The sequence below is a fragment of the Python bivittatus genome, unplaced genomic scaffold (assembly GCF_059951505.1).
Source record: "Python bivittatus isolate LINGU-HERP-01145 unplaced genomic scaffold, Pbiv_v1 ctg000250_np1212, whole genome shotgun sequence".
Lineage (NCBI taxonomy): Eukaryota > Metazoa > Chordata > Lepidosauria > Squamata > Pythonidae > Python > Python bivittatus.
Window position 1 is genome coordinate 1729591 of NW_028277057.1, and position 116547 is coordinate 1846137.

A 116547-nucleotide genomic window follows, 5' to 3' on the forward strand; every position below is an offset into this window, starting at 1 on the left:
CCAAGAACTCTTCATCAGGCTAAATAGTTGAATATCCAGGGAAGAAACGGGTGGGGTGGGGTGGGGCGTGGAGGGAAAAAATGTGTCCAAGCCATGTTGGCATCAGGTTACGATGTAGCCCTGGTCACACAGCATGCTTAGCTGGGTCAGAGCACAAAAGCACCAGTAAAGGAGGGAAGATACCTGGCTGGTGGTTTGTCACCACTCAGGCTGTTTTGTGGTGGCCACTGGGTTGGGCCCAAATCAGGCCAGGCCATCTCTGGTTTGTGGGCAGTTGGCATTTTCCTGTGGCTGCAATTTTGGTGGTGGAACAAGCCACTAGTTCCTCTCCACCAACAAATGAGAACCTGTCCTCTGGGTTTCTTATTGCATGCATCTTGCAAAGGTGAAGGAGAGTCACGTTCATCGTCAGGCGCTGTTCTGCAAATGAGTCATAAGAAACCTAATTTTGCAGAGTTTAGCTGAAACCTGCTGGCCAATGCCACACGCTGCTCTGGCAGTTTGTTGACAGGCAGCCCTTCTGGGGTGAATCAGTTCCTACTGAGTATTTTGTAACCGGTAAGTAGGTAAATACGTTTAACCACGGGTTGTAACAATACGGCATAGAATGAATGTTCTAAGGAAGCAAACAGGCAGCGGAAAGAGGTCTTTGGTCTTCACCCAAGTTCCTGGTGCCAGGCCAACTTTAAAGGGGTTTTGCTTTCTTATTTTTTAAAAAAGAAAAAGTATTCCTACCCATCATCCATTTATCCATCATGCAAAATAAAATGGACCGGATTAATACATTAGCCTAATTCTTAATATGCTGGCTTGATGGGGTTCAAGGATGTTGGGTGCAATGAAGCATCTTGGCCTACAAGCCCCAGTTAGTGACTTAGCAAGTTGAGTGGATCTAGCCAACTAGAGTTGATTCAATAAACGGTAGTGGTGGGTTATCATGAATGAATGGGTAATCGTGGTGCTTAGCTATGGTGTCCTTAACCAGGGTTTGCTGAAAAAAGCAACAGGACTAAATCCTTCAGTCTGGCAGAATTTCTCCTTAAAATGTCCCCCACCTGGGGAGAAAAAAATAGGAATCACTCAAGACTACGGTGACCTTATTTTCTTGGAAAAAATAAAGGACAAACCTGAAAAAGGGGCAAATCTGAAAGAGGTTCATAAGGATAAAAACTGTTAATTGTTTCTGTTTATAATTTTGCTTTGCAAAGGAAAATTCAAGAGCAAAGCCAAGACAAACTTTACAAAAACACCTATTCTAACACGGATATCTAAAACCAAACAGTGTATGTAATATTTTTTTTTTAATTCGATTTCCGCATTTTTCACATGAATGTGAAGGACTGTGCATTAAGTGGTACCATTTGTACGGTAAAAGTTAAATGGCCAAAAGAGAGAACCAAAGTGAGATTTTGAAAAAAAAATAAGTCTAAAGGACAGCAATTGATGTCCTGTCCTTTTTCATGTGCTGTAAAAAAGGGCAGGGTGTCAATCGTGTGGATGTGGCCCCCATTTTGACTTTTTTGACTGCAGATATCTCTGCTCATAAGCAACACACATCTGGGCAGAATGAAAAATCATAGCAGATTTAGATCTGGGAGAAATTGCTGCAGACGAAAAGTGGAAAACGTTGACCAGGCCTGGCTCGTCTTTCAAAAATAAGGTCAACGCTTGGCTCTTCTCTCCTTCAGCTAAGGCTGAATAGGAAGGGTTTGCTTGAGCTGCTAAAAACAAACCACTTTAGATCATCAGCTTTTCAGTCCCTCGCAGTAAGATTATCATGTGCGCAACGAGGGAGAAATACTGAAATTCTTCCACCACCGAGGAATGGATTGTGACGATGGCAGAATTAGGAGACATGGCAAAACTGGCCTGTTTGGCCAGGGACAACACCGTAAGGACTTTTATAAAAGACTGGAAACCTTTTACGGAGGGTTTTTTGGGGGGCTGAAAATGGAAAAATCGAAATGATGATTTCTGGATCGGACAATTGAAAAAGGATTGAATAAGGGGCGGAAGGGATTTTTGTAATGTTCAGGAAGGAGGAGGAACAATGAGCTTGTAACTGCTGAAAAGACGGTGGGAAGTGGAAAATTATCTCTTTTTCTTTCTTTTACTGCAGGGTTCCTCAACCTCAGCAACTTTAAGATGGGTGGACTTCAACTGGCTGGGGAATTCTGGAAGTTGAAGTCCACCCATCTTAAAGTTGCTGAGGTTGAGGAACCCTGTTTTATTGTATTGATTTCTGCACTTTTTTCCCCCTCTGTCCTCCTTTCTCTCTCTTATTTATATATACATATACATATGTGTGGGTGTGGGTGTAAGTTGTCTTTTACCTATGTCAAAACTCTTAATAAAAAAAGACTTTTCAGACCCTGGTTGATCATCCAGACCCATCTCAAGAGCCAGCAGAAGATGGAGAAATCTCTGCCCGGTTACTGCCATCTAGCGGTTCCCTGCTTGTTTGCCACCCAGGTCTGGCCGCCCTGTTCGTGGTGGCTCCCTGGGAAAACACACTTCTGTTGTGGTTGAGCCCATTTTGGCTGACCTAAGCCAGCCCCAGATTTCACAACACTAAACCCTTGAGGGGTTTGAGTGCACTACTCAAAATACTACAAGAACGATTTGGGTCAGAGGCTGTGATGGATATCTTTAATATACTTGGCAGAGGCTCGCCCGCGTTCAGGTTTGGCAACGCTCAGCGTTAATCTTTGGTGGCACGGGGGCAGAATGTTAATTTGACCCCCCACCCCACCGCACCCCTTTCTTCTTGCAGCAGCCGATGTGATTTTTTTTTCTTTCGCTGTTTTGTGTCGGCTGATGACAACACACCAATAAAGGGATGCGTATGGGAAAAGCAACACAAATTAAAGTTTTGGGATTGCCTTTCCATGGTTACAGCTCCCGGCTTTGAATGATATTTCTCGATCCATCGGATCATTTAAAATACCAAACTATCCTCTGAACGGGTCCCCCTCTAAGTATGGGCTTTGAGACGGAGCTACCCCTATCCCCCAAATATCCAGATTTTTTTCCTATGCTTTTTAAAAACGTCTTCCTTAGTGTTTTTAAATTTTAAAATGCTCGAAGTTTTATGCCTTTCTTTTTTTCTTTTTGGTATTGCTGTTGCTTCGCTTTAAGGATTCACACACGCTGCTCTGGAAACCTTTCACCGTTTAAAAGAGATGCAAAGCCTTATTGTAACAATTCTGCTAGTTTCTTGCATTTTTAGGAGCAGATGGCACACAGACTTCTTCATGCCTCCGTGGTTAAAAGAAATCAAGATGGCAGCCACAAGGTGCGTTTGAAGCTCCGCCCATTTTTATGGGTGTACAGAAGAGGTGGGGCTTCAATTACACCCCTGTGACCACCACCTTGACTTTTTTTTATTGTAACCTGCAGGCCCCCTGCTTTCCATTTTTCTCTCCCAACAATCCTGTGAGATTGATTTGGCAAAGAGCCCAGATTCGTCCAGGAAGTATCATAACCAAGGAATGGATTTGCCCATGAAATCCTATTCCATGTGCAACCAGGGGTTGTGTCTTTAAAGGGGAAGAAGCCTGCATTTTGCATTTTGGAGAAGGCTGCCCCAGGAGAACTTCTGCCTTCCATTCTGCCTGATTGTCTCCAAGCCTGCTCTCCTACAGGCTTCCTCCAACTGGCCCGGGCTTGCCTCTCTGAATGCCTTTGCACTCCGATGTTGCAGTGACCTGGCACCGTGATGAAAGAGTTCCCACGGCGGAGATCTTAACTGGAAGCGCCCAAGCGACGCATCAACAGCCTGCACATCCTTTTCTTTGAAGAGCCCCTACTGAGAAAGGCTTGGTGAGGCTGAAAAGCTGGTCGGGCCAAGGTGGAGCCTTGGCCAAAAGGTGGCCAGCAGGATCCTGCTCTGTTGGGCACAGGAGGAGCAGCTGGAAGGTCCTCTCCTGCTGACCCGGAGTGGTGAGGCCAGACTTGCAAGGAGAAAAGGCACTCAGGAGCCATTCTGGCCCCCAGCAATCCCTCACATCTGGATTGTAAAACCAGAGCCAGGACAGGCTAGTGTGCGTAACAGCAGCCTTGCCAAGCTGGGCAACCTGGATCCCATCTCCCAGCATCTTCTGCTCTCACAAAGGTCAAGCTTTGATGGAGTCGGGCTGTAGAGGCAGACAAGATGAAAGCAACAGCCCTCGTTCCAAGGGGAAGATCACTCCAAGATCACACCATATCAAGGTTTTATGTTTTGCCCCTTCTTTTTCACACCTGTACATATAAAGACCTGCCAATTTCAGGCAGCTAGTCCTTAAGAACTTCTGCTGCACAAAATCTACTGACTGTTCACTTTATGTCAATGCTGCTCTCCCTCCCTAAGTATTTCAGATGTTTGGAGACGAGGTTTTTCTCCCTTATTTCTGGGGTTTTTTTCACGCAGTGCACCGAGCCACTAAACCCTCGTCCCAAAGGAACAAGACACCATGGTTCTAGTCACATGCTGATTCCAAAGAAATAAACTATATGATTGCTTAAAGCGGTATTTAGGCTGGCTGGGGAATTCTGGGAGTTGAAGTCCACAAGTCTTAAAGTTGCCAAGGTTGAGAAACACTGGCTTAAAGGGCTGGTCTGATTTACCCCAAAAACTAAGATAGCAGCCTGTGAACCACAAATTAGTCCACCCCATTTTTGGCTAGCCCAGACCATTATGTGAACCTATTATTCTCAAGAATAATAAGGCTGTGTCAACTCCATAAACAGGGCCTCTCTCCGATTTTGTGATGCTGTGAGCCCCCACGCCCGCAAAAGGGAATTTGTGTGACCCTTCCACTGTTGAATAAAACAAACCACATTCTTCTTACCATCTGCCCATGTGTAAGCCAGCATTGTGCTCCCAAAGCTGGATCCAGGGGCATCCTTGGGGGAGTCAAAAAAGCCAAGATGATGGTCATTCTGATCAGGCATAAAAGATGGCAGGGCTTCAATCCCATGGCCACAGCCACCATCTTGACTTTTTTGACCCCTTCCTGTAGACACCCCTGGCTGGAACTCTGAGGCTCTCTGAAAGCTTTTGCATTGTTGCTGAACTCTTCCTCTTAGCATCTCTCACCACTGGCTGTCCTGGACAGGGCTACTGGGAGTTATAGTTGAAGTTCCCTACTTCTTCTTTGTCCTCCCTTCCTATTTATCTGAGAATCACCAAAAGAAGCCCCTTAACAGGACAACAGGATGTCAAGGAAAACAGCCACCCCTGTACTGATCAGCTGCACCTAAATGCTTTAAGGCTGGCTCCAGGGACAGAAGAACCACCAAAATCCACCTTCAGTTCGTTGGGATTGCAACAACCAGAATCATTCTTGCTCAAAACAGCAATCTAGCTTCAATCACAGCTTTTGCTTGGGGAAATCTTTATTTTTTAAAAAAAATGGACAAAAATTGCTCTGATGTTGCCCCACCAAACCTTCTGCCTGGGGCATCAGAGATGTGGAAATGTCACTCGGCATCCTCTGTCTGAGGTTTGTGTGTTTGATCTTCAGATTTGAAACCAGTTGATTCATCTCTATCTCCAGTGGTAAGAAAATGAATCTCCCATCAAAAGCAACACAGCTTTGCTTTTCTCTCCCTCTATGGAACCTTTCTGCAACCAGCTGGGAAAGAATGGCAATGGATGCAGACACACAACCACACACACACACCACACACACAGACTCCAAACTTCCCCAGTCCGGCTGCCTTCAGAAATGTTGGAACTGTTAACTCCCCAGAATTCCTCAAGAGCATTCCAGAATGTTCAGACACATGGAATTCCACTTCCCAGAATCTGGGACTTAGCAGTTATGGGTGCTGGACAATGAATCTGAAGGAGCAGTGAGCTCACCCGTGGCCAAATGGGTTAGGAGGATGGGTGGTGTGAATTCAGAGATGACCACTCAGATAGCTGCAGTTACAGATAAGTCAGGAACCAGATCTTCCTTGTGGTCTTTGTGATTCACACATGTTGTTATGGACCTGCTGGACATGTCCTCTGAGGAGGATGGGGAAGTGAAGTCATTGGCTCCACCACTACTGCAGTCATCCATGTCAAGACTATTGTCCTTAAATGCCCCTGACTCCTCTTCCTCCCCACCCTCCTCATCAGAGGACATGTCCAGCAGGGCCATAACACACAAGGGTTAGTAAGCTTCTTATCTGGAAGAGGGTCTCATTGTCAAAAGGGGATCAAAGAGATGATGGCAATTCCAAAATTGCATCCATATGGAAGCAGAAGTCCAGTCTAAGTACTGAATGAAGACACAAGAACAATCCCACATGGCATTATTGGAGCTAGCATGGATTGGACTTTGGCCAGTTCATAGTAAAGCTTGACGGTTGCTACTATCCATTTGGAGATACTGGGATATATCCCCAAGGTCACATGATCAAAATTCGGGTGCTTGGCAACCAGTATGTATTTATGACAGTTGCAGTGTCCTGGGGTCATGTGACCACCATTTGCAACCATCCAGGCGGCTTCCAACAGGCAAAGCCAATGGGGGAAGCCAGATTTGCTTAACAACTGCAGCAAAAAAGGTTGCAAAATTGGGTGCAACTCACTTAACGACTGCATTGCTTAGTGATGGAAGTTCTGGTCCCAATTGTGGTTGTAAGTTGAGAAAAATCACAAAATGATGGATATGATGTTGAAGGGACTTAAACTGCTGTTCCCTCAAAGGATTTCCATCATGTTGCATAGAATGCCCTTGTGAAAGATTTCCAAAAAGGCAATAGAACTGGCTCTACCCGGAAATGTTGTGGAATTGAACCAGAATATCATCCTGAAATAATGGTGCCTCAAAAAATTAAGGTTCTGAAGATCCAAAATGGGTCTAAGCCCACCATCCTCCCGTTCCCTGGAGGACCATTCTCAATCCCCACTTTCTGTAGAAGAGGAAACTTGTGATGTGGCTTTGAAGATGCCTTAGAAGTGGCAGAGTGATTTGGTGTGGGGTAAGCCAGAATTATGGTTACCCTGTAAAATGATCAATAGAATCCAAAGTTCATTAGCTATAGGAAGGCTGTGTGCCTTGAAAGAAAGTAGGCAGTCCCTGAATGGTCACTATGGGGAAACATTAAGGTTAAAGATGCAACTTCAAGAATGATGCTTATGGCTTTGTTCTGCTGGGTGTGTAACCATATGCTCTTTCGCCTAAAAGACTGGTAGCCTTTGATCAAGATCTGGGTGGCACCAAGAGTAGTGTGCGCTATTGTATGAAGCTTTGAACCCCATCCAGGATGTGATCAGTTTTATTCTACCATATTGAAGGAAAGGTCCTCAGTTCTAGCCATAGCCTCCAGGGCTAGTCCAATGGCGCAAAGCCAGACATGATGATGAAGGGCAGTAGAAGACAAAGTCACATTGGTGTTGACTCAGGCATATGATGAGACCTAATTCTTTCTCGCCTGGGAAAATCTGCTGCTTCCTTTTGGAAAGAGATCTGCCTTTTATAACAAATGTGATAGGAATGTAGATATCTTGTCCTGCAAAAAATTATGGCATTTTTCTATGTGAGCAATACAGAGAAAGAACCCCTAACACGTGCAACTTGTTAAAAGGATCAGGAAGCAGCTAATGAAATTAGGGTCCCAGAGCAAAAGTTAATCTGAGTAGACAATGCCAGGAGATGCCAAAACTCTGAATCTGAGTCTTCTGCAAGTAATAGACAGAAGGCAAGTGCCTATGAAACCTAGAACTGATGCACCAAAATTCATTCTGATGCCTCCATGGTCAGTAGGTGAATTAAACCAACTTTTACTTCCCTGATTAAAAAAAAAAAAAAAAATTAACATCCCCAGCTGTTCATAGCATGCATCCTTTAATACTGATCCTCCGCTCTTTTTTATACCCAAACTATGTATCAACCTCTTCTTTGGCTAGGTGAGATCATGGCTAAGTCTAGCTTAATCTTAAGTAGACCAGCCTTTCCAAACCTGGGTCCTCTCCTGATGTGTGGACTTCTACTCCTAACCCCCCACCCCCCACAGTCAGCATGGCGTTGCTGAGAATTCTGGGAGTTGAAGTCCACACATCTGGGAAATTTCTTGGGTTGGGAAATATTAAGCTGGCCTGAGCAGCAAAGACTGCTATTTCAGCTAAGAATGGGATGGACTTTTGCCTTATTTTTTAATGTATACATCTGATTTTATACAGGCACTCATCTCATTGCATTGGCCTAGGTCAGCTCAGAGATTACCCCACCACACACAAAAAGGCCCCCCAGAAATATAATATGCAAAATAGGCAACCAGAATCCTAATACTAAAAATAATAATGTGACATCCAGGATTTAAAGCAGATGATGTAGCACTCTGGCTATGGCCTCTTCTCAGATGTAGCATCCATGTTTAGGAAGACAGTGAAGGTGAAGACTGACATCTACAGGACAAAGGCTTTAACACCCATTGCATTGCCTGGCCCATCATGTTGCCCCAAGGACACATCTCTGGGTTGCCTACATGTGACCTGACTCAAACATTCACTCCAAAGAATAGGTGCTCCATTGGTTCATCTGGTCCCTGGTTCCCCAGCTGGCTGGGGGATTCTGGGAGTTGAAGTCCACACATCTTAAAGTTGTCAAGTTTGAAAAACACTGCTTTATACCCACTCAAGACACCCATTAATCTCTTGTGGGATTATTTCTACCAGACCACCTGGAGCCCTCCAGATGCTTTGGGCTTCAGTCCCCAACCACCTCAGCTTGCATAAGCAATGCATTTGTGGGAGTTGTAGTCCAAAATTACTGGAGAATACATTGATGTCGTATTATACAGATAAGTCTGTATGAATATACACTGTATTCCCAGCCAGACACTGAAAGATCTGGGAATGTTTGCAAGCCAAGTAGAGGAAAGGACTTCTAACTAGATATTCCTTTCTCAGCATGAAGTCTTTGTGTGGTTCAAACATTAAATTATTGGGAAATAGTCCAGATACAGTATTGTAATTTCCCATTGGACCCCTCCTGTTTCTCTATTTCTTCTTTCAGTGTTTAAGCCCCTCCCGAGACCCACTAGTAATTATAAAAATAAAAAAATCACAAACATGAGAAAAAATAATTGCACAAAGCTTTTTGACTGATATAACACATTAAAACTTTTCAAAAGAAAACTTTAGGCAGATCTCCAAGCCCCCATTGCTGGGTAAGGTGGACAATGAAACGGTCCCTGGTTGACTCTAACCATTCTTGGATGAAACCAACTTTCTGGTTCCATTTCAATCCATACTTTGGGAGAAACTGCTCAGATTTCTCATCTAGTCCATCAACTCATTTGTTAGCAGAAACTGGTTCCGTTCTCCCATGTGTCACGGGTCTCAGGCACTTTTCAGGTCCAATTCATGGTGCTGGTTTTAATATGTAAATCTTAAAGCAACTGGAGTGTTATACCAGCTGGTAGCGATAACTGTTGGGTTTACGATTTACCCAACCAGCTGTATTGGCTGGCATCTATACACTATCTATAAAACTTTATCAAGTACTTTGAAACTACACTAAATAATTTGCATTTATGCACAGCAAACAGACAAATAGATAATTCAGGGTCTTCTGTGGAGCCATTCCATGGAGGCTGTTTGTTGCATGTTGTATAATTCATTGCCCTGCTTTCTTCCAACTAACTCTCGTAAGTATAACTATCTCACAGCTATTGGGGAATAAGATAATGTCCTTCTTGTCCATTAGATTGGGACAGGCTAGCCTAGCAAGTAGATAAAAGTGCATTTGTTCACACTTGTTTAGCCACTTTTAAGCCAACATGGATAGGGAAAAGCCCCAAGTCTTACAATGCTTTCTCAAGCGGTCATTAGTCACCACAAGCACACACAAACATGTTGGAAAACTCCTATGCATCCTTCACAAATCCAAGCATCTCTCAAGAAAACAACTAAGAGAATCGTTAAGTGAAAAATATATTTTATTTTTTAAAACAATAGCTGCCAGCAGTTTGCCAGTATATCTGTAAAAGATATTCCAGAAAAGTGAAAAGAAGCATCTTACAATATGTCATATGGATTACCAGGTATCTCTCAATACAAACGCCAAATAAATATCCTACCCATTCTGTGAAGTTTAAAATGTTGTGGGATTTTGTTTTCAATATACTTTTTTAGTTTGAATAATCTCTTCCGATATAGTCAAAAGATAAGAAACTTGGCTTTATCTAGGAAACTGGCTTCACAAGAGCTAAAGCCTCCTCCGTTAGTCACAGCTGAAAGAAACAAGGTATTAGTGTTCAGCATTAAAAGCTGATTTAGCGCTGCAAACAAAAAATATTTAAACTGAAGCCAGATTTCAGGGGAAAGGCAGAACGTCTTTGTACAAAGCTAACTTTAACTTCTATGTGGCCCCCGGTACTTATATAACTGTATACTTATATAACTGTATACATGCAGTATCAAGGCATAAAGCATTAATTTTTAAAAAGGCACAGCAGTAGCCCAATTCCTTTTGTGACCCATTTGCAATATTCAGAGTTTCTTCCCATAAAAACCACATACCTTTTAAAAAATGCCCATCACATAACCAGAACACATATAAACAAATGTGGGGCTCCATTCAGAACTGAGCTCTCATGGAGATGGCAAAATCAAGGGTTGTGTTTAGAGTACATGCTGGTTTCTGTCTGAACAAAAATGACATATTGCAAGGACTTCACAACTCTACACGCTTTGGCAAGGAAGTTCAACTTATCTTCCTGTTATATAAGATTCTATCAGCTAAACTAAGCAGCATCATTTTTTGGAAAGCACAGCTTACGCATGTTGAATGTTTTTACTGCAACTTTAGTGAAGTTTGAGCATACCAGCAATACTTACTCAGCCAGCAAAATATTTTTGTCATGTTCAAGACAAGAGTTCCCAGCCAATAGCCCAGGCACAGATGTAGATGAAGGTCCTACATGCAATTCTAGTGCGAGTACAAGAAAAAACAATTCCCCCTCCCCTAAAAATGGCCAAAATCTTGCGAGAGCGGCCTTCTTGCTTGAAATCCTGTAAGACTTAGGGTGGTTGCTCAACATCCCACATAATTTCAGGCAGGAACACCAAAATCTTGTGAAATTTGGCAGCCTAGTAATATTTCAGCCTTTTGAATTCCACAGTCCTGTTGACAATGTTGGAGAGCCTCAGAACCCGTAGATGCCATACTGCTAAGCCTTGACTTATGCGATTCACCTTCAAGAAAAATGTGAGCAACACAGAGTTATGGCATTGCCCCTTTCCTCGCACACTAATCTTGGCTGCAATCTCCTAGACTGACTTCTGTGTAAACCATATTCACATGAGTTGGAAGCACGTGGAGGATTGCACAGAACTTCCAGAGCTTTGTGCCTCATAAGCTGCATCTATGAGTTGCCCATGTGCCACCTTTTCATGGTACCCAAACTTGCACCAGCATCACCTTTCTGTTTGGCACTGTCATCTTTAATTAGCATTCATGTCCTGAACTCCAAAGTGCACATCTGCGGGCCTCAGAACCAACTACAAAGAGTGATCCTAAAGCACGCGTGGAGCATCTGCTTTAGGCCTCAGGGTTACTGGAACTGGCCACATTACGCAAAGGGGCAAACGGATACAGGCTTGCATCTGGACTGCAGCGACCCTCATCACTACTCCTCTATCTAAGAAGTTGTCCTAGCTTGCCTTGTCTAGTTTTGTGGAATATTTCAATAGGGCTCTCTTCCAAGTATACTGACATCTGGATCAGTGCACGGAGTATCTGAAAACCATTTCCAGAATTAATGAAAATTGGGCAGTTTTAGGTGGGTCCTAGAATCTTAATGGCAGACTCCCACCTCGCCCCATATAATACAGGCTCCAGCAAAAGCAGAAGACTCTTTAACAGACTCATCACAACCCCACTGGGAGTAGCAGCCAAGCCAAGCCTGGGTCTTCTCAGCCTTCCATAAAGCCCATCTGTGTAAGGCTACTTATTTGAAAAACTAAACAAGTTAATTTCTGCTATTGTATTTGAATGGAACTCCCTCTCTCTTTCGTCTGTCTTCTTTCCACCCTACCCCATGCCTCTCTCAATTTATTTGGGGAAAAAAATGCTTTGGTTCATGTGGCCCATCATCCAAACCATTACATACATGCACCCTGATCTGTGGGCAACCAGCCCAGCGACACACCGCAGATACACCACCGGTTGAGTGAGTTGCTCTAGTCTGGTTTACCAAATCAAGCCAAGAACAAGCTCTGGCTTGCACCAACAGCTCAGGAAGGGTCCCAAAGTCAGAATACCTCAGCTCAGGCTAAACAAAACATTCCTGACCTGTTCAGTGGTAGGAGGAAAGGGAGAGAAAAAGGCTGCAGGCCCCAGTGTGCAGCTTCTCCAAAATACAACCAGGATTCTCTTCTGGCGTACGGGGCACTGAAACACGTCCAGTCCAAGAGATGCTTTCATGCCAGTGAATTTCCAATTTGCCAAGAAAGGTGATAGGAAGGTAAACTAGGGCAGATTCTTATTCAGTCTGCATTTGCCACTACTTGCTACTTAAGAGCTCAAGCCAGATTACGTGCAGCAGTTGTACCCCTTTGCTATCTCCTTATGGAATGTGAAGGCCATGCAAGTCAGCTGAATCAAAGGCAGTAGGGAAGTATCAGCAAGGGTTGCTGAAATTAAATCTCTGAAACATCTCTTATTGTCAGATGCCTTGCCCAAGAGGTCTTCTGTTCCTCTTCTATGTTCCCAAGTTAAACTAACTAAATTAAAAGGTATCCCTGTATTTCTGTGCAAATTTCCTCAAAGGTAAAGCATAATGAACTCAGTGGGGCTTGGTGCTCTGCACGTATATGGAAGGTTGGTCAGCATAACCTTAACATGAAGATACTTCCTGGCATCTAGATAAGCCAAACAAAAAGATAATTTGCATTTGGGGGGAGGAAAAAAGCACACACATCAATATAAAAGTTACCAAAAAAGAAAGAAAGAAAGAAAGACATTGGCAAGACTGTTCTTTGGAGCTTACTTTTCATAGCATTTAAAGAAAACGGAAAAGTCACTCCGTGCCTGAAGCACTGTTTTTTTTTTTAATGGAAGAAAATCAAATTTATTGGGCTTTTGCTCTTTTAAAATTAAATTACAATATTATTCCTTGATGCAGTTATAGGTAAAAAAAACAAAACTGACCTTTTAATATGTCATGTTTGTGGCATGAAGAATTATTGATCAAGTACAGAGGTAAGAGACAGACAAATCATAGTGTAAGAAGACCCTAATAAAAGGGCTGGAAAGGCACTTGGTTTGCTTCACAGGAAGGATCAGACTGAAGGAATTATGCAGGTTGCCTGTTAAGGCAAGCAAGCGGATTTTTAAAGAACACTTGCCTGGAAAAAAAAAAGAAGAAAAGAACCTAGCGAGATTCTGACCTTAGCAAAGCAAGGATGCACCTCAGCCACCAAGCTGCTGCACTTCTGTGGGTGCCTGCAGGGAGGATGGTCAAGCAAGTCAAGATGGCTACCACAACCATGCAATCAAAGCCTTACCCCTTGTTTACCTGCATCAAAACGCATTTATAAAAGGGGTGTGGGTGGTTTCAATCCCATGGCTGCGGCGGCCACCTTCACCCTCCCTGCCAACACCCCTATGTGCTTCTAGTTAAGCGAAGAGTAGCTACTTCTTGAGTAAAAACCACCTGCTTCTCTAGCCTGTTGGACAGCACAGCTTTGACTGTTGCTTAAAAAATAAGTTCTGCATACTGACCAGTCCCTATTGCCCTAAAATGAAACCTCTTGCTATTACAGCCTGGGAATTTGTTTCATTATTTATAGGGATACCAAGCTTCCAAAGACGACTACCAGGTTCTGAGCTGATCAGCCAGAGCAGTGTTTCTTAATCCTGACAACTTGAAGATGTGTGGACTTCAACACATGCTGGCTGGGGAATTCTGGGAGCTGAAGTCCACACATCTTCAAGTTGCCAAAGTGGAGAAACACTGATCCAGAGGGTCAAAATAAAACATTAGACCTGTGCGAGAATATACACAGTGAACATCCATTTCCCATTCACCTTCCCCCTCCCCACCAGAGCAAAATTTGAGTAAGCAACAGTCTTGGTGCTTGAGTTTGTTCCAAAGTGTCATTCAGCTAATGGGCAAATGTAGTTCCAAAAACATGCCGAAGGGTTCTGCAAGTAACTCTCTTTGTTGAGGCTGGCAGAGCTTCCGGTACAGACAGACTGACAGGTACAGCTTTTTAGAAAACTTAAGCTTCCCTCCCAAATGCAAAAAATTGTAGCTGAACCACCACCAAGAAGCTCATCCCTTAATTTGAGAAGCTCAGGTTCAATCTGAGACCCAAAGGGCAGTTTATAAAGGTAATACTATCAAGACATCAAGCTTTCTCTAGACTGAATCACCATAGCTAAAAGAGTGGGGAGGATATCTTGTAAGTCCCTGCATATAAAAATGCTACTTTGGAAAATGGTAGATGGGACCAGCTTCCTCATTAAGACAGCGTGTAGATGTGTGTGGGTGTAACATGGAAATGGTATTCGACTATGTATTCTCTTGCCCCCACCCCCCACCCCACCTCTGGTGGTCCAGTCCAGACAAAGCTTGATTACTGGGTTCTTCTGCCAATATGAACTGGCTCTGAGACTAATCTGGGTCTAGAACCTGCACATCATGATAGAAAGCCCTGAACCGCTCAACTTTTGGGGTGCCAGATTCCAGAATTGCGTCACTGCCATATTAATGGCTGCAGTTGCCCTTTTACAGGAGACAAAACAAGTAAGCAGTGTAATATAAATTCGCATTTTTTAAAAAAAGGGAGAAAAACAAATGACAGTACCTGGTCTGCCCAGTGTAGCATTGAATTAACTGCAAGATACATGCAAAGTAAATTGTTACCTTAAAAGACAAAAAAAGAGCAGTCTGTTAAAAAAAGCTTTTCCTTATACACGTGAAACGCTGCTTATTTAGTGAGTCTTTTAGCTACATCACTGTAGGCTATTTCAATCTCTTTGTCCCCAGGACAAGTGTTGGTGAATTCATCACGGCTATAGGCATTCTTCAGGTATCTCCAGATGCCCGTCATAGTCTTGGGAATATCAAAGTTACGATACTTTTTGGCCACAATCTAGAAGCAAAAAAAAAAGAACAAAAAAGAACAAAACTGATTTTTGTACAGCATTTTGGAGAGACTCTTGATGCCTGAGAAAGAACCATCTAAATGGGGCTCCTCCAAGATCAAGTGACATGGCACATAATTCACTGAATTTCCTGCAAAAACCCTCCAAACACCAAACCAATGCACAGTGCTTCTCACTTTATGGCAGTGTTTCTCAACCTCAGCAATTTTAAGATATGTGTTGGCTGGGGAATTCTGGGACTTGAAGTCCACACATCTTAAAGTTGCCAAGTTTGAAAAACACTGGTTTAAATAAACATGATGCTAGTTGTTTCAGTCCTGGCGCCTCTTTTAATGTCCTCCTGCTTTGGTATCTGTTCTGCAAATTCTAAATTAGCTGGCAACACAAGGATTTAAGAAAACAGTGACGCAGTTTAAACTGGTTTTCAGTTTCATACATTTAGCTGAAAGTCTAGTATTAAATTCGCATGCAAGCTTGTTTCGGTTCTCACATCAAATTCCACCTACTTTGACAATATGTAGCTTGGGCAACAAGTTGCAGTCTGCTAGCGTCATCTCATCACCATCCAGGAATTTGCGCATAGAGGCAGCGATATCTTCCATGCTGTTTTCATCAATCTCATCTGGGAGGGGAGCATTCAAGTACTCATCCAGCTTCTGCAGAGTTTTCAAAAGGCCCCTCTCCAAGGCTGTAGGGAAAAGGCAACAGTGGAAGGGAAAAACAATCATGCAGAATTAGGCCATCCCTCTAGAGCAGTGTTCCTCAACCTTCGCAACTTTATGATGTGTGGACTTCAACTCCCAGAATTCCCCAGCTATGCTGGCTGGGGATTTCTGGGAGTTGAAGTCCACACATCGTAAAGTTGCTAAAATTAAAACACAGTGCTTTAGAACTTCTACTGCCAAGCAAGGTACACAGAATGCAATCCGCATCTTTCAAATCAGCCTCAGTAAGGAAGAGGGCCTTTTTGGTGGTAGCCAATGGATGGAGAAAGAGCCTCCTGGGAGGAGTTCAAAGTACACTTTGATGACTTCGACCACCTTTTATCACTGCTGTTTATTGGGGTATTTGTTCTGACATTTACTTTATTGCTTTTGTTATTTTTATTTTTGTTATATGGTCAACCTCTTTTTGCAAGGCCAAACAGGATATATAAGGAAACAGCAGATTACCCATGAACAAATGTTTGAGTTATTAATACTAGTATTAAGAATCTTCACCATTACCAACCATAATAACAATAATTAACTGACAGCCATTTGGGGATAACGGTCAAGGTGCTGGACTAAGAGAAGGGAGACACGGGTTCTAGTCCTCCTCTAGGCATGGAAGGCAGCTGGGCGACTTCGGGCCAATCACACTTTCTCAGCCCAGCCCACTTCATAGAGTTGTTGTCTGGGGAAAACAGGAGGCAGGAAGAATATGGACGCTCCCCTGAGTCATACAAAATAAAGTGAGATATTACTCTAATAAATGAATTTTAAAAACTCCCATTTTCCTTGCTTTACTCCCACCTCTGCTTTTTAGGATCAACCATCAACAGTAAAGGAACAAGCAGTCAAGAAATGGGCCACAGACTAGCACTTGGTAGAGCAGCCATGAAAGCCTTGGAAAAGATACTCAAATGCCATGATCTGTCTACATGTATAAGGATCAGAACTGCCCAAACCATTATATTCCCTGTGACATTCTAGGGAAGTGAAGGTTGGACTTTAAAAAAAACAGGACAGGAAAAGTATTATGTCTTTGAACTTTGGTGTTGGAAGATTCCTGAGAATACCATGGACAGCCAAGAAAACAAACTGATGGATCATTGAACCAATCAACCCAGAGTTCTCACTCAAGGCACAAATGACCAGGCTCAAATGATCCTACTTCGGACACATTATGAGAAGATCCAGCTCTCTGGAGAAGGCTCTAATACTGGAAAAGGTGGAAGAAAAGAGAAGAAGAGTATGTCCAGCAGCAAAATGGTTACACTCAATTACAGTGGTGATGGGGGCACCATTGGAAGACCTGAAAGAACAGGTTAGGGATAGATCGTCATGGAGAAAATCTATCTTATGCAGTCTCTAAAAGTCGAAAACGACTTTATGGCACATAATCGAATCAAATCACTCCCAGCTGTGTTCATCCAGAGGCTGTAATAAGCTTTGGATGGAGCAAGGCACAATCACTGAAACGCTGCAGTTTCTATACAGTGTAAAAACAAGGCTGTTTAGTCCCTTGGCTTGAGTTTTCCGCCAAAGCTCCATCACTGGTTCCTGCAGACCACCACCAGAGGACGCTCTTGTTCAACCGAACTCCTCTTACAGAAACCTGGGATGAAAGCAGAGGTTCTCCCATTTCAAAGAGCGTTGAAAGGTCTGGAGCAGCGTTTCTCAACCTTGGCAACTTTAAGAAAAGCGCATCTCAAAGTTGCCAAGGTTGAGAAACATTGGTTTGGAGAGACTTATTTACATAACCCTGTAGTAACAGCAGCAGTGTGCCTCTAGGAATTCCCAACTGTCCCAATTGGTTTGGCTTTCCTGCATTTTGTTTTCCTTGATGTTGGGGAGCAGAGCGCACTTTGTTGATTCTTTAGGGCAAATGTAGTGACTCTAGTTTAAGAATTTAGGTCCTTGAGCCCTTTGGAGCCCACAAACTTTCGCAAGAGGTTCAAAAGAAGGCCACAAATAGTTATTTGCATGGCAAGCAGCAGGTCCTCAAGGAAAATAATTCTAATAGCTGAATTCCAATGCACAATTGCTTATTCAATTCCAATTAAATAATTCCAATAGCTAGATCATGATGCACAATTGCTCCCAGTGTTGTAGGCCACGTGGGGCAGGAGCCTCCTCTTCCTGGAACAGAAGCACAAGCGATTCTGCGAAGGAACAAGTTCAGAACTCCATCTGTCATTTGCATTCTGTTTTGCTTACTGTAACCTCACTTCTTCTTTGAGGGAACACCAAAAAGGAACTGACTGAAACTCAGAAGTTCCATATAGCCTAGAGGTCGCATTTGCCACCTACACACCATGCCTGGAGGCTGATTTCTTCAGCGCTAAATAAAGGACCTTGTCTGTGTACACGAAAAAGCATTTCCTTCCCAGCTCCTGGCAACTCAGAAGAAATACATCTGATTTTAAATTCCTGCAGCTCTCTGTATGACAGCAGGGTGGAGAAAAAGGCACTGCTCTTAATGTGGATTTATGCAAATCTGGACAAATTATGAAAACTAGTGATGCCGCAAAAGCTATTTCACTCCCATTATGGAAATTAACTTGTATGTTTGCCCTGTTCCCTAATCATCCAGAGCAAATTCTGTTCCTCATAGCTAAGCCCAGTGCAACTGATTCCCATGCAATTTTGTGCGGCTACAGAAAAGCCCCAGAAAATAGTACGAGCTGAAGGTTTTCATTTCCTGTGAAATTCAGCATTTGCCTGAAATGCAAGCAAGATTCTAGCAGCATGAGTCAGAAGTTTGAAAAGTGCACTTTTCATTTGTGTCAAGAGCAGAATTAGATAGATACAAGCCACAGAATTCAGTAAGTGCATTGGAACTGTTAAACACAAAACACAGACGAACTGTGACTATTAGATATATCTGAACCATCTCCCTAGGAATGCGCAGTCATGAGGAAGAGGAATTTTGGAAATAATACTTTATCAATAGCCCTGCAAAAATGGGAACACTGAATCATGGGATCACATCCTGCTGTACTTCAATTTTTACTAGGGTTACCAGCACCTATTCTTAGCCCATCTCCAGGCCGAATGGTTGCCAAGGTTGAGAAACACTGATTTAAAGTCTAGGCCTGCACATCCAACTAAATGCATTCTGAGTTTAAGGATAGCATCAGTCACAATGTACAAAAACAAAAAAAAGAAAATAAGCACTTCTTCCAGACAGTATTTTAGGGTGCAGCGTAGTACGTTGACCTATGAGATCAAGGAGTTAAGGCAGAAGAAGTAAATTCTGCTGGAAAAACAATAAGATGTATTTCTTTATTTCCAATCATAGCACTGCTAAGAAGAATATACTTTGCCATAAGTCAACAAAGATAAACGACAGGTTTAACTTACAGAAAAGTAGTCCTGGGTAATAAGAGCAATCCCCCCCTCCCAAATTCTAAAAGAGCACTTGCAAAAAACAGACATGAAGGATATATAAAAACTGGAATCCGCTACCTGAGACTTTCAGCTTGTAAACTGGGATGCAGCAACCAGTCAATGCCCCAAAATCAAGGGACTTTGTGCTCAGGGAATTTAAGATATTGGGCATAATCCAGGACCCTATTTAATCTCCTCACCTGTCGCACAGTTGACATTCCAACTTCGTTTTGGGAAGGCTAAATAGACATTTATTTATTTTGCCAAAGTCGAGTGTAGATTTATCTTTAACTATAAAGTGTCATGTCCCTAAGTTTAGTGTAAGATCAATAAACCATTGTAGACAATGCCCATATCAAAGGCTTGCAACATTTTAAAACATGCAAATATATTGTGGAAGAAGCTTTTGTGAAATGCTACACGAATAGGGCAAGTGAAAACCAAAAAGAAAGCTGTGAACTATGGAGGCAATCCAAAAAGCCAATGCTGTTGAACATAGATGGTTGGAAATATCTGTCCTGATAATATCACTAATCTCAGCATGCCACAGCATCAGAATGGCTGTTTAGGGAAAGCAGACTGTCTGAGCAAACAGAACGAGTTCAAATCCTTTTTTAGCAGCTTGAGTAATGTTATGACTGTTTGTCTTGAACAGCCCTTTATGGTGTGTAACAATCTCCAACTCCTGTGTTCTTACACAGAACCAGCACATTTCTGGCACATGAAGGGAGACAGAGGGAAGAGCTACAGTCAGCTCCGAGAAACAGAACCTATTTTCCAGATGAATGAAGGCAGAGGACTCTCGGCAAGAAGCAAATGAGCTCCATCAGCCCACTCAACAACAGAAAAAATGGCAAGCCACAGGCCGCTCAGCACTGCACAAATGCTGTCTCTTGGGGATCTACTAGCTGAATCTGGGGGAAAGCCCACATTAAGAAGTTGTGCAAAACCCAAGTATTGGCAGGGCCTTGAGAAGTCACTGTATTGCTGTTGCTATTTTAGGAGAGGCCTGTTTAAAGTAGAAGTTAGAATGGCAAAGCTTGTTTCCGCCCCAGCTTACTCTCTGCTGCCAGATGGACCTTATCTCAGGCACTTTCTCCTTGCACGGTTGCAAACATGCATCGAAGGAGAAGTGAGCAGACCGGGTGAGGCAGAGCAAGGAATATTTCACCCGTGCGACCCACTTTCCTGCTCCTGACACAGCTGCAATAGAGGCCAGTAGGGTTCATCACATACTTCTGTGTAATATGTAGTTAGCCTGGTGTTGGCTAGGGGAGTTGAAGTCCAATATATCTGGATATCGCTCAGTTGGGGAAAACCGTTTTAAAGAAACCTGCTTGCTTGGGACAGGGGAAGAATTAGCCTATGCTTATAAAGAAAAAGCTTCCTTCATCACTATGTTTAGTTAGAGCACACAGCCCTAACGCTACATAACACTCAAAAACATAGTATGGATTTCATACCTTCATTTGCTTCAGGTCTGGAATTCTTGATAAATGCTGAAAATTTAGCAAAGATGTCCATTCCAGCAGTATTTGATTCTGGGTATTTTGCTGAAAGCTTGGCATACCTGAAAGAGACAGTGCATTTAAAGCGGTAGCATGAGCTAGACTGCAGTACAGTTAGACCTCTCAACTTATGCCTTTCAATAAGGATTTGGGACACTCCAACACTCAAATCCTGGTCCAATATCTGCCTATATTTTTTAAGAAGTCCATAGAATGATGCTTAAGGTTGAAATATTCAATATACTCCAATTCTGTACCAATAAATCACTTGAATTTTAATTGCCCTTCACAGGCTCAGCTCACATTTGGATATAGCCTAAACGTTCGGAAGGCGGTAAGACTGTGAAATGATAGTTTATTCAACAATAAAGTGGGGCAGGGGAGGAAGAGAAAGTTGATTGTGCAAACATTTGAGTCCCAGAGGTCCTGAAGTACCCAGTGAACCCCAACAACTCCTCACAGGCGTTATGCTAGTCTGCGAACCGTTGTTCTGGTTGCTTTGTTCCATTCTTCAACAGCTCTTACCAGCAGGAAATTCTTCCTGATATTCAGTCTGAATCTCCTTTCATTTAATCTGAACCCATTGGCCTTTGTCAGATTCTTAATTTCAGTGAACAGGTCCGGAGCAACCTCTTGCAGCTGACAGCCTTTTAGATAGTGGTAGAGCACTATATTAAGTCCAGTTCTTTTAACCATTCCTCAGAGGGCTTGGTTTTGAGAACCCTTGGTAGCTCTTCTCTGGACCTGTTCTAGTTTGTCCTTATCCCTTTCAAAGTTCGATGCCCAGAACTGGACAGAATATTCCAAGTGCAGTCTAACCAGGGCAAAATATAATAGATCACATCCTGGGATCTGCAAGCAGCACCATGCAGGACAATGCTTTTGACTGAAAATTCAGACAAAAGGGTATTCCAAAATAGCTTTAAAAATGCTGAGGCAAAAACTGTCCTGGAAAATAGGAGTATGCTTAGAAACAGGCTCTGCTTGTATTCTTAGCTCCAACAGTATCAGAACCACTGGCACAGCATTTTCAGCGTAAAACTCTGGTGTCTTCTCCTCTTATAGACAGGTTACCCAAAAGGTCTTCTGTGCTGAGAGACTGGCTTATCACACATGGGGGTGCTTAATAACATGCAGTTAAGAGAATACATCTCCCTTACCTTCCTAATCCTCTCCCCACTAGAACTCGGAGGAAGAGGATGCTGGATGGGAAGAGGGGTTAGAAGAAATTATGGATGATGCCCAGCTGCTGTGTGTTTTATTTTTTATATTCTGTATTTTACGTATTGTATGTATTTTATTGTAAGCTGCCTAGAATCCCGTATGTGAGATGGGCAGCTATATAAACCCAATAAATAAACAAATCAACTGAAACAGGAAAAAAGGTGAACCAAGGAGAATGCCTATGAATGCATGCAATGCACAATGAGCAGAAAACAAGCTGCCCTCTTGGGCGTATTATTCTATGAACTTTTTTTTCTTCTGTCTGGAAACTGTGATGTTCGCATTCCCAAATACAAGCTTATCTGAGTATGATTGATCATTCATGATCAATTCCCATGCTTTACTCCCTAATATGATAAAGCAGGGAAACTGAAATATACATTTATAGAAACCCCTCCCCTGCTTTATTTTCCAGGAAGACTCAAATGTAGTAGAAAGAAAATGCCTTGCTCTGCTCTTGTCTTGTTAATAGAAGAGATGGGAAGATCTTCAGCAACACTGTTCACCAGCTCAGGCTTGCACCTTTGTTCCAACTGTGATTGATTGATTGATTGATATACAGTGGTACCTCGGGATATGAACCTAATCCGTTCCGTGACTCTGGTTGCAACTCGAGTTGGTCTCAAGTTGAGGTAAAGTTTCCCATAGGGTTCAATGTAAATCCGGTTAATCCGTTCCGCCCTCCGCCCAAATTTGGTCGCAACCCGAGGCAATTTTCTCTTCAGAGCCTTACTCCCAAGCCTGCTCTGCATTTTCTTTGGAGCCATGCTAACACACACACCAAAAACCTTCGCAAAACACCGCAAAACACACCACAAGCCTCACCGAACGTCTCCTTGCTACCGTGACCTCGCCCACAGAAAGCCGCGACCGCGTGGCAGCAGGGAAAATGGCCGCTGATCCAGTTCGTAAGTCGAGGCGAGTTCGTAACCCGAGGTACCACTGTATATATATATATCAATCAGAAGCTGGAAACATGCTGCCATTTGCACCTATCAAACATATAAATTACTATAGTACAATAGCGTGCAGCACAAACAGTTAAGAATTCAAGTGAGCTAAACCATACTCTGAGATCCAGCAAGGAAGATGACAGAAAAGAGCAATATGCATCTCACTCTTCCCTTCTACCCAACCATCTTAGTGACACTTACTTGGGTGGGCAGAGAACTTCTTCAAGGAACTCTTCAATCTTGTTCACATCAGTTTTCACTTCGTTATTAAATGTTATGAAGGGCGGGTGTGTTCCTGGAGCCAAGTTCTGAAGGTCTGCAGGCTTCCTGGGACGTAGATATAACATTGTATACGTTAAACATTCAATATTTCAAGCAATTCTCAAAATCTTAGCATTATCATCTACAACAAAAGGTGATGTGTCCAAGGACCCTCAGAAACATTTTACATTAGAGGATCGGGAGCAGAAACAGAGATTCAAGCAAAGGGACTCATCCTAATAGCATATCTTGAGTTCCAAAAATTTAACAAACTGGACCAAGAAATCAAAAAGGACATAACCAAGACAGCACTGTTTTGCCTCCAGGACTAGAAATAAAAATGAGTTTATTCTATACAAGTTCTGTATGCTTATATTTTTATGGATTATTCAATCTGCATTCATACATTCTCTTTACACATTCCCAACACCCCACCCCTTCTGATACCCCTCCCCCCAACTTATGCCCCATTTATTTCACTGTTGGGACACAGCTTCCTCGGATCAGGCTCTGAGGCCTTTGCTCCAGCCACCCCACAACTTAAACTCTAGCAACGCTGAGTTCTCCATCTAATGAGGGGATATGAAGACCACTTTTGGCTTGTCAAAACATTGGCCATTCGCTCCTCACCCCTGTTTTACAGGGAGTACAAGATAGGCATCAGGAGAAAACTCAGGGATGGAATACCTCAAAACAGATTCAGTATAAAAAGCTGAAAAAAGCAATACTACTCATCAAAGCTGGAAACCAGAGGTACTCAACTTTCTTTGATAAAAATATAAAGGGGAGTAGTATGCCTCAGCAGTTGTTCTCAGTTTAATATGGACAAGTGCAGCACTTTCTAGCTCCAAATAATTTTTCCAAGCAAGGCAAGGGTGGATTTGTTGGCTATAAATCTCTTTGGAAAGCAACAGCAGTAAACAGATCGACAGGGAAAAGCAAGCCAAATTCCCCAAAGTAGATGCCTGCCTGCCTGCCTGCCTGCCTGCCTGCCTGCCTGCCTACCTTCAAGCCTGCTTCCTCCTGAGACAGGGCTGGCTTCAAAAGTTCACATGAGAGGCTGTAGCTGCTGCTATCACAAGACATTACAGCCTAAAACAGGCTTCTCAAAGGCCATGTGTTTTGAACTTTCTAGACCAGTGTTTCTCAACCTTGGCAACTTTGAGACCTGTGGCAACTTCCCAAGGCTGGCAGGAGAACTCTGGGAGTTGAAGTTCACACATCTGAAAGTTGCCAAGGTTGAGAAACACTGGTCTAGACACTGTAATAGGCTGGATGCAGGGCAACCAACTGAAGTTAATTCCTGACAAAGTGGAGCCACTGGACTGGCAGCTCACAGGTCCAGGAATGAGGTATCCCCTTCACTTCAGATGAGACTGCGCGTCCCTTAAAGATGCAAGTTCCAGATTTAGCATGTCCCTGCTATCACTCCAAGCCCAGGCTGTATCAGTGACCTGCTATGCATTCGCATATCTGCAACCTTCTGCCCCTTAAGTAACTCATTGTCAGTGTGATGCTAATGTCCTGAATTAAGTTATTACATTTGGTTTTATTTTACCCTATTTTAGGGTCTGTAAATCACCATGAAATCCTCCAGATACTGGATGGACTACAAAAGAAATAACACACTTCTCTGTCCAGTACACACAACGGACATTAAGTCTGCCCTTTCTACACAATAGGAACTTCTGTAGAATTGGTGTTCATAGGCTGAAAACTGCACCTGATGAATGACAAAGAAGCAAATCAGCAGCACTTTTCTGGTTCTAGAAAACAACTTCCCCCATCATCATTTTACAGGAGGCAAAGACCTCTCCTGCCTGGCTTAACTCACCTTCTTACATCTGAAGAAGAGTGACAAATGTTTTAACATGTGGAATGCTGAACCTAAGAAATAAGTATAGAGTAAAGAAGAGGCATACAGGTTCTACCCAAAACCCACAGCCATACAACCCGTGGATTATGAGAAGATGAATTCCAATTCAAAGCAAGGGGAGCAGATCAAAAAAGGCTAGTCTGTGTAAACTGAAGAAGCGTAAGCTACGCTGAGGACAAGAGCTATTGCACAGCCCTCTTTCATTCAAATGGCGTTTGCTCACTAGGGGCAAACTACCTGATGTCTTCCACGCATTTGGATTACAGAGTTATGCCCAGAATCCACTGGAGTTGGGCGGCCGATAAATTTAAATCAATAATAAATAAAATAAAACAAATCTCAAAATCCACTGGACTGACTAGCTGGGGCTGATAAGAGTGAAAAACATCTGGAAATCGCCAGATTGCCTACCCCTAGTTTAAGAATTTCATTGACTAATGGCCATCTAAGTTAAAACGTCCCAGTTTTAATATCTATCTCTGGTGGCAGACAGTCTCAGATTGAAATGCTGGACGCTTCCAACTGTAAAATATTCTGAAGAAAAGGAAGAGCAGGAATTCCCAACAAAGATGCTGAATGCTAAACATCAAAATGCATGAATGAACAACCTGAAGGGTGAAAGACTGCTTATTTGTAGGTCAACCAAGCAGGATCTTGGCAGGTGACTCATATTCCACATCATCCCAAAGCCGCTATTCCCTGCCTTAGTGCTTCCAGACCCCCTGCCCCATTCAACCCGAGAAGAATAGCCAGCTTTGCAAACCTGTTGCAAACTATGTAGGTGGTTCAAGTGTCCCTTTCCAAAAGCTGCTGAGATCTGTGTGTCAGTTACATGCCTAAAGCGGCTGAAGCTTCAGTTAAAACACTGCTGTGCACACCTGCAATAATTACAGGAAATCACTGCATTGGCTTTCCCCATTGGTTAAAGAAGGTTCCTTTTAAGAGGGGGGTGGGGAGGACAGGTTTAGTCCAAAATGGCAAGCTGTTCTTAACTGGATGTGACTCTTCCATTTTGTTCTTTGAAAAGGCAAGACCAAACCCTAACTTGTTGCCAAAAAGTAATTTTGAAAGCAGGTAAAGGGAGAGAAGGGAACTTCTGGCACTGTTTCCTTGGAAGTGAAATCCAGGGGCTAGAACTGTCCCTTTATCCATATCAAAAGTTACTAGGTTCCATGTCAGCTTCCTTCTTCTCCTGCCTTCTTGCTTTTGGATGTTAGAGTAGTAACACGTTTCTACTCGTCCGAATACATGAAATTAAATTCTAGACTGCCTTCCCAAATCTGACGTTCTCCAGACATACTGGACTGTCACTTCCCAACCAGCACAGCCAAATTATGGGAGTTGAGTTCAAGTGGAAGACTCAGGGTTTGGGAAAACTCCACTAGAGCAGGGGTAGCCAACCAGCAATGTTCCAGTTGCTACTAACTAAAGCACCCATAGGCAGCATAGCCAACAATGAGAGATGCTGGGAGCTGAAGTCCAGCATCACTGGCAGTGCCACCGGCTGCCTCTCCCTACTCTGGAGAAATCTAGTAAAGCTTACTGAGGCCAAACTAAAGGAAATGCTTGTTCACTGATAAAATAAGGAACTGTTGAAAAAATTCTAAATCAATCAATAAAAAAGGGAATGCTAGGATCACTTTTCCAACCAAATCTTAGCTTAGTTGTTGTCGGACTGGAATTGAACTGAACCAGAAAGCATACGGCCAATTAGAGATTCCAAGGGACAAAGTCATCACTTGGCATTAGGAAAGAGCCATGGTTCATACTGGTTTCCAGCTTAATACAAGAAGTCCAGGCTATGCATAATTCTCAACTTTTACCAATTATGTACAAGCACAGCAAGGCCACACCCACAAATCTCAGAGCATAGCCCAAGCACTGCTTTAGTTGTGACAGCAAACGCTTGGGAGAAAAATGGGAAACAAGCTGATAACAGTTACTACCTCACTCAAGATATGCAAGGATGGGAGTGTCTTCCAAAAGCAGGAAGTAATCTTTTAGCCTGGGAATCCAGCCCAAACCAGTTAAAGACATTTGTACCAGCCTGCCTAAAGATACTAGTGTGTGTCATTTTTGCGGAGACTTGGAGAGCCAAGCTCCAGCTCAATTATCAGGAAAAATTTTAAAAACACCCTTCCCTGCCTGGAAGCGAATCCTATATTAGCAAGTGCTATGGAATCCTCTGCTTTTCCATACAGCCACCACACTCACCCACCCACTCAAAGGTGCAGCTGAAATGAGGAACAGCAGCAGAAACAAGGAGTGGATTTCTGTGTGGGAGGACTAGAAGCTCACTTCAGTTCTAGTCCTCAAGTCAGATATTCAGCATTTCTGAATTGATGTGCCTGTCTTCTAGTCTCCTGTCAGACAACAACAGCATTTTTATAAGGGGTGTGCAAAGCTCTCCAAGCTAGAAACAGCCATTCCATGTGCTCCAAACTTAGAACAAAATACCACCCTCTTTTCTTCTACTTCAAACTTGGAATAAAATGGGTGTTTCGTTCCACAATGTTTGGAGCTTTTCAATACCATCCTGTTAGTTTTTTTTTTTTTTTAAATCTTCTGAACCATAGAGACTTGCAGAGCACAATAACCCAAAAAGCAGTTTTTATCTGTGTTGCCAGTGGCTGTGGCGGGGGGGGGGGGATCAGTGCACCGAGACTGAGGAGTATTTTCAACCACTGTTTCTTGTTAAAAAAGCAGAAAGCCTCACACAAGCATGACATCTTATCCTCTTGCAGCTTCTGAACTCCCAATTTTTTGATGCATGAAGTGGAAAGGAACTTATGGCATATGGGGGCAGGGGCATCTGAACCAGCACATCCCCCAAGTAGCTCAAAGCAGCATCTGTTAATCTTATTTATATTCCAAGAGTCTGGTGAAATAAATTCAACTGAAAGAGACCAACGTGCTCCAAGTCAACCATGGAAGTCCACTGAGAAAGCAGTGCTTGGAACATGGAATCCACAGTGTCCCTCTGGTTCTTCTCCTCAGAAGTAATCAGGATAGAAGTTTATTTTACATAGGAGATATGTCAAGCTTACTATCAAATAACTAAGCTCCTGGGATTTTACCCAGCTCCCAGAAAGTTTTAAACATAGACACAGCCAAAAGAGGATGTGCTTGGGGCAGAGGCTGCTCAGCCTTAAATAACTTCAGCAGTGACCCCTGCTATAAATACCAGATAAAAAGAACATATTTTCCAGTTTCCAGTCTGACAAAGAGCTAGTGGTGCAAGCTGTGGGTCATTTTAGCATGAGCTACTTTACTATTTCTTTTTCCCCATTAAAGGTTTGTATGAACAGATACCAAGACAAAAGACTGGCTAGAAGGTTGCATAACATTCTGGGTGTGTGTGTATGCATGTTTTAAAACAACTGCATATGGAACAGAATGGAGTATACACTAGTTACTGAGGAGCAAGTTTCCACGGGCACAATGGAACACAGGTACATCAAGGCTTTAATGCACCTACCGCAAGCTCCCCAAACTGTAATGTGCAAACTGAATAGTTTCATCCTATCACCACCACAATGTCTCCTGAAGCCCATGGGAGAGGGGAGAGGGGAGAGGGGAGAGGGGAGAGGGGAGAAAACCCACCCAGAAAAAATTGCCCATCCCTGATCTGGAAGCTGGCGAGCATCCCAAACTTTCATGGAATTTGTGAGAAGGAACATAAACAGTTGCCTTTCAGTGCATCCAATCCATCTAGCTTGTCTGGCACTACTTGGCACCAATTCTCGAGAACAGTGTTTCTCAACCTTGGCAGCTTGAAGATGTGTGGACTTTAACTCAATGCTGGCTGGGGAATTCTGGGAGCTGAAGTCCACACATCTTTAAGTTGCCAAGGATGAGAAACCTGCTGTAGAACTTTCCCTGGCCTTCTTCCTTGTCATCTTTAATTGTTTTGTGTTAATAAAGCAGCTCAGTTTTAAACCAATGGCCAATATATTAAGATTTGGTTGGAAAGGTGACACTGGGTATTCTTTTTTTTTTTTTTTCTATTTTAAAGTAAGAAAATGTTGAAAAAACTATCACAGGAAAAAATGAACCTATTGCTACTCTTGGATGAACAACTGACTAAACTACAGTGCCTGATTAAATGGGAACATCCATCTTGACTAGTATCATAGCCATCTTTGTCTGATGGGGGGGGGGGTGTCTTCACTTCTCTCACCCTGTTTCTCCCTCCACACTGGAAGAATAGAAAGAAAAGACAGAGTCAGGGTGTGCGGCCACCCCATTTCTGAATGACTGCTCTAGACTATCATCTTCTGTAACCAAAGACTGGAAGAGGTTAACCTCAATTTAGCACTCTTTTTCAGTCCTAAACAATGTGGCCTACCCCATATACAATAAACTGGGGGGGGGGAGCATTTCTACTAACACGCTATGTCTTTCAGAGACAAGCTAAGCATGTGATATGCATATAGCTCATGACTGTTCTAGCAGAAGCCTCTTTTTACTCCTCCTCATTGCCACCTAAGCTTCAGAGCAGTAGAAGTCAAATAGGCTAGGCTCTGCCTACAATGTTTTTGAGGTTCATTTCCAAACCTCATTAAATTAAACAAGCCAGTACATTAGAACATATTTGTCATCTATATGGAACTCTATCTACACACTTTGTCCTCCACAGAAATCTTGTATATTTGCAGTAGAACACTACTGCCTTAGAGAAGGAATTTGATAGGACTCAGCCAGCAAGATGGGGGCACGGCTCAGCCTGTTGGTCTTCATTTCTGCTCTGCATAAACTGCTTGAAGCCTAAAACGCAGCCAGCAATCCAGCCCAGCTTGGTAAAGAAGGCAGCCTCTCGTATTAACTTCTGAAAAAAGATTAGTCATTCTTTTAAGCTTTTAAGAACGTCCAGAGTTCTCAAGAAGAGAGTCTGAAAACCACTGGCTCAAGCTCCTCCATCCCCCTTTTAGCCAAAAATCCTTCCAAGGCTCTGCAAAATCAAATCCAAAAGGCGTCCTGTATTCCCAAACAAGCTAGAACTCTGGACGCTGCAACGCTACTCTGGCCAACAAAGATTGTCTAATTCCTGCACACAGACACAAGCTGCATTCCTGAAGAGGGAAAAGAATGAAGCCTCTGTCTTTAGCAATGGCAGAAAGCATATGAGTACTTGGCGGGGGAGAAAGGGCTGGCATGTCCCCATTTAGCCTGCATATAGTTTTGCTTGTGTTCATAACTATTAACAGATCAGAGCTGCAAGTATCCTCTTGTTAGCACAGTATTATATATAACAAGATGGTAACAAAGGAAAATGGATGTCACAGAACAGTAAATTTATAACATTAACTTTTTCCTGTGTTTCACAATTCCTTAGTTGTGATCTTTTCAACTGGCAGGATCTGTGTACATACTACAGTAATTCACCCAAGTCTCTACAAATATGTACTAGAGACAGGAACTTTCATATTATTGTCATCTTTTGGTGGTGACGTAGGTGAGGATGATGCACTGTTGACCTACGATGGCTATGCTGAAACTCAATTTTTATGCCCTAACAGAAGGGAAGAATAAGTTTTCCCTTTTAAGGGAATGGGAACAGTTATTAAACAAACCAAGACTCAGGTTGTGAAACAGAAAGTCCACAGCAAGACAAAAGCACGGGTTTCTATCCTGGAATAAAGTTTTATTTTTCTGATGGTTAACAATTGTCAATGTTATACAAATGTGAACCAAAGTATATTAGCCATGTTTCTCAGAGATAAATGTAATTTCTTAGACTTGGTATTACATATTCACATACCTTCCTTCCTATTCACCATTCCTATCACCCTGGACATGGGCACGGAAACTGTATGCATGAATGCAGAGAGACCATGAAGACAGACCACCATTAGGAGCAACCAACCTGTCATATGTGAAATCACATATATGCATGAACAGCAATGTACTAGTAAGGGTTGTTGGGGGGAGGGTCAAGTGATCTAGTTAAAGCAGCAAAGACAACTGCACTTGGCCAAAACTAGCATCTGCCCTGGCTCTGAGACCCAGTTAGCAAGGCTTCATAATGGACAGTAAGCCAGGCCAAACAGCTGCTCTGCACAGGTCAAAGAGAGATGCTATGAAGCAGAGAAGCTAGAGTAGAAAATGCCCAAGTAGAGTGACTGGGTAAAGAAATTGGGGGGAAGAGTGGTGGTGGTAGGTCTACTAGGAACAACATGGCTGTCATCTGCAAACATGGAATAGAACCTGAATGTACTTTCTTTGGGCCACCGAAATACACAAAAGGGAAAACAGCTTAGCAGAGCTGCTGAAAAATGCCATGGCCTCTGTGGATCATTAATTAAGAGAGCACTCAGATCTCAAAGATGGAGACACGAAAGATGCCAGCAGCACTAAGGGATTTTTAAATGTAGAAATCAGACAACCTTTTGGAAGATACACAACATGAGTAGTAGTGTGACTTTTCCCAGATAAAATTTCAAGTCAGGAAGACCTGCTCCAAGACTACAAAGCTGGAAAGTTTGAAGGCTTAAACAACTTCAGTTGAAACCAAAACTTCAAAAAGAGTAGCCCTCATAATAGGGAAGGGCTCAAAGGATTTCCCATGAACACCAAAAGCCCCCAAAATGGATGGGGAAAGTCTTTACCTCCCCCACCACTTTTCTCATTCCATGAAGAGAGAGACAAACAGCACTGCTAATTCACTGGGTTCATATCCACTTAGTGGGTGCTGTTTTTCACTTTTTGATGGGGTTCATGGGGTCAGCAGTGCACTAACTGAAAAGACCTCCATCAATTAAGAGTCCTTCACTTTACTCTTGGCTTCCTGGGAAAACTCCATGCTGCATAAGCAGACATACTGTCAGAGAGTAATGACCCCACCCTGGCTGATGGAGCAATTGTCCAACACTGCATTTCAATATCGTTAATCTGTTCCTTTCGTGCTTCAACATGTAAGATGAACATGAGAGACCTTGTATCAGTTACGCAGGGGAGAAGAGGAAGAACCAGCTTGCCTTTGGGACAATCTGCTTTGACAGTGACACAGTGGAAGAGCAGAATGCTGCTGGTATCGAGATGAAGGGTCCTCAAATTCCCTTTTTGATACACACTAAGCATTGCACAGACTGGGGGGGTGGGGTGAGGGGGGATGAGAGTCTTGCCAAGCTGTAAGCCTCAAAATAAGCAATGCAGCAGACAACATCAGAGTAGTTTCTACTGAAACCACTTACACCCTGCTAAGAAACTAATGAGGTAGGGCTTGGGAATGACATTAAGCTGGAGCAGCTAACTGAAGTGGCTCTGAGGGCATTAACATTACCCTTGCCTGTAAGTCTCAGTGGGATCTAGAAATACTGGTCTTTGCCGTGCCCTTTGCCAAAACAGTGCCCCCAATGGGGAACCCCCATTCCTACACACAGGACGTACAAGTTTTCAACAGTAAGTATAGGAATCTACTATACTTTGCGCCTTTAGTCAAAATGAAGCCTGGGAATGGCAATGAGCAGCAATTTAGTGCCCCAACATGGACACTGGCAGAGTGTGCTTTAGAAGCTACAGATGTTGGAGGAAGACTCAAAACCCAATATCTGCACTTCTCCAGTTTTTTTTTTTTAATGTGATGATTACTACTGCAGAAACTAATGCAACTTATTAATGAATGCTAAAAAAATAAAAATAATGGAATCTCCTCAGCAGCACTCAACCCCCTTATGGAGCAAGCATCTCACAGAGAAAAAGGACTGAGAAGAGAGAATTACTCTACAGAAGTACATGCTCCAAGTCTTCCCAAGTACAGAATGCTCTCCATGGGACTACAGTGTTCAGGATCCGTAAGTGTGTCACCCAGAGCCCATAATGAAAAACTTCCATGATCTTGCATAATGCAGCTGTGAAAAATTATTGTCTCTGATATTAACTCATGAAACAGAGGAGTTTGTAAAGCAGCAACATGAAGAAAGGTATTTGCTACATGGGATTGATCTCCTGTCAGAAATGAGAAGCAACAGGACCATAATTTTTAAAATCCTGCTGTGTAGGAAAGGAAATACTTAAAACTCTCACAGGCAACCAGATACAGTAAGAAGTTCCTAAGAATGCCGAGTTCCCTACCTTTTCAAGTCAACTGTTGTAACACTAAATACCACTCCCTTGAGCCACAGAATCATGAAGAGTCTCTGAGAGAAAGGGCAGTTGCCTATACTTTCACCATCACTGCCAGCCTGTGGAGAAAAAAGAAAAAAAAAGACATTAGTAAAAATGGACAAGCAATGCCAATCTATCCTCTTTCACCCTACTAGAAAGCCAGCTCAAAACGAGCAGAGCCTTCTCACTCTTGCCTCAGGAAGCTGCATCACAAAACAAAGAGGACTCTGCCCATGTGTGATACGGTATGTTTGACTGATATCCAGCTTTTCCTCCAGGAACCTCAGGTTCCCTCTTCCAATTATTCCCAAAATAACCAAATGTGGTAAGTTAAGCTGAGAAAGACAATAGCTTGGGCTGAGTGGGAATTCAGTTGTTCTACTGAATACCTGTAAAAGAATTTAGAGCTGACCTTGGGGAAGGCATGAGAAACACAAAATAACCCCACCTTGATGGAGTTAGTAAGTAACCTGGCCAGACTTTCAAAATTAATGTCAGCCCTCTGAGGTATGACAGGTCAAGAAACAGACACCACAGGGATTCCAAGAATGCTACTTTATTGTTTCGAACAGAATCTCAAAAGATTGCTGAAGTTTCTCTCTGTCCCATCATATCCCAAACAAAATTTAAAAAGGGCTATTTTAAGTTTCTTTCTCATGTTTCTTTCACTCTCTGGACTGTGTAATCTTTTCTCCAAGCTTCTCCTTAACTGCTCATTCATACCTTCCCCAAGGTTGGTTACAATCCTTTACAGTACCTGACAAGCTATAATATATAGTAAAGAGACTCTTGTTTGGTAGCTCATAAGCTGTGCTGACCCAACCCATTACACAACTAAATACTACAAATATGCCACTCAGAAATTTTTAACAAATGGCAGCAACTGCTACCATAAATTTCATATCAAAATGTTTATAAATATGCTGCGATGTCATAGCATCCCATGAGAGAGCCAGTTTGGTCTGGTGATTAAGGCAACGGGCTAGAAATCGGGAAATTGTGAGTTCTAGTCCCACCTTAGGTATGAAAGCTGGCTGGTGACTTTGGGCTAGTCCCTCTCTCTCAGCCCAACTCATCTCACAGGGTTGTTGTTGCGGGGAAAATAGGAAGAGGAAGGGGGATTAGTATGTTCTCCGCCTTGAGTTATTTATAAAAATAATAAAGGTGGGATAAAAAAAATCTTTAAAAAAATGATATAGGCATAAGGGTCTGAAACAGTATTTAAACAGAGATGGCTCTGACATTATATGGCTACATGCTTGAATGGGAGATGTTTATCGCTTTAATCAGGCAAGCCACATTCCCACTTTAATGGTCAAGGGAAATGGAAATGATCAAAAAGTCCAGGCACAGCTTTCCTCCTTACAGTGACACAGCACTTCATTGTACAAAACATATAAATTCTAAAGTAACAGTTTTCAGGGTGACATGCAGACAGGAGAAGTGCAGCAGCCAGATGTGTTTACTTGACAAATTCTGTACAATGGTTTGGAAGGGCCATGGAAACAAGTCAAGCCACACACTAAAGTGGAAGGGAGAAAGTCTTCTGTCACCTTTTCCAAACTGGAAATGTTACAGGTAACCTAGTCAGAAGCCTAGTCTCTTCCCTGAAGTAATATATTGTTTATTAATTAACTATTAAACCACCTGAAGGTTAGCTTTTAATGCTACCTCAGTTGTGGTAGAATGTCTATTATTCAGGGTTTAATCCTGTACGAAAGCAGTGACCTGGCGCATATTACAGAGATTTGAGTAAGAGAGGAATCAATCTTTCTGTCCACCAGTTCAGAAACCACAAGCTCCATCCAATAGTCTGCCAAATTTTAGTGTCTGCTGCTGTATTTGTGTGGCTGGGATAATATAAGGATACTATTAGTGTACTGTCCACTCATCACAAAACCGTCTCTCTTCCTGAGCTAGCCAGAGTGATTTCTGGTGGGCTACTCTAAAATCTGTATATTGAATACTCCCCCCTTATTTAGTCAACCTATATGCAGAATATATATTAACAGAAGCTGGACAGGAAGAAGAGGAGTCTGGGTTTAAAACTGGAGGAAGCAACATCAATAACTTGTACGATGCTGATGACACTGCCCTGATCGCTGAAAATGCAAAAAGTCTACAAGCTCTAGCAATAAAATAGGACTAAAATTAAATACAACATAAAATATAATTTATAAATATAAAGACCAAACTAATGACAACAGGTAGAACCACCAGCCTTAGAACTGGCAATGAAGATACTGAAGTGGTGGACAGCTTCTGCCTTTAAAGGCCAACCATCAACAGTAAAGGAACAAGCAGTCAAAAAATACACCTCAGACTAACACTTGCTAGAGTAGCCATGAAGGCCTTGGAAAAGATATTCAAATGCCATGAGGGGTCTAAACCTAGAAAGATCAGAATAATGCACGTCATGGTATTCCCCGTGGCACTTTATGGAAGTGAAAGCTGGACTTTGAAGAAGCAGAACAGAAAGAGCAATGACACTTCTGAACTTTGGGACTGAAAAAGACTCCTGACTCCTGGACAGCCAAGAAAAAAAACAAATGGGTCATCGAACAAATCAACCCAAAGTTCTCACTTGAGGCACAAATGACAAGGCTCAAATTAGCCAGACACACTATACAAAGACCTGGCTCCCTGGAGAAAGCTCTAATGCTGAGAAAGGCGGAAGGAAACAGAAGAGGATGTCAGCAGCAAGGTGGATGGACTCCGTCACAATGGTGATGGGCACACCACTGGAAGATGCAAAGGACCATGTTAGTGACAGATCACTATGAAGAAAATCTAGGTGGTTGCACATAATCGACTCTAAATATCTCGTCTTAGGGATTTCAATATCCATGCTGAGCATGTCCAGTAGGGCTGGCTCAGAATTTCATATTTAGCATAATGACAGTGAACTTGTCCCAAATAGTAACTGATCTCACACATGCAACACAACATACATTGGAATTGGTATTTTGTTTGACTGGTGTTACTGATCTGAAAGCAAAAGAGATCTCTGTAACTCAGTTTCATGGACAGATTGCTCTCTGATAGGTTTTAGACTAGCAGATACTATAAACTTCTAGAGGGGTGGAGGACTGATTAAAATAATCTGACCCAGATGCCTGATGAATCCAGAGGGTCTTCCATCTTTGATACTGTCAAAGCCCTGGCTATTGTGAGGTTGATTATACTGAGATACAGGTCCAAGATCATCTAAGGAGTTTCTCAGCCAAGAGGAGATTGTGAATATCCTAGTTATGTGATGTGTTATTACACTACATTGGCCTTCCTATACTATCTTTTGAAAATCAGGAGTACACATAATGGGCAGCAGTGATTAAAACTAAGGTTTTATAGATGTAAAACGTTCTGAAGAATTCAAAATTTGTGCAAAAACAAACGAACTAAGTAGCAAACTTTCTAAATAGTTTTGAAGCAATGCAAAGCTATTGAAAAACATTTCCTCTCCTTTGCTTCCAGTCTGAAGATGCTAGCAGAACCTCAAAGGGAATTCTACAGGCAGTACAATATTCCAACAATACAGCTTCAAAAAGAAAATAAGCTGGTCCACCCCCAAAATTAAGAAAAATATAAAAGCTCAAAGAAGCAGCGATGGCTGAAACCTCATAATGAAAAGAATAATCCAGTGGTGGCTTGTGCCCATTAACCAAAGACATTTGCTTTCTTAGTGACAGACCTAGTTCAAGACACCCCATACCAGCAGGCACAACAGCTAATATCCAAGCATACAGGTTAGAGAGGAGAGTTAGAAGGGGATGAAAATAATAGCACAGGAGGTATATAGGGTTGGGACAAGTAGTGTCCTCCATAGCAATCAGTGTAGCACAATGATTAAAGAATAGAAATGGGGAGGCCCAAATTCTAGTTCCAACTTGACTGCAAAGCTCACTGGGTGACTAAGCTGAGCGCTCTTGCTCTCTCTCTCTCTCTCTCTGCCCAACCTAGGGGTTGTTTTGGAGATAAAATGAAGGGAGACACCCAGGCACTCTTAAGCTCCCAGAGGAAAGGGGATAGAAATGCAATAAATATCTAGGGTTAATCCTTTAAGGAAGAAAAGCAGACAGTTTAGATCTGTAATTGGATTGGCCTACAGTGTTTATATCATGTACTCTCCCACTAAAAACAGTTTTCAAGAACAAAAATAAATTAACGCAAGCATCTGCTTTTTATTTAACATACAAGGCAATGTTTCAGAAGGAAGTGGAAATGCCACTTTACCAAAACAATTGCCTGAATCCAAAATACAACCCAAATCTAATTCCGGATATGAAGTCTTCAGGAAGTCACTGTGGTTCCATACACCCTGTCTGAAAACCCTTTTCCCTATTTGTATTCTTTGCTTGAACTGTCTTAAGTTATTCTGAGCAGACCCTGTATGAAGAATGCTACAGGAATGCCAACAAAAATTTGACTTCAGTGCTCAAAAAGGGCTCTGCCATGCAACTACTTGCATCCATAATCTATCTGTGCAGGATTCTGTGTATTCACAGCCAAGTGCAACTGGGACCAACATCAGGCTCATTAGCATTACTTTTTTCAGAAGAACTTCCAAAAATGAATTCTCTTTCTTTCTCTATGATTCAATGAGAATTAACAAAACCACAGAGTTTGGGCAGCCTGAGAAATGTTGATAGCAGGTCTAAGGCAGTTTTTGAAAGTTCTTAAGAGAACTACTGAGTTTTGCAAGAGAAAAGAGATCTCTGGATTCAGAAAAGACACACTCCAATAACCAATTTAGATCCAATTAAGAAACGGCACCACACACAAACCTCACGCTAATACTGTATAGTTAACAGCCCTGTTTTCTTAATAGATACACGAAATATACTGCGATCTGGGACTCTGTAGTATATGCAAAGCACAAGCAACATAAAAAAAATGCAATAAAATCACACTGCATTTTGCAGCTCAAAAAAGGGAATAAGATCAAGAAGATAAGCTTTTTCTACCATGAACAACAGCCAAAAAGGAGGAAAAGCAATTCAGATGTTAAGAAGCATTTCCTATGTTTGTGATGCTTTCCAGTTTTCACACACGGGCTACATTTTCTCTTACAGGGGTTAGTAACAGAGATGAGATTTCCTAAAAAGCAATTACAGACAAGCAAACACAAAACTTGACTACAGAGGAGCAGTTTCAGCAGCTCCCACTCTACTACTGTGTCCTGATGGGAACCAAGTTCCAGCCATTTGAGGAAAAGGAGGTAAAATGAGTATTCTTTAGTAAATCAGAAAAGGCCCAAGTTTCTTGAACAATCAGCAGCAGCACCCTTCTTGCTGACATGTTTCTTTAGGACACCATCTGATTGGATGCCTTCTTGTTTTATGGATGATTTTTTTTATAATCAGTCTTTTTATTAATTATCCTCTTTTATTTGGCTTATTAAAGTAACCTTTAATAACTGGCTACTTTAACTGCTGTAGGATTTTTAATATACTTGCTGTTTATATAGTTTTATATGAAATCCAATGGTGTAAGACTGTGTTTCTCAACCTTGGCAACTTTAAGATGTATGGACCTCGACTCCCAGAATTCCCCAGCCAGCATGGGGAATTCTGGGAGTTGAAGTCCACACATCTGAAGTTGCCATGTTTGAAAACACCGGTGTAAGATAAGCCAACACAAATTATTTTCTTTTAAAAGCATATGTTCTAAAATATAAGACAGTAAAGTTAATCAACAGGCAAAATCTGGACAGAGTCAATCAACATGAACAGGCACAAGAAACTGGCATATTTTGGAACTACTGTAAGATTTCTATTTGCAATTATCTATGGAAGCTTAAAAAGGGAGAGGGTTACACTGAGAAATCTGCATTTTTAACAGTGCAGGAGGGAAAGAATGCAGTCTTTGGGTTTTATATGAACCAAATGCAGTAAAAAATAGAGAGCAAATACAAGAGTGATGGAAATGCTAAGATATTTATGCCGGGCAAATCTACAGTTGTCAATTAAATAGGTGAAATAAATCATGTTTGAAAAGCTCTCTTTTGCATATTCAAGCTCAACGAAGAAAGACTTTTTAAAAATGCAGTGCTTAAGTTCAGCATGCTTAGCACTTCCAATAAATCAGGAGGAGTTCCAAGGCATTTGATAAGAGGGTGGAAAGTATTTCTCAAGGGCTGAATCTCACCCATACTGAAGCAGAGAGATTCTTGCAGGCTTAACACTTGTCATTCTATAGCTGACTGATCTGACCTTAAAGCAAGTTAAGTTAGAAGTAGAATTCCATTAAGAACAATTGTTTTTTAAATACAAACTTTGCAGAAATCTTCATTATGAGGGGGCATCAAATCATAACACTGCCATATGTATGAGTACAAATTAAACAAAATGCCAAGATATTAAACTAACATAGCAATATTCAATAGACATGAACTTAGGCTTTTTATTTGATTTAGGTACCACCCAATTCCAAAACGACTCTGGACCTACTTGCACCTACTTCTCTAACAATTCTTGACATCCACGCACCAATGAAGCGTGAAGCAAAATGCACCCTTCCTCAAGCAGGTACTGTCAGCTACCTTGGCATTCAGCTCCATAATCCCCAGCCTGCATAGCTAGAGACACTGGAAGTCCAGCCTATCTGCAAGGAACCTGCACAGAAAAAGATGCATGCATTCAAATTCACTTAAGGTAAAGATTCCTATATAGCTTGCAGAGACAACTGTTTAGTCAAAGAAGAGCACAAGTTATTCTCTCCATGAATTTTGCATCTTCTAATAACCAGGGAGCTTGTTTTCATCCTGGCAATTTTACTAACTCCAACAGCTTTTTTCCTTCTCTGCAGATTCCAAAGCTAGATTGGCAAGTGGTATATTTGCATGCTATTATTTCTAGTACAAGCACTAGAAATTATGTGTGTGTGTGTGTGTGTGTGTGTGTGAAAAACAAACCCATTTATAATTGTTTTTCTTAGCTACCAATATTTAATTATTTACTAACATTTATATCCAGCATATTTGAAAAGATTCAATACAGCTAACATCCAAAGAATAAAATTCAGTAATATATATCAAACACACACTGCAATAAAAACAGTAAAAGAATAGAAATTGTATCTAATGATATCTGTATTCTAAAATAGTATTCTAGAAGTTGGGTAAAACAGGAAGAAAACTTCTCTTTCCTTTTCTGTATTCTCATAAATTGCCAGAGTAAGAGCTAAATGTGGATTATCTCAGAGCCTTAAATGTTCAAGAATCAAAATCATCTTTTTGCATGAATCTGAAAACCTGGCAGTCAATGCAGATCCTCTGATACTGATGCATTATGATCTCAGCGCTATAATATGATCAATATTATTGGATGATTCCTTTTTAAAAAAAAAACTTTTATTTTGAGCATTTACATTCTATTTACTACTTATTTACATTCCTCCATTTCATAAAGACAGTGGACAGTCCATACCTACACACATCAAAAGTAGCATACTCAATTTATGCTTGAAGTCAACAAAAGAAGCTACAGTATTTCAGCACAGGTGGTATATTCCCCAAACTACTGCAAATCAATCTAGCTGCTTCAGGCAGCCAAATCTCCAAATGATGAAAAATGTATGTTGCCAGAAAGGCTATTTAAGAGCCTAAAGTTAGGGCTGATTCTGGCCAATAGGGTATTGTACAATCTTACCTAACAGAACCACTACTCACAGAATTTCTGAATTGTTAGTCCTCACCCAGTCCATATTGACTCCAGATTCTATTTAAACCCTTCAGCTCCGTCACCTGAATAAACTGAAAAGAGGAACAAAGACCTGAACATCATCGGCATACTGATTACTGCTTAGCTAAATTGCCTTCCTCAGCAGCTTTATATAAAGATGAATACTATCAGGGGTAATATCAATTACTACAGAACCCAATAGAAATAATTCCACAGCTTTAGACTACTGTACCTTCTCTTTGATTGCATTCAAAGGACCAATTCTATACAGTAATGGTCTCTGTCTAGGTCCTATAGCCAGAAAAGAGATAAGGGCAGTGAAATTTTATTGCATCAGATTGCAGCAAGTTCTATGACAATCAATTCTAATCCAAAGCCTGTTGATTCCTTTAAAAAATATAACTCTAGTAACCAATTCAGACCACAGATTTGGAATTCAAACAAACCTGCCTGACTGCCAATTCCCACTTTTCATTTCTACAGCCAGTTCTTTAAAAATGCTCCCATTTCCTTTGCTTCTTCCAGTGAAGAAAAAGTCAACAGATCTTTTAAGGGACAAAAATAAAAATCCATAATGGATGAGTTTCTCAAAGAACTCTGCTATAAAAATGTAAAATGGAAGAGGAAGGTGGAATAACAGTTGACCAGACACATGGAGACTTATGAATGATAGAAAAATTGCTTGCCAAGTTTTGGCTTTCTGAAAATCCATTTTACCATAGGGTTATTATTCATCCCTTTTAGTTTCCAAAAGTTGAAGTTAATACTTGCAGCACTAACAACTCTTAGTGCAGTCAGAAAAATAACGTTTATGTTCAAGATATTGCTTAACCACATATTAGGGCCTAAGTGCAATTTGCATGCCAGTGGACATAATGTTACAAAGGCAGCTGTTTTGAAAAAGGAAACTTAACTACTGGGATTTGAAAATGTAAGGCTGCAAAAAGCCATTCAAGGGGACAGGAAAGCTAAGAGATTTGGAACAGGACAAAAATCATGCAAAGAATGATCTAACACACATCCAATCACATTTCTGCTGATATTTACAAAGAGATGCTAGGCAATGTTATGTGCACCTATATAATAAAGGTTGAAAAAGCACTTCTATAGGCAGCAATGGAGTCTTAGAGTCCTCTTTGGTGATCAAGCTCCCTGACTCATCTGAATTTAGAAATAAATGAGAACCCTGAATATAGAAGAAGGAGAAGGAGAAGAGCACCTCAAATTTAATCCAAACAAGGTGGAAAGATTCTTGTGGAATCTCAATGACCAGGCTGTACATCTTCACTATTTTATACAGGCTGCTTCCCCTTAAAGCAACTTGTCTGCAGCTTGAGGGGTACTGCTGGAAAAGCATTTTTACTGTCCTTTGGCAACAAGGGACAAGCTGATGTCTTGTCTTCCATCAGCTTCTTCTGGGAAAGCCAAACATACATAAAGCTGCCTTTAATGTATTTTTACACAGACAGGGTAGATGCACACCAGTGAAAGCAAATTGTTTGAGGTGTAGATCCTTCATCTAATCAAAGGTTTAATGGTAGTCCTTGAATTATGATGGCAACTGGGACCAGAATTTCCATCACTAAGCGATGCAGTTGTTAAGTGTGACCACATCGCTTAGCGATGGCAATCCCTGCAGTCCCAGTTGCCATCATTAGGCAAGGCAACTTCTTGCTGGCTTCCCACAACCAAAGTCAGTGGGGGAAGCTAACAAGAAGTTGCCAGTCCCAGGCTGTCAGGCAGGTGAGTGGTTGCTGCCGAGTGAGGGAGTGTGCAGGGGAGAGTTAGGGAGGGTGCACAAGCTGGGGTGCACAAGAAGCGCAGGTTGGGGAGAGTGCGAGGGGGTGCCAGCACAGGTGCAAGGGGGTGTGCAAAAGGTGCAGCGCTGGTTGGGTGCAAGGGAGGCACAGAGAGACAATGGTACGCTGGAGTGCGTGAGTGGCTGGCACAAGCAGAGAGAGGATGGGGGATGGTACACAGGTGGGGAAAACTCACCCCAGCAACTTGCGATCTTCCCTGCCAGCTTCCCCATTGTCTTTCTGGAGAAATTGGCAGGGAAAGTTGCAAATAGTGATGACATGATTGCAGGATGCTACAACCAGTCTTAAGTGCGAACCAGTTGCCAAGTGCCCAGATCACACCCATGTTACCATGGGGGTGCTGGGACAGCCAGAACTCCGAGAACTGGTCATAACCACCATTCGTTCAGCACCGTCATAACTTCAAATGGTTGCTGAACAAATGGTCATAGATTGAGGACTACCTGTGTTTGTAAAACCACACAGGATGGCTGTGAGGAAATTCTCTCTTAAACCTAATTCACCTCAAGACATCCCTATGCCAAGGAAATAAGCAATAACAATCGCTGCAGAGTCCATTAAGACCCAATGCATAATGCAACAATTGTGCCAGACTCCCTTGGTGCTACTAGGCTCAAAATGAAATTCTGCAGCGCTGAAGTAAAATGATTACAAAACTGCAAAACTGCTTGCCTGCTGTCAAGTTTGCTTTAAAAACTGTTTTGGAGTCAATGTTACACATTAGCAAGGGCCCTGAAGAGCTCTTGTCCAAGAACTTTGCTCCTCTGCACTGGTACAGCATGTGCCTTGGCAGTGGCACAAAATGCCCTCTCTACCCTGAGTTTCCACATGGCCTCACTACAAAGACAGCAGAAGCTTGCAAGTCACTATTAGAAGGTGATTCTCCCTTTCTACCTCAGCCTACTGGCTTCCTTTAAAAAAAAAAAACCCACTGAATTAATTGGAGTCCTGGTCCTTCAATTATTCATAAGCACTACAGCTATTCAGAGACTGAAACTTATTTAGGGAAAACTGTATAATTATTTTTAATGGAACTCAGATGCCCCCCCCACACACACACACACACACTATCAGGCTGAATAAGACAACTGGACAGAATCAAACTGATACACAGCTCTTGGGGGGAACAAATTGTTTGGATAAAGCTAGGTATCCAACTGCTGCCAATCAAAGTGCTTGCTCCATTTGTATACATCTCCTAAGACGACAGACCTTTAAAAGAATCCACCTCCCAGTTCTTTCTGTAAAGTCCCCTCAAGTCAAGCTTGAGTCTTGGTGACTTCATGGACATGTCCACGTAGGGTTTTTTTTTTTTAACCCTGTCTTTATTATTTTTATAAATAATTGAAGGTGGCGAACATGCCTTAATACTCCTTCCTCCTCCTATTTTCCCTACAACAACCCTGTGAGGTGAGTTGGGCTGAGAGAGAGGGACTGGCCCAAAGTCATCCAGCCAGCTTTTATGCCTAAGGCGGGACTAGAACTCACCATCTCCTGGTTTCTAGCCTGGTGCCTTCACCACTAGACCAGAGTACAGAAGCGGTTTGCCACTGCCACCTTCTAGCATGTCCCCCCACCCCTGTTTAGCCTACAGCCCTAGTATTCCCTGATCTTCCATTGAAATTCTAACCAGACCTGATCTTGCTTAGCTTCTGAGCCCAGACAAGGCCAGGAAGACCTTGCTAGCAGCTGAAGGTCCCCCTTCCTTACCTCCTTCAGTCCACTGTTTTCAGCCAATCTTGCAGTCAAGTTAGAAAATGTGTCTTTCTATAAAAGAGTACAAGGTGAAGTACAAGGGGGTTTCCACTGCATATGAAGGCAGATTTTCACCACTGCATATTTCAGTGTAAACAGGATAAACCTATGGAGAAAACATATTGCTGTTTGGCCCCTAAACAAATACATTAATCTGTTGGGTCAGCATGCTATATTTACCTATGTTTTAGCAGAACTAGGGCAAATTTATTTGATTTATATCCTGCTCTAACTCAGGAGGTCAGGGTGTGTACACTGCACTCCCTCCTCCTCTTCTCCCTACACAAAAAACCCTCTGTGAGGTTGGCTGGGCTGAGAGAAACCTTAACTACTACACCACTCTGGCCCTTAATGTGACAACTATATTAAAATTAAAAGCTTTGGCAAGTTAGGTTTGAGATCTTCCAATTTAGGAAGAAAACTAAATTGAATCCAAACTTAGTTCTGGTTCAAGCATACCAAATAATCATCTTGAAACAAGCTCTATTTATAATGGATCCACTTCTAAGTATTACTAACCAGGATCCAACCAATTTATATAATAATGTCATTAGACAACATCGCCTGCCTGGCCTTAAGACTACGGAATGTATTCCCAAGGAGGCATGTCTGGCTGCTCTGTTCTAGTATTTAGGAAAATGGCAAATCCCCATCTTTTACCAAGCTGTTATTTCAATTTAAACTGCCTCGACTTAGAAAGGGATATAAATTTAATAAGTGACAAATAAAAGAAGATTATACTTGGATGTAAAATCAAGATAAATAGCATTTTTGAAATACCCAAAGGCTGACAACTGCCACTGTGTTCCTGCATCATGGTCTCCAGTTGAAACAGCTGGACATGTTTTGTACTTCTGTGAAGCTTTAACATAAAAAATACCATAATCAGCACCACTAAAAGAGGTATATACATATACTGGGGTGACCACTACAAATGGTACTCCTACAGGATAATTCTTCCAACTGCAGTGATAATGATGCTTTTGGAATGTTTTTGATCCATAATACGGTATGAAACAATGGATATGTAAGTTTAAGAAAGTTTAGTTTTGCTTAAGTTGTCATAAGAAGCCACATTTTACTTGTGGCTGCGATAGTGAGATATTATACGTCTCTTTCTTTTCTTCCCCAAAAGAAACTCAAAGTACCTTGCAATGACAAATACTTATAGCACCCAATTAACAATAGGTTATAAATAAAATATTAGAACCAGAAAAATCCAAACCTGAACCACCAACAATACCTACTAGTTAATATCTCCCAAAAAATACAGATGAAGTTAAACTTCTGTCATTTCTGACTGCCAACCATGTGGAATTTTGTCTATGTCCCTATGGCTTATGAAATTTACATTTGCTTGAGAAAACTGAAAAGATCAGATAGTTCTTCAACCAATTTCAATATCCTTGATAGCCAGCTGCTTAAAGGCAAATGATAACAAGCTTTATGTCATTACAGCAATAATACTAAATATACTAGATAAATAACTGGTAGTATAAAGTCTGTGAGACCCACGTTTAATCTCTAGGCAATTGTAAGACATATTGATTAATCCTAATAAATCAGCACACCATCTCATAAGGCAAGAACTCCAGTTTTGCATACTGAAGAGACATTTATAACTCATGTTTGCTTCAGTTTTATTTCTGGCACGCTGTTTTCCTATAATACACTACTTCTGTTTCTTTTTTAAAACCACAAAGAATGGAACAAAATCTGGATCTTAAAAACTGATAAATGGGAACATGCTAAAGAATAAATAGAGAGAAAGTCTGGAAGCCACCCAGGAGCAACAGCAAATGTGACTTCACTCCTGGATTATACTTCTATATTTAGTTTATGCCTAATATGGATTCAACTGCAGGGCCACAGCGACTTCCTCTCAAAGTAAAGAAACCTCCTTGCTTTGTTTAGCCAACAATGCAAGGATTAAATGATGACTTCGGGGAGAAACATTGCACAACCTTGTAATTAACAGAGAACCTGATTTATTCTTAGACTAACAAAAACAAGTTTTAGTAGTGAAATTAGATGTTGCTGAAGCCTCTTCTACAACTGTGAATTTTATTCACTTCTCCAAGTAGAAGTCAGAAATGTTATATGTTTAAGGCCAAGCTAAGTGACACTAAAATCATTATTTTCCTACAATGTAATAATTCAAATGACCTATTTTAATTGTCACTAACCTAACAGAATGGGAGGGAGGAGGCCAATATTTTCTATGGACAGCCCCGTTTTATAGAATATTGTAGCTCCTTATCATAATGAAGTTGACAAAGACTACTTGTTACACTTTTGGTGCTTAATGTTTCATTATTTTTTCTAGTTTTTAGTGTTTTAACCATTCATCGTATTTTTTTTCTTCTCTCAGAATTGTATTTTCTGATTTTCCTTTTTGTGATAGATATTTTATTGTAAGCCATTCTGAATCATCTGATTTGGTGGGACAGAAATGAAATTATCAAAAATAATAATTACCAAGACAAACATAAAAACTATAAACACAGGCTATATTTGTTTTAAACTCATGAATTAAGTACAAGACATAATGTGTAAAGTCCACCTTTGTTGTAAAAGAGAAATATAATTTAGCATGATGCAAAGGTAACCATTTTTATATTTGTTTATTCCAATGGGAAATATGTTCTTGACCCACCATAAGACCCTTTTTTATTGGAATGTAGTATATAGATGCTAAGCAGATTTGCTCCAAATGAAGGCAATGGGATTTAGAAATCCTTCACTTTGGTTTGCTGGGATCACTACATGCTCTGTCTGGCGGCAGGTCCTGTGCAGCCCATGATCTGTCTAGCAGTGTAACATGATGATCACTACACAGCACTACCTATACTACTGGCATTTTGCTGCATGCCATAATGTGGTTTGTTTGGCTTACACTTGTGATTTATTCAACAAGTAAACATGGCCAAGTATAACATAGGTATAGGTGCAAACAGGGCTGCTTGCGCAGAATATTTGGGTACTATAGCTGGGCCAAAATGCTACTGAATGTTTGAGAGCTGCAGAAGGAAACTGTTCTCATATTCTCAAATAAGTGCACCGCTAACAAGTACATTTCTAGGAAGACATCAGTGTTTTGGACTTTAACATCTTCTGTGGAATCCTTACCATGATTATTTGAAGGGATGTCACTTCATACATGTGAAGAGCCCGACTCCAGAAGTTTACCAGCCAAGTAGCAGGTTAAAGTAACACAGAGATCAAATAATGCTTTCTACCTTTATTTGGGAAAACTGTTTTAAAGCCTTGGATGGACCTCTGATCATTTTAACCACATGATTTTGCAATTTAATTGTGCCTTGTTTTGTTTTTCAGTAAGTTTTACGATTATCAAGAGACTTCAGGGACAAATGCTTTGACCAAACTACATAGCACAAACTTTTGCTGTGAAAATATTGTTTCCAACTTCAAAGCATTGCAGAAACAATTAGTTATGACACAGTCTACCGTTACGCTACTATAAATAGGAATGCTAAAGCGGATATATGAAGAGCAAAGCAACTCTATTCAGTTTTTAAGTTCTTTAAAATATTTCATGCTACCCCCCACCTCAAATTCAGCAATTTGTTTCCCTTAATATCTAAAATCCCTTCTTTCCATTATTTCAATTAGCCATGCTGCATTTTCATGAGAAAGGGAACAAAATTAGGAAATTAAGCATTTAGCTGCATCACTATAAAAAGACAAATACAACACAATCTGGAAAAGAGAGAGTATGGGTCCTTATAACTTGTGGTTCTCCATTACTCATATTTAAGTTACAAAAATGTGACTGCAATAAGTCTTTACAGCACAATTGTATATGTAGAATTTTTGAGAGCCCATTCCAAGCACTTTCAGAAGTGCAACTCAGCTCCACTAAACCATATTACATGTTACCTCTGTATAAGGTTTCTCCCTGAAACGCAGTACCCCAAAGTCAGAAAATGCTATGCACGCTAGTCCTGAGATAAGTGAGGAAGGGAGAAATTCTCAAAACTGGACTGGAGAGCAATTTAAGTTTTATACCAGAAACTTGCAACTTTTTTCCCAGGGCTGAATTTGACCTCTGGATGGCAAGCTGAGGGATATTCTAAATAAGCAGGACAAATGATAAATTTTAATGCAAATCAAATCAAGCACAATCAAAATTAAATAAAGGTATTATTCCCCATGCCTGCAATAACTTCCCTTTCATTCACATTTGGTGGCCTTGAGAATCCCTTGGGAGCAACCTAGTTCTAGAATAAGAAAGGTACATCTTGACAATCAAAATGCAATGCTAGCCAGGTCCCCAAGAAAACATTAAAGCTGAACTGGAATGCTTAAAACTGAACCTGATCTGACTTTTTTCTTTTCCTCAATGAGTGAAGTTATGACATAACATTGGACAATGAGGAGATAGGCAAAGCACAGATGTCACCCCCAGGCACTTTTGTGCTAGTTCAACATGTATCAACAACTATAAGCGTGAGATGGGTTTTATAAAATCAGAGTCAAGGAAAGCAGAGACTCTTGCAGATTCAAGTAAGAGAAACAAAGCAACATCTGAGAATGACCAATAGAGCAAAATAAAATGGACTTTGCCTGTTTCAGAGTTGAAAATTTCTGATCCAGCCCTTAAAAGCATGGCTTTTTTTTCCCCCCAGAAACCACAGCTACAGTCCTGATGTCAGTGTGAGGTTCTGTATATAACTAGTTTGACTGCTTAATATACTAATTTTGCCTCCATGAGCTACCCACTAAAATTTTAGCTGGTCAATGGGCTTTCTCTCTACTTCATTTCAAAGAAGAGCCAGTAAGCTTATAAAATTCTTCCATCTTTCATTGATAAACAGCCAAGTCATGCTTTAGCATGGCCTAAATGCTTCCACTGCCACTTTTCATATATACCCACTAACAATAGTTACCTATTCCTTTCCAGCTGCAGACAAAGCAAGACCATAATGGTATCCTTATACTACAACACTGTGCCAAAATCTATATAGTCAGCCTTTAAAGCACAGAAGTTTAACACAACAGCAATTTACTTCCACCTAAAATATGAGAGCTGGAAGCTGAATGCAGATTAAAAAGTTTGAAAGTCACCTAGCAGACCCTCCTGCAGAGCAGATACCAGACAAAACCTTTAGGACTCAAGAAAGTCACTATTACTAATAGATTTGCTCCTTCCCATAATGGAGCAAATTATGCAATTAAAGGGTATTACAGTGAGAGAGTGAACTTTGGGACATTCACCCACTGCATCTTTCAAATACGGATGGATAAATAGTTCCCTACACAGATGCTGTTGTCTCCATAGGCTTTACATTAAAAAGTATACCACTATACCTTTCAACAATGCAGCCTGTCAGCCAGCCTTCTCCAACCTGGTGCCCTTCAGTTAAGTCCCTTAACTGAATTCTCAGCCAGACAAAATTGAAGGAATACAGCAGCTCTCTTATTAGGACACTCTAGCACTGTATTTAGAGCTTTTTAATTCAGGTAAATAAATGGAGAAAGATAGACAAGATTAAGCTTGAGGTGGAGAACTGAAAATCTTTTCTTCTTTCACAACATTAGAACTTGGAATTATCTAACAAAAGCATATGTAGAGTGATTCTGAGTGTAATTCTCACTCCTGGCCTTTCAGAGGGATTTGAAAACCTGGCTCTGCCATCTGGCCTGGGAGGGGAGGGAAGTCATCAAGTGTGAGATTGGCTAGCCCCTTAGAGGCCTGGCGTTGCTGCCCTGAACCATCAGCCTCCTGGACTTTTTCCTTCATCTTTTGTACCTGTGTATATAGGCTTTTAATTATATATTTATTTATTGTTTTTAATGAGTTGTGAGCCACCCAGAGTCCCCCATTGCGGGGAGATGGGTGGGGACAAATTTAATAAATATATAAATAAATAAATTCTTCACAGAAGGAGTACTGAAACTTGCTCTGTTCTATCAGATGCGGAGATCACCATCAATTTCAAAGGTTTTTCAAGGAAACAAGGCAGATTCAAGGACTGGGTATTTGTTGCCCCCAGAACTCAAGGCTGCATACTTAAAAACTCTAGCTGTTAGGAAGCAAGAATGGAAGAGGATTATGCTTCTCCCATCCTCCTTGTGAGCTCCCTAGATGCATCTGGTCAACCACTGTGTGACCTACATTGCAGGATTAGCCAACCTTTATTCTTACCTCTTTATCTGGAGGATATCAGGTCGGTATCTTGGCCAATTCATTTGGACAAAGACCCAGAAAGAATGAGAAATCAGGTTCTGTTGACAGGGATGTATTGTGGGCTGCCATGTTTATTGCAATAAAGAGATTTGAGTTGGGCTTCTGAACTCACAGCTTACTTTCATCTTCTTAAGTCAACTAGCTCCAGTAACTGACTCTCTTATCTCTTCCACCCTTAACTCACAAAGCAGGTAGGGACATTTTTCTAATATGGAGACAAACAGTTGTTTACAAGCAAGTGTAGGAAGTTCAGAACAGCATCTTTCTTAACTGCACCATGCCCAAACTATCAGTTAGTTTGTCAAATGCTCTACTACTGCAGCACATTTATTATTTGTCTTCTATACCAGCTGCTTGTGTACACTGAATCAATTTTCAATCAGCCTAGAAATTAATAACTGAGTTTCTTGCAACTGTGCATGTTAAGGTGTCAAATCCTATCTAAATAATTTCCCAGGAAGCCAGATCTGATATCAGGGTCACATGTTTTCAGTTATTGGCCATATTACTGGCTAATATGCCATTGTCCCAAGAAAACCTGACAAGTCTTCATTGTTTTTCCATGCTCACAGAAGGGGAGGGGGAAATCATGCCCATAGTTACATCTGATAGTACCCACCCACCACAATCACCCCCTTCACACATTAGGCATGATTGTTTGGTCAGTGTTTGGGTGCCCTGGAATACAGATCGAAACTGAATGAACTTTACAAGTCTTTGCAGTCCTATACTTTCAAGAAGAAAAGCAGGGCCTTTTTTCCTCATTTTGTACCAAAGTGCAAATCAAGGATGAGTGACACAACATGACACTGGCAACTACAAATGCACTTGGCTAGCAGGGCCAGCAAAAAAACATAGGCTCTGGATTTAATTTAATAGAAACCCTCACAGAATTGCTTTTCTGAAGCAGAATACAGTTTGTTCCTGCCTTAGTTTTTTCAAGAAATCCCAAAAAGTTAGCACACAGCAAGCATGTTTTTAAAAATGTTGGTCTCACACTTTAGCTCTATTTGTACTGTCTGGAGTTACACCATTACCAGGGTGTTTTGAAATGCCAAATTCTTTGGCTTGTGACCAGTTTTCAAGAAGTGGGCAGCAAAGACAGTTTCAATTATTTTGCATATCAGCTTTTATAGTTTCACCATACCACTTATAGTCATCCGTTTCTACACTTTATAAGCAGCAGTACCATAGCAAGCCTCTCTGTTCATGCAGCCTCCCAGAAAAGCCCACAGACTTGGAGAAGACTATTTACCACAGACATAATACCAGTACCCAGTTTCTATCTGCAAAAAGCAATATTTTACAGACCTATGTAAAGAGATAGTGTTGGCAAAGCCATTGCCTTCTCATATCCAAACCAGAGGAGTGACTGTAATGCCCTGCACACAAAATATGCCAGATGGACTGAAGTAACCTACAGCTTGTAAATCGTTTCTTGATCTGATGGAGGCAAAGATCAGGGAAACTTTGGGAAGGATAATAGCAAATGTTCTTTACGGTTCAAAACCCAATGTGCTTGGCCACATACTTTAGAATATGCTGCCAGCCTGCCTCTAACACACACTCTTTCTTCTCTTTAACACCCAAAACTTCGTAGGATATTCTAAAATTGTAAAGCTTAGCAAATTTACACAAAAAATAGATGTAATTTACTTTTATCAAACATAACATGACGAATTTCAGAGTGCCAGCTCATCTAGTAGATAGGGCCCCTCATTTAAATTTCTGTTCAACTAGGAAGAATCAGGCCTTCTGGATAACCTACGCCCTCAGAGCTGCAATACAGACAATGTACTACACACAGAGTGCGTATTAAGGGTAATGAATAACATGCTAATTATGCCATATGAATTATATCCCAATCTCCATATGAGACCAAGAAAAATATTAGCATTTCTACTATATGGAGGAAACAAGCTTCCTTTATTAATTATTTATACCTATTTGTTCTAAACCTGTTAGTGAATGAGATGTTAGCTGGCTCTGCTTAATCAGCATTAAGACAGCAAATATTTGCACTGCGGGTTAACTTAGACAGTAGGAAGACCAACATGCTTGATGGCACACACAGATGTAAGTTACTCATTACCACAGACCACCCTGAAAAGTGCTACAAGCAAGTTATATTTTATCTCTGCATCAAAGGTTGGCTTTGAAAATATCCTCTAGAGCAGGAAAAGACCATGAGTTACAGCTAGGCTCAGCATATTTTCCTTTCATGGGCATTAATGAAGTTGCAATGATTATACTTAACTTCCAACTTTTTTTTTTTGCCCTTTTTTTTTTTAAATGCCAGGTTGTAAAAATCACCTTGTGAGGAAACAGGTTAAAAAAATAAATAAATCTAGAAATAATCTCACCTTAACTCTGAGACCACATCACTTCACTCATTTAACAATACAGCCTACTTGTTTTTGCACTAGATCAGAGACAAAATATTTATCAAAAAGGAAACCATTTTTTTCTTCCAAGTAACCCCTTCCCTCATCTCAGCAATACATTATCTTAGAGCTGATGGAAGCATGTTAATAAAGGGAAATTATTTTTTTCCCTATCTGATCTTCCTTTCAGGTAAATATAGTAATCATTTCCCTCAAAAACTCAAAATCAAATTCTCCACAGTCCAGGTTAGGTGGCGTAAGATTCGGACAAACCAGCATCTTATAAATATAACACTAATTTCTTTATATCATTTACTTCAGCCTTTAGAAATGACCACCTAACATACATGAAGTGCAGTTAACAGTATGACTTTATATGGCTGTTCTCAGACACTCAACAGTCACTTCCCCATATGAGAGGAGAAATCTTCGATATAACTCACATCTGCAAAAAGTTGCATAATAACTGGTAAAGCAGGTGATGAGAACAGAGGTGAAACTCATGCATATGTATGCCAAAGGCATGCGGGACATAAATATGTATATTTAATAAAGACTTGTTTTTATTATGATTCCAAATGTCGCCTTATAATTTCCCAAAGCCCATTTTTACAGAAGTGGAACTCAAGCCAAGTCTTCTCATACTACCTCCAAGAGCAAGTGAGTAATGGGCTATTCATAGATTGCATGAAGTAATGACTTCTGGAGAACATTACTTCATCCAGACTCCATCTAGTTCCCCACCCCTTATTTCCAGCTCAAGACTTCTGCTCTCAACCGTGCCTGTCTCATACCAGAGGGAACAGGGTTGGAATGGGTGTGCACACATGCTAAGGAAGAGAATTAAGGATGCATGGAAAAATGCAAAGAGGAAGGTTTTATTAACACAGCACTACAGAGCAGAGCTTGTTGCTGAAAGCTGGCTTCTCAAAATACGGCCATATTAAAACCAGAGATTGGCTATGATCAAACAAGGCAAAGGTTAGGCTGTAGCAATACAAAAATAGGACTCTGCAAAAGACCATGTTATAAATTCTTCGATGTAATATCTACCTTACGAAAGACTAGAAATGTAAATGCTTAATAAAAACATTTCATGTATAGGAACAGAACTTGTAAGTCACCAAAAATCATCCCAATAGCAATCAGCACTTCATACATAACTCCAAAACTGGAGATGAGGGGAGGAAATTAAATAGGAAGTATATACGCCCATTCAGAGCTAAATCTTGGTCTGCAGTATCAGTGAATCAAAATATTTCACAGAAAGAGCCTCATGATGCATACATAACTTGGAAGAAAACCTTTGAAACAAGAGATTAAGAAAAAACCCACATTCTCTTCCCATGATAAAGCTCAGAGAGGTTAAATGCTTGGGGAAGAGACTGGGAGGTGAGATTTATAGATGCTGAAGAAGACAGAAAAATTCTCACAATTCCACCGACTGTTCCATTTTACAGAACAAGGAACACAGTTTAACTTAACCTTCCACCACTTTTGCCTATTTCTAAGCCCCAAATGCTTTACTCCACCTATCAACGTGCCATGGATTTCTCATAGGATCCAACACCACCACCAAGAATGGTCCTGAGCCAATACCACCATGGTCCCTGAGAACGCAGGACTGGGTTTACTGACTGGGAAAACAAAACATAGCAAAGGTAAAAAGTGTAAAGAAACCTAGAAGTACTTTCATTTGACAGCAAGCACACAGTGTTGGTCAGCTCAACCATGGTTGCATACCAGACGAATCAAAGCCCAAACCTCAAGGAAGCCTCAGAGGCAGGGAAAGGCCAGGGTAAGTTCTAGTCAGGAGAAGCCTTTGTCCCAACCGGAAAGCCCCACCCAGAATGGAAAAGAAGCCTAGGAGGAAATCAACAAGGGTGACGGAGGGTCTTCCTGATGCCAGGCAGAAGACCGCTCCCCTCGCACATGGGTCCACGAGTGGGGCTGGCTGACAGACCAACAGCCAAGAGTACAGCCTCTGCAGGGTCAGCTCCCCAACATGGAAGGGAGCCTTGTCTTCTCCTTCCCACCTCTTCTTGGAAGACCCACCTGCTCACCCCCCAAGGGCTTCCAGCGCTACTGCGCTTTTGCTTTCCTTTTAAGAGAGAGAGCCTGGCTGTTAATTCATTTTATGGCTTTTTTTTTTTATTGTACGCCGCCCAGAGTCACCTTTGTGAAAGGGGCAGCGATATACATACAGTGAATAAATAAATAATCAATAAATACATCCTGGTCTTGGCGGTTTGGGAGGTTTCATGGACTCCTCGAAGTCCGCCTGAACCGCTCTCTGGTGTTCTCCGGAGGGAGTCCAGAACCAGGGGAGCAAAGCCCCTTCCTCGCGCCCCCTCGCCGGCCGGGGCCCCCCAGCTCTTGCAAGCCCGGCTGCGGGAACCCCGAGATGCGTCTCCCGGGCTCGGTGGGGCAGGCGGGGCGGGGCAAGCGAGGCGAGGAGGGGCGGGACGGGACGGCGACCGCAGGCGGGAAGGAGGGCCTGAGGGTGGGGTCGCCCAAGCAAGCCCCCTCCCCAGGCGTAGAACTACAACGCCCATCTTCCGCCGCCGCGGAAGGGGAGGCCTCCAGCCGAAGCCCTCCGGGAGGCGGGGAGAGGAAGGAGGGTGACCCCCGTGACGGGAAGACGGGACAAGCCGATGCCCTCAACGAGGAGCGGGTTTACCTTGACGAAGAGCTCGATGAGGGGCTCCTTGCCGCCGCCATCCTCCTTCATGCCGTTGACCGGCACCGAAAGCGCCATGCCGATCACCCTCACGGGACGCCCCTTACCAGGCTTGGCTCGGCTCCCTCTCCGGGCGCTCGGTCGGGAGGACCAGAGCCGTTCGCGCCTGCCGCGTCCTGCCTAGCTTGCTCTCTCTCTTGCGCCCAAACTCCTCTCCCCCCGGCCGAGCGCGACTGAGGTACCGCTTTCGGGACGCCGAGTATTTATACCGAGGGGGCGTGGCCCTAAGAAGGGGCGGGACCTGGAGTGGACAGCGAGGATCAAAAAGCTGAAAAGATACCGCTCAAAGCAGAGCCTGCCGTGGAGGGCGGGATTTAAGCGGGAGGCAAGGGGGCGGTCCAGCAGCACCAACCAGCCCAGACAGAGCGAAACAGCGGACCTAGCGCGCTCGATGCACGGGGACGCGGCCTGGAATGGGCGTGGTTTGAGGCTGAATGGGCGGGGCTGTGTTGGCTTCCGCCTCTTTTGCTTTCCCCAATCTAGACGAGGGAGAGGAGAAGGGATGGCTCTGATTGGTTGAGCCTAAGACGCGTCTCTCGAGTTCGGGTGGGTAAATGATGGAAAGGCGGGGAAGGCAAGTAGCCAAAATTCGTGGAAAGATGCTAGTCCGTCGCGAGTTTCAGTTATTTGGTGCTTTTCTGATGACATTAAACCTTTCGGTTTTACAAGGCGTCTTAAGTTCCATATCAGGTATTTGAAAAGCATCCAATAATAAATTCCTAAATGCAACAGTTTTAATTAATCTGCCCTGTACTGCAAACCATAAAAGTGCATGGTCAGCAAGGCCACATAGATTTTGTGGAGGTTTGATTTCAGAGTACTACAGGATGGCGATTTTAGACAGCAGATGGGTTCAAAGTATTAAGTCAGAGTTTGTTTAATGGTGACTTATTGTTACCACAATGAGTGGAATCGCATCCCACCAAGTTAAACACCCTTTTATAAATTATATCAAACAAACCAGGCTTTGTATGACAACATTGATGGGACTTTAAAAATGCCCCCATTTCATTTGTTTATTTATATTTATATTATCAAATTTGTCACCGCCCATCTCATTATAAAGCGACTCTGGGTGGTTTACAGAAGAGATAAAATCCATTAAAATACAATATAAAACAATCTTAAATGATTAATAAATAGATTCCAAGAGATGACAAAATTGGCGAACAGCTCGGGGAGTGTCATCAGGGCGCCAGGCACCCCCATTGAATTAAATTTAAATTCATTGGTGAATTTAGGCTGTATCCTTTCACAAATACACCAGAATTATTTTTTCTTAAGTAACTTTCAAAATGCTTTAAAAGAAAAAAAAATACACTTGACTAATTATTTTCATTTTCACTCCTATGACATTACATTTCAGAGAAATAAATTCATTCTTTTGTACGATCCAAAAGTAAGTCAGCGTAAGGCTCTTGAGTATAACAGATATTCTCAGGATGTTCTTTAAAAATAACAGATTTGACTCCTGTCTCTCGGTGCCTTCTTTCAGTGAAGAAGGTCACAAACTCAGCTCTCAAATTTATTCCAATTTTTGCAGAGTTTGATCCTGGGTGAATAAGGGGTTAAACCCTTCCACGAGCTACTTAAAGTAACAGTGAATCAGGTCCACGTGGCAGCTGCAGATCTTCACAATGCCTGGCACCCTGGCACCTTGGCAACACTTTGGAGTTTTGCAAGGGTGGCTGAGCCCGAACCATGGTTAGATTGATTGGCTGCTGTACTGTATATGTGACTGATTATTTTGCTATGATGTTTTTATTCATCGTTAGCTGTCCAGAGTCATGTATCTGAGATGAGTGGCTGTACAAATCAAATAAATTATTACACAGCTGAAAATGGGGAAGAATGAAGGGGGTGGGGAGGGGATTTGATTCCCGAGGGACTCCTAAAATCAAATTCTGAATGAGACCCCAAGGTTGGAAACTTGATCCATCAACATTGCCTCTTACTTAACAGAAGCGAAAGAGTGGGGTCAGTCTGTAACAATCCTGGAATAAGGTCAGAAGTCTAACCCCGCTCATTTCCACTGATTTAACCATTTTAGGTCCATTGCATGCGAGACATGTTTATGAGAAATTTGTCAACGGGGTGATCCAAGCAAGGGTGTTCTCTCTTTGCCAAGCCCCAGGTTCAACAGAGCAAGCGCCCTTCATAAAATGTCAAAATCCATATTTTTAGAGTGGAATTCAGCATCACCTTTACATCTTTAATTACTATATTTCCCCCCAAGTTTTTATCAATATTTTATCGATATGTGTGATGACTGGAAAACGAAAAGGAGCTGTAGATGGACGTGACCAAATCACATGGTTAGAGAGTTCTCAAGTTTCTTGAGGAATCCAGTAAACCTAGAACAACCATTTTCTGGTGAATTCTAATGAAATCAATGGGTCCAGCTTTTGAGAAATATAAAATATGATTTAGGGAGAAAGTGAATTCATTTGGCACTTGGTGGTGGGCACTGGATCTTCAGAACACAGAGATTGGGCTGAAATGCACATTTTGCACTCCCCTCTAGCAGATCAATCTATTGACATTTCTATGAAAGTTGCTAAATTCTTCTCAGCCACAACTGGATTTGAAATACAGTTGAATTAGGCCTAGATCAGTGTTTCTCAAACTTGGCAACTTTAAGATGGGTGGACTTCAACTCCCAGAATTCCCCTGGACCTGGGCACCTTGCAGTCATTGAGTCGACCACGAACTCTTCTGTATACCAAAGTATTCTAGAGTCAAATGTGAGGCCATCTGTCCGACAGCTAAAGCTTGGCCGACGTTGGGTCATGCAGCAGGACGATGATCCCAAGCACACTAGCAAATCTACAACAGAAAGGCTGAAAAAGAAAAGAATCAAGGTGTTGCAACGGCCCAGTCAAAGTCCAGACCTCAACCCGATTGAAATGCTGTGGCGGGACCCCAAGAGAGCCGTGCATAAACAAATGCCCGCAAGCCTCAATGAACTGAAGCAATGTTGTAAAGAAGAGTGGGCCAAAATTCCTCCACAACAGTGTGAGAGACTGATAAAGTCAGACAGAAAACGATTACTTCAAGTTATTGCTGGTCAAGGTGGTTCTACAAGCTACTGAATCATAAGGTATACTTAGTTTTTCACACATGGCTTCTCCATTTTGGCTTTCTTTTTGTAAAATAAATGATGACATGGTGTAATATGTCATGTGTTGTTGTTCATCTAAGGCTGTATTTACCTACTTCTGAGAATTGCTAAGGACCAGATGGTTTTTATTATATCCTGATACATAAAACCATAGAACTCAAAGAGGGTGTACTTTCTTTTTCACACAACTGTATTTATAAAGGACTTGGCTGAGGGTTAGAAAATATGACTCTCAAATGCGCAGACTACAGAAAGATCGAGAGAAAAACAAGATACCTTGCAGGACTGTATCAAGATTGAGAAGGATCTTGACCAGCTGGAACAAGGGACATAAACCAGGAATATTAATTTCAGCCGAGACAAATGGAAAATCCTATGTTTGAGTAGGACCATACTGGGAGACCACACTGGGCAGCAACGCAGATGTAAAGGATCTGGGTGTCTTGGTGGACCACAAACTGAACTCAGGCCAATAGGGTGAGGTAACTACAAAAAAAAAATCAAACAGCTTTATTCAAACCAGAGTCTATGTCTTGCTATATTGTAATGTTTATGAGGATTCAAGGGCCCATCTCATCGCTCCCCATTTAATAAAGAACCCAGGCAATTCTGATTAATTCTATCTACAGTTGGTATTATCAAGCCAGTATGATTCTGTCTCTGAACGTGGCCAACCTTTGTCACGCTGCCTGCAAAACTAGGCATACTTTGATCACATCGACGAACTAGCCGTGAACAGTTTTATTCTGTTCTATCCACTGTTGATTTTTCTATTCCGGTCAGAGGCCGTAATAAAGATGTGTGTGTATGTGTATGTGCGTGTGTTGTGTGGAAATGTGATCTTAGGCTGCCTCAACAGAAGTGTAGTGTCCAGATCAAAAGAAGTCATTGTTTTTCTCTACTCTGTGTGGGTTAGACCACACCCAGAATATTATACCCATTTTAGGAAGGTCATTGACAAACTGGAGCAAGTCAAGATTTTAAAAGGCATAGAAGGAAAAATTGCCTGAGAAGACTGTGGGGAGACATCTTTAAGTAGCTGAAGGTTTGTCACGTACGAGACAAGGGAGAATTGTTCGTTGTTCCAGAAAATGGAAAAAGAAACAATAGGGCTAAATTGCAAGGAAGATTTCATCTGAACATCATGGAAAAATATATGGATTCCTTGGCATTGTTTTAACCCTCTCTCAGTCAGTCTAACACAGTGTTTCTCAACCTTGGGAGTGAGAAACACTGCTTTAACCGTAAGAACTATTCAGAAATAGGAATGTCTGCTTTGGGAGGTGGTAGCCCTCTGCACTCTATCTATCAGTGGACACTGTAGTAGTAATTTCCTGCATTGGGTAGGTGGTTGGACTAGATGGTCTCTTAAGATACCTTCTAACGTCAACGACATAGGCTTATATTGTTTGGCAGCACTGAACCATAACTGCTGCTTTTCTGCAGTTATTACTCGAGGCTAGAGCGTTTGGATTTTCCATGGAGCCCCAGAGAGAGTTAAGCCTCTGTTTGTCAGCTCGGCAACTGTTGGTGCCCAAAGCTAGTGTAAAGACCCACACAAAGAGGGCATTGTCTCACAGCTTCCTTGTTTGGGGCCAACTCTAGCATCATAGCTCGCTAGGAGATCCAGGCTCATGGAAATATTGAGGGAGATCTGCCTTCTCCCATAGTAAACCCGATGCTGTTCTTTAAAAAAGTGGCTAGGAACATCTTTGCATTAAAACAACGATAGGCAAATAAGGATCATTCCTATTAGGGTTGTCCCATTATAATAAGCACCTTGTTGGGCCTTTTGTTCTACAAAGATACCTCTACATATTACAGCTCCTATGGAGTAGGAACAGATCCCATTTTTTAATAAAATTATTGTGTAGCTGGTCCCATGTTCCCCTTTGTGATAAATTGGCAATAGCTTCCTTCTCCTCCTCCTCCTCCTCCTCCTCCTCACACACCCATTGCTCTGGTAAAGGTCCATCACTTAATGATAAAGCCAGTGATTTTGCTGGAGTGAAACAAGCTATTTTCACCTAGAATATTAGAACTGCTTGAAATGGCTGTGAGCAGCATCTTGGGACCACAAATTTGCAGTTGGAAGAACCAAATGTACCGCATGGCTGTATATGAACCTAACTTTCCCAGTGAAACTTCGGTGTTTGTAACCAATGATCCTCTTTCAAACCTGAATGGAGCAGTGTTGCATTGAAACGTTCTTGTGAGCATGCAAAAGGTAAAATCTTCCACTGCTCTCTCTATGGTAAAAGATGCTTACCATAAAAAGCACAGGGACACACAGTGGAGATTCAGTGCACATACAACTATTTGGCAGGAATTTGTGCTCCTGAGGTGTAGGAATAAACCCCCCCCCCAAAAGAAAGTCTGCTTCCCATTAAAACAAGGACTGTCATTCTAATAGCTAGCTTCAGATGATTCCTGATTTGCATTACTCTAAAACAGTGTTTCTCAATCTCAACAACTTTAAGATGCATGGCTGGGGAATTCTGGGAGTTGAAGTCCACACATCTTAAAGTTGCCAAGGTTGAGAAACACTGCTCTAAAAGCTGGTTCTTCAGCTGCAGAGAACAGCATTTCTTTTTGCCTCTGTCACATCTGGTCTGCAAAAAGGCAGAAAACCACTGGATGGCAGTAACGTTTAGCATTTTTTTAGACTCTCTCTGTTGCCTCCAGTGGTCATTGGATTTTTGCAGCCCAGATATGGTAGCCCTATCTTTACACTAAGAGTCAGGGGCTGGGGGGTGGGGGTGGGAGGATTGATTTCAAATGATCCTTCCCAAAGCACAATTTGAAACTGCATTGAAATCTGGGCAAGGAGATAACAAAATGAATAAATGACGGGGTTAAAATGGTTAGCATGATTTGTTTGACATTGGCGTTGGGTGTTGTGGGAATAAACTATCATTTATGACTTAGCACAATGTGTGATTATGGGTTTATGGGTTTTGTAAAACACATCCTGGTGCAATCACAAGGTGCGATTGCACTCACATGCAATGAATGACCTCAGGCGAAAGTTCTGACTTTCTTGGGAACGTGAGGGTACATATTGTTTGCTCAAAAGTGCATCTGCTTTGGATTGGCACAAATGAAAAACTGGACTTGCTGCTTAAATGGGGACATTAATCCATTTTAATCAATTATATCTTTTCTAGTCAATTACACTTAATAGTTAATTAGTTAAATAAGAACCAACTGAATCTTGACCCCACAGAGGAGTGTTGGTCAGCTGTTTCATCTTCCTTGATATGAAACAAATTCATAAATGGTGAGTGAACACTTTTCATTCATCCAAGTCTTAAAATGAGAATCTTTTCCTTGATGTAACAACCCCCCTTTTCTTTTCTTCTCATTTTTTAATTTAAAACAGGCATATATTTTCAAAAAAGGTAATGTCTAGAGATGGACAGATAGTTACATGGATGATGACCAGCACCTTGAATTGCACCTGGAAGCACACAGGCAACTAGTGCAGCTTATGAAGCAGTGATATCACATGGGCATAGCAAGGTAGCCCCCCCACTGTCTGCACCACTGCATTCTGAACCATCTGAGATTTCCAAGTAGCTTTCGGGGAGGGGGGAATTGTACTTTCAGACTTACAATTTTTTTGATAATGTAGCTTTACAAGAAAGTAGAATACTTCTACAATAAAATAGAATTAGCTCATCTGGTCATGTTTCCTGACTGGTCTACCTGGCAAGGCTGACATCAATCTTGCAAGTCTCAAAGTACAAATCTCCCACTGTCTCCTTTACCTATCCTGAGAAACTAGGGAGGGTCCCTTCTGAACCTCTTGCCCTGCCCACTATCCAGCTGCAGGCTATGCTGTCTCTTATCTGACCATTCCCTTGGCAGCATCTCTTTGCCCATCTCCCAAGATCTTTCCCACATATCATTATGTGGGATTCCACAACCTACTAGTACAATAAATGATCAAGCAGGAAGCAACATCTGAGTTCCAGGAAAAAGGATGGATACAGGTGTGTCCATGCATAAAAAAAACAGGTGGAGTTTCAATTGCACCATCGTGGTCACCACCTTCATGTTTTTGACCACGCCTTGCAAACACACCTCATTTAAGGGAAAAATATGAAGGTTCCACATCTTGGATGTAATTCAGTTAAAGCAGGAAATGTTCAGATCTAAGAGAAAGACACAAAAGCTTAAGGACAAGGTTATCATCCAAAAGAGTATCATTTCAGAGGAAAAGGCTCGAAGAACAAATTTTTCAAAATTTTTCAGGGGTTGGCTGCATTTTGCTAGTGAGGGAAGGTAAAGAGTTTTGACCTTTTCTACATGGAGTGGGGGCAGAACAGTGATAGAGATTTGTCAAATACAGCATGATGTGGTCATGTAGGAAAGCGAAAAACATTTATCGACCCCTAAAAGTGGCTTTTCCAACTTTGTGGCATTTGGGTGTACCAGAGAGAAATAGTTCTAGAATGGAGGGAATCTAACAGGGCTGAGTCGAAATGACATTTAAGTCAGCAAACATACTGAAGAATAGGAAAATGACTCTTTTGGATGGGGTGGAGACATTTAACAAGACATTTCTCATCAAAGACTGTCAATTTCCTCTTCTAATAAAATCACTGCTTTGGACAGTTCCAGCTTTAAGGAAGAGCAACTGAACCTCGAGACCAAAGATTCATAGCATTCTAAACCCAGATACATTCACAAGAAATGCAAGCATGAACAGACACACGTAAGCATCGTTTGTTACAAGCTGGTCTCATTCAAGTGAGAAAATGCAGCTGCTTTCCTTTGATCCAGTGCACCCTCTGGGGATCGTCAGTTGCCACTGCTAAACCAAAGAATGCAGAACTTGCATAAAAACGGTAACTAATGTCCATGCTCCAACAGAAAAGGAGAAACTTAGGCAATCGTCTGAAACTAAGTACTCTCAAGAAACATTGGATTTTAATTCCCAGCATACTGAGAATTTAGGGAATTGAAATCCAAAAGTACTGGAATACTGGGCTGAAAAGTAAAACAGCCCCACCTCAAAGTTTTACAAAATACCACGGTTTGATTTTGTCTGCCAAGTTAGTTATTTCTCAGCTCCAGAACAGTTTCTTCCAACCTATGCCTGAATACTTTTTAGCATATTTGATTGCCAAGTCTAGTTTTTAAGAGATTGAAATTCAGAATTTGGTGCAATAGTTCATATGGATTTCTTATACCATGAAAAGGCATATAAATATTCAAACATGTGTTTCTTAGATTTAATAATCAACTCAAGAAAATCATTTGATTTAATGCCTAAATACATACAAAGCCTCCAAGCTATTATATTCTTCTGGGTGTGTTTTGTTTTAGGGATGTGTAAAAAGCTAGACCTATCATTTTGGAAATGTTTCAAGCTTGAATCAGCTGTTTTGAGCTTGAAAAAAAAATCTGTTTTGTGTTTAAAATGTTTTTTAAAAATAATCTGAACAGCTCCTTTCATGCTTGAAAGGGGAATCTGCTTGGAGATTTTGAGCTCTTACAGCAGAAATTGGAAATGCTTTTTCAAACCTAGAAAATATGATGGGGGAAAAGAGAGCAAACTTTGGAGCACGCTGTCCTATAAACCAAAGCAAGAAAAATATCAATGACTTCTGGGAGTCAAGAAGACGAAAGAGGTAGGTAATATTAACAATTGAGCAAGCCCCATGCATTTGTCGAACAGATCTGATGTCCTGGAGTGGGACCTGCAGAAATTGAGAGTCAATGATCAATAGAACTTTCTTCTATCCTACAAGAAGAATCGGATATCAAGGACTTCCTTGTTCCAACTGATCCAGATCCAGTTGTCCATTCAGCAACTGCAGCCATGCCAGAAGGAAGCCGGGAGGGCAATCTTTCAAATGGCGGGGTTACTGATCTCATACCTACGCAATGTCTGCTAATAGTTCAGACTGTAGTATCAATCATTGAACACCTAATGGTGGTTCAGGAAAAGGTGGGCTCTCTGAAAGAATCTTTTATAGTACTTCCTCAAATTTATCAAAAGAAGCTAGTAGGTGCTGCAGCAGTACAAAACTTCAGTACCATGATTGTCTGTAGCGTATGGTCAAAAAAGTCAAGAGGGTGGCCATGATGGTGCAATCAAAGCTCTGCTTGTTTTCTTAATGTGTGTTAAAGCTTTGATCTGGGAGTTGAAGTCCACACATCTTCAAGTGGCCAAGGTTGAGAAACACTGTCTTAGCACCTTGTGCCATTGTCATGCCACTCACCGATTTGCTTTCCCCATGTCTCCCCGGGGGTCGCAAAGGTTATGATGGACTGAGTTCCTCATTGATACACTTTGATTTGGGGAAGAGCAGAACGGGAGGCTAAAAGGGACAGGCTCGAAGAATAACAACGCCCCCTCCCCACAGTGACCCTGATGGAATGGCCCTAATGCTGGAAAGGGGAAGGGAGGTCAGAGGACCTCAAGCGAAAGGGAAATCTATCTGGCAAAGGTGCAACTGCCAACAGCTCATAATGATTGAATTTCCCTGATGCCAAGTAAGACTGACTCTGGAATGCCCCAAGAAGATACTACAGTATTGCCACCGTTGCTCCAGTTGGTCCTTCAGAGAATAACCTGGGGGTATATGTGAATTCTTAACACATACCCCCAGGAGCTTCCTTGACTCTTTGCTCCTGATGGCCATCTCTTGGAAGGTGCTGATGGAAAGCAGAACTTAACCACACCACTTCCATAAGTCACGAAGGACAATACAGGTAGTCCTCCCTTACAGACTGCAACTGGGACCAGCAACTCTGTCGCTAAGTGACATGGACATGAAGTGAAATGTCACATGATTACGCCATCTAACATTAGGTCCACCTACGGTTGAATCACACACGGTTATTAAGTGCGATGTCACGTAACTGCAACTTGAGACTTCCTGCTGGCTTTCCCCATTGACTTTGCTTGTTGGAAGCTGGCAGTGAAGGTCACAAATGGCGATTACATGACTGCAGGGATGCTGCAATGGTCGTTAAGTGTGAGGACTCATCTCTTTTTCAGCGTCATCGTAACTTTGAAAGATTGCTGAACGAATGGTCGGTAAGCAAAGACTGCCTGTATTATACTTTGCTTGCCAATCAGTATGGATTTATTTTTTTTCATTGGTAGAAGTTCCTGTGGTAGGGTAGGGAAGACTTTGCTATCACTTAAGCTTACTTATCTCCAAGATTGTCCACAGCATATGTATAATGCTGATGAAATACGGGCAGAGGTTCGATTGCACCATTCTGGCTGCTGTCCTGACATTTTTTGACCATAACCTGTGGGCACCTGTACTTATTTTTGCTCTTAAATTTGAAAACTTTACATTTGTGCTCCTTGGAATATTACACCATGGCTGCCCTACTTAAGCTTAACCATTTTCTCTTTTTACTTATCATTGTGTACATTCCTCCATTACAATTATGCTCTCAAGTTTATTTGGACTTGATTAGAATCATATATTGGTGGTCTACAAACCGAACACCCAGTACACCTATTATTTTGGCAGGTCAGTTTAGTGCAAGAATAACCACTAATGATAATTTTCTTTAAATGGTGGATTGCGTTTGCCCCAGATCTTCCATAAATTGAGCTTAAATCTAAATGACTATATGCCTGCCAATTTTCCAGCAGAATTTTCTCATTGGGCTGGCACCAAACCCCAATAGGTGATACAGCAATTCTGGAAATGTGGTTCCTTTTATTCAGTATTTTTTATAGACAGCCTGACAATGATTATTTTCTGAGAATTCCATTCAGCTCCCTGATACATCATTTTCTGATCTGAGACCCATTATCCAAGGGAAAGATGAACTTTGCCTTATTGGTATTACATGGTCACTGCAACAGGGAGAAATGATTACTGATTTTTTTTTATTTACAAACTTTATTTACAAATTACAAAAAAATTGACAAAACACCTAAATACACTAAAAAACCCCACGTAATTAATAAAACAATCTTTAAACTTAAAGAAAAAATGAAAGAAAGAAAGCAAGAAAGAGAAAGAGAAAGGGAGAGAAAGATAGCAAGAAAGAAAGCTTATCTTATGTTATACAGTACTTATCAATAATCACTGGTTTACTGTTACTTGCTAAGTGAGCAAAAATTCTTAGGGAACCTTGTCTCTGAAGCAGGCCAAGGGTGTATTGACGAGTCCTGGGCATGAAAAGACAACTACATCAGTCCCACCTGCCCCGTGGTGTATTTCTAAGTAGCCAATCTCCCCTTTAGACATGCAAGATATTTAAATTATACCATAGGTTGCAAACTGAGAAGGGCTCTAACATTAACTTGATTCAATATCTTGCCATCACCGGTTTTACAAGACAGATATAATACCATATACTGCCCAGTTATGCCCACGTGGCATAGGTATTATAGAATACATTGCTCGTTTACTTATTGCAGATTTTACAGAGATCTTAGAGCCCCTTTCCTTTCATTTATCCTTCCACAGTAAAATATTCAGAGCATCCTGATCACTTTTGTATGCAATTTTTTTATCTGACCACTTCAACTCCATCTCGCTGGATGTCACTGTTTTGCTCTAAAATGAGATATCCCCAGGTTGTCATAGGTTGCTGACTGAAATAAAATAGATGGACAGGAAATTTATTAAATATAAATGTATTAATTAAATGTATACGCCACCCAACTCCCAGCAACTCTGGGCAGTGGATCCTATTTCTGTGTAGATACTGCCAAAAAGATTTATGCTTTTTCATTGACCATATGCAAGTATTTGAGTTTTAGTCCTGCCAGTATTTTCTTTAGATTTTAATTATTATTTAGTTTTAGGGTTAGAGTTTTAATTTTGAAAGCAAGCACTCCCTTTGTCTTCTGGGTTGGGGATACCCTTCCAAGTGAAAGATTTTTCTCTTGCTACCTTGCCCTGAGGTTTTTCTTGAATGCTAACCAACCCAACATAAAAGTTGCATTTTAATGGACTTTGGGGGGGGGGGGAGATGGCTTATTTAGTGGTCAAAATCAGCAACACTGGCTTCTCTCTCTGAACAAGCCATCCATTAGAGCAAATAAGGCTTATGTTTTGGGTTTGTGAAAGAAGCCCAAGTTGTTTAGCCACTTTCATTTAGAGAGGACAAGTGGAAGTGATCCAGCAGCACGCAGATAATGAAGTCCAAAAACTGAATGATTCTGGCTTGACATAACCAAATACAGTCATCTTTGGGCACAACCAGATAACTGGAAGATGTGCGGAAGGGACTGGCGTATGATTGTAGAGTATATACATAAATGAGATAAGAAAGCCACTCCTGGGACCATTTTCTTCTTACGTTAAAGGAGTCATCTCATACATCCACTACCTTTTTATATTTATGCAAAAATCAGGTTTAACAAGAGGAGGATGAGAGTCAGGAAGACAGGAGATTTAGAACTTTCTCCAATAACTCTTTCTTGCCTATGAAATTCAGAGGTCAGTCAGTTTCTGCCGTGTTGTGTAGAGAAACCTGTACTAGATGCCTTTGTTAGTGTTGGAAGTTCCCCACATGCAACTGTGTCCTTGTTCTTTACAGTGGGCTAGAAAGGGAGAAAAGGGAATAAGTATGGGAAGTGCCATCTCTTGGAAATGCCTGGTCCTACAGAAACTCTCAATGTGCAGAGCGTACAAAGAGCTCTGGATGAAGGGCACCACCTTCAAAAGCTCCTCTAAGAAGAGATCTCATGATCTGTTTAGCTTCTGGCTTTCCTTTCAGTCACTTTCATGCAAATTTTTTTACTTCAATTACCAGGACTGGATCCCTTAAACACTCTACAAAATTAATGTTATTTTCTTGAAAATGGGAAGGGGGGGAGATATACAAAAATTGCTGAAATCCTTTAAATTTAGAAATTTATTTTGTTTAATACACAAGCTTTATAATAGCTTTAGTTTAAAAAAACAGAAACAAAACAAAACCCCCAATATGAACATGACAATATCCAAAGTTCAGGTCCTTCAGGTTTTCAGAAACCACAACTCTGAAAGTTACATACTATTCCAAAGGACTTCAACAAGACAAAAGAAAACTATGAATGGGGCAACAACATTCCACAAAACAAAAATTTATGCCAAATTTGGCTGAGACTGCTGATCACAGGAACTGTATTTTTTAAAAAGGGAAGGTGAAGAGGATAGGAGAGGGGGGAAAAAAAGGTACAAATTAAAAATCCAGTGTTCCAAATAAGTCTATCATACTATAATGAACCCACTGCCTTCTGTCAAGCAAGCTTATAAAGTAGGTACCATCCACAAATGTTATGCCAATTTTAAACATAAATTTAATAGGAAACACTGAGAAACCTGGGTGTTTGGCAAGTGTTCCTATATAGTTCTTTGACAACAGTGGCTTCCCAATGCCTACAAACCACAAAAGATCTGGAGCAAGAATTTACAATAGAAACGTAAGCATTTGTACTATGACATTTTAGAGGAACTGTGGAGTTTGCCAGGCCTGTTTTAAAACCATTGAACAGGAACAGGGATAGGGTAGGGGGAAAGAAATCCTTGCTGCATAAGAAAATTCTAGTGAAATCATGTCAACTGTCAACTAGTACACTGTGAATGCTTTTTTGTAATGAAGATCCATGCCCTTTTTTTTAATAAACATGGTGAACTTTAACCTAGCAATTATTACAACCAATGTTAAAGTCTAAAGCTCAAACACATTTTAGCAATTTGAAATTGAAATCTGAGTATAAACCAAATAAAATTTACATGAAATCAAATGCTGCTTCGTTCTAAGATGGTGGAGATGCCTGCGCCTTCCTCATCGAACGCAGAGCCTTCTCGCGCAGGTGCTTTTCCAAGTCATCCAGGTTATCTTCTGTTTCACTCTCAGTCTCCTTAACGCAATGGAAAGTCAGCAATTACTTCTATAGTCACAGAATATGAGCCTGGATTAGATTTGGCCACAGAGTAGAAACTCACATGAAACAAGCAGCCTAAAGAGCTGGGAGTTTTGCTACTAATTTCAACATCAGATACTCTAGAGCAGAATCTGGTAGGACATAATCTCTTTTGCACACTGGTTTTAAGGTTAAACCACCTAATGATTCCCAAATTATACAGCAGAGACCCTGAGACTATATGCAAACCATGTTCTAAGAAAAAGTGTTCTTAAATTCTGAGAAAGCACTAGCACAATAGATTTTTAATATGACCCCCAAATCCTTAAAACAGTAGCCATATCAATATTAAATCTTAAAGAAACATGAAGAAAAGCATGTAAGTTTATTCGAATGGATGCACAAATATTCACCTTTTTGGGTTCTACATTTTTTTCTTGATCTTCCTCTGCAGATGTTGTAAAAACAGCTGCTGCAGCAGCTACAGCAGCCTTTTCTTTCTTATGCTTTTTGTGCTTCTTGTGCTTCTTATCCTTTTTATGCTTCTTATCCTTCTTTTTCTTCTTCTTTTTACCACCTCCTTCCTGATCAGAATTCTGTGAGATCAAGCAGCCACTTAAAAAGATACACTCTAACAATTATACCTCCACCCCATACATTGCATGTAGCAATTCCAAGCTGAGTTCTGGACAGGTATCACTTTTGTTTAAGAAAATGCCCATTACTTTCACCTTGAAAATAACAGTTTGTCCATCGAATGCCCATGAAAGATCCAGTTACAGATTTATGCTCATTAACACCACAGGAATTTGGTCTGTCACACCAGTGGATATATCTGTGCATTTAACCACTAGTCATACAGCAGTTGAACAGGTTCACGCATTCCACAGTCTGAGCCCAACCAACCTTGCGTTATGGCTTACGCAGGATGTATAATCTCAGCTATTGTTCCAACCAATTAAAAGGATGGTTGGTCAAAGGAAGCCTCGCAACCTTACAAGAGAAGATACTCACTCGTACTGGTGACGGGCTTGGCGTCGGACTTTTGGCCTTCTTTGCAGGGGCTACTGGTGACCAATGAGCAGAAGGTGATGCGGATCGAGCAGGAGATGGAGGTGCCGGATGTTTCTTGGGTGGTGGTTCAGGGGACGCTGAAGCTGACCTAGATGAAGATCCCCTTCTCACAGAATGGGGACTTGGTGGGGAAGCCCTTAGAAAGTAGAGGCAAAATATAATATACTTTTTAGAAAAAGCAGCTACCCCAGAAGAGGCAAAGTCACTGTGGAAGAATCAAATCAGCTGTAAATTTTATATGGTTTACTGATTCCCAAGTGGAAAAGAGCTGTCTTTACTTCTGGTACCTATGATGCTGGAATGCCATACATCTTGACTGGGGAAACTCTGGCAACAAAGTAAGTGGGTTTTGGAAAGGGTCACCTCCTTTCTCCTTAAATTCTAATCAAGGCTTTCCCAATCAGGCAACTTCCAGATATCTTAAGACTGTTATCCTATAATCCCAGAGCAATTATAGTTGTAGCCCAACAATCTAAAACAGTGTTTCCCAAACTTGGCAACTTTAAGATATGTGGACTTCAACTTGCAACATTCCCCAGCCACACATTAAAGTTGCCAAGTTTGAAAAACAGAGATCTAGAACATACATGGCTCCCCTTTAGTTCCATGTGTATCACTTACTTCTTTGACTTCTTGGGCTCTGGAGTCCTCGAGACTCTCCTGATGGGCCTGGAGCTGGGAGATGGTGACTGCCTTCGCTGAGGTGATGAAGAAGGGCCCCTGCGCAGCAATGGGGGGCTTGTAGAGGTCCGTGAAGGCCTAGGCTGTGGGGATGGTGAATGCCGTTTGTTCTGCAGTGGGGAGCGGGTTTCACGGGTGGACCTGCTGGGGGGGGAGCTTTTCCTGTGCTTGGAAGATGCAGATGGCGAACGTCTCTTTGCAGGCGGAGAGCTTCTTTGTTTTGGTGGTGGAGACCGAGAGACTCTGAGCTTAGGCTGCGGAGAAGGAGAAGCCCTTCTTTTGGGAGGGGGAGATGCCGTTCGCCTCTTTGGAGGAGGGGAAGGAGAGTATCTCCTCTGTATGGGAGGAGAGTATCTTCTAGGTGTGGGAGAATGCCGGCGAGGGGGTGGTGAAGGAGACCTAAGAAGTGAGTGTAGGAAGGCTCATAAAAACATTGATCAAACTGCCAAGTTACAAAAGTTATCTAGGCAATTTACAAGATGAAGGAACAAAAATACAATAAAATAAAGGAATAGGTACATTTTTACTTAACTACAATTGCACTTAAGTATTGCAGCACAAACGTATCAAGAATCACCTGTTAAAACTTGTTCACTAAAATAATTTCTAAATGTTCCAACATATTTTTATCTTGTATTATAAAACTCAAAAGTTTTTGTGCTCTTAGTCATTCTGTATGCATTTTTAAGCATTTGTATAAATCATCCTGAAGGCATTGATTATTAGCAGTATTATAAAATGCTTCACCATTAATGAATGAATGAATGAAGTTTTAAATACATCACTTCACAAAAAGAAAATGTTACAATGCACATATTGATTCCCTAATTAGAGCACAAGCATTTTCTACAAATATGCAGCAACAGCATTACCTTCGTCGTGGGGGTGATGGTGACCTGCGACGCCTTGGAGGGGGGGCAGGAGAAGGAGAGCGCCGTCTTCTGGCTGGTGGTGGCGAGGGACTTCGCCTCCTCCTGCTAAAAGGAAAGAGGAAAATAAGCTTAAAAGGACAAGGGTGTGCTTAAGAGTCTACTGTTACTATCAAGCAGTGCTTTAGGACTACAAGCTCCACAAGCCCCAACCCACCAGAGTCAGTGGTCAGGAATCACAGCTGTAATCAAAGACATCTGGAAGCCGCCAGGTTGCCTGCCTCTGCTTTAGGAAGTGCCTGGCTTCTATGATGGGAAAACCTTACCCTTGCTGGTAAAGCAGAATTGCCTTATGCATGACTGCCTGAGTAGGCAACCCAGTATGTAAATGAAACTTGGGGACATATTTTTGGCAGTTATATAGTATAGAGCCTCTTCTACTGCCACAAGGGCCTTTCTTTCAGAATGGACAACCTACAATTGATTGGGGTTTGTGTGTGTGACAGGAGACAACATAATTCATTTTGTGCTATCCACGATGACTGACAATGTACTAAAAGCTGTACAGATAGTCCTCACTGAATGACCACTCGTTCAGCAACCATTCGAAGCTACAACAGCGCTGAACCAGGGGGACTTACACCCGGTCCTTGTATCTGTGGCTGTCACAGCATCCCCGTGATCACATGATTGCCGTTTGTGACCTTCACTGCCGGCTTCCGACAAGCAAAGTCAATGGGGAAGCCAGCAGGAGGTCACAAATGGTGACCACATGGCCACGGGATACTGCAACCATGTAGGATTCACCTACGGATGGCAACTGGGACTGCCATAACTGCCGTTCTAAGTCCATGTGGTCATGTGATGTTGCGTTTTACAACTATGTCGCTTAGCAACAGAATTGCCAGTCCCAATTACCATCGTTAAGCAAGGACTACCTTCACTGGCAACTGACCTACTCACATTGATGAGGGCCATCAGAATACTACTGAAACTCATACAGAAGCAACAGTTCTCCCCTTTGATATGATGTGAAATATCTCTACCAGAGCTACTGATCAACAAAGAAAATGTCTGGGTAACAGATACAACTATAAAGCTTTTAACCAGATATGTCCAATATCCTTTATCTCATTTCTATTTCAATGTGTATCACCTCTCATTAAACTAGCTTGATCTTTTGCCTTTAGAGAGAAGACAGATGTGACCAAGGACTGATTTACAGTCATTGATCTGTGCCAATTCACTTTTGCTTTTTCAACTTTGTGCCCTGTTTCCACACACTAGTATTCTTTGATTCCCCACTATGGTTCACTGCAGCATTTGTAAAATCTGAAATGCCTTCCATTTTTTTGTTCTTTTGGGTGAATAAAAAAAAGTTATTTAGCAATTTAACAGAATTATGTTTTTAAACTTCTGCCCAGTGACCAAATAAATAAATTATAGAAGCAATGAAGGCTAGGAGCTTAAGAAATATATTTTAATCACTTCTGCAATTTAGTAAATATTAAATAGATCAATTAATGGGTTGTCTAGTCTACTTTCATTACTCTATTCTAGTTTTCTTTTTCCCCCCGCAGCTATAGTTACAGCAGAGAAAGGTGAAGCAGATAGGAAACGCCCATCTTTTCCTCTAGCATTTATGGTATTTACTTATTTTACTATATTTTCTAGAAGTGGGAAATGTGGTTGTGGTTAAATGAGCAGTAAATGCTCCATTCTCAAAATCCACCAAAACTGAACTCTAATTAACAGAATGACCTGCTAACCAACCTTTTAACAATTGGTGACTGCCACCTCTTTCCCATCTGCATCCTGACAGCAGTGGAGGGAGGAAAAAATTGAGAGGTCAAGCATCCCAGAGATTCATTTGCAAGGATGAACTATCAGGCAAAAACTGATTAAGTTACAATATTCATTATGCACCCAGTGCATAATGGCCCATATCTGCACACAAAACATTCCTTCACTCATCAGGCAAATAGCTAATCCCTTTATGTTGCTGTCAAAACCATATCATAATGGATGAAACTGAGGTGAATGGAACTGAACCGTAAAAACTTCATGGCTAAAATGAAAGTAACAACTGGACATAGTGGCTGGGTTCATATCGTATGCTGATTCATGAAGTGGTTTGTTAGACTATGAACTCAGCCATTATGGTTTATAAACCATGGTTTTATGGTTTAACATGATACGTGAAGACAGTCTCTCATGTTTTAATAAACATGCCATAGGCAGAGAAACCATAGGTTAAGAGTGATGTGTGAATTCAGCCAGATGCTTTCAGAATGGGACAGGAACTGAATTAAACTGACTGCTATCAATTCAGAAATTCCACTAGCTTTTATTAGATGGTCAAGAAACCATTAGTAACAGAAATTAGCCTGGAGACACAAAAGGAAGTTACCGAGGAGAAGATTCTTTCTGCCACTTCCGTGGAGACGGAGATGGGCTGCGGGAATGTGAGTGCCGCCGTCGTCTACCCACTTCACCGTTCTTCACATTTGACTTTTTTGGCCGTTCCTCTTCAGAAGATGATGATGAGCCAGAATCTGAACCAGAATAAATAACTGTTATTAAAATTGTGATATAATTTTGGGGTACAGCAATATTTAAACTATTCTGTGCTACAGACTAGAAACAGAAAAGGAAGGAAGCAACTTTTTCAATTATTTATGCAGTTGCCCCACAGGTTCCAAATCAAGCAGGTCAAATTATATAGAAATTTAGTGAAGTATCGACATGTCGCTTTGATATACCATTTTGAAAGCACAGTGGAATGCTTTTGCCCATTTAAATCTTAATCTCGGCCTACCCTACAATTGTTTATTAGGTTTAGTGTTGTGAAACCACCCCCATCCTTTCAGGATTGTTAAAGTTCCTTGTCGTACAGATATTGTTATAGTGGGAAAGGAGAGGATCTGCATCCAGAACGGTTGGAAGGAAGGAAGGAAGGAAGGAAGGAAGGAAGGAAGGAAGGAAGGAAGGAAGGAAGGAAAGATCACAACTATGTTGCTTCTAATTTTCTCTTTGTATTTTTACTAGTTCAACAGGAACTTTCACACTCTTTGCTTCTTCAAAGAACCAAAACACTCAGCACTAACAGGCAACAGAGGAACGGAACACAACTTCCTCTTAGGCAGAAAACAACCAAGACTAGCATCAAATAAGAACTTTTACTCTCCACTGCCTAAGAAAGTAAAATATTGTATTCTTATGACGAAGTGCTTTAATGCATTCATATACATTTGGGAATCTTGTGAAATGAAGAAAGTTTTATTAGTACATTTCCCTCTATTCTTTTTTCTCCGCACCACTGTCCCTCACCTCTAAAAGCAACTTTGCTCACATCTAAGACTTAAAGTGAAATCAATGCATCAAGACACAAAAATCCCCAAGTCTTTGTCAAATTAGATTCTTCAATGGGAAAAAATGTTTTAAATCATAATTAGTATACCTGAGAAGAAACTCCAATAAATAATAATGAACTTATTTCAAGTACACATACATAAGAAGCATAAAATACTGTACCAGATGAAGACTGCTGGTTCTGCCTTCTGTACTGTCGTCTTTGCTGCACGGAATCTGCAGCTGCCATTTTACCACCTTTATCTTCTTCTAAATATCAGGCAAAAGAGAATTATATTTAAAGCCTGTTTTACATTAATACAGTTCTTTGAGACACAATACATAGAGACTGTGCTCTTCCTTTGCATACATTTTACAAAGTAATTTTGGTTCCTTTAGGCTTCTTGGCTGTGCAAATCAAATGATGACTGAGATCTGATTGCAACTTCTGTGTTGTTGAATCTTTCTTACTATAGATTGATTTTAATTAAATTGTGTTTGGAAAACAATGGATATAAGGATCTAACTGATGAAATTCCAATAACTCTTTTTATTATCACAAATACTGGAAAATACAGCACAATTTTGAAACCTACCCGATTCTGACAATTCTACTTTTCTTGTTTTTGGTGCAGGCGAGGGAGATTCCCTCTTTTCAATACTTTTATGTTTAGGTGCTGAGAAGAAAAAAGTAAACAAAATTGTTAACTTGTTTATATCGTACTCATAATATGTGGAAGTATTCACGATCCTTATGCAAGCCATCTTATTAAAAATAATGAGGTGCTATTACTTATAATATTTAAGGGAAGATTTACATATTTAATCAGCTTCAGAAAAAAATGTGAGATATCCCAGCTAGCATTTATTAACATTCATAAAGGAATTTCTATATTGTTTCATAGTATAAAATTCTCAGAAGTGGTTTATAATTATAATTTCACAATAAGACCCCCCCCAAATAATAATCATCCTTCAAATCAGAAATATTAGGGTTAGGGTTTGGAAAGTTCTACCTAAAAGGAGGGCATTTAAAAATCAGTTGAAGCACCTCTTTTAGTATTTTGCACAGAAGCCTGCTGATTGTGGTGACGCATAAATCAAGTAACTACATCATTCAACAATGCAGAAAAGGTCTCATTTCCTGGGCAACTCCACGCAACAGGCTGCAGCCCAGAAAGGAGATCTTACTACAAAAATTGCAGGTATTTTTTTAAAGTAGGTAGCAGATAGTTAAGTACTTTAATACTGAAGCATCTGAAGCTAAAAATATTGTCAGAATGGCTTGGGATATTTTCAAATATACTTCAGATTACCCGAAGTCCTATTGGGAGAAACAGAGCTTCGGGCTTTTCTTGTACGATTAGACTGCTGTGGTGTCGGAGACCTGCGTGGTTTCGGGGGAGGACTGAGAGGTGGGGAGGGTCGGTGTCTTCGCCTCGGAGGACTCGCGGAAGGAGAAAGCCTGCGTGTTTTCCGAGGAGGGCTAGAAACAACTCTCTTAGGTGGCTTCTTTGGTGGAGATCGAGAACGTGAAGACGATGAGGATGAACTACTTCCTGATAATGATGCCGACGATCTCCTCCTTCTGCAAGATTAAAGTTGATATCAAATGTGCTCTAAGCATAGTCTTAAGGTTGTGTTGCCTTGCAGTTTCACAAACATTCTACTCACTCCTAATATGATCCTTCCAATAACAGAATGTTCATTTTCTACATTATACAGAACTATTGGTTGCATCACCTTATAGGTTAAATTTACTGTTTAGCAACAGTGAAAAGTTTCTGGAGTAAGAACTGGATAGTCTGGACTTCTAACTGGACTTACAAAATGTTTTTATTCTTGCCTGAAATCACTCAAAACAAGGGTACTGAAAAATAGCTGACTTTTTCCAAACATAAAACACCCAAACAGCTCAATACAGTCAGTAACTAAGCTGAATTTATCAGACTACACTTAAAGGAGGGCCTCTAGAATTCTGTGGCACAATTTGTGGCCAGTTCTGTTGCTCTCATCTACTTATTGACTCCACCTCTGGCTGCAGAATTCCCAAGGACCTGGGAGAAAAAACCCTACCTTGAACAATACAGGCAGTCCCAGGGTTAAGAACAACCAACTTACTGACAACTTGTACTTACGAATGGGCTGCCTGTTACTAAAAATGGCGGACATTGTTCTCCTTCCTTGAGCTGACAAACTGCTGAAGCCACGTGTTTTTAACACATAGCCAGTTTTCAGCAGTTCATGAAAACATGGCGTGGCTTCAGCAGTTTGTCAGTTCGAGAAGGAGAATGCCATCTGCCATTTTAAGTAATGGCAGCCCGTTTGTAAGTATGAGTTCCAACTTACATACAAATTCAAGTTAAAGACAGGCTTAGGAATGGAACTTGTTCTTAACTCAGGGACCGCCTGTACTCATTAGAAATAGCACCATACAACTATGAAACTATACGTATTACAAGTCTGCTAAGCAAATTCAACTGCTTGTTTGTCTGTCTCAGAATACATTGGTTTTACAAATGTCAGTATCGGCAGCAGCAGAAAATGGGCCCATGTGAGAGCAGTGGTTTTGAACAACATTGCAAAGAATCTTGGTGTTCTTCCTTGAGAGTCCTCCTGCCCAATGTATACGCACAAATATATTTCCAACTAAGGGACATGCAGAGGAATTCCTTGAAAGTAACATGGTGAATTAGAATGGAAAGCTATTACCTGAAAAAACTTGAGTATTTTGGTCTCCTTAATGTATTTGCTAAAAAGTAGGGGTCAATTTTATCAAGGATATAAAAAATCCAACCAGGAAACAACTTTCATTGTTTTTACAAAAGCTCATCTGCAGAGGTCTCAAACCCTACCCTCTTTCAACTAAACTAGTTTAGAAGTTAGTCTATCCTATGAAAAGCCTAGCAATTGCATATTCTGTTAAACTACTACTGTTAAAAAATGCAAGTAATGAAGAAAAACAAGGTTTCAATTTGTGAGATGACAATTTTTCATTATAGGTATTTATTTCATGGCCTTATTTCCCTGACAGGTTTGTGTTGCAAAGCGGACCTATTCCTATCAGGATTTTAAGCATGATTAGACTCATGAATGTTTTCAAGTCAAACTGAAAAGTTTTTTTCTATTATCTTCTCCCTGACACCCAAAGAGCTGAGTAGAAGCAACAAAAATTTAGTATAGCTTCCTCTAACCTGTTGTGTACCTGAACTACAACTCCTGGAACTGGAGCTAAGATCTAACAAAGATTCGGAGGGCACCAAAAGACTTTTAAATTTAGCCTTTCAACGTTAATGACTGTTGCCTCTAAACTCGAGAATTCTTACCGTCTCACAGGAGATCTGCTCCTTCTATGCCTCGGTGGAGGTGGAATACGTCTCGGTGGAGTTCTTCTCCGAGGAGATGGGCGCCTTCTTGGGCTAGGCCGCCTCCTTGGTGAATAAGACCTAATAGTACAAATGATAAAAATTCAGATACAGAACATATTACAGAACTCAAGATTTAATAAGTTTCCAAAAGAAAGGAGAGCAACTTGTGTCTGCCTACATGTCACAGCTACAAATTGGATACTCTGGATGTTTTCCCTGTTTCGCTGTAAAGCACAAAAGGGGAACTGCTTTAAAGGCAAGACTGGCATAAGTATGAAGACAGAAATTATAAAAGGATCCATGAAAGGATCATTTAAGCATAATGGATAAATACAAGCATTTTCATGGAAAACTAGTTTATAAGGCTTCATATATTTAATATTCTCAGTTATAATGATTAACAAGGTAAATACACTTATAATGGGTTAACAAGGTTAGATACAAGGTTAACTATTCTTAGAAAAAAACTGAACTATCTAACCTGGATCGTGATCTATGACGTCTTCTTGGTCTTGAATGAGATGGGGAACGTGATCGAGATTTTGATCTTGACCTAGATCGAGATGGAGATCTTGGACGAGCCTTCTCCTTTTCTTTTTCCCTCTCCCTTTCTTTTTTTGGAACTCTTTCTGGAGATATTTCCTTAGTATCCGGCAAGGGCTCAATTTTAGGGACTTTCAAGATATCACTGTTGAAATAAATACAATTCAAGACTGGATTATAATTCAAGGAAAAATCACAACCTTCATCTTAGTGATATGGGTTTCTATTTCTATTTCTTTTCTTTCTTCTTTAAAGAAAGGATGATATTTTCTTTAGGACACTTGAACATCCTGTAGAAGTAAATGAGGTTTCTGCTTTAGCTTTAGAAACGTTATTTCCATTTTTTTCTATTGTTGTCTGGCTATTTTCAAGCCACACTTAACAAGTTACAACAACAATGGAGTGAAACTATACTAACATCACACATTTCTTAAATAAATTCTGTTTTTTTTAACATAGGTTAAACTTATTTTCAAACCAGGAATATTAATGGAAAGTTAATATAACGCACACAATACCACTATATTAGGACACAATATGTTACAAAACAGGATACTTAGCTACTAATGTCTCAGAAGCTCTAAGGATAAAAAATTAAGTGCACATAACATCTAATTTCAGGTTTTAACATAATCAACATTACAAAACCAGGGAGAAAAAAGTAATAATCAGTGGTGATACCTGGTAGATGTGGCCTCCTGGATCAATGTTTCTTTTACTTTGACTGAAGGTTCTGGTTCAGGAGTCTCTTCCTTCTTTTCTGGTGCAGGAGTAACACTGCGACTTTTGGCTGCATGGTGGGGTGATCGAGAATGGCTATGTTTTCTCTCTTTTCTAACAGGAGATGAGCGTCTTCTAGGGGAAGGAGATCTTGATTTGCGCCTAAACAAATGTATATTTCGGGTTAGGGTTTTTTAACCCTAAAAAATATGCCTAATCCAACATGCATTCTGATTAAGAGCCTTTATCCCATTGACACAGCCACTCTTCTATTTTGACTGCTGACTGGACAGCTAAAAATGCATTTAGTAACCTTCTGGAGGCATTTAGTTTGTAACTGTAAGGACCAAAAATGGGATGGAGCAATGGCACACAGGTAGCTCCTTTCCTTCCCATCTGCCTGTGCTGAATGCTGTAGCTGGGGAAGCCTGAAAATACTTGGGCTGAAGGCACTCAAAGGCCATCACGAGTTGGACCCTGCCTTATCAGAGTTCCCAACACAGAAGCCTGTAAGTTTGTCCTCAACAGGCATAGCTCTGTAAAGGAACTGGGTGGCTGGATGCAGTCTATGTGGGCACACCCTTGTCCCTTTTCACGTGTTCAGCTAAATACCTCAGAAAGCAACGCAAGACACAAATATACTTCAATCACGACATTCAGGCAGCAAGTGTTAAGAGAGTATATTGGTTAAAAAAAGCTTAGGCACACAGTTGCTCTACCAACAGCTTCAAGACATGCTAAGAGTCAACATGCAAATAAATATTACCTTCTAGGGCTCCGAGAGCGGTCCCGCTTTTCCCTGTTCTCTTTATCTTCCTTGTCTCGCTTATCCTTGTCTTCATCTTGTTTCTTCATTGAAGCCAATTTTTCCTGTTCAATCTGAAACAACATCAACATTTTCTTAATTAAAAAGCACACACACAAAAAAAAAAAAGCCGAATCCTACTCTATCTACTTACATACTGACAATGCCAGGCATTTATATATACCATTTTTAAAGAATGCAACTCTCTAGATTGGTCATGCTGGCTGCGGCTTCGGGAGTTGTAATTCAGCAACTTCTGGAGTGATTCAGAAAGTCTGGATTCCTTCCTCTTTTGTCATCCCTGTAATGACCCTGTGTCAGGAGATCTGATATTTACTGCTGAGCCCAGATTGGGAAGCTGGAATGGGCAATCTTTTTATTACCAGGACTCACACAACTTTATTGAAATTAATTTTTTTTAACTGTTATAATTCCAGTAGGAAAGTCAACATAATAAACACACTGAACTCTAGAACATGTGAAAAAGGACTGGAAGTTCTGCATCTGCCCTTGGCTATGGCATTTTGTTGTTGTTCTGCTCCCTGCGCTAGTATAAAAACAACCATACATTTGCCTCTGAATATGCTTGCCACCTTCTCTGTAACTTACAAGCCACACACAAGGGTATGACAGACTGCATTCAAATCTGAAGTCTCAACTTTAAATCCATCAGGTTCGGTAGATGTTTCTGCTACCAAATCAGATTACTTATCATAACATACTCCCTGAATAGGTAAAGAAGTGCCTTTGATTTTCTCTGTCAGAAGATTGGTGGGAATCATAACTGAAACTGACTGGTATAGATGACATCTCTGGATGACAGACAACACAAAGACAGTGTAGCAAGTATTAATTAGAAATAACTAATGGAGAGAGAGCATTTTGTTGTACTCTTAACATCTTATTATTAGTGCGTCCAAAAGTTTAAAGACAGAAATAATAGAAGGAAATTTGCCCTGCCCCATAAATTTTACTCAGCAAATTTTTAATTTTTAATTAAAAAAAATGATTATCATACAACCAAGAGAGTTAAGCACTTGGCTTCAAAAACTCATGACTAAAAACCATACAAAACCAAATTCCATTCTTCACAGCAGAAATGAGCACTGTTCAGCAGGCAATTTGGCTATCTTCTTGTAGCAGACTTTATGCATACAATACAAACTAATTGTTCACATTTCTTCACATGTTTTTGGTGCTCACATCTTTAAAAAATCTTTTTGGCAGTCAGTGTTTAGTAACTGAAAAATTCTAAGAAGATACTGCAGTTCAATAATTAGTATCTAAAGTAAATACTCTTTATCCACTTTATTCCCTTATATTTTCACCAAAATAATTATTACCAATTTTCAGATCATATACTAATTTCTCAAATAATTCTCCAGAGCTATTAATCATTCTTTGACCTTGGATTCAAACCCATAACCCAGACTTAACATTATCCCACCTGTCTCTGTTTTATTTCTTCTTTCTTTAGCTCCAGAAAAGCAGATGGAATACCAGCAATGTTTTCCTGTGCACTTAACAACAGCGGCCATAGTTCTCCCATGAATTCTCTTGCATTTTTCCCATTCAAAAATCCAGTCAAGTTGATTTGCATCATTTTGGAATCAGGATTCTGTAAAGAGATATGACAGGAAGAAATACAGGTTATTTGAAAAACCAAACCCAGACAAGTTATTTTTTATTTTGACTTAATCTTCTACCATCGACTAGGGCATATTATACTCATGTTCTTAGTTTTTTTTTAAAAACACAAAACTTTGCTTAAAGGTTGTTCAGTAACACAGTCCTAATAAATAACCAATATTCTCTTGCCTTACCATTACATTCAGAGTGGCCTGTTAATCCTTTGTGGATTTCATAAGAATGTTTGATCTGTACAGCCACTGAAACAGAGGGCCATGAATTTGCCATAGCAGCATCATAACAGATGGTGTACGTTTCTTCTAATTAACTTTCTAAACATTTTCCCCCAGCATTCTTTGGTACTGCTGCTTGAAAAATCTTTTTAAGTTATCCGTACAATGGACAGAAGCTGTACACTTAACATTACAGAATCATCATCTACAATATAACTGAAATCCTGCTAAGAAAACTGAAAAAGAATTTACGCATGCATTTTCTTACTTCCGTCAGTAAACTAAACTAAGCCTCCACTAACTAGTTTATGGAATGAAAGCTGCCATCGTTTTCTTAATGACAATTATGTTATGCCCACAAAGGATTAAGAGGTCAAATGTGGTTCACGGTACAGGTGGGCAATTTAGTTCTAAAGTTGTTGGTCAAAGCAACAAGGTCCATGTAACAAGCACAGCTCAACAGCACAAAGCAAGTACAGATTCCAGGTGTCTTCTTTTTCTTCTTGGAACTTTGGGGGGGGTTTGGAATCGCCAAGTCCCCTGTAGAGAAAGATGTTCCCTTGGCTTGCTTCCGACTCCCTACTGCAACTCAACCACCTTGAGTTTAATGTTATACCATTTATCTAAATTGCAAAAGACGAACAAGCAATAATGAGTACACAACCACAGAAAGGAAAAAAATGTTTTTTAAAAGTTCTAAAGTTCAAATCATGCTTTCTATGAAGGGGAATTAAAACTGCACACTTAGGTTTTTTATTATATTAATACATATTAGTAAGCTACTTCCTACCATAATCTCATACTTCATCTGATTCCCCTAAACCTGCTTCCCCAACTGAATTTCTATGAAAGTACATTAAGGATTCCAAATAGGGATACTTAAAAAAATAAAAACCTACATTCAAAATTACAGCATGGCTTTTTTTTAAAAAACGGCAATACCTTTCTCAGTTGAAATTTCAACTGTTCAGTCAAATCACAAAGATGAATTCTTTGGAAGAAAGATTGAGCATAAAGAATATTAGAACAAGAACATTTTGCCAATGGTTCAGAGAAACACTTTACTATCTCTTGGAATGCAGTGGCAGACTGTGTAAAATAAAAGACTGTGTTTATCATGAACGCAAATTCATTTACGCAGTTCATGCTATACAGTATGTCTGGTTATCGATTAGCTGTATTCCAGTGGTGCAGTCCAGCTCCGCTGATATCAGAGGGGTGCCTTGCCACTGATTTCAGTGAGAAACGGCTTGAACCTTTAAACTTTCTTTCTAAATTAAACTGAAGTGTAGTTTTACAATTATATAATAAGCCCACCATCCCAGCTGAACAAAGACATAGTTCTAAACAGAGTAGGTCTCCACTGAACGCCTCTTACCAATTTAGAACTGCACTTCATTCTTTATATTTAAAGTGATTTAATTCAAAACAATTTCAAGAGCAGTGTAAAGCTTTGCCCAATTTCTTTCTGTTGGATGCTTTGTCTGTCTTTGGTTCGGCCACTTTACACAACTCACCTCCAAACACACACTGCATCATCAAGGGAGTTGGTCAGAGCGACATTGGACACTCACTCTGCTGTGACCTAATAAGGTGATGGTGCTATACTTCAGACGCAAGGAATAACTTCCATTTTGGTTCAGGCCTTTTAAATCATAAATCACATCATCATTAGAAAATTGCTGTCAAAGTAGCTTAACACGTAACAGCAAAATCAACACATTAAGTCTGATTTTTCACCTCAGCAGTTTTGCATACTATGCACCTTCACTAAAACTGTCAACCTTAAAAAGTTTTACAAAGTGAATTATTCACAATATGCATTGCAACAAAATCCCTCCTAATTTCAACTGGTTTTTTGACAGAAAAATTGCAGTTTACACAGAATAATTATGCAATACATTTACATATATGGAAAAACAACCACAGCAAAATCATTACCTTCACTTCCAATTGATTGAATATAAATTCAATTACTACATCATCTTCAAATCCAAGGATTTCTGTTACTCTCTTTGTTATCCATGGCTTGATTACTTCCAGGTTTACCTTGCTCATGTCCACCTACAGAATAATGAGACAAACAATTTGAAGATAAGCTATCTTGCTTGATGCTGTAATTACTATTGTAAAACCTTTGCATCCTATAATATGCTCTCCAGATAAGATTCCCCTCCATAATTCTCACTCATGTTGAGAAATATAGAAGTCTAGCAATTTTGGAAGATACTGAGGCTTTCATTAACATACAGATAAAGAACAATACATATATATGCACAGTGCAGTGTTTCTCAACCTTAGCAACTTTAAGATGTGCTTAAAGATCTTAAAGTCGCCACGGTTGAGAAATGGTGGTATAGTGTATATGCCACATGTCAATCAATCAATCAATGTGGTTTCTACTTTTTTAGTAGCTTTCTTACTTATTACTGGAAGCCATTTATTAAAGATAATTTGCTGGAGCTGATTTTTAATGTAATCTAACTATCTGCAGTGATAAATAGAATTTTCCTAAACTGTAACAATTCTTCCAAAGGGTATTATCTGTAACTAACTGCAATTCCTGTGTAGGGAATCTCCACATTCCCATTGACTTCACTGTAATACAATCCCCTTCCTTTCTAATGTTTTAAATTAAAAATATTTTATTCTTTTGTTCTGAAGTGAGATGCTTTTATTCAGATGGTGGGATGTGATAACTGTGCTCTGATTTGAAGTGTCCCCAGCCACTCTTCCTCTGATCATCACCAGTTCATATGAGAAATGGGTATTTTGGTGGGGGAAAATATATGTGAGCTAACCTTGGGAGTTCAAACTTCACTTTTGCTCTATTCTCAGCTTCTTGGTAGTTACATGTCTCTGAAATACATCAATCGCCTTCTGTTATAGGGAATTTGGATTAGAGTGGATTTGAAACAAAACTGTTGCAAAGGAAATGGATGTATACACTGGAACTTGGACCTAATCTATCTTCTGCATCTAGTCATTCTGTTACAGCATGGCTCCAAAATTCCAAATAAGTCTCACTTGAACAGTTGCAGCTATAAGCTATCCATGCAAAGTCAAATACGTATTAAAAATAAAATAAATTCATTAAATATAACAGTATGAACGTACTTTCTTTTCAAGGCATTCTGCAAATTTCAGTTGCTTTAGTAGCTTCTTCTGTTTGTTGCTGAAGCGGTTGTCCTGTTCTGCACTTGTACCCTATAACAATAAAAAATTCAATTACACCTATTGTTTCAAGCTAAAACCTTGTCCTCAACTTCACTTTACTGATCCCAAAACACTTTTGATGAACTTCTGGCTTGTCAACTATAAGCTGTATCTTAAGAAAATCAGAACATCATACAGCCTCCTAGAAATCTAACATTTCTGAATTAACATGAGGTATCTGTAAAAAGCAAATCAAATATGGCTTAATTTCTTCGCAGCTTGTAGTGTCATTATCTTAACGTATTTATTGTATTTGTATCTACCACAATAAAAAGACTAAAGTACTGTTTTGGGGGGGTTTTTTGTTTTTTGTTTTGGTGCCTTCAAGTCAGTTTTTGACTCCTGGTGACTGCCTGGACAAGTCTCTGCAGTTTTCTTGGCAAAGTTTTTCAGAAGTGGTTTGCCACTGCCTCTTTTCTGAGAATGACTGTCCCAAGGTCACTCAGCTGGCTTCATGCCTAAGATGGGACTAGAACTCATGGTCTCCGGGTTTCTAGCCTGATACCTTAACCACTACACCAAACTGGCTCTCTAAAATAGCATTTAGCAGTAAGATATTAAAAGATAAAGATAAAAGCAATTACTCTGAAGATTTACAACATTATTAAAATGAGAAAATTGAAACAATAACTTATTAGAAGTTAGAGGTTCACTGTTCTGTTAAACTGGGATTTACTTTCAATAATTTGCAAACTAAGGAAAATAAGATCCGCATATATGAAAGAGTGAGGGGATATACATTGTAGAAACCAAATTTTCCTTTAGGTAAAGCTTAGGTGACTTGATGTAAATAATACATTTGCTTTTCATAGAATGAGTTTCACAGTTCAGATCTTAGACTTATTTGTTCTATTTTTAGTTGTTATTGTTCTTGCTTCAAAATTGATTTATTTAGCCAAACTTTTTCAGATTCGTAAAGCATGTTTAATCCATGCTTTCTTCTAAACTTTATTTTGGTTTTGAAATGTCTTAAGATTTAATTGGAAAGGAAAGCACCCACATTGTTTGGGCAGAGTTGTAGGGCAGGAAATGCCCAGTCCAGCATGCAGGGATTCCAGTAGGCTAAGCATGGGCCAACACTACTGCCATTCCAGGCCAACTGCCACTTACATAACATGAAATATACTGTTACATAATAACTCACTGTGGTCATATCTGACCAGTGACCTGCTTGGTATCCAGCCCCAGTACACATGCAAGAAAGGCTGCTGACCTTTTAGTATACATGTCACGGGTCAAGCACAAAGTATCACTGCCAGTAACAGGCAGACTGTAATCCCAGCATTTTGGGATTATTCACGTCTCTAAGCCTATTGATCTAGAAGGTAAACAGCAGTGCACTTTAGTACTATGTAAGAGTCACTGTCACAAACTAGCAATACCCCAGGTTGATTATCATTTATTCACAAGTTTTTCTCACAGTGCTCAAGGCAATCTATATGGGCATGCTTTTTAACTTCATGCCCACAAAGTGAGGTGGGGTTGAGTGCATCTGACTGGCCCAAAGACTCCTCACAAACTAGAGGTCACCAGTCCAATTTCAGTAATATTAACTGTTGTAATACAGTGGTAATACAGTCTTTTTAATTAATTAGCTTATACCAGCTTTCTCCAAACCCCAAAGACATTCTAACACATGTCTTCACACTTTATTTAGAGGATTTTCATTGAATGAATGTACTGATCTTCCACCTCTCACTTTGATTTCAGGGCTGTAAAATTTGGGATCCTGAACAAAGTTACTGTTTCTCTTCCCCATAAGGTTAATAACTTTCTGCAGTACTTACAAAAGAGAACTGGCCACATTCTAAGTTTTCACTGCAAACAAGCTGAGCTTGAAAGAACCCCTTCGAATTAGAAAACTATTCATTTGCAGATTCTGTCACACAATTTTCCCCACCGGTCAAAGAAATCAGAAAGGATCCCGCCCACAAAAAAAAATAATTATAAAAAATAAAAAAATTAAATCCATGAGGTTTCTGGAGTTAACCAGGATAGTTTTCTTATTACAAACAGGCAAACCTCTTGGCTTATCGGGCACGCTTAAACTCCCACGCAAATCATACAATAATGGTGTTAATCTTTGTAATAATAAATTGCAATGTGAAGCACGGAACTCGGGAATGTGTGTGCATGGCGGGGGTAAGAGAAGCACTAAGTAGGCGAGCCTCTCTCAACCTGGCCAGGACTGATGGATGCTGTAGTCCGCCCCGACAGGAGGGCGCCAGGTTGAGGAAGGCTGCTGCCGGAGGAGGAAAGCCCCGACAGGCCCCTCCGCTTCCTTCTCGCGAGGCCTCAAAATAATAATTCGCGCCAAAAGAGCGAAGAGGCCGCAAGAAAATGCACGGACGGAACCAAAGGGGACGGCGCTAGGCGGGCGGGAGGGGAACGCAGCACTTTCTCCTCAGTCCTCCTCCTCGGTTTCTACCGCGCGCTGAAGAGAGTCGCCGCCTCCGCCGCCATTTTCTCTGCTCGGCTCCTGGCAGGATCGCGGGGGAGGAAGGAAAGCAGCGAAACAGCTGCGCCGGCCACCCTGAGGAGACTGAGGACTCGCTTCGGACTGCTTGGAGAGCCTTCGGCACTCCGTCTCCGCTTCTCCGGTGCACCCGGCCCAGCTGGCCCCCATCCCTCCTCAGCACTTACGCGGAAAAAGCCTGCGTCCATCTTGACTCCTCCTGCCTGGCCTTAGAGAGCGCGGCTCCGTATCCCGGCGTGCACCGCGGCAAGGGCAGGCGCGCGCAAGCGCTCAAACGGCCTCCTCCCTCCTCGGCTTTACGGTGCCGCCCTCCTCCTTTCGCGCGGGAAGCGGAGGAGGGAAGCTCCGTGACGCGCCAGAAAAGAGGCGGGGCCCGAAGGGAAAGCGAAAGAGGCGGGAGGAAAGACAAGAGAAGGAAGATCCAGCCAACGATGGCTCGCGGGCTTCGTTTCCTGACGAATCGTACGCAGCGGAGGGGACGGGGTCGGGCGGTTCACCCAATCCAACGTCAGTAGGGGAGGGGTAGCCCAAAGAGCCTTTCGCGCGGGCTTGCGTCACAGCCCGCGATTGCTGTGAGAGGGAGGGTGATCGGTGTGTTGTTGCTATGGCTACCTTTAAGGAAGGGGCGCCGTTGAAGGGAATGGGGAGACTCGTATTGGTGCTGGATGGGCTGCGGAGCAATTGAGCTCCCAAAGCGAAGCAGGCAAACCTGTGAACCATGGTTAACGTAACCCTGGCTCGCTGAATTTACCCTATTACTCTAAGGCAGTGTTTCTCAAGCTTAGCAACTTTAAGACAAGTGGACTTCAACTCCCAGCATTCCCCAGCCAGCATGGCTGGCTGGGGAATGCTGGGAGTTGGAGTCCATACATCTTACAGTGTTGCTCTAAGGACAATGTGGTGGTCCTGATGACTGAATTAACCCAAGCTTTGCATTGGCATGAACCACAAGATAATTAAAACATCCACGTCCTTTTCCTGGGCACTTAATGCCTCACTCTTGCATAATTAGAAACTATAAATGAAGGTGGAACTAACTTGACTTCGATGGACTAAAACAAAACTTCCAAAGGTCTGACGTACCGTACGGCAAAAGCATTTGCAAGAGGGCGAAGGTGGTCGAGCTGAAAAGGCATATTCAAAAAAGGAAGCATGTGGGGGAAAAAAATCAAGAGGGAACACGAGTTAGCTGTCACAAGTTACAGAAATAAAGTGTACAGGCAGTTATTAGCACAAAAGATTTCGTCAATGCTTAAATCAAGCTAGGAATTGATCCGTATTTTAACTTTCAATAATCTATGCACATGTTAGGCGTTTTCCAATAAAAACTAAGACATTAGCCTGCAAATCGACAGACAACTAAAGTGAAAACTAACCAAGCTTGTAACTGACCTGGTGAAAGACGTGAAGTGAATAGAGGTTGGAGTAGGATTCCCACAACACGCTAGGCTAAAATGTGCTGATCGTTTGGTGCGTCCTGCAATCCCACTCAAGTTCCCCATCTGCTTAAAATCATTTACTGAACTGTTGAAGAATTTCTTCCCTATGGTTCACTCTTTGCTCAGATCAAATGCCAGAAGCCACAATTAGAGTTCAAAACATTTATTTAGCACACAAGGCAAAAGCATTGAGTGCAGCTCGCCCCCAGCCAGGGGTGCAGCACCATTTTATAGTCAGGCACAAACAACTAGTTTGCACATGCCTAATTCTACAATTCTCAAGTTTAACTTTCTAAACAGCCTGATTTCTCACTTTCTAATCAGCAAGCCTGATCTCTGTTGCTAGAAGCATAAACGCTTTCGTCTCATTCCTTTATCTGTCTATGTGACCCTCTCCTCCTATAATGGTGAAACCCTAACTTCTCTTTTAAAATAGCATTAGTTCAGCTTTCTAATAACTACTTTCCAACAGAACCGAATACATTTTTTGATCCTGAAAATTGCAAACAGACTTCTTCTCTTTCCACATGTGTATATGCCTGTGGGGGTGTAGATGAGGGGGCACCTGTCTTACAGGCTTTCCTCCATTTACCATCTCCCAGGGTGCGCACACAAAGAGCACATGCACCCATACACATAACCTTCACACACACCAAGTAGCAGGATTCCCAGCTGACATCCATCAATCTCCTGGAAGTTCGATGTTCCAGCATAAAAAAAACAGATGTTTGTTCCCTCTAACAGCCACAGACAAAATGGCAATAGAGAGTACAGTTCACCATCCTTGACATTGTCATCCTCAGGCCTGTTCCAAGGTACCCTAAATTGTCTGCAAGGGAACTTTGGGGTTGGGAGAAAAGGAAAATACCTGTTCCCAATGGGAACAACTAAATTTAGCTCAAGGCTGCATCAGCAGTGAACTGGGAATGAGGTGGAGGAGAAACATGAGGACACCCCCCTCAAAAACAGTCGGTGAAGGGTCTTTGCACTGTGGCCATCAGGATGTGGGGACGAGCTATGATAAAATAATAGCTTTACAGTATTAAATTTGTAAATTAACACTAGGGGGAGCTAAATATTTAGGTGTTCAACTGAAAAACCTGTGCTTAGTGCCTTGAATGCACACCCCCAAGCGCACATACTCACACGCATACAAACTCAAATGGAGTTGCAACAGGGGACTACGTATGCAGCTCAAAGTTGAATTATGGAGTTCTTGGTGTTCCCCGCAAACATTTCTTGCAAACATTTCATTCCCAAACTAGATAAAATTTCAGTGCTCTTACATGGTTTGCTGGCCGGCTAGATTGGGAGGGAGGGAGGGATGGGTAGGTGGGTGGGTGGGTGGGTGGGTAGATAGCAGCTTGTCCTACCAGCCTTGTGTGGGTTTGGGCAGAATATGTGGATTGGAGGTAGCATGCCAATCTTCTCTGATTGGCATGCTATTGTCTGGGGCTTATGGTGGTGATTGGTGGTGGTTCCTGCTCATCTGGGTGTTGGTGAAAAGATGTGGGACCTTTGGTTGTTCCTTCTGAATACTTCATAAATAGGGTTTATTTTTATATGTCTGCTGATGGCTAAATTTGGCCAAGTACCAAGCTGCTAGGAATTCTCTTGCATTCTTAGATTAAAATCTCTAGAGTTTCCAGTCGGAATGGTGGTTGAACCCATCAAACAGCTGTGCAGAAGACAGATTCCACCCTCTTCTCCTTTGGCTCACTGCGTTGCATGTAAAATCCCCGTTGTGCCCAAACACAAAAATGGCAAAACTGCAAACCCTTTTTGCTAGGTTTAATTCATTATGGAACAGAAGTCCATCAACAAGAGGATTAAGTTTGTTTGGCAGAATTATTTTTCTGTTTCTGTTGTGGAAAACAGAGAACAAGAGTAACACTAAAGTGGTTCTCCCTGTTCTATTCTGTTTTGACAATGCAACTTTGGAGAGGTTTTTAAATAAGAGAATAATCCATTTCTTTGAGTTTATTCTACTGGCAGGTTTTTACAGAGAAGGAAATGAAACCAACCCTGTAATGGATTCTGGGAAGAATTGGATCCCAAAAACCCTGAAGTCTTCCTATTTCCTCAGTACATCCCAGTGGAATGTCTAGGGAGTGATCTCCCATTCCAAAAAATAGGTGGGAAACTTAAAAAATAAAGCACGGGGGAACGGGGAAGCTGCCATTCCCACATTCCTTCTGTCTTGCTGGTTTTGGATAATATAGTTCTGGGCTCCCAAGGTGTATTTCTAATTGTTTTTTAATTGCCATTGGATATATTTGCAAACTGCCCTAGAAATTTGGTTGAAGGAGCGTTGGAATCTGTCACAAATGGGACATGCCTTGAAATTTGTTTGGGGCCCACAACTCATCCTACCGCGCCCGAGCCTAGCCTAGGGAAGAATAATTAATGACACAAGTAACAATGCCACAACTGTGCGCCTCGTGAAAAAAAATGGGTTGGATTATTGCACACCCACTCCTGTAATACCAAACACGTGTAGTCTGCCAACATATTTCCCATTTTCTGGGCTTATGCGCAAGGAAGAATTTGTAATCAGCTTTCTTTCTAAAAGCAAGAAGCGTAGATGTGAATAGGCAGGAAAGTCACTTTGCAGCTCTACCAGCTGGTTTGGGCACATTCCACCAATCCACAATATGCCGAGAGAACCTGAAACCGGAGCGGACTTTGCCTTCCTCTCTACATGCTTAAGCCTTACAAATTACTTTATCCCATACAGGTTTTCCTGCCTAGGAGAAATGATTTTGTGCTGCATTCTTACTCATGTCTTCTCAGAATAATTTTTTTTCATCAAAGATGGGTTCCATGGGGTGAGAACAGCATGGCACAGAACATTTTTTCATTAGATATCAACTGAAGGTGGCCTATGGAGAATCAGGCAGCAGTAAGATTCTTCATCAGAGCAGTTAAAACACTAGGGATGGATAGATTCCTAAGGGTAAATTAAGTTGGTAATTAAATCCTCTCATTCAATTCAGGCTGTCATCATAAACCTGCTTATCAGGTAGCAAATTCTACTCAATTTGAATAGGACTGCAGTACATGCATAAATCAGGCTGTCATTGAGCTATGGGTAGGACAATGTTTGTGTGCGCGCGCGTGGGTACAAAAATTTTGTGCTGCTAGAAAAACTTGTGGCTTCTCCCTGAGTCATCTGATATTTCCCTGTGCAGAGATAATATTGTTTGCATCATTAAAGTGTGATACTCATCATGAAATATTGAAAACAGAACTGATTTGGGTACTTCCTATTGCACCCTTCTATTTTAATTCTGAACCATTTATACTAAGCTATAATACAATCTGTAATGTTTTGCTACTGTATCTTGCAGGATTAACATTTGCTCTTGAAGAACTACTGATATTCAGGTCTGGTTAGGAATCCTACTGTAATCAAATGCCGGATACTCAACTTGAATTTTTATCAGTTGTGAGTTGTTGCTTTAGTAATTTTCAGCAAATCTCTAAAAGTTGTCACTGGAGTGGGGAATGCAGACTGGAATCACTTCCGATAAATTATTCAACTGGTAGTTGTACATACAGAATGTAAGATTTTATTGAGACAAAACACTTCTCCTGTATGCATAAGGTTGCTGATCCAGTCCCTGAAATCTTGAAGTTCAAGAACTCAGGTAAAAGTGTTGGAAAAGAAGCTCTTGCACACATCCTGGGAGATTCAGTATCAAACACTTTTAATTATTATTTTTCATTTATAAAGCACCTAAAATGCACTCAATGCAGTACCCAACATTAAAAACAAGGTTGTTCCTTCCCACTGGCTTGCAGTTTAAAATTCCACGGCACAAATGTGATGGGGAAGAAAGAGAGAGGGAAAAGAATAAACTTAGATAACATGTTTTTATTGTGGCCAGCTGGAATAGAGACAAGTTGGATCCCAATCGCAGCTGGATTCTCGTGGATTTTTTACTTCAGACCAGAGAAGTAACAGCTAAAAAGAAAATGGGTATGTTTGAAACAGAATTTGAGCTCCAAAGGATGTAGGGGAGAAGGATGGCTTCATGTGCCCTCATGCTGCTTGGGTCTCATATGTAACTGGCAGTTTACAACGCAGGAAGAGCCCCAATGGATCTGACCAATCACCTATCTGAGGCCTCTAAAAGCCAAAATGCGCACCCTCCTCGACTAGATCATGGCCATTCAGCCCCAAAACTCATCACTGCTTCAATGCACCCTCCTGTTCCAGTGAATTCCCTGTTAGGCATGACAGAACCTTTCATTCTGTGCTGAGAAGTTTTGACAATTGGGGCAAAGGGTCTTGAGGAGCTGGCGGTGAAATCTGATTATTTACTGGCACCCATTTAAAAAAATCTGCTAACGTTATAGAAAAACAGCCTCAGACCCCCCCCAAACTGATCTCATCATATCCCGCTTTTTACTTTCTTGCAGTTTTAAAAATATAATTTCCCCATTCAACGTCTTTATTTAAAAGGGAAAAGGAGAAGGTTCAAAGAAAGAAACGCAGATGCTTCAGTGACAAGATCCGGAAGGCATACTGACCTCCAAAAACTATTATTGTACTGCAAAGTCAAGTTTCAGTTAAGTGAATGGGAACATGCATTTAGCACTAAATTGCCTGCAGGACTGTACCGCTGTCTACTGGGCCTTCCCAGTAGGATCACAACCTCCCCACGAGTTGCCACTTCAGATTCAGTTCACTTTTTCCTTGCTTGACATTCTAAGCTGGGATACCTCCCTTCCACCAGTATACGTACATATCCAGGAACATTTTATACATTCAGCAAAATCAAGCTGTTAATTTCTTTTTCCTACGGAAGAGTAAAGGCTCACATGTTCCCATGCGAGGAGGCGGCAAAAAAACCCACAACTCTCTGTATACAGATATCTAGCACCTCAGAGAAGAGGATTCCATCTATCTTCTGTCCTGACATGCAGCCTAAAATGATCCACTGAATGTGTCAACTCACTTTGTCAGCGAAGTTTAAGTTCTCAGGAAAATTTGAGGCTGCCAAAATTAGCCTAACAAACACTTGGTTGTTGAAATCAAGTCCCTTGCTTGCTCTCCCTAAACTAAGGAAAGGCAGTAGGCCTTCCAAGCAAACAAGGAACTCCTAATTTTGAAAGCTGGCCATGGAGGCAGCGGCGGCAGCGGCTTTGCAACAGCTGATAATGGCCTCCACTTCTTCCTGAGAGCCAGAGAATGCGAGGATATTGATCATATACTGTCTGCTGCAAGCCAAGGTGGAGAGATGCCCTCTGACTTCTTCAGAATCTCCATCCAGCAGAGGCCCACTTTCATCTATGACAACGGGAGCGGAACTTAAATTAATGGAGCAGAAAAGTATGAAGGACATCATTTGTTCCAAGAATTATGGTAGTTGTGCTTCTTACCACCCCTTCCAACAAGTTGTTGGAAAGTTTATACAAATTATTTTCACAAGTGGTTGCCCCATGAAGGTAATCTTTTGCCTACTATGAGAAAAAAAAAAAAATGGCCAGCAGATCACTGAAACGTGGGCCAGTGGGAGCCACTGCATTCCCAATCCCAGTGGAGGTTCCTCAAGGGACTGCCAAGTTCAGTTTTCGATGATTATTCCTCCACTTGCTGCTGCTTCATGGTCTTCTGTTTGGCATGTGAATGTCTACAGGGACAAATGTCACCGCAGTGTTCCGGGAAGTGTTTCTGCTGTCTTGTCCTAAAATTGAGGGGATGGTGTGTTTTGCATTCTTTGGCTCCAGCTCTCGCTTAGTCCTCATGCGCCTACAAAGAACCAAGCAGACTTTGTGTTATTGTGCTGGTTGTGCAGCAAAGACAAAGAGCTGTGGCACCTGAAAGCTGACCACCCCTACTATAGATAAGCTTTTGCAGACCAGAGTCCTGGTGGACAGACCCTTGTTCTGAGAAAGCATCCTTGCTTTGCCACTACACAGCTCCAGAAGACTACTCCATTCAGGAGATGTCCCTCAAATTCTTTTCTTTTTAGAATAAACTTTTCAGAGCAATTTTTTTACATCAAATTACATGAGAAACGGCAGTGGGGAAATTTCAGGAGATTCTCTTTCTCATTCTTCCCCAGTTTCTCTGCAGCTCTGAAAATATAGACAGTAAGAATGCCCAGGAGGTCCTGATGTAGCTAATTTATTAGATTTGTAAGGTTGCCCAGCTCAAAACAACTCTGGGTGGTGTTAAATGTTAAAAACAAATTACAAATAGCAATTAATTAATTAATTGTTAATCACCCCTAGAACTGCTCATTATTTATTTATTTAACCAATCAATCAATCAATTAGATTTATTTACAGGACTTACAGGCTGCTTTAGTCAGAAGCAACTACTGGCCCGCTTCTCTCTCTTTTGTGTGTTTTTGATGAACAAAAATGGCACATTAGCCTATAACGTCTCACAAAAGGAAAACTGAATATGAAAATGCGATGACAGCAGGATTTGATTTATGAGGTAAAAATGCCCATGGAATACATAATCAGAGTGATTGCTTTCCTCAGACAGACACAATGATGTTATTTGTGACATCATCATGACGTCATTTGTGAAATGATGTCATTTATGAAATGATGTCATTACATATGGGAGGTCTTTGTTCCCCCTTCCACCTCAGATACCTAAGGACCGAGCAGTCGCATCCAATCAGTCGACTGTTCTCCTGAAAAATGAAAAGAACTTGAGAAACATAAATCAAATGACTAACCTGTTATACATTTTAAGGGTGAGCAGAACTGTTGTAAATATTACTATGACGCCTACTACAATAGCGGCAACAATTGCTCCAGAACCTAATAAGGAGAAAGAAAAACAGCAACTTGATAAAGCAGATCTGTTTGTGTATGCAAAGTTTTAAATACATTTCAATTGCCAGCTTATAATAAAATAGAATCCCCATGTCCTACCTATGGGAACTTTACTTTATGGAATAACTTCCTTCCACAGATCAAGCTGGCAGGACTCTGGTAGTCTTTCACAAAGCTGCCAAGGTGGAATTGTTCCACAGGCCTTCTGATATTGCCCCGTGCAGGTTGGCACCGCTGTATTGTCATCTTTACTACTGTTTAACTTTTACGTTGAATTTCTACTGCATTTAATAATTCTAAACCATTAGGAGCTGTATGACTTTTTCACAGTATATAAATTAAAAGAATGAATGAACTGCCAAATGCTAGGAAAATCTAAGCCCCATTTTTACAGGGAAGGGAAAATGAGGTCCATGATCAGGACCTGGATCAGTTGCCCAATTTGCCTCCTCCTAAAGCCTCCACTGAAGGAAGCAATAATCATTTGAACGCCTGCATCTTTGCAGACCCTAAACTGGATTTTTGAAACAACATGCTTACAGCAACTGGTGCGCAGAAAGCCACTGCTGCTGGTTGCCCCAAACAAGCCACTGTTCTAGCACCTCATCTTTTCCTGCCTCTATGAGATGCCTTTCTCACGCTTGATAAACAGTGGTTCTTTCACTGAACGGCTGGTTTTCGATCACTGAGCAGCAATAATATTTTGGAAAACCAGAAGGACTTTTCCTGCCCAAAGACTGTACAACAAGGGAAACATCCCACTTGGGGGTGAGAGGACAATTCAGATAGATAGATAGATAGATAGATAGATAGATAGATAGATAGATAGATAGATAGATAGTCCTCTCACCCCCAAGTGGGATGTTTCCTGTCTGTCTGTCTGTCTGTCTGTCTGTCTATCTATCTAGGAATTGTCCTCTCACCCCCCAAATGATATATATATATTAAATTTTTAAAAAATATTTTAAAGAAATTTTAAAATAAAAACAATACAAATTTTGAAAGAGAAAAGTAAAGAAAAGTAGTAAGTGAAAAAAGTACAAAGAAAGAATAGAACAGAACAGAACGGGAGGGGAGGGGAGGGGTTATAAAGAAGTGACTTCCAGACTTAACAGTAGTTACAAGTGCATTTACATTTTACCCTAAGATTACAACATAATTCCCTTCCATCCATAGTCTACCCTTTCTAATCATCCAACCCACAAATCACAAGTTCGTTTTTTTTTCTTTTTTCAGCAAAGTTCACAAGGGGTTTCCAGTCACTAATAAATGTAGTTATTGCCCTTTCTCTAATCCAACAGGGGTGAGAGGACAATTCCTGTTAAACAATTAAGCTTCCAAAAACAAACCTTCTCAGTTTGATACAAACCACCCCGAGATCAGTTCCTTGAAGATGACAGCCATTATCTATGGCTCATCCCCAACAGGACTTAAATTTTATTTAAGTTTTATTTGGTGATGAACGTTCGTTGGAGCAAAGCGCCTCTTCAAAGCCTTGCGCTCCACACGAACGCCCGGTGAAAAGCAATGCTCTGAAGGGGTGTTCTGCTTCCCAAAGGTTCTTCCTTCCAAGAGCGAAGTGAAGCAACTTCATTCTCCTCTGGTATCTACAGCGGGTGGAGAGTCTTCTGCACCGGGTCAGCACTCTACTTGCAGAGAAGCCTCTTCCAGCATCGGCAGATACCAGGAAGGCAATGAGCTGATGTAAAACCCTTGGCCAAGGGAAACAGCTTCATCTCTTCAGATCCCATCACCTCTACAGCACCCAGTACCTCATCAGGGCAAATCCAGAGCTGATTCATGCAGATCTCGAACGTGTTTCTTTTCGCCTAGTCACACGTTAGCAGTGCAAAGACCCACAGCCCGATGCCAACCCTGCCCTTTCTTACTCTGATAAAGGATTTGCTCTCGAGACTTTGTGGTCACATTCGTCCAAGTCAGGGCATATTCAGACGTTGGAGCGGCTGTGGTCATCTTGATTCCAACTAGGCAGAGCAAGGAGACAACGTTAGAACGACGCAAAGGGAGCCAGCGAGAATCACAACAGAGGGGCCGACATCAGGCAAACGGAGCAACGTCCGTTGATACCGATACAACACAGCAGCTTTCTGGTTTCACAGAACACGTTGGCTTTATCCAGATGATCCCCCTCTCCATGGAGATGATTTATAAAGCAATCAAAGCCACTTATTTGGTTCCCTGAAATATTTATAGCCAGAGCACTGTCCTAAGGATCTCAGGGTGAGTTGCGATCCATGAAAAAGAAACGATGTGAAATTCTAACACAAGGACACTGATGCCCTGATTTTTATGGGGGAAGAGAGGGCACAGCCAGGTTACAAGGATTCTTGCAATCAGATAAGGGGTAGGGAGCCTTGAGGAAAGAACTGGGGAGGGGGGCACATTGCCCCCTGAACACTGGACGGCACAATTGATAATACAGCATCACTTTGCTCTAGTACCATCAAATATATGTATCCTAAATCAGTGGTGCAATGGTTAAAATGGGGAATTTATAATCTAGTCCAGTGTTTTTCAACCTTGGCAACTTTAAGATGGGTGGACTTCAACTCCCAGAATTCCCCAGCCAGCTGGGGAATTCTGGGAGTTGAAGTCCACCCATCTTAAAGTTGCCAAGGTTGAAAAACACTGATCTAGAGTGACTACATGCAAAGGGGAACAGAGCACCATATCATTTGTTGTCTTGGTCCTGCTTTGCAACTCTCTTTAATAACTTGATCGGGATATACACTTTGGAACTTTTGTAATGGCTTCATGGGGGTGGGGAAGTTGAATTTATTTTGAATTCCGTCCTGGTTTTTTTGGCTTGATTTGTTCTATTCTGTCTGGGGATTACAGTGAATTAAAAGGGGGCTTAACTCTGTTATAATTTAATCAATAAAAGCAATAGGCGATCTTATCACGCAGGGGTGAGGAAGTCACATTTGCCCAAATCCCCTCATTTACACAGGATCTGGCATCGCGTCGTGATAATAGCACATTGATTGCAGTGCAAAGAGCTGCCACGTCCATTTTTCCTCAGTTACGAGAGGGGTGTGTGCGTGTGTGTTTGTGCATGAGCACGCATAAGGTAAAGATAATTTTTCGTATTATTTTTTGACTGTACAAAAGAGGCTCGCCACGGTCTTCTTCTCAGATTTTTTTGACTTCCTGGTCCAGCCTGTTGGTCTCACCTCCAAAGAGCAACTAAATCTGACTGTGGTTCGTCTTCCATGCTCGGTAAGTACTGCCGCCTAATTAAACCTAAACATGCACGCACAAACCCACATGAAATGGGGGGAAAGGCATCATCTTTAAAACGCAGAATCTGCTGACAGTTGAGCATAGTTCTTGAAATAAGGGAAGTGAGCATTCACAATAGCAGTCATCAGTGGTAACACAATGACTCCAGGATCCTGAACGTAGCACCTTGATACAATACAAAGACTTTTGCCAAAGTTTACCAGAGGCAGAAATGGGATAAGTGTATATGATATAGACCAGGGTGTCTCAACCTTGGCAGCTTGAAGATGTGTGGACTTCAACTCCCAGAATTCCCCAGCTAGCCATGCTGGCTGGGAAATTCTGGGAGTTGTAGTCCACACTTCTTCAAGTTGCCAAGGTTGAGAGACACTGATATAACAGGAAGGAAGGAAGGAAGGAAGGAAGGAAGGAAGGAAGGAAGGAAGGAAGGAAGGAAGGAAGGAAGGAATGGCACTTTTTCAAATGTTGTTAGTTATCTGCAAACAACTCTATTTTCTACTTCCAGCCTCAGTGTTCAGTTTTCAGTCTAGGCCTGGCCGCAGATGTAATTCCAGGAAATTCACCCCAGCTAGCAAACGTTTTCAAATCTTCTACCTTGAATAGACAGGACGGCTCTTTTTCAAAACTTGAAAATAAAAACAGCGGTCATCCGGGAATCCCCGTGGTGGAAGAAATGGTTCGAAAAACCACAGCTGGCTGTAAAAGGCTGGTGAACGGAGGCAGGCAGCTGCTAATACTGTAACTTCTAACTCAGCTCTATAGTGCAACTTTTCTAAATGTAATTTCAGTAACACAAGTAAAAACTAACGGGGAATTGGAGCTCGTTGCTGGCAGCCTGCCCCCCCGCCCGCCCATCGGTGTCTCTTGAGAGTTTTGCCCCCAAGTTTTCAACGCTTTGAATTGCAAAGTTGTTTGCACTGTACAGCGGTCTCACAATTTCCAGCCAAAATGGAGAGCAGCGAACTTGAAAATAACTCTGGGTCTGAATCTATAACTAGGTCATTCTCCTCCAAGTGAATGGCGCCTTTGTGCACCCATTGCTGACCTACTTTTGTAACCCGATCATCTACTGTGGTCAGGGATCCTCTTTCTCCAACTTCTCCTCCTTTCTGAAGGAATCTTGTTCCCAAAGTTCTCCTTTGCAGCTCAATCAGTCCTCTGTGTGTGTGTGTGTGTATCAGATGGCTATCAATTCCTAATGCAAGACCCTTTATCCATCCTAGGCCTCTAATTCAAGTCCCCCAAAGGCTACTGTTGAGTATCTCACTGCTGTTTCATGAGGCTATGAATGGTCAAAGTGGGGGGGATGTTCGTCTTTTGGGGAGGGTGGCAGCAAGGCTGAGTCAATATTATTTTAAAGCAGGGGTGAGGGGCCAAATGGCACTCAAGTTAGAAGGCATTTCCATGCGTGGAAGATGTTTGCCTCTGGCTGTTCCTTTTAGCAGGGAGAGATCTTGGCAGTTATTATTTTGTTCCTGGTGGTCAAAAAATCCCTCTCCTCTATATTCTGGCCTTCGAACCGTCACAAAGATAAATAACAAAGAAGCATAATTCACTACAGTCTACTCTAATGATAGGGCTGGCCCTGCTGGGGAGAAACAGCCATGGGAAGGCTATTGATTTTACACACTTCTAGAAGCAGCTGTATGACTGAGAAGTAAGCAAATCTGATTCCTCTTTTCCTTTCCTACTTTAGGTATACAGGTAGTCCTCACTTAACAACCATTCATTTAGTGACTGTTTGAAGTTACAACGGTGCTGAACAAAGGGACTTAAAACCAGTTCTCGCACTTAAAACCATTGCAGCACCTCCACGGTCATGTGACCACAAACTGGACACTTGGCAACCAGCTCACACAACAGTTGCAGTGTCCTGGGGTCACGTGATCACTGTTTGCAACCTTCCCGGCCAGCTTCTGGCAAGCAAAATCAATGGAGAACCGTGTGATTCACTTAATGACCATGTGATTTGCTTAATGATCATGGTGATGCACTTAATGACCACTGTAAAAAAGGCCATAAAATTGGGTGCAACTCACTTAACTGCCCCCTTAACAAAAAATGTTCCGGTCCCTCTTGTGATTGTTAAGTGAGGACTACCTGTAGTTTAAGTTAATGGCTGACAACAGCTGGCTGCAAGGATTATATTAAATTCTTCCAATAACCATTAATGACTTAAACAATTAATCTTGAGATGATTGAAGCACTTGCTTGGCCACTGTAAGGAAAAGGACCTCAAAGGAGGAAGAATATAGTCCAATCCAATTTCTTAACACCTTACAAATGGTTGCAGCCCAACCAGTATGGTTTGTGAACTGTGGCTCATAGCTTATTCTGTTGTGTAGACCCCAGTTATTCAATAACCCATGGTAAAACAAGCTATGGCTTCATGCAATATGCAGTTCAACTATTGTGATTTAATCCATACACCATGCCTTTCTTTCTCTCTCTCTGTGGTGGTGGGTGTCTGACATTCCCCATCAACACACTGTCCCCTAAACTAGGCAAGCTTTGCACAGCGCACTAGATTCAACTGAGGTTAGCTTGTTGGTGATTCAGTGTGTCATGCAAACAGCGTCAATACTGGGTTTCCAAGATTTTGAAAGCAACGGAGATAATCCACAGGCCAAGGAACCCTGAAAAATACGTCATCAGGCCTGGGGGTCTTTGGGAACTGGAGACATTCTTAGATGGCTCCACTATGACTGATATTCTGTTTTCTCCGTGCAGTTTGTATCTTTTAAAATTTAAATTTTTTAAACTTGTTGATGTCGTATTTGAATAATCACTTTTCATCTTTTATAATGATTGTTTTTAATCTCTTTGTTATTTTATTTGTTGTACGCCACCCAGCGTCGTTTTGTGTGAGACGGGCGGCTATATAAATGTGATGAATCAAAAAATTAATTAATTCATTACAAATTCTGTTTCGGAGGAGCAGTTTTCTAGTGACATTCCTGTGGCCAAATGAATGTTGCAGGCAGAATGGGAGGAAGTCCAGCCACTCCTTTTGAGAGAGCCGGAACCAGGGGCACCCACCAGCTGCACTCCATCCTTCATCAGCCTTTGATATAAAAAGCTCTTCCTTCAATAAAAAAGCTCTTTTTGTCTCCCTGCACAGCACCTGCTTTTCAATCCTGCACCTTTATTTTCAGGTGGGGAGGGAGGGCAAACAAAGCCCTCATTCATTCAGCCTGCTTGCTGCTGCGTTGGCCGATCCAAAGGAAACGGAGGAACCATTTCTCTGGAGTGGGGCTGACTCGGCCCTCGCCTTCAACAGGGTTCTGCTTCTAGGCAGACGTCCCGAAGCCAGGAGGAGGAAGACCAGCCTTCTTTTCAGATTGCTACTACGATTATTCCGCTGAATGCAGTACTGCAGCTAATTGCCATCAACCAACAGTGGAGTATGCGGCATTTGGTCAGGAACTGAGGTACAGGGAGTCCCCGGGTTAAGGATGCCCGGTTTACTGTCGACCCATAGTTAAGAACGGAGCCTACTGTAGCGAAATTTGAGTTCAATGCATAACGATTCAAGTTAAATATACAATGGTTCGAGTTCATTACACAATACTACTTATACAGTATTATACGATGGCTGGCTGGGGAATTCTGGGAGTTGAAGTCCACCCAGCTTAAAAGTCACCAAGGTTGAAAAACACTGCTATAAAGCATACCAGGTTAGTGTTTCATCTCATTTTTAATCCAAATAAATATATCAATCAACACTATAAAGGCAACCAGAGCAGGGAGCCTGGTGGAGATTCAAAGGAGACCCTGCTGCTGTTCAAGCTTCCCACCCTCTACAGGCCAGCTCTATGCGCTTCTGTTGTTCCCATTTCCAAGATGATAGGACCGAGGTGCAGAAAAGGGAATGCCAATGAAGCAAGGGGAGCGGTTTGGAATTCTGGGAGTGCCACCCATCTGGGAGGAACCTCAGCAGCTGCAAGAAAGCTGGTCGAACTCACAAACCTGGTTAGGAAAAAGGCATTTCCTCGCCAGGGGATGTTAATATTTGCCGTCAAATAACTTCCTATATTTCCCTCTCATTGGCCTCTATAGCCAACCCATTTCTTTCTTGCCTCCCTCAGGGAAAAAGTACAGCATCCATATGAAATTTTCCTGAGCTCTGCAAAATGCACCTTGCTGAAAAGTTGTGTGGTTGACACCAATATGTTTAATTCCCCATTAGTTACATCTCTACCCTACCTTTGATTTGGGAGATCAAGGTGGCAGACCCAACAGACCACCTTCTCCTTTTCCTCACCACAGCAGCCCTGGGAGGGTGCCCAGAGTCCAGAGTCTCCTACGGTGCTTTCATGGCCGAGGGGGGACTCCAACCTGGAGCTGGGTAACCCTTTATCTCGCCACGCCAGACAAGCTCCTGTTCTCCTCTCCCTCCTCCTTGACTTCCATTCCAGATGACTCACCCCCAGCCTGGAAGGTCCGGCCGGTCCAGTTCAAATTCCACACGGAAGAGGATGAGTTCAGGTAAAAACATGCAACCCAGCATGGAAAATGCCTGCCCTTGCTCCAAGGAAATCATAGAAGATTTTACCCATTATTTCTTGTACTGCCCTATTTCCGCTTCAGCCCGTGGAAGAAATTCAGGAGCATGCTGGCCGGGGAATTCTGGGAGTTGAAGTCCACCCATCTGAGAGTTGCTGAGGTTGGACGTCACTGAACTGGACTGCTGGGTAATAGATCTGGCTGTTCATAAGGGGAAGTGATCAATGGGAAGTTAATGATTTCTGTGCGTACAGCCCAACAGCACGCGGATCAGCCACGTTGCACAGCAGGGCGGGGCCTTCAAAGTTGAGTAAGCTGCCCAAAGGGTAACGAAGAAGTTGCATTGCTTTCCAGGAAAAAGGCATTGTGCGTGGTTGAGTCTATTCAGGGAGAGCCTCTTCGTAGACCAAAGAATAGGAATTAGCAAAAGAGAGAAATCCGTTTGTTGGGAAATCTTGACTGTTGCAATTTCAAACCAATACACAGGCCCAAACATGTCTCAAGTCACAGTTCTCCAAATTTTGCAACCCGAGGTGTTTGTTCGAAAGAACAGTAGGGAAACGCCTACATAGAAACACTTAGATTTGTGACAATTGGACAGACAGTCATTACATTAAGAACGTGGATTTGCAAAGCATGCGTAAAGCAGAAAAGCAGCAAACAGAAAGGCCTGCGTTTGGAGAACTCATATCAACTCTACTGCAAGCTTTAAAAACAATTTCTAAGTTTGACAATTGAGTTTAACTGACATACAACAATGAGAAACTGGGGGGAAGCTGAAATTGACAGATGTATAAAACAAGACACTAAAGTTCGCTGGTTGGCCCATTTACATGTAGGCCCCATGCTTGCAAAACTCATGGTCCTTTGGGGCCGCTTGTTCCCCCATTATCCATGAAGAGGCCTGCCTCTTTATAGGATCATAGGATGGCTGTTAGACAATCAAAAAGTCTCCACCAACAAAGAACATCTTCTCAAAGAAAACTGAAAAACTCAGCCATCCTTGCAGAGCAAAGGGAATTTCCTGAATTAATCCCGGTGGGGTTTCCTAAATTCCAGGAAACAACCACCAACTAACGTGACGAAAAATAAACAAATAAATAAATGGGAGTGTCAGCCTTACCAGGTAGACCAGACAGGAAACACAACCAGATGAGCTAATTCTACTTTATTGTAAGGCTACGTTAACAGAATCTTGCAAGCCTGAAAGTACAATTCTCCTGCGTCTTTTTACAGCCCAAGAAACTAGGGAGGGTCCCTTCTGAGCCTCTTGCCCCAACCACTATCCAGCACAGGCTATGTCCTCTCTTATCTGACTGATCCCTAGGCAGTGTTTCTTGGCCCTGTCTCCCAAGGTCTTTCCCACATGCCATTACATCATCCTCGACCTGTTCACACAGCTCTCTTGTTTCTTTCCTGCCTGAAGGAGGTGATGGCGGTCAATTTTGATATACTGCAGCGCAACAGGGGCTTCCAATTCCCCCCAACGCTACACGAATGCTGCAGCCATGCCACTGAGACGAGAACAACAGATTCTACACTGATCCACACCAGGGTTGCCATCAAACAGAAAGAGGCACTTACTTTGCGCAACTGATCTGGAGGAGCGGGGCAAAGCGGTAGCCAAGGCTGAAGACCAAGCTCTGCCTCCCACCTTCTGCTTCTGGCACAGCAGCCAATGATGTCCTATCCCACCAAGAGAAGATTCAGTGGCCGCTCTGATAGGTTCCCAATGCAGCAGGAGGAGCAGAAGGTGTCTTCTTGGCTTCAACTCAGGCAGAAACTGTCTTGAACTGGCCTTGAACATCCACTATTTGCAATGTCACTCAAGTGCCACTTTCCTCACACACCTGGCCTCCGCTGCAGGTAAGCAGAGCTGGTCTGGGGGCCCCCAGTGTTCGGTAGCTCAGGAGTCAAAATGGGTTTTCCGTTCAACCATTACAACCGAAGGGCAAGCTGTCAGGAGAGCTGAGATGAAGACCTCACCAGAGCGGGGACTAAGGCCTGTGAAGGCGTCAACAGGAGGAAGGGAAGCAAAGAAACAGGAGCTCAGAGAAAAGGATGAGATAAATTTAAAAAAAGGACCAGGAGAACGAAGAACAGCAAAGGGCCCCAATATTCTATGGCTTAACAATAATGTGGCTTCTCCCCTATAAATAAGGCAACTACCGTGCAGAAAGGCAATACATTTTGGAAAAATCGGAGGTGGTGTTTTGTGTGAAGGGATCAAGAACCAAAAATGCCAAAACACCAAAGCTTTTGAAAGGCTGGTCTATGAAATATGCCAAGGATACATAGAGGAATATCTATCTTCTTCAGTACAGCAAACACTCAACGTGTCTGAATGTTGACTTCTCCAAAGATCAGTATAAGTGTCACTTTACATTGATTAAATAGGCCTCCAGGAACAGACTTGGCAACCAAAATATCCCCACTGTGGTCGTTTAGTTGCATCAAGTGAAAAAGATGAACCAAACGATGAAGTGCAAAACGCTGTAAATTAATTCTTGAGTAGGTACAATCAGGCCCGGTGAGCAAGCATGAGGTTTAAAGACGGATCTCTTCTGCCATCACTAACCTAGATACTATAGAACAGGGTTTGTCAACGTTATCAACTTTAAGATGTGTGGACTTCAACTTCTAGAATTCCCCAGCCAGCCATGCTGGCTGGGGAATTCTGGGAGTTGAAGTCCACACATCTTAAAGTTGATAACGTTGACAAACCCTACTATAGAGTGTTTTCAGAAAATGACAAGTGTAGAAGCTATTGAAAATTCATTGAAAAGAACCGAGTGCAGTTGCTCAGGGGCGAGCGAAAAGCCTTCCAAATTTGTTTAGAGCTACTCTATGTTATCATGACAACGTGGAATTGAATTGCTGCCTTCATTCAAACTGGCAGGCCCCCATTTCAGATCCTGTGGTCCTGAGGGTGACTAAGTCAAAGGCCATTTCCACAGCATTAACTTACGGCATCACTCAGTCATCTCTTCGGCAATCTATCACTAGGAGACGGGTTCTAAGTCTCCCCAGCGATCGCTGGATGAGGCTGTAAATCACCAGTGTGGAAACAATGACAGTGCTGGAGGGACTGTACTGTCAAAACCATAAATGGCCAAATTCTAGGTCTGCTGAGGTTCCTGCCAGATGAACCTTCTCCAGTCTGGTGCCCTGGAGATGGGTTTTGAATCCCAGGTCCTGTTTGAATGGGGACAGGGGTATCTGCGGGGTGGTGTTGTGCCAAAAAATGGCACGAAATGAAAGCTTCACCCGTTTTTATACCACCTCCCTCCCCAGGGACGCCGCTGAACAGATTTAGAAAAAAAACAAAAACACATCTCAATGCGTGGCCCACCTTGTCAGGCTGGGAAGCTGTTTAACACTTGGATGAGAGAGTAGCAGGAACTCCCAGCGTTGCAGGCTGGGCTGGAAAGTTGAGAAAAGGTTTCAGAAAAAGGAAAGTATCATCTTGCCAAGTAAACCATATGGACACGTCCAGAGCATCTGTAGGAGTCGCGCTTCACTCCAAGAAGTCTGCTTTTTAAAAGCAAACTGTGGTTTTAGGCACGGTGTCAACCAGGTCACAAGATTACTTCAGACAATTGGTTATTCTCTCAGTTCTAGGGCAACCAAATACTAAAGAGATGGCTTTAGTAGCTGTGCAAAGCAGTGGATTTTGCCAAGGCTTTTTGGACCAGCCTTCCCCATGTGAAACCGCCCCCCCTTTGGACCCAGCCATTCAAAATGCAGGAACCTGGTCTTCACTCGCACCCGTATTCCTGCCTGTTCAAGTCCACCATGGAGATGATGAGAGACCTCCAAAGGTCTCCTTTTGGACTTTTCTCCTTTTCCCACAGGAAAATTAAAATGAAGTCATGGCTCTCCTTTATTGCTTACACAATTTACCTAACTCATACCACACTAGCTGAAATATTCCTTTTCACAAAGCTACTGAAGGTTTCAGTGACCTGATTACTTTTATTTATTTAAACAAACCACTAGGAAAAAAAAAACAGTCCTGCCCTCAGGCTTAAAGGAGAACAAAATCCCTCAAGTATCAATTCTTAAAGTAAAAGTTTCTTTGGTGTTTCTCCAACCTTACATCAGCCTTGAAGTCTGTAAATGTAAGAGTGAAGATACTAACAGTAAGATACTAATATAACAGTACAGATAATACTGGTAAAGTGCTTTAAATACTGGAAAAAAAACAACGATGAAGATAGCAAGTATGGTCTTTCCCATGTCAGTGGCTTCACATCTCCCCTCCCCTTCTTAAATTTAAAATCTACATTCAGTTTTTTCCTGCAGAAACCAATTCTCTATATCTTTGCTCACAAGTAAGTACTGTAAGTTTCCAAGGGCTGCAGTTCTGGGCATTATCCTCATTTATTTTCTTTAATTATATTTAATCCCCACCCACCCCCCAAAACCCTCCAACAGGGCTACCAAAATCCTAATTCCAAACAAGAAGATGGCAAAACTTAACCCCCAACAAAAGAAATTCTCTCCAGCCACAGGAGGAGGAGGAAAAAAATCACTCCAGCCAGCAAGTCAAATCTACCTTTCACAGCCTAGAGAGATTCCAATTTTAAGGCACCTGTTTTGCACCTTAAAGCCACCCTAACCCGCCCAAGGGCCAACAGTTTTGGCTTTGCCCATACTGGGGGGTCGCCCAAAGAACCCCCTTTGGAGCTGCTTCTCCTGACCGCGAAGTCAAAAAAGAAACCGAGCTCTGAAACTGCTTTTTCAAGGATCTGCACAGATTGGAGATCAAACTCCAAGGAAAGGGAGCAGCTCTAAACAACGCCTTATTTGCCGAATGAACTTACGCTGCGCAAGATGGAAAGGAACCAGGACGTTTGGGGCAACTGAGTAAACCCAGGCTCAGCCTAGGACCTCTCTGGGGGATCCGCTTTAAAAGGAAAAAAAAAAAAAAGCGGAAAAGTAGGTTATTTGTTTACTTTTACGAAGAAACCCAAATAAAAGCCTGCGCCAAGATTTCCTCCAATATAAGGCTGCCGTTGTTGGGAGCTGTAGTCCAGCGCGCTCGGAGGGTCCCAAATCGGGGCCGAACAGAGGTGGCGATGGGACCTGGAGCCCGACGCACCTGGAGGGCCCCGATGGAGAAGGCCGGCCCGGCAGCGGAGAGTCCGCGCTCCGCAGCACCTGTCCCGAAAGGCAGGGCGACCCGCCCCCAGGTGCCGCCGCTCCCGCGCCCCTTCTCCGGGCATCCCCTTCTCCCAGCGCAGGGAAGGGCCGGCGGAGGCGGGAGCGCGCGCGGCCACGCCAGGCGGGCAGCTCCACGCGGGCAGCGAGCGCCTGGGCGCTCCGGCAGCCGCGGCGGCGCTCGGGCGGGCCGGCGGGCGCGCGCGCTTCCCGGCGGCTCTGGCCCCTGGGACCCCGCCGCCCTCGGCCCCCGGGATGCCCGGCCAGCCCCGGCCCGTTCCGCCGGCTGGTACTCACCTGCTCCCGGGGCAGGACTCTACCGGCGCGCCCTGCGGCGTCGTCCCGCACCGCGCGACGCCATCGGCTGCCGTGCCGCTCGGGCGCGCCCCAGCCAGCCAGCCGGCCGGCCACTCCCCGGGCGTCCTGCTTCAGGTGATCCGACTGGCTGGGGCTGGGCCAGGCGGCGGCAAGCCCCTTCCTCCTCCTCCTCCTCGCCGGCGGCGGGCCGAGAACGGGCGAGCCACCGCGCCCGCTTCTTCCCGCAAAGAAGGAAGAGGGAGCTGGCCCTGCGCTCCCCCTTTAATCTTCAGGCCGGGGCGTGGCGGGCCGGGAAAAGAGAAAGAGGACCCCGAAGCGTGTGCAGAGCGCGCCTCTCTGCCCTTCGCCCGGGGGTGCCATAGCACTCCCTCAAGGGCAGCGACCCGCTTGCGTTTTCCTCCCCCCGACCCGGGGTAGAGTTTAGCTTACTGACCCAAAACGTATCCAAAGCATTGGCTTTTTGAAATTACTAATCAGGTATGTATAGACAGAGAGAGAGGCAGCAGTCTGTAAAATTGAGTTACACGTCGTTCGTCATAAAGTCACCCAGATGCCCACAGCCGGTTCTCCCTGCGTGGCTTTTCTTTTTTTTCCTTGGTGTGCCCCCTTGAGGACTAGCTGCAAGTGGCCAGATGGAAACGTCTGAGCTCGCTTGATCATCAGAAATGAGGCAGGTTTCACCTGTTTCTAGGGCTCTGGAGATCACTTTTAATACTTTAAACCAGTGTTTCTCAACCTTGGCCACTGGAAGATGTGTGGACTTCAACTCCCAGGATTCCCCAGCCAGCATTGCTGGCTGGGGAATCCTGGGAGTTGAAGTCCACACATCTTCCAGTGGCCAAGGTTGAGAAACGCTGCTGTAGATAGATAGATAGATAGATAGATAGATAGATAGATAGATAGATAGATAGATAGATAGATAGATAGATAGATAGATAGATAGATAAAATATCACTCTGCTGTATGGTCAAAATCTTTGTGGCAGATTAACTGTGGTTGCAACACCTCTGGAAAGTACATTGGGGAGCTGTGCCAAAGTCATTCCTTTACTGGATAGCCCAAGGCGTATTTCTCCACCTTTGTGGCTGAATCATGTGGGGATAAGAAAACCATCCTGGGTTATTGCTACAGATTGCTGGGTTCACCAACCATGGTTTGATTTTTGGCAACACCTCTGCTGCCTTCTTTTTATAGGGTTTGGTAACCAGATGGAATAATACTGTTTATTTGGCCAATGGCCATCAACATTTTAAAAAAACCCACAAAAGTAAAATCAGGTAGATGAGATAAAATACTGTACTAGCATAACAAAGATAAAATAACCAGTAAAAGTGTAACAGACACTACTATAACGGTGTGTTAATTACCTGTGGAAGTGTAAATCTAAAATATTACAATGTATGAAATAAAAATATATATCACCTAAAACAAATTAGCTAACATGTATTAAGCCTCAAGTGATGAATAAAACAGAAGTGGTTCTTTCTGTGATAAGTTATGCCTTATTTTCATTGTGGCAGCACAGAATTTGGCTACTGCACAGGTGATAAAGGGTTTGGTAACAATGCAAAACAAACGTGTTGGTTATGACTTTGATTTTTGGGGGAGATATTCTGGTTTTGTATTGTACTGATATTATTATGGTTGGTGGCACAGTCAGCCAGAAGTTTAGACTCGATTTGGCATTTTTATCCACCTATCGAGTCCTTCCCAAGGACCTGGGATAGACAGATGTTGTTTGATGGTGTTAAAGGATTTATTGCAGGATAAAAGCTGTTCTAAGTAAAGCTGCCTTTTGCAATGGACTGATGGTGATTTTGGCAGTGCCAAGATGGTCTTCAAGTGATGCTCCAGATGTTTTGGGATTGCACCCAAGGCGCCCATGATTGGTTCTGTCTTTGCTTTCTTTTGCCATGGTTGTTCTACTTCTATTTGCAGGTCATTATATTTTGTGATTATTATTATTGTTATTATTATATTTATATCCTGCTTCTATGTAGTACAACTCAAGGCAGCGTGCATGTTTCTTCTTGTGTAGCTCAGGGCTGAACTGTGGAGTCCTTGGGGTTCTCTGAGCTTGGTTCTTTTCTTGCAAACATTTCATTACCCGGCTAGGTAACATCTTCCGTGCTAAAACAGGATGGGGTTTGCTCTCTGTTTATGTGCTGTGGCCTGCCTTGCCAGTGCTGGTAAGGGTGGGGGTTTTGTTTCGCTCCTCTGGTAGTTCTTTGATTGGCATATGTTTGCTGCTTGATTGTGTGCCCGGTGGTAACCTTTGCTTATCTGGGTGATGATTGCTGGTGATGATTGCTGGTGATTGACTGCTGGTGAGGCGATCTTCTGGTCTTTTGTCTCTTTTGAATAGTATGTAGATGCTGTTAATCTCTATGTGTCTGTTAATTGCTGCCTTGTCTGAATACCAGGCTTCCAAGAATTCTCTTGCATATTTGGATTTAGCTTGGTCTAAAATGCTGACAGTTTCCCAGTGAAAACTATGGTCGAGTCTGTCCATGTGTTGTGAGATTAAGGAATTTTTCATCATGTCTTCTGACTGCTAGTCAGGACTCCACATGTTTCTTCTTCCCATTTTCCCCACAACAACCACCCTGTGAAGTGAGTAGGGCTGAGAGTGACTGGCCCCAAGTCACACAGGTGGCTTTTGTACCTAAGGGACGATCCAAACTTGTGGTCTCCTGCTTTCTAATCCAGCACCTTCCCCACTACACCAAACTGGTTCTCAGAGTGTATCTCAGCCTGGGCGGAGCGCTTGCATCAGCAGAGACCATGTCACTCCAGTGAAATAAGGCAGGCAGGCCCACTTGCACCATTGTAGATCATCCAAAATGACAGGGAGAACCTGGCACGCCTACATCTCATTTCCCGCCACCCTGGAAAGGAGTCAGATGCATGAAGCCAGCCCACGTTAGGCTGTTGCTGGCACAGAATCCCTGGTTCATGTGATCTTTGAGTGGGTTTTGCTAGTTCTTTTTTTAAAAAAAGTGTTTGGAAGTCCTTGTTTTCAAACACAGAAGTGCCGCTTTGGTACAACTTTCTTTTTAAATAACTGGGAGTTTTTAAAGAATCTAAAACGATCGTATCAGAATCAAAAAGACTTTCCAGCTCTTTGGTCCTCTCCAAGGCATCTCTTCTAGTCTCAGCATTAACATTAATTAATTAAAATGCTTGTCATTGCTGTTTTAACATCAAGAGGTGAGACTGATGAAGTCCATACCTGTGGCCCACACCCTCCTGGAAGATGCTCCAAGCCGATGTGGGTGGAAGGGTCAACCCAGAAGACTGATGCAACCATGACATCTGATCTGGCTTGGATCTGATGAAACAAATCTATTTTGTGATGCAATCTTGTGGGCCCTTTCTGGAAAGCAGGGCCTTCAGGTAGACGTGTGTTGTTGTTCCGTAGGGCAGGGGGCTGGAGTTTCCCTTCATTTCAGGTCTTCACAGTCACAAAGGGGGCCAGTCCAGGGGTGGGTTAAGAGGTAAAATGGGGATCTTAAAGCATCTACAGTGCTTAAGGCCCCCATCTTGCTTCTGAACCCCCAGGCCCCCATGAAATGCAGAGAAATCAGAAATGTTTATTAAATTTGTATGCTGCTTTTGCCCCTCTGCCATCTGAGCTCATTAATAACAAGAATGTCGTACTGCATCTGATTGCCCTCATTTGTGGTCCTCCTCTTTCTCAGCTCTCCAGGTACCCTTTCCTCCCCATTATAAAGCAGGTGAGCTTAAAAGTCCTTCCTCATACTATGGGTTGTACTTGGAGGAGCCCTGATCCACAAAGAGGCATGTGATAATAAATGAGTCTTAAAGGTGCCATACAGTTCTTGGCATCGGAGGTGGAGAGCTGGGTTGGCCCTGTTTCTGCTGGTGGAGCCCAACATACCTGCCCAAGGCTAACACAGCCCCCCTTCTTCCAGAGAAGAGTTAGGCACTTTTCTGGTGTAGCTTCTGATGCAAGACTCCCAACTGTTTGTAACAGAGGAGATAAAAGTCACTTCCCCATTTCCCAGGTAGACTTGCAGGGAGATAAATCATCTGCTTTGTCCGATGAACAGGTGGAGGAAACTGTTCCCGGTGCTTCCCACATACAGGTGTGGCTGGATGCAAAATTGCAGGGTAGCCTTGGAGGCCACGATGTCCACATGCCATATTTTGCAGAGGACAGACCTGATTTTAAAGGGCCTCCAGAGGACAGCCCACAGCTGGAAGGCAGCTGCTGTTTGGTGAGTTACCCCCTCCAGCCCCTAAGAAGAACTGCAAGGACTTGTCTGTTTGGTAGTGCCTGGACCGTGGTCCAAACAAGAATATGGGCCCAATATCACAGAATGACTTCACAAAACTAAACACAAGCCATAGTTGCCTTACCTAGGATTGATTGGATAAACACTACATCAGACTCAGATAAAACTCATTCAGGCTTAATACAACCTCCAATTCAGGTGGCCCCAGCATAGGTCTCTGGCACAGGCTATGATGAGGTCACATGCATCATGTCATTCATGCAACTGATGTCATTTGTATTGTCTTTGTGGGATGATGTCATCACACCACTGATGCCACTTTCCGTGGGGAGGCCTTGACCTCCGGATAGGGATTTCAGCAAAGGATGTGTTGGCTAGGAATTCTGGGAATTGAAACCAATACATTGGGAAGGTATTGGTTTCAATTCCCAGTTGTGGGAGGCGGGCTTAAGAGGATGTAGGATCCAGCTTGCAATCTCCTTATTGTGTTGTGGGGGACCTCCTGTTTTTCTGTTTAGATGATGTTTACTATTTGCAAAGATATGTATTATCAGCCCATTTGATAACTGGAGCAGCTGTATGGTCATCTACTGGACTCTGATGCGGACTGCACGTTCACTGGCATGAGCTACCTGTAGTGAGGATCCATGTTCTTCCTGGTGGCCTTTCAACCATCGCTTCTCTTTCAAATTGATCTTGATGTTGCTGGAAAATCCTTGGCAGTCTAACAAAAGGGACCCTTCCCACTCCCCCCATGGCTAAAATATCAGAATTGGATTTTTCTAAAGCAATCATTAAAATGCACTTACAAACACACAGAGTGACGATTCTTCTCAGAAACTAAGTTTAACATGGTAGGAGGAACTAGGTTAGTCTATTTATCCAAAAATCAGAAGGACTCTGCTAGCACCTTTTCAGATGAACAAACTTTACTAAAAGGCATGAGCTTTCCTTCTGATTTTTAACACGGGCTCTTGTTTTGAAGAAAGGAAAGGCTGTAGGGCACACAATATTAGTTTCTTTGCCTTCTGACTCCCTCCCACACAAGCTGAGTCCAGCACGAGTGATTCTCCTGGCTCTGCTAGCTGCCCCCCCCCAAAGGGACCACTTTCTGCATTTAGATGAATGGGTCAATTGATCAAGCTTCTCCTGGGCCTAAAGCTGAAGCTGGAAGGATTATGTGGCCAAATTCACTTTTCATGTATTGCTGAACTCACGTCCCTTCCTGCAGATTTAAAACAAGCATGTTTGCACACAAGCTATTTTTACTCTCTGCGTAGGGAGCTCTTTTTCCATAGAGGGATGCGTTCCACATACTGGACAATCTCTCTTCCCCTCCTCCACCAAAATAGTCCAGTCCAGCAAAAGTTTATTAGTTGATTTTGTTGAACATTTATAAAAAAGGAGGGGGGGATGGTCTCATTTCAGTTTAGTTTCTCACTTTTCTCTTCTTCAATGGAAATGAAAGATCTCCCATAAGTCGAGCTCAAAATCCTGTTATGGTCATATCCATGGAGGTTTCTGGATAAAATAGAGAAGTGGTTTCCTGTTGTTGCCTTCCTGGTGCCCCCCCCCCAATTTCCCAGTCTAGACTAGTCTAATTTCCTGGTAGTCCAGTGTTTTTCAACCTTGGCGACTTTAAGATGTGTGGACTTCAACTCCCAGAATTCCAGCTGGCTGGGGAATTCTGGGAGTTGAAGTCCACACATCTTAAAGTTGCCAAGGTTGAAAAACACAGTGGTAGTCTCACATCCAAATTAGCCTTGATGGCAGTGGGGCTGCCTCTGAAAGCCACGTGCTGGGAGACTAGTGGGCTTCCTTGGGGAGTTGGTTGGTCACTGTGAGAATGGACTGCTGGACTAGATGGGCCAGGGGTCCGATCCAGCAGGGCACTGCTTAGATTCTTAAACAGTAGTCTGATCTGACCCTTGTTTTGCTTTGTCTTCCAGTTCAGTCAAGGTGCTCTTACCTGAGCTGAGCATTTTCTGTTCCCAGCTGCCGCAAAGTATAAGCAACTCCTCAAAGTCAGAAGTACTTGGTATGCGTACTCTGCAACATGTGATTTTTGTCTTGCCTTGAGAGAGGGCGAGATGGATACAAATGTGCAGGTATGCGAGTGAGGTCACCTTGATCACTGTAAGGTTGCTGTCAGC

At 41.9% G+C, this 116547-nt stretch overlaps 3 protein-coding genes across 16 annotated transcripts; all 3 read right to left on the reverse strand.

Moving 5' to 3' along the window:
* Nucleotides 1-9900: 9900 nt before the first annotated feature.
* CLIC4 (CLIC family member 4) lies at nucleotides 9901-55890 on the reverse strand. The gene is made up of 6 exons (XM_088140948.1): nucleotides 55650-55890; nucleotides 33085-33194; nucleotides 23076-23201; nucleotides 20653-20759; nucleotides 15602-15783; nucleotides 9901-15082 (listed from the first exon to the last, which is right to left on the reverse strand). The coding sequence occupies exons 1-6, from the start codon at nucleotides 55725-55727 to the stop codon at nucleotides 14918-14920; spliced, it is 768 nt and encodes a 255-aa protein (XP_087997074.1). The 5' UTR covers nucleotides 55728-55890; the 3' UTR covers nucleotides 9901-14917.
* A 10829-nt stretch (nucleotides 55891-66719) lies between these two features.
* Nucleotides 66720-88958, reverse strand: SRRM1 (serine and arginine repetitive matrix 1). 5 transcript variants are annotated; one of them, XM_088140949.1, is made up of 18 exons: nucleotides 88809-88957; nucleotides 86067-86156; nucleotides 84891-85013; nucleotides 82535-82705; nucleotides 81049-81161; nucleotides 80244-80444; nucleotides 79501-79707; nucleotides 78978-79097; nucleotides 76968-77239; nucleotides 76248-76328; nucleotides 75835-75921; nucleotides 74711-74855; nucleotides 72304-72408; nucleotides 71372-71830; nucleotides 70691-70886; nucleotides 70090-70272; nucleotides 69546-69673; nucleotides 66720-67414 (listed from the first exon to the last, which is right to left on the reverse strand). In XM_088140949.1, the coding sequence occupies exons 1-17, from the start codon at nucleotides 88827-88829 to the stop codon at nucleotides 69569-69571; spliced, it is 2679 nt and encodes an 892-aa protein (XP_087997075.1). In that variant the 5' UTR covers nucleotides 88830-88957; the 3' UTR covers nucleotides 66720-67414; nucleotides 69546-69568. The 5 variants fall into 5 exon arrangements, with proteins under 5 accessions (XP_087997075.1, XP_007424151.1, XP_087997077.1 ...); XM_007424089.4 differs by lacking the exon at nucleotides 66720-67414 and having other exon boundaries at nucleotides 68073-69673; XM_088140950.1 differs by lacking the exon at nucleotides 66720-67414 and having other exon boundaries at nucleotides 69566-69703; nucleotides 88809-88958.
* A 6598-nt stretch (nucleotides 88959-95556) lies between these two features.
* NCMAP (non-compact myelin associated protein) lies at nucleotides 95557-110275 on the reverse strand. Of its 10 annotated transcripts, XM_088140953.1 has the most exons (7): nucleotides 110115-110275; nucleotides 109481-109563; nucleotides 108007-108077; nucleotides 106239-106658; nucleotides 98774-98869; nucleotides 96785-96869; nucleotides 95557-95838 (listed from the first exon to the last, which is right to left on the reverse strand). In XM_088140953.1, exons 4-7 carry the CDS (start codon nucleotides 106459-106461, stop codon nucleotides 95691-95693), a joined length of 552 nt encoding a protein of 183 aa, XP_087997079.1. In that variant the 5' UTR covers nucleotides 106462-106658; nucleotides 108007-108077; nucleotides 109481-109563; nucleotides 110115-110275; the 3' UTR covers nucleotides 95557-95690. The 10 variants fall into 10 exon arrangements, with proteins under 10 accessions (XP_087997079.1, XP_087997080.1, XP_087997084.1 ...); XM_088140954.1 differs by lacking the exon at nucleotides 108007-108077; XM_088140958.1 differs by lacking the exon at nucleotides 106239-106658.
* Between the last annotated feature and the right edge of the window lie 6272 nt (nucleotides 110276-116547).

What these genes read in the sequence shown, in the direction of transcription:
- CLIC4 (XM_088140948.1), bottom strand. Translation starts at nt 55,727, where the DNA reads ATGGCGCTTTCGGTGCCGGTCAACGGCATGAAGGAGGATGGCGGCGGC. An exon ending in TCATCGAGCTCTTCGTCAAG is followed by an intron (nt 33,195 to 55,649) that starts GTAAACCCGCTC and finishes TTTTCTCCACAG; the next exon opens with GCTGGCAGTGATGGTGAAAG. An exon ending in GAAGTTCTCTGCCCACCCAA is followed by an intron (nt 20,760 to 23,075) that starts GTAAGTGTCACT and finishes TGTCTCTTTCAG; the next exon opens with GTATGCCAAGCTTTCAGCAA.
- SRRM1 (XM_088140949.1), bottom strand. Translation starts at nt 88,829, where the DNA reads ATGGACGCAGGCTTTTTCCGC. An exon ending in CGTCATAGATCACGATCCAG is followed by an intron (nt 79,098 to 79,500) that starts GTTAGATAGTTC and finishes TTGTACTATTAG; the next exon opens with GTCTTATTCACCAAGGAGGC. An exon ending in AGTAGAATTGTCAGAATCGG is followed by an intron (nt 75,922 to 76,247) that starts GTAGGTTTCAAA and finishes CCTGATATTTAG; the next exon opens with AAGAAGATAAAGGTGGTAAA.
- NCMAP (XM_088140954.1), bottom strand. Translation starts at nt 106,461, where the DNA reads ATGTTCAAGGCCAGTTCAAGACAGTTTCTGCCTGAGTTGAAGCCAAGA. An exon ending in AGAGCAAATCCTTTATCAGA is followed by an intron (nt 96,870 to 98,773) that starts GTAAGAAAGGGC and finishes TCTCCTTATTAG; the next exon opens with GTTCTGGAGCAATTGTTGCC. An exon ending in ACCCTTAAAATGTATAACAG is followed by an intron (nt 95,839 to 96,784) that starts GTTAGTCATTTG and finishes GGTTCTTTGTAG; the next exon opens with GCGCATGAGGACTAAGCGAG.